General features: G+C 36.9%; 1 pseudogene; it reads left to right on the top strand.

Annotated features, from left to right (window-relative positions):
• The first annotated feature begins 44,770 nt into the window (after positions 1 to 44,770).
• On the top strand, positions 44,771 to 136,432 carry LOC132500625 (integrator complex subunit 10-like; annotated as a pseudogene).
• The last annotated feature ends 7,747 nt before the right edge of the window (positions 136,433 to 144,179 follow it).

The following is a 144,179-nucleotide window of genomic DNA, read 5'->3' as shown; positions in this document are numbered from 1 at the left end:
GGCATACAAACATTCTCCTGCCTGAAGGAGGCCTCATCATCATTGACTGTGAATAGACAGGCTCCCTCCCATTCCCGCTTTTAAAAGCATGTAAACTCTGTCCTTATTTAAATATGTTCTCATTTGAATGGCATGCCAAATCTAAAAGGATGGAAAAAATTCCAAATTATTACAGTGGTTCTTTGTACTGTTACCTCCTTTGTGTTCAGAGGCTGCAAACCACCTTTCTTATACAAACAGGTTTTTCTTTTTGTCTACATAATAGCCTTTAGTTTACTCCTTATTTTTGCTTCCAAATTAGCCATTAGTGGAACATTTCCAGAATCTCCAAAATTTTAGGAACTCTATACATTGGCCTTTTTCCTTTGAGTCTAGAGATGGGCTTATTAAAGGAGGCTTTAATAAGCTGATGGGGGTCACTTGGGGGTCCCGTTCTGCATCTTTTTATGGGAGTGGAAGTGAATGAGAAAGGAGATTTGTACTCACAAGATGAGAAGTTTTACCTTTTATTTTTTTAAAATCTGTTCTTTAGGTGCTTGTTCACAGAAAGTGAATCCTTATGATAAAGTATCTGTCTTGCTCGAAGCACATCTTAGAAGGTGAGCCACTATGAGTGCCTCAAGGACCTTGTTATAATACAACTGCATTTATAACACACCCCTGTGCTCAAATGTCTCTGCTTCATTGACTGTCGGGGCTCCATACTGGGACCCGCCAACAACATCCCTGCGGATATGAGCCAGTTATAGTTTCATATATTAAAACTGCAGAGAAATAGGACATTTTCTTTGCTTGCACTGTGTAGAAAATATCAGCTTGTTTTCTTTAACTGTTGTTCTATTTATTTCACAGTCAGTCTCAGAAAGTGGGCTGGCTTCTTGCTACTCCCAAACAATATAAAAGCTTGTTTCCAAAGAGCAAAGATAATTGACTAAGATCCATGGTTAGATGACAGATGGATTCTGTCGCATTGCCAGAGACATGAAATTACAGGTGACACCTGATATATGATAATAAAGAGTACCCATCCAGTAATCAGCCCTTGGCCTTTATTTTTGTGATGCCATCAGCATGCAGGTGGCTTACCTGAGATTCTGAATAAAATACTGAGCATTGTCAGGGGCTACATGGACAACTTTTATCTCCCCATCTGTGTGATCTCCTGTGTGATGAGTTTGGACTACAGCCATTTCCAGCTCTGTCTTGGTTTACAAAAAGTTATTAGAAGGTTGTCTGTGGTCCTGTTTATCCTGCTCTGTCTTTTGTCTTAAAAAAAACTCTGAAGCCAATCAGACAGTTCAATTATGCCATTAATTGTAATATCAATACCTTTAGAACTAAATGTATGTGCTTTGTAAAAATATGATCAATAAGAAATATGAGATGTAAAGAATATCCACATAATATTAACCTGGATTTGGATTATTCATTGTGCTCAGATGACAAACTCCTGGTTTATTTATCCTATAGGGTGGTTTCCTACCATTTGATGGCACATCAAAAATATGCCTGAGGAAGTGGTGTTTTCCTGTGGCATCTGGGAGGTAAGACCGTTAACCTGTTACTTATTTCCATTCAGTTCAGCTAACTCTTTTTTAAAAAACACAAGAAGTTCATTTAACTTGCGATCTCATAATAAAACAACAAATACACACACACAAAGATTAGTTAAGAAATAAACTCTACCTCCTGCAATAGAGTCATGTTATGAACTATGAACAGTTTGCTGAACAACTATTCTCAAGGTAAAATAAGTAGCACTCTTGGGAGCACCCAAAACACCAAGTACAGGTGCTGTGTATCTTATGACCATTAGCTGGTTTAAAGCTCATGAGTGCTAGCCAGCAGGTTTATTTTATCATTGCCAATTCATCAATAAGGTAAGGGAGGTGCAGAGGTCATATTAGGTACTCAAGTTTGCACAACTGTAAATAGCAAGATCAAAATTAAATTCAAGCCTCACTGATTTCAAAGCAGTGTTCCTAACCAGTACATCATACTGCTCATAAACACTGTGTAATAGAACGAGAGTTGTTTGAAGATGTTATATTATAATCCCTCCTTACTAAGATATGAGTGAATCTCTAGTCAGAGGCATTAAAGGAAATATGTTGTCATGGTCCCTTTCTTCCATTATCATCTTACAGTTTTATTATCCACTGTTTGTCTTCTCTGCCCCAAGCCAGTCCATACCCTACAATGATCTGGTCAGTTCCTTTCATCTGTGCTTATGTACAGTTAGCCAAGAACTTAGCTCTCCTCTGATAATTGCTCAAAACTTTTATGTATTTAGAAAATTATCTTTAAATCGTTATATAGTGGTAGTTGCATTGTTTGTTGTTTGAGTTGTTTGTTTTATTTTGTTTTCAGGGGATGGTACTGAAAATATTGGTATGGATTTTGGGACTTAGGCATTTCATTATTCCTAAGTATGACATCTGTAAAACTGCTTACTTGGTATAAGTATGTTTGTGTGTATGTGTGTGGGTGTATGTTTCTGTGCGTAGAGGGGTTTTTTAAATGTGAAGGATGTAGTGTAACCTACTTTGGCTTTTAGCAAAAAAGAATAATTTCTGGACTGAGTACTGCATCAGAAAATGTTCACTAATTTAAAAATAATTCTTCTTGTTTCATATGATTAAACATCTTACTCGGTTAAAGTAACTTATTTTAAAAATTAATAATTTCATACACACACAGATATGCCTCATATAAACACACGCATAAAATGAAAATTTGTTGAATAAATTTTCTTTATTAAATTTAATATCTTTCTGGGTTTCCGTACTTTATATGCTAATAGTTAACACATAAAATAATTTGAACAATTTTTATTTTAAGGTCACAAAATGGTACTGTACTTGAAATAATATTGAATTGAATACTTGAAATGTCTTTTTGTCAGTTTGTTGTACCAGCACCTGGTACAATCATGACATGAGGCCCAGCACTCTGACATATTTGTTTGTTTGGTTATGAGTTTGTATAAATAACAATGAATTTGGAAAATTCAGTAATGAGAAAAATTCAAAAGACTTTTTTTCAGATTTTTCCAGAAGAGAGTAAATAGAAACGTTTAGTAAAATGATAAAGACAATGAGAATAATTCACCAATAATATAAAGTAGTGTTTTAATTATAGCATTTTTTACTTCACTAGGAGCAATATGTTACTGCATTTTATTTGTAGTCTCCATGAGACCATTTATGCTTAGTAAATCTGGCATAAATTAGAGATATTGAATGTAACGTGAGAATTGTAGTTTTCCATAATTGCCCCATGGTGGATTTGAGAATGTATACCAACAGTAAATTCCCAAATGAGTGTTTAGCATATATAAATACCAGCATTAAACTTAGAAATCTTCAAATATGTAGGGGAGGAGTTATTTCGTTTAGAGAAAGAATTATGGTGAGGTATGGTTGAGCAAAGAGATTAAAAGTTTTCAAGTAGATGAAAGAAGTTAAAAATTGAGAATCTTCTAAATTTCTATACACAATAGGTCATCCTTCCCACAGTGACATGATAAACATCTTTACAACTATAACCAGACGATTCTCATCAGAGTCCCAGAAATTCTTCCATAAAGCCTACTGAAATGAAGCATGCTGTTGTGTTGGCTAAGAATGAGGTCTGATTTCCTTTCTATGTAACTTTCACAAGTGAACTCTTAGGATATATACTCTTATCTCATTTCCTAATGATTTTTCTTATCAGTTTGTTAGGTCATGCAATAGTCCCTGAAATAAAAATTAATACATTTCATACAGACGACCTTGATTCTGATTCAGCACAATCCTAAATAAGAAAGAACTAAGCACATGGATGAGACTGTGTTTGGTTTTACCACAAACACATCCTTTAGACTTATATATAACTGTTGGTAAATTTTAGCATTATTCCCCTGTGTGAGATTTGCAAAACTGCAAATTTATAAGAATCTCCACTGAGGGGCTATTGATTCTTGTCTAAATTATTTCAAACCTTTAAATTATTAAATTTCAAATCATTGAAATGAATGAAAGGAATAGAAATAGATAAGAGTACAACTTAATTTAGACACTTATAAATAGAGCCCCAACTTTAAAAAAGTTAATACGTGAGTTTAAAAAGTAAAACACAGATGGAATAAACTACTTTAGAAAACTCCTTAAAAAAAACAAATATGCATACTTTTTATTAGAAAATTGAAGTCTGATTTAAAACACTTTATTTTTAAATTTATAGTTGGTAATAACACCTGCTGGAGCACTGAAACTAGAAAATGAACAGTGAGATATTCCTAGAAAAAGATAAAAAGTATATTATGTGATCTTATTTTACCTTGTTCATTTTACATTTGTATGGAATATGAAAATTATGCAAAAAAATCTTAGGTTGCACATTAAAACTATGTGAATCTTTCTCCCTTTTACTAATACCACCATATATCTCTGTTCTGCAGATGACTACTAAAAATCCACATCCCTCATAAATCCATCTTAGATTATCAGAAAGTGAATAATGATTTCTCTTGAACCCTTGAAGAGTCTATGTCCTACTCCCCTTGTTCTTCAACCTTCAACAAAAAAAAATTGTGCTTGATTTCTTTCCAACTTGCAAATAACCAGAACATAGTGTGAATAATTTTACTGTCTCTGTATGTATCTGTGCAACATTCATAAACATTTTTTCTTTGTTTTTCTGTATCACTGGAACTTGATTCAGATTCTAAATCTTTAGAAAATAGGAATCTTCAGAAAGTACAGCTTTAACATAATGTAACAAAACCGCATTCATCTATTCACAAAACATTCAGTACCTACTATATGTCAGAAATTGATCAAGAAGTTGGAAACACAAAAATTAAGGAGACATAGTGCCTCCCCTTAAGATATTTACTTTAATGGAACCAGGGGAAACTATGTAAACAACCATGTATTAGTTTTCATTAAATAATGCCACATTTGCAAAAATCTCAAAAACTCAGAATCTTACTGTATTTCTCACATTAAATATTGATTGTTGTGGCTATAGGTTAGCTATGGGTTTGCCCCACCTCTTTTTCATTCCAGTATTAAGACTGAAGAAGAAGCCCCTATTTGGCACATGCCATTATTTTAACATGAAAAGAAATAAATGAATTCTTTGTGGCATATGGAACCTCCACCCAAATTCCATTGATTAAAGCAAGTCACATGGCCAAGTTTTACATCAACAAAACAAGAGAATATATATTCCTCCCAAGTTACAAGGCAATGGGTAGGGATGAGGAATCCTCTTTTAGAGTGGAGAAAAAAAATTGGAAACAAATATATAATTTATATTGAATTAATTACAAAGCAATGTGATGAATATGAAATATGTTTGGATCACATAAATCAGATCATTTAAATATAGCATTTAGCAGTAATAGGACAGGAGAAGTGATACTTGAGCTTAGTCTTTTAGGTTGAGCAGGAGTTTGTCAAAGTGATAAGATAGGGAAGGTATCCCAGACAGAGGGTAAAGATGTCCATTTGCAAAGACATAAAGGAAAGAGAGAGTCTGTCTTGTTCAGGAAATGGTGAGCTGTTTAGCACAATTGTGGGATTAGATTCTTTGTGGTAATAGTGATCCCAGATTAAATGTGATCTAAGGAACTCTGACCTTATATCTTAAGAAATAGAGTGCCAGGATGTTGATTTTTTTTTTTTTTTTTTTTTTTTTTTTGCGGTACGCGGGCCTCTCACTGTTGTGGCCTCTCCCGTTGCGGAGCACAGGCTCCGGACGTGCAGGCCCAGCGGCCATGGCTCACAGGCCCAGCCGCTCCACGGCATGTGGGATCTTCCCGGACCGGGGCACGAACCCGTGTCCCCTGCATCGGCAGGTGGACTCTCAACCACTGCCCCACCAGGGAAGCCCTGGAGGTTGATTTTTTAACAGAGGAATATCCCTATAAAAACAATTTGGGGGCCTCCCTGGTGGCGCAGTGGTTGAGAGTCCGCCTGCCGATGCAGGGGATACGGGTTCGTGCCCCGATCTGGGAGGATCCCATATGCCGCGGAGCGGCTGGGCCCGTGAGCCATGGCCGCTAGGCCTGCGCATCCGGAGCCTGTGCTCCGCAACGGGAGAGGCCACAACAGTGAGAGGCCCGCATACCGCAAAAAGAAAAAATAAATAAATAAATAAATAAAAACAATTTGGGGCAAGTCAATTAATGTATACCCTAGGCTCTCAGAATCTCAATGTGCAAAATGGGATTTGGGGACTAAATTATATACCATATTCTTTACAGGCCTTACGTTTTATAATTCTGAAGTCTTTAAATTATGACTCAATTAAGATGATTTTCAAACTTAATGAAAACATTTCAAGATTTCACTTTCAAGTTTTGCATTTTACAAATCTCAAACATGAAGTAAAAATTTTCTCTTTTCTCACATAAGTGATCCATAATAATTATTAGAAAATGACCTACATATCCTGACGATGGTTAGAAATCCATAAAACATAAAACAGATTTCAGAATAGTTATATTTTTGAATTGTACTAAGTCATTTTTTTTTTTTTTTTTTTTTTTGCAGTATGCGGGCCTCTCACTGTTGTGGCCTCCCCCGCCGCGGAGCACAGGCTCCGGACGCGCAGGCTCCGGACGCGCAGGCCCAGCGGCCATGGCTCACGGGCCCAGCCGCTCCGCGGCACATGGGATCCTCCCAGACCGGGGCACGAACCCGTATCCCCTGCATCGGCAGGCGGACTCTCAACCACTTGCGCCACCAGGGAGGCCCTAAGTCATTTTTTTTTAACATCTTCATTGGAGTATTGCTTTACATTGTTGTGTTAGTTTCTGCTGTATAATGTACTAAGTCATTTTTAAACAAAATAAGAGAAAAATCCATTTAGCATAAATGTTCTCATATTATAGGCCCACGTTTTTCAGTTTTTATTTTATACACAGTGAAATTGTTTATTTTTTTCTTCTAAATAGTGTCTATACCATGAGATATGTGAAATATAAGTGAAAAAATGATTTAGGTAAATTAATTCAAGATTGACTAGATTATATTGAGGTAACAAACAATCCTCAAATATAAGTAGCTTACAATATCAAAAATTTATTTTTAGTTAATGTAAAGACCACTTCAAGTCCAAGTAGGTTTCAAGAGTAGCCACACTCATGAGTTCGTTCAACATTCCAGGTAGCTTTAAACTTCTGAAACCTCTTAACACATTTTCTTTCACTATCACCTTAGCAGGGTGAAGCATGACAAGGAGAGTAGAATATCAGCAACTAAATGCTTCTTCCCAGAAATGACATATCATTTCTGCCAACGATCATATCTACCCAAATTTCATTGTGCAGAGGAAGTCATATGGTCTCTACTAACTTCAAGGAGAAGGGGACATGATATGTTCCTAGTGTGGCCAAAGATAGAGATGAATCAGCTTGATGCTGGAGAGTTACAGTAATACCTACCATCTAATATAAGGCAAACAAGAAATTAACATTTGTTTACAATCTACCATGGGCCAGAAGTGTACTAGTACCTTTCTCATTTGTTAACTTAGTGGATGCTCACAAAAAACTTATTGGTATATTATCTCTATTTTGCAAAAGCCAACAGTTAAACAAGCAAATAATAATAGCCAAACCTGTACCCAAAATCTGCCCCAAAAGATAGAAAGAATTTAATTCATGAATTCTTATTCCAAGTCCTGTGTTCTTTGTACACAATCATGTTGCCTTTGAATGTTCCCACATTAATAATAGAATAATAAATATTAGATAATAGATTAATAAATATTTTTCTTATGTTTCTTAAAAAGCCAAGTAGAAATTGTGTCTTGAGTTTATAATTTTCTTCTCTTTTCTTGAAAACAAGAATTATAAAAACATTATATTAATGTAGTCATCTATCACAACTATCTGATTCACATGGAATTGAGGAAATCTCCACATTTTGTTCTAACTTTTTGAGTGTTCTGAATCTTCTTTTTCAGAAGTTATAAACTTCTGACTCACTGGCTAAAAATTCATCTTCTTTGTGTTTCATTCCTCAGTGGCCATAGGAATTAAAAATGGAGCCCAGTTTAGCATAAAATGTGAATCTAGTTACATGAGCCTTTTTTTAAGCTCAATGATAGTAAAGAGCATTCACACCCATTGAATATCTTATCTCAGTGTTTCAATGCAGTTAGGATGATGGTCTTGCAAGAGAGATTATTCAACATGGTCTATAGATTTTATTTTTAAGTTGAAAAAGCAACCTGCAATATGGCAAGGATAATGGTTTCTATATACTCTCTAAGGCAGTAGTAGCTCTATAAAAAGGCCATGGAATTCATTGCCCCTTTCTTCCCAAAATGACTATTATAGTTTTTTAAAAACCTGAGTTGACAGTGGATTTAGTTTGCATATATTAATATTCACCCAAATTGTCTATTTTGGATATTAAATAAATAAGTATAAGATTTGTGCATATGAACAAGCTCTTTCTGAGTTGCTGAAATTCTTGAATAAGTTCTACCAATTGTACCTCCCTTTTTCTGCATGAGAATATGTCTAAGAGAGGTGAAGAAGGAAAGACCATGCAAAAATCTGCTCATACAGTAAAAATATTATGTCTTTACTTTAAAACTTTGGAATATAACTCATCTCAAATAAAAAGTTAATAAATTAAGTATTTCTGTTTCATAAGCATTGGTCTTCTAGATATGCTCTCACTAAATATGCTAAGAAACAAAGAACATTCCTGTTAAGCATAATTATTAATATTCAAAATCATGAGAGAGATCAAAACAGATACAGAATTTTTAGGGTGGTGAATATTTGTAAGGAATTTTAGCAAATTTCCAAATGGATCAGGTTTAGAGACTGTCAGCAATTCACAACTGATACATGGAATTCGAGCCTAATATTTGATTCAATGTACAGAATGTAGCCTATATCCTCAATGAAATTGGAGGATTAAGCTTCTTCACAGACTGCTAAAGACTGATTTAATCAATTAAAATAACACAAAGGAAAAACACTGAGTCATGACATTTTAATGAAAAACCATTATTTAAAGGACATTTATATATACTAAGAAATTCACTAATCATTTTCTTTGAATTGTTAGACTGTATGTATTGCTATCACTTACCGTGTTTTTAGTAGTAACCAGGTATGACTTCTAATCTTCCCAACAACTTTAGAAGTTAACTGTTACTATCCTCACTTATAGATATTATTTAACTGAGGCTCAGAAATGTAAGTTGGCATGCATGTGGTTGGTGGTGGAGCAGAGATTCAAACCTACTTCTGAGTGATTCTAATGTCCAGGTGTTTTCTGAAACCTCAGTCTGTTAAAGATAATGGCACCCTCATTATCTAAGTTATGTAGGCCGGTGACTTTGGGTATATTTTAGAGCCTCCTCTTCTTTGTTCTGTTTTTCTCTCTACAAGTCTCTCGCACCTCTCTCCTTTTATACACTGACATTGATTCTGACCTAATTTAGACCCTCATTATCTTTTGCTTTAACTTCTTTAATGTATTCAGACATCAACATACATTAAATGTTTAACAATATATTATGTACCAAGGGTGAAAAGATAATGAAGTGTTTTTCATAACTGGTCCAAAATTCTTTGACGCTCTTCTCATTAAGCAGTGGGGTCTATGTCCCCTCCTCTTAAATTTAGGCTCTAAATTTCACGTTTCATGAATAGAGTATAAAAGTGACTCTGTACCTGTCCTAGCCTGGAGCTTAAGAAACTGGGAGCTTCTACTTCCTGTCTGATGTGAGAAAACCCCAGTCACGTGGAGAGGCCATGCAGTCCTAGCTAAAGTCTCACGTCAATAGCATCAACCCCCAGACATGCAATTGACAAAGCCTTTGAAATGACTCCCATCCCAGGCTCCAATCAGGAACCACCCTGCTGAACACAGTCAACCTCCAGAACTGTGAGAGATGATAATAAAATAATTGTTGCTCTTTTAAGTCACTAAAATTTAGGGTGACCTGTTATGCAGCCATAAACAACTGGAACTGATGACTAAAAACCAAGGTCTTACCAACAGTCTAATAGAAAATGAAGACATGAAATAAAAGAAGTGAAATGGGAAATTTTTCATTCATCAAAATAACCTCAGGGGCTTCCCTGGTGGCGCAGTGGTTGAGAATCTACCTGCTAATGCAGGGGACACGGGTTCGAGCCCTGGTCTGGGAGGATCCCACATGCTGCAGAGCAACTGGGCCCATGAGCCACAGCTACTGAGCCTGCGCGTCTGGAGCCTGTGCTCCGCAACAAGAGAGGCTGCGATAGTGAGAGGCCCGCTCACCGCGATGAAGAGTGGCCCCCGCTTGCCACAACTAGAGAAAGCCCTCGCACAGAAACGAAGACCCGACACAGCAAAAATAAATTAATTAATTAATAAACTCCTACCCCCAACATCTTCAAAAAAATAAAAATAAAAATAACCTCAGGAGAAAGCCCATTATTTGTCCATGATGACTACATGGCTTAGTTGATAGGTGGACATTTGTGGTAGGCATGTTTTGACCACATTGTTGGGAAGAGGGTGCTGTTTTACTGGTCCTTGTGCATTTTACTTGGGAGGAGTCCTTCTTAGGTCCCATCCACTGCTACCAATACTGTTTTTAATATCAGTTACATTTTCCTAATATATTTTTGCCTTATCCTTTTGGTTTTCAAAGAAATTCCTACTTAGAAGAGACCTTAAAGTATCTGTTGTCTCTAGGTATTTTAATTCTCTTAGGCTAACAATGTGACGGACAGAAGGAGGAGTTGGGAAGTTCTAGGAATGAAACCAGGTGCCACGGCAGAGAGGCTAGTGCCAGTGGAATTTCTTCAGACTGAGTTTTACCTGACAGTAGGGGATATGTCGCATTCTTTCGGGCATTTTGAAAATATCCTAATATTGATATCAAATAAATTTGAGGAAGTATTTGTCCTCCTAAATAAAACTGTCTTCTATGATATTACTGTTTCCAGAAAAAGGAGATCTGTGCCAATGAAAAACATAGAAAACAGTAATATATGTTCATTTGTAACTTCATAAAACTCTGAATCAGAAATTTACAACTTTATTTTGTTCTAATTTCTCTGTCCCATCCAGATTGCTTTGCTGATTCAAAAAAAAAAAATCACAGCATATATCAAATTAGCAACCAATTTTCCTGGCATGTCAAACAGCAGAAGATTTGCTTTTCTAGTGAACGCTGGGTTTTGTTTGTTTTGTTTTTTAACGATTGATTATTATTGTTGCAAAAAACCCAAAAAACTGCACAAAATATATTAAATAATAAATGCTTAATTACATTTTAAATTAAATGTAAATCTTGAAAATATCAACAAACTGGTAATTGTAGGTTGTTTCACATTTTAACTGAAAGCATCTAGATACATGCCGTATTCACATATTCATAAAAAAGTCACATAATCTGAAGAGACGAAACTATCTAAAAATTCAAAGTAACAGTTTGTGTAATTATACTGAATCAGAGAGGTCCTGTTACTTTGTTCATGGCTGGGAAAGAGACCTTATGTAATACTGAAATGAAACATTATTACCGTCTCACTCAGTCTTTCTTGGAATTGGTTTAGTGATTACTTCAACATAGACATCAGTGAAAAACATTTGACATCTGGCCTAGAAAATCAGACAGTAGACCACAGAGACTTTGATTAAAAAACTTCATGTAATTTTCTCCAATCAGTAACTTGGCCTGTTCTTTTATCAGAGTGAAGGTTGCTCTCATCGCCTGCAAATTTATACTAAAGCTTTAAACAAACAAGCATGAAACTTTTACATGAAAATCCCCTCCTGAAGGAATATTTACAGAGGAACTCGATGATTAGCTGTACTGATGATTTGATTTCTTCAATGTGAAACAAGCCTGGAATCTTTTGTATATATATTTTTTACTCCAGTCGTGTGTACACACGTATATGTGTGTGATTAGCCTTCATCTCGTAAAGCATTTTGGGGAAAACTCTACACAAGGTGCTATTGCTTGCTGGGGAAAAAAAATGACAGCTTCTTTCCCATCATCTGTGTGCCAGGAACTATTCTGAAGTCAGAAATCATACAAACCACCAGGGTACTGTATGTTTAACCTCCTATAGAGCAGAGCCATTCCCATTACTGAAAAGAATGAACTCTTAGCAACACACAATAGAGATCCTGAAATGAACTGCACTGCGGTATCACCATGAATTAAAGTCTCCATCAGAAGCTGTGGCTCTTGGCATCACAGAAAAAGGGCTTCTATGAAGTCGAGCAAGGAACTCTGCAGTAATGAGCCATCCTGCTGCCTCTTCTCTTTGAAGACAATTTATATGATGAAACTTGATAATTAACTTATGCCCAACAAACTAAATCCAATATATCTGTTTTCAGGTCAGAGGCAGTAGCTGTAGTCTCTGGGAATATGCTACCCCATCTACCAGTTCCTTGACAAGGAGACAGTCCCTGCTAATACAGGGTCACGGTAAATTTGCTTATCTCTTAAGAATAAGGAGGTGTCCTGTAAAATATGTATGTACTATCAAAACATTCATGATAAAATCTTAATAAAATTAGAAAGTTGGAATAAAAGGAAATCATGGTCTTTAATTGTATGTCTTGAAATTAACTTCAGTAATGGCTGATACGTTATATATGTGGTGACTATAATGCTTCAGCCCATGAGCACACGATTGGTTTCCCAGGTTCAGTTTCCAGTGAAAGAAGACAGTATGATGAAGTAAAAACCAACTTTTCCCAATTCTACAACTTTATCTTTCATGGTTTACAAATTGTCATTACACTGCTATACCCTGGAGAATATGAAATCTACTCGGTGATTAGAGACACAGCCCAAAAAAAGGCATTTCCTTCTTGATACTACCTGAAATAGCAAAGTAAAAAAACATAGAAGGTGAAAAAAGGAAACACTTGGATCATTTTTCAAAATGTCAATGTTTTATTTAAACCTGCCTGGGGCTGATCTTTGCACTCAATCCATGTACATGGCATGGTATTGGAATTACAACTCTCGGATGGAAAGAAATAAGAAGTACAAGGCAGATTTTGCATCACAAGTTGTGACTATTTCTTGATACATGCTTACAACAGTCATTTATTGGTCCACTGGCCTACATCCTCATGAAATCAGATTGCATTTTTGGAAATCAGGCAGAGAAATAAAATCTGCTCTCAGAGATGGATATCTACTGGGAAACACTTTCATTATGTGACTGCTATAAGAGGTATTCTGCTGGAAAAAAGTGATTTGTTCCATGGAAAAATGCATCTAGAGGAAATTGATATTTAGTTACTCATATCAGACATGCTTATAAAAAAGAGAGATTCTAGGTTTTTCTCTTTTAAAAACATTATATTATTAATCTCTCTAGATGTATTTATTTGTAAAATGATAGACAATAGGAAGCTTAAAACCATTTCTCACAATTTTTGCCTTTTAAATATAAAATTCATTGTGGATAAATTATTTAACCCTTTTTTACAATTTCACATTAACCTATTAATGCCTTAGCAGTGGACGTATTTCTAAGACAGCATAATGTTATGTAATTTTCTTAAAATTATTGCTTTTCTAATTAAAGTTATGTTTTTTTTATCAGAATAATAAAGTGAATAAGGGTTGGTCTTGTATGGCATGTTGGAGGAGGACCTAAACCATTTTCTCAAATGTGAATTAATATTAGGGCACACTGGAAGTTATGCAGTGTCTTAATTCTAAACCCCATTCATGAGATTTTTGGAAGTTATCAACTGAAATATACTAGTTTCAGATGATAGGGTCCAAAGTGAGAGATGATCTTACTGTATTTGCCAGTCTCTTGTCTACCTTTAAATGATATACCTTATAAAATCATATATTTAATAGTTTATGAGTCCTTAGGCCTACACAAAGCTTTACATTTTACATCATGCTTTGACATTACCTATGTGACCAAATGCATAGTCTACGAAATTCCCTGGTGTACAAAGATAATGAATCCTATTTCTTGCTATTTTAAATTGTTCAAATAAAATATATATGCTTTTGTTAAAAGAAGCTGAATTTATAAAACAATTTCTGTCTAGGAGACTTCATTGACTTCATTCTTCTTGCGCATCACATTCTCCAGAGGAGTGAGGTGAGAACTGCTCATAAAGAGAAAATCTGTGGCTGAAAGATGCTACCTCACTGAGGATAACTATTACTTATGGGTAGAGGTCTTTATTTGTAGCCCATTACTGCCAACCTGCAGCAGCTTCATGATGGCTAGGAAAGTGACTCCAGATGAGCTGCCGTCATCTCCTCCCCCTTTAAGCCACACACAGGAGAGTGTAACTAGAAAAAAGGCAGGTTGACATCCTCCTATGGCACACGGGATGCTTGCAGGTTGTGGCTGACTGACAAAATCACGTTAACAATAAGCATCTTGATGCCACCAGTATAGCTCAGCTGAGGAAGATCTCTCTTTTGCCTCTCTTGCACTTCATCAAGAAAATCACCTGCTAAATTCTGATTTTAGGGTCTTTATTATTGGAGATGATGTGTGAAACAGGAAGACACGAAGTGAATTATACACACTGGGCTGGGCTTTCAGTTGGGAAAATTCAAACCAGAATTGATGTGTCTTCTACTGGAATGTATGTGAGGCAGAAGTCAAGGCTTGAAAAGACACAGGAAATGTCCTAATGACAGTGACACCTTTAGTCTTTCAGGTGTCGCTTTTGTATGTTCTGAAGGAAGAGGCAGCTTTGCCCCAGTGGGTAGAACTTAAGGGTACTGTTCCCAAGGCTAGGCACATTGTACAACAATCCCTTGCTACCTTAAGTGCTTTCTTTCTTTTTAAAGACAAGGTCATCCCAAAGAGGAAATGAAACGGAAATTTCTCCAGCTTTCAAACTAAGGTGAAAACCACATTAACATCTGTTCTGTAAAACAAAAGAAGAGCCATTTTGTCTCATATATTTTTTATCTCCTTCTCCTCAAATCAGGCAGAAACAGTAAAAAGCAGATAAATTATACATTAGAAAGAAATAATCACTTACCTTTGACTTTAGTTAAGAAGTATTTACACTTGGTAGAGAGTTAACATCTCTAGTAGAAGTCAGCTTATGTTCTGGTTAAGAATAAAACAGAATTGTATAAATTAGTGACAGGAAAATTATAAATTGATTTCAAATATTATTTTAGTAATTACTATTGTCTTAGGGAGCCCGTCTCTATAGCTCAATGCTTGTCGTTTACATCATTTCTTTCGTTTTCTCTTTTTTTTTCAGGCTCCTACTCGTCTTTGTCCTATTTCTCTATAGGTTTTTATGAAGACCTCTTCTGCTTCTTTCCATTCCCCTTTTGGTTTTGTTTTGTTTTGTTTGCTTTTATCATTTATCTATTCATTTATTGAGCATCTATTATATACCATCATTGAAGGTGCTCTTGCTTTCTTTCCTTCTCCCACTCTCTTTCTCTACCTCTAAAATTACATTTTCTATGCCTTTTCTCTTCCCCACTCATCTCACACATCCTCCCTTCCAAAACACATATGCGCATTCACACTCAGACAATCATATACATCCCTCCTTTTGTTAGTATAGTAACTCAGCTGTCATTGGAACAAGATATGGTGTGGATGGCTGACCTATGGTATAGATTGCCAGACCTACTAGGACTGGCCAATATAAAGCAGTAAAGGTCCATCAGGACAGCTCGTACACAAGACTATTTAGGGAACCCAAAGAACAGGCAGTAGTAATCAGAGAATTCTGTGTATTAGAATTTCGGAGGACCATGGATTTAGGAGAGTCAGGGGGGCTCTAGAAAGTGGCAGCCAATGACAACTCAACACTTGGAAATACGTGAGGGACCCAACCACAGTAAATACATGATTTTCCCTATTATCAGTAGGGAGAGTGTCAGTAAAGGACCTCCAATTTTTGAAAAATCAGGGTCTTATGCAGAAACCAACTCAAGCACAGAAATATCAATAGATGGGCCTCCCTGGTGGCGCAGTGGTTGAGAGTCCGCCTGCCGATGCAGGGGATACGGGTTCGTGCCCCGGTCTGGGAGGATCCCATATGCCGCGGAGCGGCTGGGCCCGTGAGCCATGGCCGCTGGGCCTGCGCATCCGGAGCCTGTGCTCCGCAACGGGAGAGGCCACAACAGTGAGAGGCCCACATAACGCAAAAAGGAAAAAAAAAAAAAAAAAAAAAAAAAAAAAGAAATATCAATAGATGAGAGAGAACTAGGTACACAAATTAGTGTATTGGGGCCAGCTGGGTGGATCTCACCGGCCCAGGTATGCTTAGTTGCCAAGTTTTTGGCTTTCTCCTACCTCTGAGCCTGAGCAGGATAGGAATATGAGTCATGGGTAGAAGTTAAGTGGTCATAGCACAGGGATCAAAAGGGTGCCTTATTAGAGGAGGTGGCCACAAGCACACCTCTCATCTCCACTTGCATCCTTGATGCTTTCTATTCCCAGGGCATGTCAGCCTGTTGCTTCTGTATTGGCCACCTAGAAGTTGGAACTTGAAATTAATATCTAACAAGGAAAAGGAGCTGCTTACCAAAGATTTTTAACAAGGGTAAGGAATATGTCCTGAAACCTTGAACTGCCAAATTTGTAAAACCACTGTGACCCAAATTTTGTGTAGGAACTATTTTCACAAAGCATCAGGTTCTATCTTTATGAGATTTACAGGTTGAGAGTGATGAATAAACTACTGATTTGTGTGGACATAGGGACTTCGGGTGGTTTGTGAAACTCACCTGTAAGCTAAATTAATTTATGCAATACACCTTGGAGTGGAAAACACACCAAACCTTTAAATGTTGGAAATATCTCTTTCCTACTTGCCCTCCTTGAATTACCTTGACCAACTATATACAAGTATGCAAAGAATGCGAAGAAACTGAGTTGAGGGTTTCAGTCTCTTCTATTTCCAGAATTTCCCCAGCCATTGCCTATTGTACATACCACTCACAGTACCCCTGGCCTTCATTTCCCCCGGGTTCTTTGACTTCTCTTTGGCATTAAAACTTCGTTCCCAATTTTCAATTCAAGCCTCTAGTTCTGATGACCATTTTATGCACAAGACTTGTCCAACCCTGGCCAGAACTCCTTGCTTTCTTATGTTCACATGTTGTGACTTTGGGAAAGACACATTCCCAGTCTTCTTGGCCTTGGCTCTTTGATAGGAGGCTCCTTGGTCCACCCTCTGCCTGTCATCCTTGACATGCACAAATAGTTCAATTAATAGTTTATCTTTAACTAATCATGGTAACACGATATTGCCTTACTAAAAATATTCACCCTGGGTGTAAGGGCACAGAAATAATTAGAAAAAAAAAATCTCTAAATGTAGATAGTGGAAAAGGACAACTGAAATATATTCATATATTCATGGTATGATAATACAATGGATAGTATCCACATACACATACATTTAGTGTGATTAAATACTATATAAATACATGTGATTATATAGCTAGAAGTACAATTCGATAATGTCAAATTTTGTTCTTTATGCTCACTTCTCCATTGCTGGTGGGAAAATGAATGGTACAGCGCTTTAGAAAACTTTCTTATAAAGTTATACATACACTTACCATATGAGCCAATAATTCCACTTGTAGGTGTTTACCCCAGATAAATGGAAACATTTGTCCACACAAAGACGTCTGTGTAAATATTCATAAAAGCTTTTTCACAATATCCCAAACTGGAAATAACCCAGAATTCCATCAACTGAAGAATGGATAAAAGTATTGTGCTACATCCATACAATAGAATACTACTCAGCAATAAAAAGCAACAAATTACTAACACATGCAACAACATGGATGAATATCAAAATTATTTTGCTACATAAAAGTAGTCAGACATGAAAGGTTTTATACCATATATATGACCATTTATATGACATTCTCAAAATGTTAGCTATATCTGTAGATTTTAGTGCCATAGAGCTTCTGGTATCAATTCCTTTGAAAAGAATTATGGACAGTAAAACTTAATATAAATTGGAACACTTATTAAGGTCAAAATATGTGGTAAACTAACACAATACACATTTATATTCTGAATACTTTTGAATCCTAGAAACATAGTATTAGAAGTGGAAGGGATCTTAAAAATCAGCTTGTCCAGGCCTCACATTTTAAAATTCTGGAAATAACATCTACAGATTTACTTACAGTCCAATATTTGCAAATATTCTTACTTAAGGGTGTAGACTTTGATAGAATAAATGCTCAGTTTTTATTCAGGAAGGATCACAAGACAGCTTTTAAAGTAGGTTTTCTAAAGTAGGCTTTTCAGGAGGTTTTATCTTTTGAAGATAATCCTAATTTCAGTTGTGGCCACAAATTTTGACTTGGAAGTACAGATTGTGTGTGAAGCAAATAAATAATGAAAAACTGAAAAGATTTGCCGGAAGAAATAAGTAATTCTTGATGTCATACTGGTGGGATGGTAGTTCCATATCTGGTACCTGTATTTGTACATAGTAAGTACTCAGTAAACGGTTGCTAAGTAACTGAATGAAACCAAAGGCTATTGCTTGACAATTTTACAGAATAGATATTTCACACAAGAAATAATTATGCTAATGGTAAATTTGCTTGGATTCAATACATTTTGGTTTTACTTCTGTTTTTGGCTCTAATTATTTGCATCACATGAGACAGCATGTACATTTATACCTCAGTGGCTTCACCTGTAAAATGGTGATGAAGATGCCTGTACTCACTAAAATAGATTAGGTCAAGGAGAGATATGATTTAGTTAGAAGAATTTTCATAACATTTTGTATTTTTATAAGACATGTGACCTATTCAAGGTTTATATTAGAAAATCAATCACTACGTTTCCTTCTAACTCTATGAATTTAGTTTAGAAGTAGATATAAAGTCCTGATTATTCATACTCATGAAGAGTTTTGATGTTATTGAGAAAACAAAAATATTGATACAAATATAAATATCAAAACTACTACAATAGTGTGTATACATGAGTACATATACATTATTTTTATATTTTTAATTTGCAACTAACACTTTACTAGTTGAATCTAAAGACGTTTATTTCAGGGCTAGAGATTCACAGAATTAAGCAAAGGGGGAAATCAACCTAACACCTAACATTGAGTTATTTTTGGATGGGATTAATTCTTGGATGGGATTCCAGTGGCTAAGATAAAGAGTAGCTAGTTTCTGAGCTACACACTATCAAAGAAATAATTTACTTTGTGTTTAAACTAAATTATATTTAACTCTTGGGAAGTCTCTATTTTTATAAATTCTCACATTACTTGTCTGTTTCCTGTCCTTCCTTCAGATCTTAGTACAGTGAAATATAGAAATACGAAAATGGCCCACATTGCATTCTTTCCCCTAAACGGATCCGGAGCATGGGAGTGACATTACTGAATAGCTGTTTTTTTCCCAGGCACTGGCCTAAGCATTCTGCGTGTATCTCTTATTTAATCTCACTACAACTTCATGAACTGGGTATTACCGTCATTTTACAGCTGAGCAAACTGAGGTTTCAAGAGGTTAATAACTTTTTCAAGGTCACGCGGCTACTAAGGGGCAGAGCCAGGTCTAACATACAGGCAAATCCAACTCCATCCTTGGAGCTCTACATAATACACCAGTGGTTCTTAAAGTGTGGTTTTAAGACCAGCAGCAGCAGCATCTTCTGGAAACTTGTTACAAATACAAATTATTGGGTTCCATGATGGAAATACTGAATCAGAAATCTGGTGGTGGAGAGGGTAGGTAGGACCCAATGTTCTGTGTTTTCACAAACATTTTGGATTATTTTGATGCTAAAGTTTGAGAAACATATGTCTTCCATAAAAGCAACATGGTTGACATTCATAAACAATTCATATTCAAAAGGCTCTATAACCATTTAACTGGTGGACTTCTTACCTAGAGAAGCTCAGTAAATAGCATCAATAGCACACATTCTTGTAAGAATGGCAGGCGAGAAGCTGCTTGGGATCCAACTGAAGGTTAGTGTCTTTTGCACATCATTTTATTCAGTGATTCTATGGGACTCAAACCACTTTTCCAAGAGGAAACAGATTAGTTATCCATAACTTATGGGAAACCTAAGTGAACATCGTTACCTGATTGATTTGGCCTCAGCCAGTTAGCGTGTCACTAATGAAAACCGTAATAGCCAGTAAGGGTGGTGCAGTAAGTAGATTCACAGTTGACTGGGTTGCTCAGATACTCATAATTTTGATAATTTCACATGGTAAGGGATGGAGAGGGTGGGAGCAGGGACGATTCAACTATTAGAGAAGGAGGCAAGATACAGTAGGAAATATTTCCTTCCACACAATTAAAATTCCGGCTTCCTTGTTAGGTATGTATGCTTCTGCACTGCCCATCCCCCAGCTCCTGGACACCAGAGTCTGGTCAATACGCTATAAATAACCTATATTAATCTTGGGAATTTCATACTACTGAAGTGGGTTTGGTGCAACCAGTGTAGTGGTACGTATTTCAGAAAATAAGAGGGAGAGAAATAGAACACAGTTTTGGTGAAAACATGCTTCTTAATTCATATTAACTGTCTATTAGGATTGTGCTCACTGATGTGAAAGCTTTGGAAAAACTATGTGAGATATCACATTAAAACAGGAAACAGATGGTGCTTAACTGGGTATGCAGGTGAGGAAGCAGGAGCTTCCTCATTTGGCTGTGGGATGCACGACAAGAACAGCAGCGACCTGTTTGTTCTTTAGTCCGAGTCCGAGGAAAATATCAGTATGTTTGTGAATTACAGTTCATCATGTTTAAGATGTACTAATTTACTTACATAGAATCTAACACGATAACAAGAATATAATCTGACCATGAGTTCAGTGAATTGTGGTTTATTCTCGCTATTACAATTATTTCTGAATATCAAAACGGTTCCTTCTGATGTTAATATAGAGCATACTGGGTTTTAGAGCATGAAAGACTCAGTGCAAATTTAACCATTTGCAAGTCAGGTTAATGCTGGAATAAACTAAAATAATTTATAGAATGTACTAAAACTGAATTGCAAGGAAATTTATGATAGGTAGTCACACAATAATAAAAAACAAAGCTTAATTAACATAAAAATTCTAGCTGTCATATTTCTCTAAGTAGAAATAATTGTAATGTAATTTTATTTCACTGATTGAACCTCCAACTAGGTCCTGGGTAAAGTCAATATGAAAATGAAAGACTATGAAGGGCACCTTTAGGCCGGAAGGAAAACAGGACATGATCTCACCAGCTTCAGAGTTAAAACCATTGAATTACTTGCTATACACACACACACACACACACACACACAGATATCCTTAATGATATTCATTATTGCTCCCAAAGGATGGGAAATTTGAAAGAAAAATGAATGAGACTTTAAAAAGATCTGTCTAAACTATTTTTGGAAATTGTGAAATAACTGATGTATAGAGTTTCATTTAAAATAACTCAAAAATTTTGTTCATTTCACGAATTCTTAAAATATCGAAGGATTAGGAGCAAAAAGAATTCTTTTATAGAAACTGTAACCAAGAAACTAAATTATTGAATTAAATTATTGTCACAATCATGTGTGGCATTTTTCTACTCACAAATATTGAGAAATCACACTATACGCAAAAGTTTGAATAATTAAAAAGGTAATCTTAGCTTTTCAAGCATAGGACTTTTACTTTCCAAACAAATGTCTAGATTACTGAAGGGACTGTATTTGCTTTCTACTCCATCTTTGTATCTCTGGAACCCAGTGCCTGCTGCACCTTAGCTCCTCAGTAAATGTTGGTTGGATCAGATGAAGTAGTTTTCTCATAGCACATTGGTCCGGCCCACTATATTTAGGACTGTAATGTTTCTGAATGAAGAAAACTCACCTTTCGAGTCATATAGGCATTCATCTGAGGCTCATAAACATACTGCAGGGACCTGGTTGTTTTCCTCTCCGATCCTCTAATGATGGTGAATTATACTGCTTTTCTAGATGTGTGCATTTGCACCTTCTGTATTTAGGATGACTTGGGATGGATTTTTGTGATTTAAGCTTATTGTAGAAGTAGCCACCAGAGGGAACCCACAAAAATGATCCAGAACTTTATAAATGTAAAGATAAGGCAATTCTGTGCTTCTTTTGTATTAGATAATAGCATAGTAATCACTATTTTAACTATCATGTGCTTTTTGGTTAACTCTCACATTTTTGGTATAAATTCCTAAGAGTTGGTCTATAAAATGTTCAACTTTGAAGAAATTTAGTCAAACAGCACTATTCAAAGTGACATTTGCCCTTATGTAGTAACTGAAACTAATACTCTTCTCTCCCACCCTCTACCTCCTACCCCCCAAAAGCCTCAAAAATCAAGAGACTTGGATTCCGGTCCTGTATCTTGAGATCTTGGGCAAGGCCATTTACATCCCTGGACTTTTGTTTTTTTTCATCTGTGAAACAGTCCCAACAAAACCTATATCATAGGGTAATGATGAGGTTTAAATAGAATGAGAAACGATATGTAAGAATGCTTAGATATTTAAAATTTTACATAAATGCAAGGTAACATTTTGATGATAAGGTATTAAACCTTGAACATCCAGAACATCAGTGAATGAAAGGTCTGGGTTCCATTAATTTTCTAGTTAACTGAAGATGAAGGGAAAACTATTTTTCAATCGTTATTTTTTAAAACATATTTCTGAAACAAATCAATTTGCTTTCCTGCAGCACTATAAAAAATTAAGTCTTAAGATTAAATGGGATTTAACAATCTGTTAAACAGTAACTCTAACTGTAATATTGTTATAGTTCATTCTGTAGGAGTTGGATCTGAAACTATCCTGATCAAGGATCCTTAGGAATTTTATTTTTGTTTTGTACTTAATGCCTAAAATCAGCTGATTTTTTAGAACTAATTTCTTTTTTAATAAAAGTATAGTGTAATGAAAAAACTGTTCATGGTGACTTTACCTTTAGCGAACACAGGTTTTTGTAGTGAAATCCTATTCTGTAAATATATCTGATTTATTGTCAAAGCATTGGAAAATATCAAGACATCTGGGGCATTTTGAATTTAGTTTTAAGTTCAAAAAAATTGAAAGAATGAATCTCTACCTATCACCCCTGTGCAAGAATTTACCAAATTCATGGGCTAATTGGATTCAGTAATTTAAGTAGCATTTTCCAAAGACAGAGAATGGTTTCCACTAAGAAACTAAAATGAATGGACTTGTGTCTGGGTTGGAGGAGCCCACAGTCTTTGTAACACTCAGCTTTTACCAGAAGCAGTTTGTCCACTTGGGGTGACGTAATTTAATTGTGGGATATATGTTACCAGAATGTAAGTTAGATATGTTAAAATTGTGCCCTACTGTATTTAAAAGGAGCTGAGTGGTATTTTATTTTTATTGTTAAAACATCCACATAGTGTTGACAAGAGCATCTGTTTTTAATTATGCCTATAGATAGAACAAGACAGTATCTTTTATCATTAACTTTCTAAAGTGTTTATTTTAAATGGAGCTTTTCTTTTTTAAAAACTTTTTCTTGTGGAGAGATAGATGATAGATAGATTTGTATACAAACACAAATATTTAAAGCACATTGTTTGGTAACTGTATATCTGCTTCCTCTCTAAGAATATGAGCAATTTAAGGTCAGAGACCATGTTCTACTTGCTTGTGTGTCCAGGGAGATATTCAAAATTGTTAACAGGACTTCCCTGGTAGTCCACTGTTTAAGACTCCATGCTCCCACTAGGTTGCATGGGTTCAATCCCTGGTCAGGGAACTAAGATCCCACATGCTACTTGGCGTGGCCAAAGCCAAAAAAAAAACCAAAAACAAAATTGGTAATGGACAGTATGTCATGGGCACTAACCCATCAGAGCTAAGAGCTGGCCTAGGTGCTAGAGCTGGGGCCTGGAGAACTCCTGCTGTGTGCCTGGTATTAATCTTTTGTTGCTGGACCATAGAAAAGTCTGAATTCCAGCGGGGGTGTACAAGATGGCTAAAACAATGGCTGGGGTAGGTGGAGTGCCCAGGGCAAGATTTTAACAACTAGCATGGACATAATGCTGAAAATTTTCACACTGGCTGAAAATCAGCTTTGTTTCTTCAGTGCTTAGCACAGTGCCTCATACATAGTAATACTTACTAACTTTGTATAGAATAAAAAATAATAAATTTTTTCCACACTTACCACTTAAAGCTGAGAGAAGCCAGTCTGAGAGTATTCTGGGTAAGAACAGAAATACAGTCATGTTTGAAAATACTGCTGTAGATAACCCACAAGGAAACAGGACACAGTACATATACGCACAGAGACACACAAACATGGTATTGAAAATGAGTTGTACATAAAGAGAAAAAAGAATGATTATGTACCAATGATACCAACATCCTTTATTTTTATAGTGAGGGGTTTTCAACCAGAAGATCATCCAAAACGTTGGGTGAGCTGTAGACAAAATGGCTGAAAGTTGTCTGGATTCAATTGCCGCTATTCTCATGTATCCCGATTTACCATTTGCTAAGACTCAGGAGGAAGACACAAAGTTCTAATTAACACTCAGCCAAAATGAATAGCAAAAGGTGAAAGTTCCTAATGTCTTAAGTTGGGGGCAGAGACCAAACAACTGACAAATGTTAGAAATAGTAAAGAATTATCATAGCCATATAAGCATCAGAAAATTAGTGATTTTAAGCAAAAGTAACAGAAGGAGTATAACTTGTGCTAAAATTCACTACACTGCTTTGGCCAAAAGAAAAAAGACAAAAACTTATTAAAGAAGAAAGGCTTTCTAAGAACCAACTACTGAAGCCATTTGGGCAATACCTAAGAATTAAAGAATATCTTGTAAAGGAATGATCAGTGTCAGTAATAATTATTCTGCTTCACGAACATAAGCTCTAGGTAGATTTCCTGAATTCTGCCCATTTCCAACATAGGCTCAATGTCATTTACATTTTCTAGGTGTCTTCTGAGGAGACAGCTTCATAGACAACAACCTACTCATTGTAAGCTTTAGAGATGAGCACAATTTTACAAATGGCACCTGCATATCCAAGCAGGAAGTGTGAAATGCATATGTCCAATCCACTACATCTATGCCTTTAGGTGAACCAACTTCCAACGCCTCCTTGAACAAGATCTGCACTCTTCACATTTCTACTTAGAATCTTCTTTATCTCTAGAACCTCTTTCCCCATTGTTCATCTCTATCCTTTTATCCTCAGCCTATTCACACCTTTGCTAGGAAAGCCTTCCTGACTTCCCCAGAAAAAAATGTGTCCCTCTTGCGCTTTTCTGGATATGGTGCACAGCATGCTCGGCCTTATGTTGTTCCCGTGTGATGGCCCTAAGTTATAAGGGCCATGAGATCAGAGCCTCCTTCTTCATCTTTGCATCCTTCATTCCATCTTGTAGAGTGTTTATACATAGAAGATTCTTGACCATTTTTACTGTTCAGAGCAGAAAAAAGAGCATGAAACTCAGCATTTCTAAAGGTTTCTAAGACGTGTGCAAACTCAGGACTTCAAAATCCCACATATTTCTGCTCCAGTGGGCAGAGATTTCTTAAAGAATCTCATTGTAATGAATAGAGCACAGGAAGTGGGATGCCACCATGGCTCACAGTCATGCAGTGGACTCATTCTGCAGCCCTGTTGCCAGTCTCAGATTACGACATTCAACAAATCACCTGCTGTCCATAGCATTGTGTATTTTGTAGAATAATACCTCAGCTACCCCCCACTTGAATGATTTATAACTTATCATTAACAATCACCGTTCATGTTTTTAAAAATCACTTCTATAAGAAGCTTTGATCCAGAAATGAATAAATTCAAGGCTGCTTTCCACAGCTGACCCACTTTCCAGTGACCCATCTTGCTCTTTCACAGACTATACAAATGACTATTTCATACATTAGAAAATAACGCAGAAAACAGATATTAAAAAATATAGTAGTTATATAGGTATATATACATATATATGATAATTATGCTTCCCAATGTAGTAATTCCTAATCAGATTTGTTATCCTGTTTGTCTTCTTTGAAATCTTGTTCATGCTTTTTTCCAAATTAAGTCATAGCAAAAACTTAGTGATGGACTAAAAATATTCAAATAGACGATATCTCAAATGTATAATTTCTTTATACTTGCATGACATTTAACTTGACTAATTAACAGCGGTTTTGATGTTTGAAAAGCACTAGTCAATGAATGCTAATCTTTTAAATCATAGATTTGTAAATAAATACATGGAAATGGAGTTAAGATATCCAAATAAGCCTATCTGCTTGTGGCACTAAAAAAAATCCTTATAAAGAAGAAAAATAAAGCACAAGCAAGAGTAAATTGCAGGTAAATAACCACATTTTAAAATAATAACATAGATTCTACATTTGTGTGTGAATGTGCCATCAAGGCTAATATAAACACCTAGCAATTCTCTCCATACAAAATCACACTGTATTTTAAAATCTAGATATTCAACAATGATGAATGTCATCAAAAGCAGCCATGAGAATGACCCTCGTGTCTATACTTCAGAACCTTGCCAAGAAATGTATTCCCCATATTGTCATAAACAATCTATTTGACTTCATTATCTCTGATAAACATTTCCCATCAATTCTTTTGAAGTACATAACTATTGACATGCTTCCAGATAACAACAGATAGACTAGAATAACATTTTCTTAACCCTCTTTGTCAAGGTCTTCCTTCATAATAAAATATACTTTTAAAATTCATGAAGAATCATATCATTGAAATATTATTTTAGCCACAAGCTTCTAATAAATAAAGCTGTGTGTTAAGCAAATCAGTCTTTTCAAATGCTTTCAAACTAAGCATCACATTTTTTCTTCTGCAATGAAAAGCCCCTGAACAAATTAGCAAGTCTGTCTGAAAGCCTGTTCAGAAGTAGTATTTTATCAAGTAACATTTTAAAAAATTGACTTAACTGTTAAAGATCACATCAGTGTTCCCACCCCAACCTTACCACTAGTTATCAACAAACTGTTCATCTGTAAACTCATAGAGCCCTGAATCTACAGACTCTATTTGTCAATCAATTTACCTACTTTGTATTAACCACAGGCTTTGTGGCTAATGTTTACTATGCTGGGGAATATTTGCTGAATTAAGCAATGTTGTCAAAGTGATAATAACCTTGTGTCATCAGTATTAATATTGACTCATCATATTTCCAAAACATATTTTAATAAATTACTTTTTCCTTGAGGAAAACAGAACATACTATAAGTTTAATTTAACATAAAATCAAGCAAATCCTGTTATGTTTATTATGGGAAAGCATTGGTGGAGCTAGCCTCTAGGAAAAAGGGAGGATGACACATACGCTTTATCCTCTTCTACAGAGGCCTACTGTCAACTGACTGGAAGTTTACTGTCCATCACTGAATGGCTAAGAGAGACACCTAACTTCTAGGCAGGCTACCATCCTGTGTTGTGCGCTTTGACTGTATTTACACAAACACAGATGACACGAACTAAAGTCCTTAGTGAGAAATCCCATGACTGGCTTGCATAAGACTATAGGAAGTTGGCCCAAGGTGAATGAAAACTCTTAAGGAAAGTCATAGCATGGAGGCCAAGTTCCTTCTAGGCAGGACCTGCATTAATGCACTTACCTGAGGAATTGCTGGAACTCTTTACCTTGATGGGTCAGGCATGGTGCCACTAAAGCCCGGGGTTCTTGCTCTGCACACCTTCTGGCAAGTCAAAAGCAGAGACAGTCTAGTTTCACCTGTTTCTCAAGATAGTAACAGCCTGGTGATGGTTAAGAGTATGCATTTGGGTATCACACAGATCTGGGTATAAGTACTAACTCTACCACCTACTAGCTGGGTGGCCTTGAGCAGTTTACCTAATTTCTGAGATTTAGTTTACCACATTTGTAAAATGAGGATAAAAACAGAACTTACTTCATAGGATCACTGTGAGATTAAATGAGATACTGTGTGCAAATCAGTTGTTAGAACCTAGGAAATACTCAAGTTAACTATGATGATAACAATGCCCCAATTTAAAAATGCCATCTAATTCACATTCATTTGTGGTGAACGTTCATAATATGTCTATTTTGATCTCACTGTGTCGTAAGACTCAAGATAGGTTACTGAAGATCATAGCACAGGGAATTATCAAGAATACTGGGCAAGGGTTATAATTACAGTGGTGAGCAAGACATTCAAACTCATTTAGAGCTTCTAGTCCCATTGGGAGGAACAGAAGTAAAAGTCAATTTCAAGCCAATGTAACGATGACAAGCACTGTACTCTATGGACAGTTGTAACCGAGACTTGGGTGTTAGTGTGTGGAATGTTCTGGAAGGCTTACTGAGGAAGTGACATGAAGACAAAAGAGACCTGAGAATGAGTAGGGAGTTAGATACACATGCAGCGTTGGGGAGAGGGGGAGTGGGGGATGAAGGATAAAGGTGATGAGAGAGGTTACATATGGCAGGAAGCCACCATTAGAGACAACACGAATAATATATGCAAAGGCCCGGAGAGAAAAGACTGTTGCAAATGTGTGTGGTGGCTGGGAGCTAGGGGGTAAAGCACAGTGGCAGAGTTATGATCTTATGTTTGTTGGTGGCTGACTAGATGGCAATGTGGCCAGGCCCAGACCCTGGAGTCACATTACTTTGTGGGTAGGGGAGGGTCAGGGCTTGGATTCCACCCTCAGAGATTCTTATGCAATTGGTTGTGGATGTGGTCGAAGTGCTTATATTGTTTAAAGACATTCTAGGCAACCAGTATTTAAATTTCAAATAATCCGGATCAACCTATCAAAAGGGAGCTGGAGCATCTGGTAATGGACCTTCATTCTGAGTCAAGGAAAATGGGGTTGTGATGACAGGTAACGCTTTCATGACAACTGCTTACAGGTACCTTCCAAACCTCCTAGGAAAAAATGCCAGTGATGAATCCTCAGGGCCACACAGAAAATACTCACAAACACATCTAGGATTACATCCTTGTTTTCAAAACCAGCCATGGTTGTGTCCCAGGTACCCATTTTCATTTATATCCCAAGATGCATCTTTTGGCTATAAAATAGAAACATTGGAAATTAACTTTGCTAGATAATGATAATCCCATCATTAACCTATTGCAAACAGTTGTTACTGCACAGGTACACTCAAGAAAAACTAACAGAAAAGAGATGCAGGGCATGAAATTTGCTCTATTATTTTTTGCAATGTGGCCTGTTTACTCTTTCCTTGTTTGTCCATGACCCAGGATCCATGGACATGAGCTAAGTCATAGGCATAATTTATTCTTAGCACTCATGAATTGGCCATAGGTGGTAGCATGTTGCATTTATATGAAGGGAGCTCTGCTTTTAGTTAGGTGGGAAAAGTACCTCCAAATTTGTTTCTCCAGGGTGCCCACTGCACTGGGGTTCTCAGTCATGAATAATTGCTTATGTGAATAGTAACATTCTTTTCTTATACAAATTATCACCACACTCCCACCTATCTACCCTATTTGAGTTAGAAACAGTTTGGTGTGAGATTCAGCTTCCATCCAGACAAAATTATTTCAGCTATATTTTATACTCACTTTCCTTTTTCTTGGAAGTAGAGAAAGGGGCCCTTGAGCTGTCTTCTACGATATTCCCACCATTCATTCTCAGCCTTCAATCTCCCACGCACCTCAGTGCTCTAAACCTTATATCCAGATGCTGCCGGCTCCTGACTGTCCTTCAGAGAGTTGAATATAGAGACCTTGTCATTCTGTGTAAAGTCATTTGTTCACAGTGGGGACCTGGGTCTTGATGTGACTGAGGACAAATTCAAAAAGCAATATACAATCAAATTATTAATGAAATCAGATCATCTTTTTCTGAAATTTTATAAATAAAATATGACTAAGTATTTTAGCTAATATGCTAGGTAATTATTTAAGCAAGAGAAAACAGGTACATTTTGTAATATTTCTGCAAAGGAAGGAAGAAAAGCTGCATAAGACACTTATTTCTGACGTTTAAGTAAATTCACTCAAAAGGAGTTATTTCACTAAGGCCATAGCTTTAGTCATCAATCAACAATAACACAAGTCCCTAGAACAGAATAAAAGCTCCAGAACCCACTGCTCAAAACCTGCCAGGAAACACATTCCCCAAGGAAGAAAGGTAAAAATATCAGAGGGAAACTGGCAATATCTCCCAGGGATCTACAAGATGCCTAGAAGTGAATGTCATTTTCTCACCAATAATCTGTACTTTAATCTTACATGAAACAATTTTTCACAAAAAAAATCTCTGTTCCCTTGTGTTTGATAAAGAAAAAGAATTAGAAATAGGCCCAATTTCTTTTAGAAATGTAGGTTTCTTCAGCTTTTGATTGGCCTTTCTCATGACCCCCTATACAAGAAGACAGATAATAAATATAATGATTTATACTGAAAAGAGAGCAGTGAGGATAATGGCCCAAACAGTGCTGTCTTTTATTATGTTACCATAGTAAATAACAGCAGTACACTCACACCGTTATACTTAAGGTTGTAGCCACAATTCCATTATAATTCTTGTTTTTCAGAAGTTTACAACTTGGTCTTGACAATATACTCTAGCCTGAAACTAGCCATGTTTTTGTTTTTGTTTTGTTTTGTTTTCTTCAGTCAAAGGCTGGTTTTCCTTGATTGTCACACTGTTATTGAATAATCAAATTGGAAACTTAAATAATACTTTCACTGTTTTCTGGCTATACTTTGCATATATCGAAATCCTCTTCTGTAGCACACACACACACACACACACACAGACACACACACACACACCCTCCATTGGTTTGCCTATACATTCAACACTTGGGTTTAGAAAAATGAAGAACATTCAACGCATTCAATGTTCTTTAATTGGTATGACCACTATAATAACTTACTACAAAATACCTAAAATGACATATATTAAAATGTTTTTATATGCAATTCTGCAAATAATACGACACTTTGATTAAGGTACATAGTCCCAGATGAAAACAGAAACACAATTCTACTAAAGGTGGTCAATCAAATTCAATAGAAGATATTAATAAAGAGGAAATCAAATATTTCGATAAGCCCGAGTGACAATGGGCAGTTTTTTCATTGTATTCATTTTATACCCTTAACAGGAGGAGAGAATATTTAGACTCTAAGTATAGTTCGCCGTAATTTGTACTGTCCGAAAAATTTACTCAATGGGAGACAAATTCTTCTAGTAAAATAATAAATGTTACCTGTTCAGTAGTAGCAGAAGGAGAATTAGGAACCATGTAGAAACTTATAAACAGTGTGTAACCTGTGTCCCCAAAAGCCTGAAACTTATAACAATTTGGCACTGATGTTAATTCTGCTGACTTAGACCAAAAGAGTCTTTTGGTGAGAGAAAAAATGTCCTGTGAAAGAATAATTAGGAGGAAAAATTCTGACACTGTAGCTCTTGTTTGGACCTAAGAAAGCAAATGCCTAAATCCACATAGTTCATTGCTGAAAAGAGAGATTCTCTTTAGACTAAGAGCTACCTCAAATATTCTGTCTTATTCATTCTTTTTTCTCACGCCTAAGAAATACAATTTTGCCTTATGGAAGAATGGAAAATGGAAACTTGACTTTTATAGTAGGTTGCCCAAGATTTAATTTGCAAGCCTTAACAACTCTACCGTAGTTTTCTAAGTCAAACAGGAAAAAAAAGAAAATTTCTCAATTTGAGCAATTCTTTGAAATATTTTAAGTTGAAAAAGAATTGGCTAATTTTTTATTTCAATTCCAAACTCAAGAGATCCTTAAAAATGGAGGAAAAATAATTAGCTTGAAAAGAGTGAAAAAATCTATTAAAATGGCAACATTCTTCTAGCTATTGCTTATCAGACCCCAGCTTATAAGAACTATAAATACAGGTAATACTTGTAATTTGGATAGAAACTTACCAAAAGATCTAAATGAAGGAAATCAGCATCTACTAGAGATTCTATTCAGAGAGTGATCCAGAAAAATCAAAGACACTGGAGAGAAAATAGGCAGCATCTACAATGGCTGCATTGGAACCATGAAAGGGAAATACCTGAAATCAGAAATTTTAAAATATCCTATTTTGTAAAAGTCTTTTGTATAAAACAATAGGGTACTAAAATATGAAGGTAAATTAGGACTAGTGTTCAGTAATAAACCATACATATGTAAAATAATCTGTTTTTTAAATCACAAAGTCTCATTTACTTGTCCTTTTCCAACTACCCAAATCCATTGTGATAAGCAATAGAGGAAGACCATCAGGAGTGCTTTGCCTGCCTTCATGATGCCAACACGAGAACATGCAAAAGCACACCTGAAATCTCATGAATAACTTAATGGGTATGATAAGGAGACTCAGATATGTCCCAAGTGTGGTTTTAAATTTGGGAGTAAAAATGAGATTAAAAAACAATAGCAACAGACAAACAATTAAAGCACTAAAAAGCCAAAGCAGAGAATGGAGGAAAAGACATGGTTAATCAAAGAGAACTCTCACCTGTGGGGGGCAGGATGGTTTAGTGATTATCAGTACAACCTCTGCAGTCGTGCTGCCTCCTGAGACTTTCTACTACTCCACACTACCTCTTTCATTTTTCTACCATCAGACACTTGAGAGTGAACAAAAATGACCCTTGAAATTTTGTCATCTTCAAAAGTTTGGGAATAAAAGAAGAAAAATGACATAAAATGGAGCTTCCCAAGACCTAAGTCTTCTAGAGGACCTGACAACAGTTCTTTCACTGTCTGTCCTGAGGGACTGGCCTCTGGACACCATTTGGGGCTCAGTGGGATGAAACCTCCAACTATATAAGGAGTCAAAAGCCACTCTTGGAAGGGAAAATGTTAACTCACCAATCTCCCCCAGAAAGAAGCTATTATTCTCAACTTCTAGCTGTGAAATGTTCACTATTAATAGTCACATAATACTAGTAACACTCTTCACCAAAAATTATTATTTGCTTTAGAAATATATTTCTGGGGCTTCCCTGGTGGTACAGTGGTTGAGAATCCTCCTGCCAATGCAGGGGACATGGGTTCGCGCCCTGGTCCGGGAAGATCCAACATGCTGAAAAGCAACTAAGCCTGTGCGCCACAACTACTGAGCCTGCTCTCTAGAGCCCGCAAACCACACTACTGAGCCCACATGCCACAACTACTGAAGCCCAAGCACCTAGAGCCCGTGCTCTGCAACAAGAGAAGCCACAGCAATGAGAAGCCCGTGCACCACAATGAAGAATAGCCCCCGCTCGCCACAACTAGAGAAAGCCCACGCACAGCAACGAAGACCCAATGCAGCCAAAAATAAATAAATAAATAAAATTTTTTTAAAATATATTTCTGCAGAAGAGCTAATATTGGTTATGAATATGTTTCTGTTATTACTTTGATTCTATCACACAATATTATGATTCTTTGGACAGTACTGGAAAGATGCACTGTATTTTAAAAATGATCATTAAGACAGCATAATTACCATCAATTGTTTAAAGAAATGAACAGCTATTTATTATACAACACCCTGGCACATGCGTGTGTTTTCATGTTCAATTTGTGTTGATTTAAGTGCTTATTATAGGTGAAGGATATTGATAGAATACTTTGCAAATGGCCTCAAAACATGGAGAGAATTCCTTTTTGTTTTTTACTACCACAAATTTCAACATGAAATATTTTGCCAGTATGCTATGAGCACCAATAGTATAACATAAACCATGGAAGAATTCCAGGCTGTGTTGACGTATTTTATGAATGTTATGGGATGGCAGATTGGAGGTGTACATCTGCGGGGGTTGGCCAGTCATCCCACTGCCGTCTGTGTATCTGTATGCTTAAATGAATTAGCTAATATAAAAACAGTGCATAAACAAGTTCAATGCCATAGAATTTCCTTTATAGGGTACAGAATATTCAAATCTGAGTAAAGGAAGAGAAAATTATGTTCAATTGCTATTACTTGGGAATATGGTATGTATAAAATGGAAAAGCTACAGCACCCAAACGGAAAGACCTTATGAATACTACTTGGCTGTTCTCCTTTTTCTCCCTTTCATTGTATCGCCCTGTTTTACTGGCAGCATTGTTTTTGCAACCTAGGATGTGGGCAATGATCTTTTATCAAAGGACTGGGGAGACCATTCCACACCTCAAGGTCATTCAATGACTACCAAATCCCTTCTTGGGGAAAAAACAAACCATAATATGCAACCCTCAAACCTAGATTCCCATCTCTGAATTACGCTTTATACAACATACATTGTAGTCACTTGTCAACAGAGGCCCCCCTGGTAGCTGATCTAAGAAAAGAATCACTTAGCAATGCAACATTCTTGTCCTATCCTTTACATACATATAAAAATCCCTCAACGATAAGCTCCAGCTACAGGGCTTGATGTCAACAGCTTCACACTGAATTCTCTTTTCGCCCCTTGAATTTAATTCCTTCATGATGCCTCTTACTGGTTAACTAGTGTAAATGATTTTTCTGGTATATTAGCTGTCTCCAACTTTCATTATGTTTTCTCTTAATTCTTAAACATTATTTTGCTTGTCATTATTTCTCCATGGGTTCATTATTCGCTAAACAATTGTGTGTGTGTGTGTGTGTGTGTGTGTAATAACTACAAAAATGAATAAAAAGAAGCAATAAATGATCCCTTAGGGAAAACTATACATACAAATATACAGTACGTATAATTGGTGTTAATTTTGATGGTGGGATTTTTAAGTTAGACAAGAAACAATAAAACTTTTATTTTTAGCTAACAGTTTGTGGGCTAATTTAGTCCTTGAAATCCTTCCAAGCATGATAGCTTAAAATTTGCCCCAGATGGACTTTCTCTTCTGTTCAAATTGCTCGACAGCAACATAACAGCCATTTATAACAAAGTCTGCAGAAATGGGCTGGCGCTTCTAGTCTTCCAAATACAAATACATCGGTCTGTTTGTAAGGAGAGTGCCCCCATAAATCACCATGAATTAAAGAGGAATGCACCCGTCCCAATCAAAACATCAGGAAGAAACCATTGCGCAATAGATAAGAACACAAACAAGTGCAAAGCATCACTTGAGTTTTTATAGAAGGCTCATATTTTTGGAAGGCAACCAGTGCTGTTTCACATGCTGTACTTTTTCTAATCTGACTGACTCACAGTCTTGTGATAGTGAGATAAGCTAGGTAGGCAAATTTTTATAGAGTTGCAATTACTGAAATTGTCATTACGCTGCTCACTGTAAAATAAATATAGATAGAAGTGAAATTATGCACAGGCTAGAAGTAGAAAGTGTTTTGCTTCTGTTTGCTAAATTAATCTCTTCCTAAATGGCTGCAGGCCAGGTAGGTTAGCATTTGTGGTTTCAAAGGTTTTCAGCGCTTGCAATGAGCCATGAAATTACTGCATGCTGCTGAAAATGGCAGCTGATGAAAGGAAAAGAGTGAATCCCAAAGGCAGAAAGACAGGAGGAAGCAAAATTACAGGCAGAAAGTCTGATTTTTGATGTTGCTCATTGTGAAATGTACACCCAAACTTTTAATAAAACATAAAACATTAATAAACCTGCTAACAATTCCTTACAATTTCTTTTGAAGTCTGAGTATAATTTCTGAATACTTATTAAAACAGGCAACGATTCAGAGGGGGCTGAGCAGTTTTCTGTCTATGGTATGTGCTGTATTGGTAGAGACTCTCCTTGTGACTTTTGAAATAAGATTTTTATTGATGTTTTTAATTGAATCACACAAAAGGATTGATTTTCAGTTAATAAAAGTACCCAGATCCTTTTAGTTTTCTGTTAGGATTAGCTAGTCTTAGTTATGATACTGTCACCAGCATATACTATCATCAGGGCTGCTATCCTGTTTTAAATCGTCTGAATTTCCTCAGAATAAGAGGATACCTGAGTCTTCATACATAGGTTTGAAAACTCTCCAGGCCAGAACACTGTGTCCCAACAGTCTTCACCCAATTCTCAGAAAGAATGTGAATCAGTTGGATTTTATAAAACCACACATGCTACTACATCTTGCCATAGACAGGCAGATTATTCAGGCCCAAAGTAAACATTTTCCCAATCCCCAGGCTTTGCCTCTTGAACACCAATTTCAAATTGAAGGTTGTAACAGTTCTTAAATATATTTATAAAGGTATTTCCCATCTTGTAATGAAAACCAGTCTTTAAGACTTTAAGGCATTCCATAGCCAGGAGAGGTTCCTGAAAAGTGAAATGATCAGCATTTGGAAATCCAAATTTCTGTATATTTGACAGCCTCAGTCTCTGTACAACTGGAGTTCATCCATACTAAAACAATCATGCCACAGCTAAGGAATGCAAAATCGTTACACATTCTCAGAGATTCAAGGCACTTATACTTGCCTGATTTCATAGATTAATTACTAGGAAGACAGAGGATTGTAAAAATCTTTGGATGAAATTCTGTTATGGAAGGCATAAATAATCTAATGATTACTATGCATGTCTGGTCAAACAGTTCCTGTCACCAAGTTATTGGAGTGCTTTTTTCACTTCTAGCGAGGAAATGATCTGAACTGCAAATTGAGCTCAGCTGTAAGGAAGAGATGCTTCAATCTTAGCCCTCAATTCTTCCACAAAGAGGGGAGTGGCCAAGTTAGCAACAAAAACACAAGAAACATTCACTTATTCATACAATATTTAAAAATAAAGCCCCCATATGGGAAATACCTAACTACCTCCTGCAGTAGTCTTTGTATTCATTTTTAAATGGCCATAAAAAACTTTCCTTCCAATATTCATAGTGTAACCCCATTTAAAAATAATAGTCACAGTTATGTGATTTCAGGCAGAAGTGGTTAATCGGAAAGTGTATTCGGTGTGGAGTGGAAAGAACACAGATTTGTCACTTAATAGCCATGTGATCATATGGCAAAGGGCACTACCTTCCTGGGTCTGATTTTTTATTTTTATTTTTGGCATCCAAATAACAATAGAAATATTTAACCTAATAGAATTAAATGAGTGCACTTTCCACTTTGTAAACTAGAAACTTCTATACAATTGTGAGAAATGATTTGAAAATGAATTGTTTGAGACATCATTGGTTTTCAGATAAGATTGATGAGGAAAGTAACCAAGGAGTCTGGAAAATTAATGAAGCTGAGGATATAGACTAAGTGGCCATGTGTAACGGAGCTTCTTAGGAGGAAAGTGACACTGTCACATACCTGAACTGCTATTCCCACCTTACTGAATTTTGAATTGAGCTACAATTTTCAAGCAGTTCAAATTCAAACTGAGTTGCCATAATTCCTGATTTACCCCATCTTGTGTCAGCCCCAAAGCTTCAGTGACAACAAAAAAGAAAGCTATCGTGCTTGTCCCTTGCTCAAGCCAGCTTGAAAGCACATTTCCCCACATCATATTCACACAGGAATCAGAAAAGATGTTGACCTTAGAAAGATGGGCTGTAAGTTTTACCATCCAGTTCAATTTATTCTCTGTCATACCTACCGTCAAGTTTGATCTAAAGTCAAATTGTAAATTCAGAAGGAGTGGAACTAAAGGATACTAATCATACTGATGACAACGGAGGTATTTGAAAATATAGCCATTTCCCATTAATGCTTCTGCTGTAATTGGTATGTTCACAATGATTCAACAGAATTCTATTTTCAAGTAAAAAAAAAAAAAAGTCTGTTACAGCAAACCCCCAACATCCAAATAACATCAAAAGCAAAGATTTCCCTCAACCTCAGAACTAATGATTAGGAAGTTAAATGCTCAGTGATAGACAATCCATGAATTAAAATTAAAATTCTGTTGTCAATGTGAAGGATATGTGAACCTGCCTTGGAAAATTTCTGTCTAAAGGGATTATTTGTACATTCATTCAACAAATGTTTATTGAGAGTCTAGTATGTCCCAAGTGTTGTTGTAAACACTGGGAAGCATATCAGACAAACTCATCTCTATTGGACCTTAAATTCTAATGAGCCTGGGTATATGACAGGGACATAAATCAATTTCATTTTGATTGTCTATGCACATTGATTAAAGATGAGCCTAGGGAACTATGTTACAAAGAACTATGATAATATATGCAAGTTCAAGAGGAAAGACTGCCAGAATTGATTAGTGATGTCTGTCGTGGGAGCAGGATAGAGAAGTATTGGCACGCATGCCATGCTTTTGCTACTCCTACATTCTAGGAAATGACCATGGGGCTAAAAGCCTCAAATTCAGAACTTTTACCCATGGAAAATATTGGTGCTAACCACATATGCCAGATCGACCTTCTTTTGTGCTGTCTTTTTCAAGGGAAATAAGAGAAAATTACCTACTTACATTTCTATGTACCCCAAGGAAGTCTCCTGAGTTTTCACAAAATAAACCTTTTCTTTCTTTTGGTTGTTCATCAAAACATAAGTCTATGCCCTTATAGAAAATATTTGCCCTTCACAGTCTTACCAAATTATGCCAATTTCAAACTCTCTGCTATCTTATAGTAACCAAATCCTTGATCACACTTTCAGGTTAATCTTACATTTGGTGGGTAGCCACAAACCAAATTTCAGCCAACTTGATAATAAAATACCTATGAAAACATAAAGGCAAAGGATATTCAACTGACGATTCAAAAAAATATAGAGGTAATGAAACAAATTTTTTAAATCTTTGACCACACTAGTAACCAGGAAAATGCACACTGAACAATAATGAGTCACCATTTTTCCATATCAAATCGGCAAACATTTTAAAACAATGGATCATATAGCATTGGCAAGAGTGTGAGGTAAAGAGCACACTCACACTTAAGCAATACCAGCAATACTGCTGCTTTGGAAAACAATTTGTCAGCACTTAAAAACATCTAAAATATGTATACTCTTAGCATTTCCATTTTTAGGAAGCACACAGGTACGTTTGCACAAGCATATTTATTATCATGTAGTTTACAAGAATAACAACTTGTTCATCAATATCAGATTGGTAAGACATAGCATAGTAAATCCATACTATGGAATAAAATGTACTCACTGAAAAAATAAGTTCAGTAGACTTGTAGTGAGATAATATTCACTATATATCACTGAGAAAAAGTGGATAGAAATACCATCTTTAGTGACATTAAAGTCTCATTCAACCTTTCACATTTCAAATTGACCAAAAGTAGTGACATAGTAAGTAAATGAAAAGACTTAACTTTATCATTTTTTCTATATGAACTTTACCTCAAAGTAACCAAAAAGATGATGAGGGAAATTTTCTTTACATGAGAAGTAAATTAATAAGTAAAGATAAAAATATAGTAAATAGGGCTTCCCTGGTAGTGCAGTGGTTGAGAGTCCGCCTGTCAATGCAGGGGAGATGGGTTCGTGCCCCCGGTCCAGGAAGATCCCACATGCCACGGAGCGGCTAGGCCTGTGAGCCATGGCCACTGAGCCTGCGCATCCAGAGCCTGTGCTCCACAACGGGAGAGGCCACAACAGTTAGAGGCCTGCGTACCGCAAAAAAAAAAAAAAAAGAAAGAAAAAAAATATATATATATACACATATATATATAGTAAATAAATTTTTAAAAATAAAAAATAAATATGTAGAATAAAGTAAAAATATTACTATTTTGCAACTCCTAATGAATAGAGCTGGGTAATGATTAAAGACCGCTAACATCACAAAAAGCAGCAACCAGGCACTATGTGCCTTCTGCTGGAAGAACTTACCACCACCAGTGAAATAGTCCTGCTTGAAAAGAGAAATTGAACCTGAATCTGATAAAGCATTTCTATCTAATTACCAAATTACAGGAGATAGAGGACAGAGAAACATTTTAAACCAGACCACAGGGATGCAATCAGCAAAGTACAGACTGTGGGAAACTATAAACAAACAATTTGATTTCTTCAACAAACAAATTGAGAGGAGAAAAATACCAAGATATGAAGGAGGAATGTATAGCTTAAAAGAAGTGTGGGAAGCACAAAATCCAGTCACAATGCTTAAATCCAGCAAACTGTTAAAAAAAAAAGAAAAAATTATGAGGCAGTTGAAAATTTGAACACTGACTGGGGGATATTTGATATTGAATAATTATTGCTAGTTTTATTTAGTTGAAATACTAATATTATGTTTTCAGAGTCCTACATTTTAGACATATACACTGAAATCATTATAAATAACATTTTGTAATGTCTAGGATTTACTTAAAAAGAATCCAGAAATGGGGTACATATTGAGGTAAGGATGAAACAAAACCAGCTGTGAGTTGGTAGTTATTGAAGCTGGGTGTTAGGAAAACAAACAAACAAAAAAAAAAGGATGTTTATGGTACTATTCTATATGCTTCTCGAAATGTTCAGATTTTTAAAATAATACCACAGCTTAAAATAGGAATATAGAAAATTCAAAAAAATAAAAATGACATGGTTGTACCAGTGCAAATATTTCCCTTTCAAATACCTTTGGCGCATTTACAAAATTAATCATTTTGAGGGTACAAAGATGATCTTAATTCAAAAAAAGAAACTATTTCACAAGCACTATTCACTGGCAATAATACAATATTACAAGAAATTAATATCATTGGGGAAAATGTCATTTTTTCCCAAATTAATTAACAGATTTGACCATTTCAATGAGATTTTTATTGAGAGAAGCCTTTAGAAAATTCCTCTATATTTCATCCCGAATTAAAGTTTAAAAATAGTAACAAATGCAATTATAAAAAATGAGAGAAAAAGAGGGGGTTGCTTCCAACAATTATGTAATAAAATTAAAATATTATGTAACTGGCATAAGATTGACAGATCAGTGATATAGAATAGATAACCTCAAAATAGACCTTAGTGTAAAGAAGGTTTTAATTTTTTTCTTTTTTTTTTTTTGCGGTACGTGGGCCTCTAACTGTTGTGGCCTCTCCCGTTGCGGAGCACAGGCTCTGGATGCGCAGGCTCAGTGGCCATGACTCACGGGCCCAGCTGCTCCGCGTCATGTGGAATCTTCCTGGACCGGGGCACAACATCGGCAGGCGGACTCTCAACCACTGTGCCACCAGGGAAACCCTCTTCCTGATTTTTTTCCAGATTTTCCAAAGCTATCATCTCCCAGATTTTCCATAGTAATGGTCAAAATAGTTGGCTGCTCACTGTACAAAGAGGAGTCAAGGCTTGAGAGAGTATAGGTTCTGATATGTGAGTTCATACCGATTTCCTCCATGCCTCCTGAATGAATGCTGGGAGTAAGTGCCAGCTCACAGCTGATCAATTTCTTTCCTCCTGTGATTGAAAATGTTTAAAATTTACATTTCTATCAAGAATCCTAAACTCATCTTCTCAAATAAACAGAAGGAAAGTGCTCTTCCTTCTTCACTGATTCCTAATCTAAATGCAGTTTATAGCTTGCTATATACCAGACCTGCTATATACTATCCATGAAATATAGAGGAGTATAACATATATTAAACTCACTGCTTTGAATATGTTGTATAAGTCAAGGTGCTCTGTTCATATAGAGCCCAGCATCATGCAGATACACAGCACAGTCAATGCTTCCTTAAGCAGTCAGTGCTTTCAAATCCACACAGGCTTTGGGAGATCATGTAGCGAAGTCTTTGTGAATATTTACGGGAAACCAGGTATCTTTTCTTAGCTTTGAGAATGGGGGGAATATTTAGTGGCATAAAGTCAATATTGATTTCTTCAGGACCTCTGCAGCATTTCTTTAGCCTTGTTGTAAACCAAGCACCCAGAAGTGGGTTCCATGATGCATTGTAGCAGTCACATTCCTTCCAAAAGTAATCCACACAGACAGTTGCTTTCACTGAACAAAATCATTCTGGGAACATGCTAAATTAGTTCATTCTCCTGTATTATCTTCACCTTCTATGATTTAAGAGGGATGGAGGGAGGGAGGATAGAGAAATGGGGGGGAGAAAGGAAGGAAAGAAGAAGGGAAGGAAGGAAGGAAAGAAGGAAGGGAGGGAGGGAGAAAGGGAGGGAGAAAGAGAAGGAGGAGAGGGGAAGGAGAGAAGGGAAGGGGGAGGGGGAGAGAAGGTAAAAAAACAAATTGCCCTCCAATAGGTTAATAAGAACTGCTTGATTTCAAATCTGAAGACAAGACTACTTCTCTAATGTTTGAATACCTCACTGTACAATGGGAATAGTAATAGATTGAAGGCATGCAAAGTTCTAGTGTAGTGCTTGGCATATAATAAGCAGAAACAAATGTGGTATCTCTTTGCACCTCCTCAGATTCTTCTGAGGCTCAGCCACTTGCTCTGATACAGTCACAACCATCCAACTCAGCTTATGCTCTGGTGATCCCTTGTTTAGAGTCAACCAATCTGACCAGACGCAAACCTGGAATCTGTGGTTTTTCTCACCACTTCCAGACTTGAATGTAACGGCACACTGAGGAGTATAAAATCTAGGTTCTGAGCAGCTGTCTAATGGGTAAGTGTGTTGGCTGGGGTGGGGTGTTTTAGTGGAAGAAATTTGACCAATAAGAAAGAAGAGAGAGGAGATGCAGACATCAGTCAGAAAAATTCTGTCTCCCTCTTTTCTTCCCACCTACTCTTCTAAGGCACTTTCACCAAGTCGTCTGATCAGAGATACCAAGTGACCAAGTGGATGCACCTCCCAAGCCACTGTCTTTGTCTCTTTTAGGTTTATCCTAAAGCAGAAGCCCGCGAGGTAACACTTCACCTACTATTGCTTCCCACCCTTAGCAACTTCACTTCCCCCTTTCTCACTTTCACTACCCTGAAAATTGTACCCCCCAAATGAAGCATCACCTCTCAATCCTTGACTCAGGCTCTGTTTTCTATGGACAGTTGAATATGACTATTTTTATTAATAAAATATTTCTACCATTTACACTCCCATGCCCAGCCCTCAACAATTGGTCAGGCCATCTTTATTTTTAACTATACTTAAACCAGTTAAAGTCCTATAAAATATCTGCCATGTCATGAATCTAGTGCTCCTTGGGGCATTATGCTAGAATCCCACCCACATATTAATATCAAAGAAAAAAAAAAGCTTTCTTCTGTTTCAAAATACTTCATTTAGGAGACGCAAAATTCACACTTTCCCTGTCTTTTCCAGATGTGATTAACTACCCCTACTAATCCCTTTTGCTCTTTTAAACACGTTTTTCAAAGCCCTTTACTAACTCCCACCTTCAAGTCCTAGCCGCTGCCAAAAATAACACCCCTGCCCACCTCTGCCAGCTATCTCCTTCCCATCATTCAGTCAGGCTCTGAGATAAGACCTATTCCAGAAGGCCTCTCCTGCCTAAAATGATAGGGATTATGTAATCACTACCCATGCTGCCCCTAGCACTAATTTATACTTTTCCTTTATATACATATCACATATGTCCCTGCTCCAGTGTTTCATGTATTGATTCCAGTAAAATACAAAACATTTTTGTAGTTTCTATGAGTTATACTTAGATACTCACCTTCCATGATCGCCAGCACTGGAGCTACCAAGACCTTGATAATAGAGGGAAAAAGCAGCCTTCTGGAAAGACTCTCCAGATATTATGATTAAAATTCAGTGCATAAAAGCTAAACAATTATAATTCTTTCATTGATGACCATCTTGAAATATCTCTTTTCTATTAGACAGAATTCTGACAGACTGAGTAGAGATCAAATACAGTGCAGGCTCTACCACTTATCAACTCCTTCCTGACAGAAGGCAAATCACTCAACATTTCTCAGCCTCAGTTTCCTCCTTTGCAAATAGAGATGATTGTACGTACTTATGCACCTGCTGTGAGGAAAAAATGTACCTTAAATTTAAAGCACTTGGGGACTTCCTTGGAAGTCCAGTGGTTGGGACTTTGCCTTCCAATGCAGGGGTTGTGAGTTCAATCCCTGGTCGGGGAACTAGGATCCCGCATGCCTCGTGGCCAAAAAAACAGAACAAAACATAGAACAGAAGCAGTATTGTAACAGATTCAATCAAGACTTTAAAAATGGTCCACATCAAAAAAAATCTTTAAAAAAAATGTAAAGCACTTGGCAGTCATTATTAGTGGTATGACTGGTAATAGTAGCATTTTCAGAAATCACCCAATTTCTTAACTATCACTAAAAATTTTAATGACTTCATCTCAATGAAATATTCTAATAAACGTCCTATTCATCATTTGAATTTAGACTGTGCTGTTTTTAAGTTTACGGACTTGTATCTTGTTTATTTTGCTATTTTTTTTGAATTGAATTGATTCCGTATTTAATGAATTAGATAGTACTTGAAAGTTTCCCTTATTTTAGGCTGGCTCTGAATCTAAGACCACACTGCAATGGACTAGTTCCTTATCTGTTGGATAATTATTCTTACCAACTAATGGACTTTGACAGCTCTGTAAGACAGCTAAGTATAAAATGCTAGACTTTAAGAATCCATGAAGAGGACTTCCCTGGTGGTGCAGTGGTTAAGAATCCACCTGCCAATGCAGGGGACACAGTTCGAGCCCTGGTCTGGGAAGATCCCACATGCCACAGAGCAAGTAAGCCTGTGCACCACAACTACTGAGCCTGCGCCCTAGAGCCCATGAGTCACAACTACTGAAGCCTGCACGCCAGGAGCCCATGCTCCGCAAGAGAGAGAAGCCACTGCAATGAGAAGCCCATGCACCGCAATGAAGAGTAGCTCTCACTCACCACAACTAGAGGAAGCCCGCACGCAGCAACGAAGACCCAACGCAGCCAAAAATTAATTAATTAATTAATTAATTTTTTAAAAAAGGCCTCCCACGTCATGTCGGCCCAGGGCGACTGCGTGTTCCTGGTGCAGCGAGCCCGCGAGCTGGTGCAGCAGGACCTATGGGCTGCCAAGGCTTGGCTAATCATGGCCTGCAGCCTCTACTCCGCCGACTTCAACATCCAGGTTTATTTGAAACTCTTCCTGGTCGGGTCCAGTGTGAAATGTTACTACAGGTTATAGAACAATGCTTCAACACTTTGGAGCGATCAGAAATGTTGGTTCTACTTTTGAGACGATTCCCTGAAACAGTGGTACAGCATGGGGTTGGCCTTGGGGAGGCACTATTGGAGGCTGAAACTATTGAAGAGCAAGAATCTCCTGTTAACTGTTTTAGAAAATTATTTGTGTGTGATGTCCTTCCTCTAATAATTAACAACCATGACGTTCGGTTGCCTGCCAATTTGGTGTATAAGTACTTGAACAAAGCAGCTGAATTTAATATCAATTATGTCACTAGATCTACTCAAATAGAGAGTCGGCATCAAGGTGCCCAAGGAACGTCTGATTTAATGTCACTGAACAAACGTAGCTCTCAGAAGTACATAACAGAGGGGCTGACTGAAAAATCATCCCAGATCGTGGACCCTTGGGAGAGGTTGTTGAAGATTTTGAATGTTGTTGGAATGAGATGTGACTGGCAGATGGATAAAGGAAGACGAAGCTATGGTGATATTTTGCATAGAATGAAGGATCTCTGCAGATACGTGAACAACTTTGATAACGAAGCTCATGCAAAATATAAAAACCAAGTGGTTTATTCTGCTATGTTGGTCTTCTTTAAGAATGCATTTCAGTATGTCAACAGCATACAGCAATCTCTGTTCCAAGGTCCTAATGCCCCTAGCCAAGTTCCACTGGTTCTTCTGGAAGACATATCCAATGTATACGGTGATGTAGAAATTGATCGCAATAAACACATACATAAAAAGAGGAAACTAGCTGAGGGAAGAGAAAAAACCATGAGTTCGGACGATGAAGACTGTTCAGCAAAAGGAAGGAACTGTCACATTGTTGTCAATAAGGAAGAACTTGCTAACTCAATCGAGGTGTTGGAAAGCTTTAAGCTGGCCAGAGAGAGCTGGGAGCTGCTCTGTTCCCTGGAATTCCTTGACAAGGAATTTATAAGAATTTGTTTGGCGTGGAAGACGGATACTCGGCTTTGGTTGAGAATCTTCCTCAATGATATGATCATCAATCAGGGTCAATATAAAAAGGCCATAGCGAGCCTGCACCACTTGGTGGCTCTCCAGGGACCACTTCCTCAGCCACAGATCTCGGGACAGGGGACCTTGGAGCATCAGAGGGCACTCATCCAGCTGGTGACCTTCCACTTTGCCTTGGGGGAGTACAGAATGACCTATGAGAAAGTCCTTGATTTTTTTATTTTATTTTATTTATTTATTTATTTATTTATTTTTAGCTGTGTTGGGTCTTCGTTTCTGTGCGAGGGCTTTCTCTAGTTGCAGCAAGTGGGGGCCACTCTTCATCGCGGTGCGTGGGCCTCTCACTGTTGCGGGCTCTCTTGTTGCGGAGCACAAGCTCCAGACACGCAGGCTCAGTAGTTGTGGCTCACGGGCTTAGTTGCTCTGTGGCATGTGGGATCTTCCCAGACTAGGTCTCGAACCCGTGCCCCCTGCATTGGCAGGCAGACTCTCAACCACTGCACCACCAGGGAAGGCCCAAGTCCTTGATTTGATGTGCTACATGGTCCTTCCCATCCAGGACGAAGGCAAGTCACAGGAAGAACCCTCAAAAATAAAGCCCAAGTGTATAAAAGGTTCATATCTGAAGCTTCGGCCTTGTACCAGCAAGGCTATCGTGCCCTATTGCCTGCACTTAATGTTAGCTTGTTTTAATCTTAGAGCCTTCTCAGCAGAGACGACATGGTGCTGGGGCACATGATCGTGCTGCTTCAGCAGGAGTGACCGTAGGGAGAGACCCCCTTTTCTTGAAAGCCGTCAATAAGATTTGCCAGCAAGGAAACTTCCAATATGAGAATTTTTTCAATTATGTTACAAATATCAACATGCTGGAGGAATTCGCCTATCTGAGAACTCAGGAAGGTGGGAAGATCCATCTGGAACTATAGCCCAATCAAGGAATGCTGATCAAGCACCACACGGTCACCCAGGGCATCACCAAGGGCTTGAAGGAGGACTTCCGCCTGGCCATGGAGCGCCAGGTGTCCCGCTGTGGGGAGAAGTTGATGCTGGTGCTGCACAGGTTCTGCGTCAACGAGAAGATCTTGCTGCTCCAGACTCTGGCCTCACCGGCCCTCCCGCCAGAGGCAGCCCACAGTCGCGGGGCTCTGGGGAGACATAAAGCGCCGCTGAGCGTTGCAGTCATCGCTCTTCAAAAGAAGAAGACCATCGGTGTTTTAACTCATTGGCTGCTTAGAAGTAGTTCCCAACAGTCCAAGAAGCTATTTCTATTTTTGTCATATTTTGTAATTTTTGTAAAACAAAAGAACCTGTTTTGTAAATAAAATCATCCTAAATTTGAAAAAAAAATAAAAGAATCCATGAAGAAATAAATTGTACTTGTTTGTCCCCAAATCAACCAAAAAATTTTGTACAGAGCCTGTCTGGCACATACATGAATGACTGAATAAATAAAAGAATAAATGAGCAATTGAAAAAAATATATCCTAAGTGTAGGGGGAACCAGTTTGTGCTTACATCCATTATTAATTATTTGTGATTTAGAGTATCTTCCAAATCCATTTTTGAAACAAACTAAGGACACCAAAGTGTCAATCAAAAAGATTGTCCCACAGACTCCTGGTTGATTGATACTTATCTTTGCAATTTTTACTCACTGATCATAGCTTTAGATTCAGTGGAAAGGAAAAAGCTGTGAAGCACTCTGAATTGACCCCAAATTAAAACTTTATTTGGCTTCTATTCAGGAATGCAGAGAATGAAAAACCCTGGCTCTTCTCTGAAGCTTTCCCTGACACATACACTCCCACCCACTCCCCCATTCATCACACCTCTGGCTTACTCTTATCTTTGCATGTATTATAAAGCAGAACAAATACTTGTTCCATGTTCTGTGAGCAGCTGGAGGCCAGGAACCAACAATGAATCCATTTCTTTCTCCCTAGTGGCTGGGATATATATTGAGTTTTGGAGGTGGGGGGAGATTGACTGGGTCCTCAATAAACATAGAACTGTTGAAACGATCAAGCTTGTGATCTATCTTCTACTACTAATTCCACCTGCTTCTTGATGAAAGCTCAGTAAGCTTACTGCAGGGTGGATGTGAACAGTAATTAAGCATGATGGCAACTGTTGAGCCCTTAAGGTATACCCATCTCCAAATTAACATGTAGATCACTTATTAACACTTATGGAACAGTCTAAGAGATGAAGCCTGCCTGGAACTCAATCTTCAAAATGTTCCCAAGGTCCACCTCCTTCATGAAGCCCTCGTAGACCAACCCAACCACTTTACTCCTATCTAAACGCTTAGCATGGAATCTTTACATATTTATGAAACAAGAAGGTTATTAAACAAACAAATATAAGCAAACACATTTATTGTTTATATCATCTTTTAAATGTTTAATTGTATGCTATCTTATGATGACTTTTTTCATTATTATAACTTCTTGAAATGTCTGGGTTTTTTTTTAAATCTTATGATTAACTTTTGATGTATTAGGATGGCTGTTGCTAACTACCGGATAACTCTGAGGATAAGGACCGTATCTCCTCTTACTATGTTTCCCTGCCTAGAGTCAGCGCAAAGCCTTGCATATATTGAGAGCTGGTGTTAAATGCATGTTTGTTGAAATAAAAACATGCATGAGAAATCTCTCTTTTTTAGTAATTCACATCGAATGGAAGAAACAGCTGTCTGTAATGAAGAATTTTACATTCTTTCCCAAATTCTATTTCCATAGATAATGCAAAGTAAAGAGATATTTGACTCTTGCTCTTAGGTTAGCAAATCAAATCGAAATTATTGTCAAATCCTTTGAAAATTCACTTAAGTAATATTGCTAACGTTTTCTCAGTGAAGGGAAAAATGTTCAAGGTAATAATAATGCATTAATAGTTGTTGTGTCCTTGCTATGGATCGGTACTTTATTAGTGTTTCATAGTTCTCATAACAACTCTATGAGATAGCTACTATTATTGATGTCATTTTCACAGATGAAGAAACTGAGACCCAGGAAGGTTAAGGAATTTGTCTGAGATAGTAAAGCTCAGACCTGATAGGACTGGCATTCATTCAAACCCAGCAGTCACACTCTACCACTCTTGTTCTTAACACCACACTAAATCTGTCTCTGAGAAGTTTCATTCTTCTCAGATTATGCCGATTATAGTCACAATATTATTTAAAATTCCCAAATCAAATTTGCAAAATCACTAATGTACAAGGCTGAATGCTATGTTCACTGCTGTCTGGGTGGGGATGTTACATAAGGTTTACAGTTGTCCAACTAGCAATGTGATATACATTCTTTTTGTTTGTTTGTTTTTGTTTTGACTGCACATCCCAGCTTGTAGGATTTTAGTTCCCTGACCAGGGAATGAACCTGGGCCCTCGTCAGTGAGAGCGCCAAGTCCTAACCACTGGACTGCCAGGGAATTCCCAAGCATATGATATACATTCTGCTTTGAGAATCAACAGTGAAGGTAAGCTTGTACAATTAAGTTTACATACCCCTTAATTACACTTGTCTTTAAATTGTGGTAAAGAAACATCTATAAGCACTTTTAAGTTTAGAAAGTCAGAGCAGTGATATAAATTCAAAATCTGAGAGTTTATACAGACCAAAATTGAAAAGCATAGAGTCTGTCTACATGAACAGTCTCCATGGTGATAATTTTGCAAAATACTGGAAAAAACATTCAAGGTATTTAGAAAGACTATAAAGATGTTTTAGGAAGATGGCACAAAAAATACTTTCTCATGAGCAGATAGGGAGTCTAACTTGGAATTTCAAATTACCTTTTTGTATGATGCATTATTTAATAAATGTTAGCATTAATTTTTAAAGAGTTTAATTTGCATACCATTACTGGGCCAAATGGTTGACGAGGATCACAATTAAAGAAAGATGCACCATTCATTTTACTAAGAAGAAAAAATCCAACGAAGTCAAATCTTCATCATTAAACTGTATAAAGGCAGCCTATAACTGCCAAAAATGTAGAACTCCCTGGCAGATGCAATTTAACTCCCGTGATTATTTAAATCAAACACTTTTATGTATGACCCTAAGCAAAAGCTCAATATCTTCTCAAGGAATATGTATTTTTTAAAATACTATGGACTTCAGAGGGGAAGAAAAGGCATTAGAAAAGAAAAGCAAATTAGGGAATAGGGTCTGGGAATATAAATATAATTTGAAAGAATATGCCATCACAATGTTACACCATGGACAGAAAGCACTCATGCAAAATGGAAGACACTTCACTAGCACATTAAATAACATTTAGTTCCAACATGATTCAATCTGTGTTTAGTCCAGAGAAGTTATACAGAAAACAGACCTAAAAACCACTGTCATGTAGTTTATCATCTAAACAAAATGTATTGTTATTACATGCACCCCTCCCATAATCTTCTAAAGGAAAACTTACTATTTACAGAGTTACTGTGTGCTAGGCAAAGGACTGATATTTATATGCTGAATGACAAACACATGGTATATATGTGGTATAAGTTACTGTATAAATAACTAACTAACTAACACATGGTATAAGTTAGTGTACGACCTGCTTGTAATAAGCTGCCAACCAAGCATACCTGGAGGGCTGGGGCAGGGTCTGGAAGTACCTGTCCTGCAAGATGTCAATCCTTCACAAGGATGATCGTTCACACCCTGGTTCTGAACATTTGTTGGGCACTAAGTACAATTTGCCTGCTGTAATGGATGCTTGTTTTCATCATGAGCTTTGCGTAGTTGCTAGACTTAAAAAAAACTCAGGATGCATTGTCTCAACTTTAGCTGTGTCTATCAGAACACAGAATAGGTGGAGATTCCAATGGTATGGAAGCAAACATCTGAAGCTCACACCACATTGGAACCACAATGGCAATGACCCCATATTTAGGCAAAAAGCCCAATACCTTTTGTGGGGGAGGGGTTGGAGAGGTCCTTTTTTGTTTCAAATAACTTTAAATTGTGATCAAAGTAATTCATTTTCACTCTAGGAAAATTGAAAAATAAATGTTTGAAGAAAAAAACAAATGATAGCTATCAAGAGACAACTACTAAAACATTTTGGTGTTAAGACTCCCAAGATTTTTTCTATACACACATGTGCAGTAGAATCACTTCTATCTGATAGCCAGCAGTCTTTGGTTAATCAGAAAAAGGTTTTATAAGGTACAGAACCTTTAAAAATTATACATACATGATATGTAAGTTTAATTTAATTAATAAATAAGTGTTTCTTCACTAATTTTAATCTGTAATTAGGCTTTGTAATTATAGGACCAAGGAAAATGATATTAAGATATAAAAACACATCTGACTCCAAATCTATATATAAATCAACAGGTGTAATAAAAATGTGACTATCCTAGGGAGCTGCCAGCTCTCCATAAGTATTGACATCAGTAAAGATAAGTTACAAAAGAAAGAGGGAACATTTGATGCTTCTGTTAAGTAGAGGTCAGGTAAAAGAGCTTCTCTACATTTAATTTTGTAAATTGGGATCATATGCTCTATCATATATCAACATCAACATATTCTTTTTAATCATCCACATATTTTGTGAGAGTTTTCCCACATCACTGATTATATAAATGTGATTTTTTACACAGCAGTGTAGAATCTGTTACTATACTATACTATATAAAATATTATACACTATAAAATATTCAACTAATCCCCTATTGTTGGGTATTTAAGTTACTGCTGCTTTTTCTATCACATAATACTACAGTCTGATGTGTACTTCTATTTTCTTAAACTATATTCCTAGAATATTGAATTAATCAATGAAGTAAATATTTTAAAAGCATTTGATACCCATTTCCAAATTGATTATCAGATATTTTTATTATCTATCATCACTACTCTGTGAGATTGCATGTTTACAAACCTTAATATCTAGTATTAATCTATTTCTTGCCTTTTCCAATTTGGTATTGAAAAGACTGCGACACTAAATTTGCATTTTAATTAAAATGAGTTTTTTCATTTTCTTGTTAGATATATGTTATAAATATTTATTTTCAGGTGGTTCTTTGCTTTTAGTTTTACCTATGGTGAATTTTATTTTTATGTCAATAATATTTTAGATTTAGATTTTACTTTTATGTTATGAATTTTTAGATTTCTTAGATAGTCAAATGCCCATCAATCTTTTTCTTTCCGTTTTCTTTTTAAGCTTTGAAAAGCATACTCAAAATCAGATAAACACATCCCACATTTTCTAATAATTGTATAGTGTTATCATTTTAACTCTATAACACATTTTGAATGCATTCTGTCATAAGCTATAGGGTAGAGATAATTTGACTTTTTCCAAATTAATAAATTAATTTGGGGCAACTTGACATGCTTACTGTATTATATTCCCATTCAAGAACAAGAAATTTCTGTCTTAGCCAAGAATATGTGGAATAATTATCTATAAATATTAGGCCCCAAAATAAATTTTAGTTAAGTAAAATTTAATAAATTTAATAAAATTTAAAATTGTTAAAGTATTTTAAACTCATGTAAATTTTCTTATTTTTCTATGTCTGAACTAAGTTCTATTTCAAACCACTATTCTCAGTCTCTTTAAGGGGGTCTCAACACAAACACTCTTTTCGGCTTACAACCAAGGACTTGCAGGTCTGGAATCTTTTCTATTTCCAATCTCCTCTCAGAGGATGAGGAATGAGAGGGCTTTTAAATTCACCCTCACCAGGAGGGGCTCAAGGACTCTGCAGTGCCTCAGGCCCATCTGCCTAGAAATCCCTTTCTTTCTGCTCCTCTGATAAGCTAAGTATTGGGAACTCTATAAGTCCGGCTACTTCTCAGAGTTCCACCCAGAAAGATATGCACAAGTCACATTGTCTTTTTAATTGTAAATCTACCAGGGTTCTATTGGTTCACCCGAACTCTGGGATTTGGCCTGGGAGGAGCTGAGCACATAGTCCCTTCTCAAGGATTCATCACCTCAGAGCCCTTTCACTCTTCTCTTCCATTTTCTTGCACCACCCATGAAATCTTTATCTAGACTGGATGTGAGACCATCTGGCTCTTCATCTATTTACTCCAAATACTGTTTTTTTGCATAAACTTTGATTGCTTTGAGTCCTTTAACGTTAAGAACTTGAAATTTGAAAAAACCTAGTTTCTTGTGATTTAAATTCCTTTTCTCTCAACACTGTTAGCTCTGTCATGAGTTCCAAAACCAAAACTTGACAACTTTGATTTCTGTTCTGTTTTGGTGTTGATGATCTGAAATAATGAGCATGGAATAGCTCACTCTTTTATGGACTGGAGTGGGAGGAGTGAGAAGGGTAATCAGCTAATAGGAATTACCAGGAATATAGAACACATTATTAAGATAAACTATTGCAGACATATCAATTATCTCTTAAAACTGAACTATAGATTCAATGCTTTACCAGTCAAAATCCTACCAGATATTTGAAAGAAATTGACCAGTTGATTCTAAACTTGACATGGAAATGCAAAAGGCCAAGTTTAACCAAGAAAACTCTAAAGAAGTTCATGTGGGTGAATTAAAGACATTTTATTAAAAGGCCTTCTCTAATGTCAACATAATTTACCTTAGAAAGGAAAGGTCTTTCTCGCTGCTTGCCCCTATTTGAGCTGAACCCAGCCATGGAGGTAAAGAAGAGACAGAAGTAGTGGCAGGTGTAATATCAGTAGCAGAAAGAAGGGTAGAGGCAGAAACTGACACACCTATGATAAAGATACGTGATTAATTAAGGGTCTCAGGGCACCATTACTCTCCAGGGTCAATAACTTTTCCTCTCTAAACTTCATTCAGTAACCTCACACTTCTACTTTACCTTCAAGCTGTAGTCTCAGAGAAGGTCCCAATACATTTACATTATGTTGTGAAAGAACGAAATTGATCGTAATCTTTCCATTCCTCTCTATCCCTACCCTGCATTCCTTTGTTTATCTCTTCTACAAACATTGAGGAAATAATGTTCATTCTATGTCCTTCATTGCTTCCATTATAACCCACTTTATTATTTCTGAATAAAAGATGTGGAATTCGAATTTAGAGCAATAACATACTCAGAAAATACAATCCTTTGAATTCCATTCTTATAATTAAAAGATATAAACCAAAATGTTCAACTTTAAAATCTGAGGTAATGTCTTAACTACTGATGGTTTCAAGTTGCCAACAACAGATGAGTGGATAACCAAAATAAGCAAGTAAACATTGGGAAATTCTGAATCCCATCACTTACGTCCCTCATAAAGAATGTAACTCTTCAAAAGTAAATTCATTTTCCATAGGGAAAATATGACTCACACTGACCACATTAATATAAGGACGATATTAGAGGTATCTATGGAGTACTATGCTTTTTCCTGAAGCTTGTCAGACCAAGAATCATTCTCATTACTTCTATGGAAAAACAACCTAAGTTACAAATAACCAACTTGAAGTAAAATTTTTAAATTATTTTTTCTGATTTGCCAATGGATAGTTGTCTAACCAGCTGGAGCTTAAAATTTTCTCTGTTGAATTAAAGTTAGAAGCCAGCTTGTTTTTAAGGCAGCCACTGTACAGATCAACAATCGCTTTTGTGTGTATGTGACTTTATTCCATAGTTAAGGGTGTACAGGCAGAGAACCAGTGCTTTAAAGTATGAAGGCAGAACAAGTATCCAGTTTTACTTACTTCCATAAACAATTCATTTCTCTATTTTATTGTCTAAGTTTCTTGAGTTACTATTATGATAGTAAGATAATAATTTTAGTCAATTACAAAGTTGCAGCACAATTTACATGCAGGCATGGAAATGTTTTTAATTTGAACTAGTTACTGGATGAAGCTTTTAAGTGTCTGTAATATCACAGAGACAAGATATATGACAAATGAAAAATGAATTAAATTTTGTATTATTGAAGAAGTTGACACAATTACCAGAGTTGCAGTCTGGTCATCTTTCCTTAAAAATAACTGAACTTGCATAACAGAGGGCAAAAGTTCACCAGTTTCTGAACTGGAGGAAATTCATTTCAATGAAATCAGGAGAGATATGTATTCAACTACCAGTGGTGCCAAGGAAATTTTTCAATATTTGGCTTACAATTTTAGAAATTACTGTAAAATATTTTAAATATGCACAGTAATTTTAAAAATAAATTAATTAACCTTAAGGAGAAAGAACAGAGACCAGGAATCAAATTCTTATTTTGGCAGCAAGAATCTGTGTGACTTTGGAAAATTTCTCAAGAGGTCTGGTCTTAAATGTCTTTATTTGTATAACTAAATAATCTTTTAGGTCCACTGAAGCTTTAACATGTCAGGATTAGAACAAATTATACATTCTAAAGGAAGGGAAAAATAACATATATAAATGGTGGTTTCTGTAACATAGGAAAGACAGTCAATCTTTATGGGAATACCTAATATTCTGAAATATGTTTGTCTCTAAAAAATTACTTATGATATTAGCAGCCACAACAATAATAATTATAATAATAATGGCAGCAGCATTATTGCATGTCATTTATGTGCCAGGCACTTCAATAACCATTTCACATAGGATACCTTTTTAAATCTTCGTAATAGCAATATGAGGTAAGTAAATTAATATCTCTATTTTATAGATGTATAAACTGAGGCTTGGAGAGGTTAAGTAAGCTTCCTAAAGTCAGCCAGACAGAAAGTAGCAGAAACAGTTCTTAATCCATATCTCTCTGACCCAAAATTCTTTTATCACTGATGTCAGTAAGCGTCTCTGCAGAGAAAATTTTAGTATTTAGTATTTAGTATATACCTTATTTATTCATTGGCTTTCATCAAAAAAAGTAGGCATCTCTACTCTGAAAGTTAAATTTTCTCTACAACTTAGTATTATGTTTTGTTACTAAGCCTCTAAAAGAATATTTAAAGAGAGAATAATAATTTTTAAATATATAAGGATGTTCAAAAAAGTAAAATATACTCATTTTAAGGTAGTATAATGTTTAGTTGAAAAAATGTCAAGTCAAAATGGTATCAGTTATCTGAATACAACATAGCAGAACTTAAATATCCATTTTTATCAAACTGTTATGTGTGATCAGAGTTTGAATTCCAAGTCAACCACTTAGCATCTGTGTGATTTTGAACAAGTAATTGATCTTCTCACACCTAAATTTGCTCCTATATGAAGTGAAGATGAAAAAATGTATTTCAAAAAATTCTTTTGAAGATTTAGTGGCATAATATATATAAAAGCTCTTTACAAAAGTTAAAGCACTAACCACACTGTTAATTGAGAGAACACCATGCAAGACTTTTTGTCTTTCTGACACTATTTCTCTGTAGAGGTTTCTGACTTAGAATGAATAGATTAATCATTAAAAATATTGACAAAGCTAGAGTGAATCTGAGGACATTAGTGTTCTCCTAAACTGTTGCTGGGGTCTCAATTGATATAAACTTTTGACAATGTCTTTTGAAATTTTGAAATATGCCTAGCCTTTGATCCATCATTTCCACTATGTGAATTTATCCTAAAGGAGCATTTGCCAAGTTTTCAAAGTACTGAAAGGTTTTTTATAATAACAAGAAAAAAAGGAAATGACATAAATGTTCATTAAAAATTACAATGCGGCCATATAATGGAACATGATACAATATCTAAGAAAGAGGAGGATCTTATAAACACTATAAATATGAAGTCCAAAATGTATTTTTAAGTAAAAAAAGAAAGTTATAGGTTTGTATGTATATCATAATGTAATTTTTGAAAAACATTTTTTTTCTTGGGTTTGCTTATTTATTGGCAATGGTCTAGAAGGCTATACAGCGAGTCATTAACAGTGTCTGCCTGTGTGAACTGAGATGGGTGATATAGGGGGGAGAGTACGGAGAACACTTGCTATCTTATATGTCCTGGTTTTGCTTAATTTTCTTTATTATGGACGTGTATTTTTTTAAGAATAAACTATTTTAAATAGGTTGCTGCTTTTAAATAAAATGTACAAATGGTAAAGATAAATGAATACGTTGACCAAGAATGAGGCAAGAGGAGGAGAATGGTGGAATGGGGTTCAGTGAAGAAAATGCAGTATATGGATGAGAATATAGAAGAGTCCAGATGAAGAAGAGGTTTGCCTTTGGATGATGGACCAGAAGTTCCGGGATTTAAGGCATCATGCCATTATTGGATTCCAAACAGAACTTCCCTCATCACTGATGCTTTCCTCTCCTAATACAAACACGCCCATGTTAAGTCATTCATAGAACAATTCCACCTAAGTGCAATTTCTTTCCTTCCAAATAGAGCTTATCTTCTTTATGTATAATCTAGAATCACCACCCTCACAAATTACCTATCAGCCATGTCTGATGTCTTAAAATAGCAACTGTGGCTATGGTCTCATAGTGCCAGGAAAATTTCAAGGCTCTACTTCTCAATCTCTTCCAAAGCCCCCACTCAGCTCTTGTTGACCTGAGCATTGGTTATCAGGTTAACCAATGCTACACTCTCAGATGTAGCTGACCCTGCTTGTCTGGTTAAGTTTAGGATCAGACTTTCACTGCTTCCTCATCTTTCCTTCCTTCAACTGATCACCCCTCTGCAATGTGACTTTTGCACATATCAGTCATCACCTCTTCTGAAAACTTTTGCAATAACCTCTTAAACCTCATCCTAAGTGTCACTTTATTGCAATACATTATCCATAATGCTGTCAGGTACTTCTCTATAGATCTAAACATATCACTTCCTTGGTCAAAATCTTTACTATCTCCCCACTGTTTAAATAATGAGGAAAAAAATCAATTTTTGAGGAAATAAAACTCTTAATAATTATATTGTTTAAGAGACAGTCTTTCAGAAAAAGAACTATATATTAAAATACATAGAATGTGGTCAAAGCTATTTTTTGTCATAATTAAATGTCTTACTATAAAATAAAAAGAATGAATACAAATACTAGGAATTAAAAATAGGAGCTAGAAAAATAGAAATAAAAACCTAAAATATAAGAAGAAATTACAGAAAATGGTAAATAAATGTAATAGCTGCCTCTTTGAAAAAAAACAATAAAGAGGATGTACTCTGGTAAGCTTAATTTAATAAAAAAGAGAAAACACTAACAATATAACAAAACATGCAGAGCATATTTGAAATTATAGCAGAATAACAGGTTTAAATCAATTTAGCTTTGTTCTTACAAAGCAGGAAATCTTGGCAAAAACAAACCATCCCTAATAAACAATCTCATAAGAAAATACAAATTAACAAAACTAACTCAATAATCCTAGGAGAACTAGGGAAATTTGTCAAATACCCCCAAGAAGGTGAATGACCCAGGTAGTTTCAAAAGCCAATTATCTTAAAATATCCAATGAATTTATGCAATTTTATTAAAATGTTTCAAAGCATATGATAAGAAGGAAAACTTCCCAATTTATTTCATAAATTAATTAAAACTCTAATAACAGAATTTAATAAAGATAGAGCAAAGAAGAAAACAAGTGCTTAATCTCACTCTTAAAAATAGAGGCTGAAGTCTCACATTTAAAAAACAATACATAAAAAGCAAGCATATTTTTTACCAGTATTGCATCACAGATGATTTAACATAGAAAATCTATTAATATAATTTATCCTATTCAAAAACCAAATTTAAAAATCCATATGATCATATAGTTATGTGCCAGCAGATATTGCTTGTGAAAACACTTGGCAAAACAAGAATATAATATACTTAGTAAACATGGTAAGGACGTTCTATTCCAAACCAACAGTCCATCATCATAACTAATAGTGAAACAGTGGATACACAAGTCATGAAATCAGGAAAAAGCCTAGGGTCATTCTGTTACCACTATTATTTACTATAATTCTAAAAGTACTAGTCAATATTATCAGGCCAGAAAAGAAAAGAAAAAAAGTTTTTAAAAAGGTATAAATTTATATTTACTAGTGACATTGACATTATTTACATGAAATAAAATTTGCCACTTTTAAGTGTACAATTCAGCAAGACTTGACAGACTTACATAATTTTGTAAGTCTTTTGTACATAATTTTGTAAGTTTTCCTGAAGAATATTAAGTTAGGGAATATTATGTTTCCAGGTGGCAATACCAATAGTATAAAATAAATTTTCTCTCCAAATAGCTCTACAAATTTTATTTAGCACTTAAAATAGCAAAGCCAAGCAATTGCCTTGAGTGAGACTAAAATGCCACATGATAATACTTATATATTTTTTCTGAAAAAAACTCAGAAAATAGGAATAAAATAATATTGCTTTACGTGATAAACATATACCTCAAAACAACCACTGTATGGTAATAATGACAAAACAATAAACGTATGGCCATTTTTCAGGAAAAAAACCTGGAATTCTCACTATTGCCATTATTTATCATTGTTGCCTTAGCTCTAACCAATGCTATCAGACTAAGAGCTGGAAAAGACGACCCTATAGGTTTAAATAAGAATTATAGACACTGGAAAGGAAAAGATAAATAACATAATTTACTGATGATATAAGACAAATTACTTCTTTAAAAAAAGATCATCAACTAAAATATTGAACAGAGTATCAGCTACAGTATAAAAGTAACAAATCAATTACACCAGAAAATATAATGATTATTTTAGTTCAACAAGAAGGAAAACTACACTGTGTTATTTACAGATGTATAGTTCTAACATAAGGCCAAGGCAATAATCATCACAAGTCAAGTTACTGACCATCTTGGAGGAGGAACAGGGTCATGGTAGGGGAGGGGCACATAGTGGGTTTCTAGAACACTTAGAAGTTATGTCTTGACCTCAGTGGTGGTTCAATGAGTGAACACTTTATAAATAGTAGTTACATTTTCTGTAACTTTTTATTTTATTTTTATTTATTTATTTTTTGCAGTACACAGGCCTCTCACTGTTGTGGCCTCTCCCGTTGCGGAGCACAGGCTCCGGACACGCAGGCTCAGTGGCCACGGCTCACGGGCCTAGCTGCTCCGCGGCATGTGGTATCTTCCCAGACCGGGGCACAAACCCGTGTCCCCTGCATCGGCAGGCAGACTCTCAACCACTGCGCCACCAGGGAAGCCCTGTAACTTTTTAAAATGAATGTTTCATTTTTCAATGCAAAATTAAATACACATATATGTATGTATATCTGTGTATGTATATACAGAAAAAACCTCATTCATAATAACCCCATACACAAAAAAAATGAGAATAAACAACAGCATTGATTTGCATTTCTCTAATAATTAGTGATGTTGAGCCTCTTTTCATGTGTTTGTTGGCCATCTGCATGTCTTCTCTGGAGAAATGTCTATTTATTGTAGGTCTTCCACCCTTTTACACTGTTGGTGGGAATGTAAATTGATACGGCCACCATGGTGAACAGTATGGAGGTTCCTTAAAAAACTAAAAACAGAAATACCATATGACCCAGCAATCTCACTCCTGGGTGTATATCTGGAGAAAACCATGGTTCGAAAGGATATGTGCACCCCAGTGTTCATTACAGCACTATTTACAATAGCCGGGACATAGAAGCAACTTAAATGTCCATCAACAAAAGAATGGATAAAGAAGATGTGGTACATATATACAATGGAATATTACTTAGCCATAAAAAGGAACGAAATTGTGCCATTTGCAGAGACATGGATGGACCTAAAGACTGTCATACAGAGTGAAGTAAGTCAGAAAGAGAAAAACAAATATCGTATAATATCGCCTATATGTGGAATCTAGAAAAAATGATACAGGTAAACTTATTTGCAAAGCAGAAATAGAGACACAGTTGTAGAGAACAAACGTATGGATACCAAGCGGGGATGTAGGGGATGGGATGAATTGGGAGATTGGGATTGACAAATATACACTACCATGTATAAAATAGATAACTAATGAGAACCTACTGTATAGCACAGGGAACTCTACTCAATGCTCTGTGGTGACCTAAATGGGAAAGAAATCCAAAAAAGAGAGGATATATGTATACGTATAGCTGATTCACTTTGCTGTACAGCAGAAACTAACACAACATTGAAAAGCAACTATAATCCAATAAAAATTAATAAAAAAAGAAAAAGTAAATGGGTAAAATAACTGTAAATTATGTAAACTTTTCATGAGCATCATGAAAGAATCCTTGACTAAATGAAGAATTCTTTTTTAGATTAGCAAGGTCAATATTATGGAGCTAAAGATTCTCACTAAATTTATAAATTTCATGTAGAGTCTCTGAAAATCTTAATGGATTTAAAATTGGAATGAGGCAAAAGTATTCCAAAATGTATATGATAGACTAAATACTGTAGGGACATGTTCTATCTGTTATTAATATTTATTTTTAAACACTACTGAGAGAACATATATATATACAAGAAAATATTTCAAATTGATAGAGGAAGTAGAAGGGTTAAAATGGATTTGGGAAAATGCAGAAAAAAAAGAGAAAAACTCTAAATGAATTAATGACCGACTTCTAGTTTAAAAGGAAACACTCTAAGAAATTTTTAAAAATAGTTCAATAATTTTAGGGTGAAGAAAAATCCTATAACAGAAAGGATATCAAAAGAGATTTGTAGATTTTTCTACTTATTTTTTAAATTTAGCTTAGTAAAATCACCATAATCAAAATTAAAAGTCAAGTAAAAATCATGTATCAGACAAATCCTATAATATATAAAGAATTCTTCATTAAAGGAAAGATAGGAAAGATGAACAGTCTAATAAAAAAAATGGGCAAAGTACGTTAGAGGGCAACTTACAAGTGAAGAAATAATAGTCAATAAATATTAAAGAATAATCAATCTCACTGAATCTAAGGTGTATACTTTAAAATATATTTCACCTATCTTATTGGTAAAAGTTTAAAATATTGTTATATCTAGTGTTGTTAGAGTGTAGGGAAATGGATATTTGTATATAGTACTGATAAAGGCAGGAATTGGTATTTATAAGAGACAATGTGACTATATGCATAATTTTTGGCCAAACAATTCCATTTTCAGAGAAGAATATTAAGGAAGTAATTGGACAAGTGAGCAACACTCTATATAAGGATGTTCATCACAGTGTTATTATATAATAGCAAAAAGATAAGAAACAACATAAATATTCAACAATAGGGAAATCGTGAAATACACACAATAGAACATCATTTTCTCATTAAAAAATTTTAGAGGAATATATTGTTGGTGAAAAGTAGCATGAACTGTATAGTCCAATTTATTTTTAAAACTCATATGCATATATGCATTGAAAATTTTCAGAAGGCTAAGCAGCAAGATTTTTTTTTAGCACCAGGATTTTAACATAGTTATGTCTATATGGCAGCATTTTGAGTGATACTTTCTTCTTTATAATTTTCCATTTAATGTAAAGAGTATTAGAAAATACAAATATCAAAAAAATGTCTTCCATCTACTAAGCTGACAAAAGGTTTTTAAAACGTAAATTCAGTGTTGGTGGGAGAATGGGTAGGTATGCTCTCTCATATGCTACTTGTGGAATTATAAATTGATAATTTTCAGAAAAGCAATTTTTCACATGTATCAAAAACAGTATTGAAATTAATAGTGAAAAATTAGCAATTGTATTGTTAGGAGATTGGTTAAATAATGTAATAGCCACACAGTGGAATTCTATGCAGCCATTAAAAATCATGATGCATATTTATTCTTAGCAACATGGTAGAATATTCACAGCACATGTGAGAAAAGTCATACATAAAAGAGTACATTTATGAAATCTAACGATTAAATATATATCACTATCAAGTATGTGTTAATAATTATCTCTAGATTGTGGACACTGGTGGCTTTAGTTTTAATTTTTCATGATCATACTGTGAAAATGAAATATTTATGATAAAAAATAATTACATGTGAAGCTCTTGTTATCTCTGATTCCAGCTCTGTTCTACTAACAGCAGTGGTCTTGAGTTCAGATCAACATCCAATTCACAAGATAGAACTGATTTCACCTGGCACTGTTTGGTAAGTGTTAGAAAACAGAAAAGGAAAAAGTGCTGCATGCAAAGCAGAGCATAAAAAGGGGTCTGGTGACTTCCAGGCAGAGTTTCTAATGTCTTGGTCATTCAACAGTCTAGTTGTTTGTATTCACAATAGACAAGGCTCATTGTGTGTGGATAATTAGGAAACACATGGGCTCTGGGGTGTCTCTGTATTTTACACCTAGCTGGCCATGTAGCTCCCTCAAAGGTGCAGAACTAGCACTTACTCTCTAGTGTAGCTCCATCTTATCAATACTGGCCACTCGGTACTAAATAAACATCTGGACAAAACGTACAGGTGTTTCTTCTGATACCTAACCCTCAAATAGATTCTCATTCATCTTGGATCCAATAAAGGTAAGCACCTGACAATTACTTGAGTTAATGTTTTAAGAGAGATTCAGACCTCCTGTGTCCTTGAAGCTAGGGTAAAAGCCACAGCATCAACTGCCTACCCTTTCCTTCTGATATGTCACTGAAGTCATTTGAAAAATCAAATTTCACTCTTTCCCACATACTGCCCGTTTCATGCATTTAATATGTGATTAGATTCTGGAGCTAGTCTCATATGGCCAGGATATTTTCATATTGCTCACTCTCCCAAGAAGACTATTCCATCCTAGTCTGATTAGCATGAACATCTGGCTTAAATCTAACCTCCTCTAAACCCACCTCACCAAAATGATCACTTCTTACTCCATGTTCCCATCCGTCTCTGTTCCTACTTTATATTAGAGGCTAATTCATATTTTCATGCTAGCATCATCACACAACCTGGCAAACAGCTCCACCAATGTTTATTTTATAAATTATGAAAGACAGTAGAAAAAATAATTCCATAATACAAGCAGTAATCACAATAAATACTGGTTTCAGAAAGATGTTGATGGTTTGTTACATTATTTCATAAACATATACAATATGTGTTTTTATACTCCTCTTCCCTCTGTCCTAATTATGAGTTCTCAAAAAAATGCAGTAACTGTGAAAGATACATTAGCTTTTAGGTCTTCAGCTTCACTTAAGCTAAGGGACATAATAAAAAATATAAAACAAAACAAACACACAATTGGCTTGTATTCTTAGGCTGTGGTTTTGCACATTTCATTACTTGGCCAATGTTTCTACTTTGACAGGAGTGAGGATTGCAAGATTAGGTCCAGAGAGAAAATATGTTTAGCTGAGGTCTGGAGAATCACTTAATGAAGCAGACAGTGGAGGAATCAGAAAGATTTTGTATTGTTATTTGGTTGGCTTTTTTTTTTTTTTTTTTGCCTTTGGCAAACATTCTTGTAGTAATAATAGTAATGCCATGTCTCCAAAAGAAATTCATGATTATAGCTCAAATTAGTTTGTATTAGCATCTGTAGAGGACAGGTCCCTCCCTGCCAGTGCTCACACACTCATAAGCACAGAAGCAGCTGAGAGAAGCCTTCTCACTATTTGTTACTTAGTGATACTGCCTCTGGCAGGGTAGAAACAAGTCTCTCTCAGGGGAAATTGCTGATGTTACTATTTTAATTTGCAAACCACATTTCTCTGGATGATGATGAGATTGCAAATAACCTAGACAAAACAGACCCTAGCTTAACTAGCTGAAAAAATACAAGCAAAAAAAGCGAATTAAAATATTTTTAGCCTTTCTCTCTAATGGTATAATTGAAAATCAACTCTTCCAAAAGCGTCTTGCAAGGGTAATATCATAGATACAGGCACTGATTTAAAATAGCATCTATGGTGAGTCCCAATCCATCCACTCTATTGTTTAACCTAGTGCCCCCCAAAACTGAAAGGTAAGTACAAAGGTGGATGATATTTAAGCATGATGAAGAAATATACATTTTAAGGAATACTCCAATTATAACAGATGTTTCATATGATACAGCTCATTTATGGTATCTACTGACTGGAAGAGTATTGAAATATTTTACTTTTAGAATAATAAACAGTTTATGCCTGAATTTTATATGCATATTTATATGCATATTTTATATGCATATTATGTATTTGTATTATATTCACAAAATGCATATTCTACCAAAACCAATTAAACCATAATATGAAATAGTCACATTTATGGGAATGAAAAGCATATCAAAAGATCATTAAGTACATCTATCCAAACTTACACTGAATAATCTTTGAAATAATATAATTAGAAAATGTGCCTAACAAAATAAGATACAATGCAATATGAAAGATTAGTTATAGAAACAAAATGCTCTTGATTTAAGCTTTCAGTTACATAAATTTGTCACAACACAACTACAGTAAGTCCCCTACCTATGAACCTTCAAGTTGCGAACTGTCCAATCACATAAGTTAGTTGTGTCTAGCGTACATTGTCACACGTGTGCCTCCTCTACAAGTGGTTATGCTTTTTGTGTACTGTACTGTACTCTATAGAGTACAGTAGTACAGTATCTTTATTTCAAGCCCAGGATGTCCAGAAGCAAGTTTAAAAACAGTGGTGATATAGCTGGTACTGCTAAGAAGCGGCAAGCCATAACGATGGAAACAAAAGTGAAAATAATTGAGAGTGGAGTGAGGTGAAAAGATGGTAGACATAGTTCGTTCTTATAACATGAATCATTCAACCATCAGCATGATTCTAAAGAACAAGGACAACATCATGGCACATGTGAAGTCTGCTGTGCCGATGATATTGACAATAATATCGAAGAAGCGTGGAAAAGTGATGGAGGACGTGGAGAAACTTCTCAGTGTGTAGATGCAGGATCAGCATCAGTGTCGAGTCCAACTCAGCTTAATACTGATCCAAGAGAAAGCTGAAAGCCTTTATGAAGACTTGAAGAAGAAACACGGTGAAGAATCAGCACATCTTTTAATGCCAGCCATGGCTGGTTTCATTGGTTCAAGGCTAGAGCCAACCTTCACAATGTAAAAGTAAGTGGCGAGACAGCAAGTACAGGTATGGTAGCTGCCCGGGAATTTCCTGAAATGCTTTGAGAAATTATTGATGAAGGTACTTATTTACCAGAGCAGGTCCTGTCTCATCCACATTAAAAACCTACTCAGGTAAATAAGCACCTTCAAGAAACATTTAACAAGGACCTAGAAGAACTAAATAGCAAAAAAACAATGATGAACAACACAATAAATGAAATTAAAAATTCTCTAAAAGGAATCAATAGCAGAATAACTGAGGCAGAAGAATGGATAAGTGACCTGGAAGATAAAATAGTGGAAATAACTACCACAGAGCAGAATAAAAAAAGAATGAAAAGAATTGAGGACAGTCTCAGAGACCTCTGGGACAACATTAAATGCACCAACATTTGAATTAAAGGGTTCGCAGAAGAAGAAGAGAAAAAGAAAAGGACTGAGAAAATATTTGAAGAGATTATAGTTCACAACTTCCCTAATATGGGTAAGGAAATAGTCAATCAAATCCAGGAAGCACAGAGAGTCCCATTCAGGATAAATCCAAGGAGAAACATGCAAAGACACATATTAATCAAACTATCAAAAGTTAAATACAAAGAAAAAATATTAAAAGCATCAAGGAACAAGCAACATATACAAGGGAATCCCCATAAGGTTAACAGCTGATCTTTCACCAGAAGCTCTGCAAGCGAGAAGGAAGTGGCAGGACATATTTAAAGTGATAAAAGGGAAAAACCTACAACCAACATTACTCTATCCACCAAGGATCTCATTCACATTTGATGGAGAAATTAAAACCTTTACAGACAAGCAAAAGGTAAGACGAATCAGCCCCACCAAATCAGCTTTACAACAAATGCTAAAGGAATGTCTCTAGGCAGGAAACACAAAGAGGAAAAGACCTACTATAACAAGCCCAAAACAATTAAGAAACTGATAATAGGAAGATACATATTGATAATTACCTTAAATGTAAATGAATTAAATGCTCCAACCAAAAGATATAGAATGGTTGAATGGACACAAAAACAAGATCCGTATATATGCTGTCTATAAGAGACCCAACTTCAGACCTTGGGACACATATAGACTGAAAGGGGATGGAAAAAGATATTCCATGCAAATGGAAATCAAAAGAAAGCTGGAGTAGCAATTCTCATATCAAACAAAATCAACTTTAAAATAAGGAGTATTACAAGAGACAAAGAAGGACACTACCTAATGATCAAGGGATCAATCCAAGAAGAAGATATAACAATTGTAAATATATATGCACCCAACATAGGAGCACCTCAATACATAAGGCAAATGCTAACAGCCATAATAGGGGAAATTGACAGTAACACAATAACAAGAGGGAACTTTTAACACCTCACTTTCACCAATGGACAAATCATCCAAAATGAAAATAAATAAGGAAACACAAGCTTTAAGTGACACATTAAACAGGATCGATTTAATTGATATTTATCAGACATTCCATCCAAAAAAAACAGAATACACTTTCTTCTCAACTGCTCATGGAACATTCTCCAGGGTCATATCTTGGGTTACAAATCAAACCTTGGTAAATTTAGGAAAATTGAAATCATATCAAGTATCTTTTCCGACCACAACGCTGTGAAACAAGATATCAATTACAGGAAAAAAATCTGTAAAAAACACAAACACATGGATCCTAAACAATACACTACTGAATAACCAAGCGATCACTGAAGAAGTCAAAGAGGAAATGAAAAAATACCTAGAAACAAATGACGATGAAAACACCATGACTGAAAACCTATGGGATGCAGCAAAAGCAGTTCTAAGAGGGAAGTTTATAGGAATACAACCCTACCTCAAGAAACAAGAGAAATGTCAAACAACGTAGACTTACACCTCAAGCAATTAGAGAAAAAAGAACAAAAAAAAAAACCCCCAAACTTAGCAGAAGGAAAGAAATCATAAAGATCAGATCAGAAATAAATGAAAAAGAAATGAAGGAAATGATAGCAAAGATCAATAGAACTAAAAGCTTGTTCTTTGAGAAGAAAATTGATAAACCATTAGACTCATTAAGAAAAAGGGAAGAGACTCAAATCACAGAATTAGAAGTGAAAAAGGAGAAATAACTACTGACACTGCAGAAATAAAAAGGATCATGAGAGATTACTTTAAACAACTATATGCCAATAAAATGGACACCCTGGAAGAAATGGATAAATTCTTAGAAGAGCACAACCTTCCAAGACTGAACCAGGAAGAAATAGAAAATATAAAGACCAATCACAAGCACTGAAATTGAAACTGTGATTATAAATCTTCCAACAAACAAAAGCTCAATACTAGATGGCTTCACAGGCAAATTCTACCAACCATTTAGAGAAGAGCTAACACCTATCCATCTCAAACTCTTCCAAAATATAGCAGAGGGAGGAACACTCCCAAACTCATTCTATGAGGCCACCATCACCCTGATACCAAAACCAGACAAAGATGTCACAAAGAAAGAAAACTACAGGCCAATATCACTGATGAACATAGATGCAAAAATCCTCAACAAAATACTAGCAAACAGAATCCAACAGCACATTAAAATGATCATGCACCATGATCAAGTGGGGTTTATCCCAGGAATGCAAGCATTCTTTAATATATCCAAATCAATCAATGTGATACACCATATTAACAAATTGAAGGAGAAAAACCATATGATAATCTCAATACATGCAGAAAAAGCTTTTGACAAAATTCAACACCCATTTATGATTAAAACTCTCCAGAAAGTAGGCATAGAGGGAACTTACCTCACCATAATGAAGGCCATATATGACAAACCCACAACCAACATTGTTCTCAATGGTGAAAAACTGAAACCATTTTCACTAAGATAAGGAACAAGACAAGGTTGTCAACTCTCACCACTATTACTCAACATAGTTTTGGAAGTTTTAGCCACAGCAATCAGAGAAGATAATGAAATAAAAGGAATCCAAATCAGAACAGAGGAAGTAAAATTTTCACTGTTTGCTGATGACATGATACTATACATAGAGAATCCTAAAAAGGCTACCAGAAAACTACTAGAGCTAATCAATGAATTTGGTAAAGTAGCCAGATACAAAATTAATGCACAGAAATCTCTTGTATTCCTATACACTAATGATGAAAAATCTGAAAGAGTAATTAAGGAAACACTCCCATTAACCACTGCAACAAAAAGAAAAAAATACCTAGGATTAAGCCTACTTAAGGAGGCAAAAGACCTGTATGCAGAAAACTATAAGACATTGCTGAGAGAAATGAAAGATGATACAAACAGTTGCAGAGACGTATAACACATTCTTGGATTGGAAGAATCAACATTGTGAAAATGACTATACTACCCAAAGCAATCTACACATTCAATGCAATCCTTAACAAACTACCAATCACCTTTTTCACAGAACTAGAACAAAAAATTTCACAATTTGTATGGAAACACAAAAGACCCCGAATAGCCAAAGCAACCTTGAGAAAGAAAAACAGAGCTGGAGGAATCAGGAGCCCTGACTTCAGACTACAGTACAGAGCTACAGTTATCAAGACAGTATGGTACTGGCACAAAAACAAATATAGATGAATGGAACAGAATAGAAAGCTCAGAGATAAACCCACGCATATATGGTCACCTTATCTTTGATAAAGGAGGCAAGAATATACAATGGAGAAAAGACAGCCTCTTCAATAAGTGGTGCTGGGAAAATTGGATAGCTACATATAAAAGAACGAAGTTAGAACACTCCCTCACACCATACACAAAAATAAACTCAAAATGGATTAAAGACCTAAATGTAAGATCAGGCAGTATAAAACTCTTAGAGGAAAACATAGGCAGAACACTCTATGACATAAATCACAGCAAGATCCTTTTTGACCCACCTCCTAGAGAAATGGAAATAAAAACACAAATAAAAAAATGGGACCGAATGAAACTTAAAAGCTTTTGCACAGCAAAGGAAACCATAAACAAGATGAAAAGACAACCCTCAGAACGGGAGAAAATATTTGCAAATGAAGCAACTGACAGAGGATTAATCTCCAAAACATACAAGCAGCTCATGCAGCTCAATATCAAAAAAACAAACAACCTAATCCAAAAATGGGCAGAAGACCTAAATAGACATTTATCCAGTGAAGAGATACAGATTGTCAACCAACACATGAAAGGATGCTCAACATCACTAATCCTTAGAGAAATGCAAATCAAAACTACAATGAGGTATCACCTCACACTGGTCCGAATGGCCATCATCAAAAAATCTACAAACAATAAAGGCTGGAGAGGGTGTGGAGAAAAGGGAATCCTCTTGCACTGTTGGTGGGAATGTACATTGATACAGTCACTATGGAGAACCGTATGGAGGTTCCTTAAAAAACTAAAAATAGAACTACCATATGACCCAGCAATCCCACTACTGGGCATATACCCTGAGAAAACCATAATTCAAAAAGAATCATGTACCACAGTGTTCATTGCAGCACTATTTACAATAGCCAGGTCATGGAAGCAACCTAAGTGTCCATTGACAGATGAATGGATAAAGAAGATGTGGCACATAGATACAATGGAATATTAGTCATAAAAAAGAAATGAAATTGGCTTATTTGTAGTGAGGTGGGTGAACCTAGAGTCTGTCATACAGAGTGATGTAAGTCAGAAAGAGAAAAACACATACCATATGCTAACACATATATATGGAATCTAAAAAAAGAAATGGTTCTGAAGAAGCTAGGGGCAGGACAGGAATAAAGATGCAGACATAGAGAATGGACTTGACATGGGGAGGGGGAAGGGTAAGCTGGGAAGAAGTGAGAGAGTGGCATGGACATATATACACTACCAAATGTAAAATAGATAGCTAGTGGGAAGCAGCTGCATAGCACAGCGAGATCAGCTCGGTGCTTTGTGACCACCTAGAGGGGTGGGATAGGGACGGTGGGAGGGAGATGCAAGAGGGAGGAGATATGGGGATATATGTATATGTATAGCTGACACACTTTGTTACACAGCAGAAACTAACACAACAATGTAAAGCAATTATACTCCAGTAAAGATGTTTAAAAAAAAAAAAGTGGATGAGGAGTCCAAAGAGCAACTTAGTGACCCTCAGCGAAAAGCTGGAGCTAGATCTGAAGGAGGACGACTTCATTGAACTCCTTGCTGTGCAACGCGAGGAGCTTACTAATGAAGCCCTGATGGAACGGAGGCCCAGAAAAAGGACATAGAGAGACAAGAGGAAGAAGTAACTGAAGAACTGAAGAGTTTCACTATGCAGGCAATGGCAAGAGAATTATCTTTATTTGAGGAGGCACTGTTAGTTTTTGAGGCACAGGACCCGAACGTAGAACGATAACACGCAGGTTGCAGCAGCCGTTCAGAAGGCAATCCAGTGCTACCATGTCATCTATGAAGAGAAAGAAAGAGCTACTACCCAGACATCACTGGATCGTTTTTTCAAGAGGGTCGATAGAATTGAATCCAGCAAGGAACCAGAACCTGTGCCATCAGCGTCAGGTGTGAGTGAAATTGCAGCTTGCCCTCCGTCTCCTACTGCTGACGATCCTTCAGCTCTACCATCTCCCACCGCCTCTCCCTCCTCCAGTCAGTAACTCTTCTTGCCTCTTCACTCGAGGCCAGTCCCTGTATGCCAGCTGTTGTACTGTACTACTGTACTTTTCAAGGTACTGTACTGTAAGATTAAAAATGTTTTCTTTATTTTTTGTTTTTTTGCTTTTTATGTATTATTTGAGTGAAAAGTATTATAAAACCTATTACAATACAGTACTATATAGCCGATTGTGCTAGTTAGGTACCTAGGCTAACTTTGTTGGACTCAGGAATAAATTGGACTTATGAATGTGCTCTTGGAATGGAACTCTTTCGTATGTAGGGGACTTGTATAATGTATTTATTACTATAAATTCATAAATACAAACATACATACAAACACATGGAATTGAATCTGCAATTTGATTGAGAAGTCACTCATCATCATTAATTTTCAGTGAATTTAAGGAGTAAGGTTCAGGCATGAAATAACTGCTTAATACCACTTGGCATTTACTCATGATCATCATAGGAGCAAAACAATTAGATACACCATTTTCTCTGTATTAACACCTCAACAGCCTGTGGTGAAGTCTGAGAGCCTGCTGTCTATCTGGAAATATGCATTTGATCAGTTTTGTCTTGGTAAAGCAGATTGTTTCCCTCCCGAGAGGAAACATTTTCTACAGATACCTGTGCAATATTTACATGACTTATCATAATCAGAAATGCCCTTTACAATATGGTTGGTTCTTCCTGGCTCTATTCTGGGAAGTAACATTCCTCAGGTAGGAACTTCTTCTGCCTTTTCCCAGACTCCCTTCCTGGTCTGGGCATATGTTCAGGTGAGAAGAACAATGGTTTGGTTTCTGTTAGTCTCCTACAGTTATTCAGCTCTTCAAATGCAGAACTCTTCTGTCATTTTCCCAGCCACCTATACCTACTAATCAATACTTTACAACTTGTGAGATGGGTCTTCTTGGTATATCCCAAAGTTTTCATTTATCTGATCAAATGACATGGATTTTCTCATTTTCCTTAGTTGAGTTTTTACTGTGAATATTGTAAAAAGATGATACCTATGGAAGAGAGGAGGAAAACTGGCTGGCGTATATACACATGTATGTGCATGCTGGTGGCTATGAAAATGACTCAGTGCAAAATCACGAATGCTGTCAATCTGGCTTGCCTGAAATGTCTTACCCCTTTCTGGCATTTTCTGGGAACTAGATCCCTTGTTCCCCTTGGCTATTTGGTCTTACCTCATGGTCCCTGGCTCTGGGATAGCCCTCTTCGAATGATAGAGCTACACACTTTTATAGATATTCTTTTGTGTTTGTTTGTTTAGGAATTTTACTAACTGAAGCAGAATAGTAAGGAGATATTTGTACTAGGGAATTTCTTTCCTCAAATATGAAAATCTATTTGCATATGGTTGACTCTAAATGTGGATGTATGTTGTCTGAGAACAAAGATGTGGTCCAGGGTTTGAACGAGCAGAAAGCCAAATCTTCCATCCTCTTTGTTTTCTCCTGTATCCCAACAAATTCATCGATTAAATTCAATCTAACCAAAACTTTTACTGAGCATATAGTTCTGTCTCCAAGGAACTCAGTGTCAAAAGACTGGAAAAGACTAGGAAGCACTAGTACAAGCTACCCAGCAGTCCTACAGAGACCTGCCCCAAGCACAAAGAGTAGAAAGAAACTCCAGGCCATTTCCAGATTAGGTATTCAGGAGGAAAGGCAGGCAATTCTCTTCTTAACCTCCAAAGAATTGTGAGTACATCAAGCACACAGGTTAGACAGAAACATTCAGTTGAAAATTGCTCCTGGATGACACCACAGTTAATATAACAGAAGAAAGAGCACAGGTATGCATATCTGCCACCCAAGGAATTTGTAAACCTTTATGGAAGTTTCATGGAGAGTGAGACTGTTTGGAATTTGTATGTAAAAGCTCAGAATTTAAATACTCTACATAAAGAAAAGTACAGTGTTAAAAATGATTGTTCTCTGTGAAAAAAATACTTCATAAGTAAAAGGCTGCAGTATAGCAAAGACAGAAAGAGAAGCCTGAATAATATTGAAGGGCAGTATCTATTCTTGAAATAATTCTGCAAAGTAGAGGCATCAAAAGAAGGTAGAAATTGTGCTAGGGGCAGTAGAAACAAAACAACAGTAATACAGGAAAGCAAACTTACTACCACTCTACATTTTAAAAAAGAAAGATAAAGAATTCAATCCATGAACATTGGAGTCGACTGAGAAATGTCCGCAGCAAAAGGGAGCTCCAATGAACTGTGTGTGGCAGAAGCTAACTGATAGATGCTCCCATAGAAGTGCCAGAATTTGTTGCCCTGTCTCTTCTCCCCCAGAGTTAACCTAAAGCCTGCCTTCCCATCCGTATCAGTCAAGGACCAATCAAGAGACGGAATCACTCAAGTCATTTTAATCAGGGCCAGCTCCATGGACAAGTGACCAATGCACCTGCGCAGAGCCGCCTGCTCAGAAGAGTCCCACACTTGGATTTCAGTGCTCTGTTGTCACTATACTGAACTACTTAATAATTTTACATTTGAATTTGTTTTATAAATGAAGTCCAGTGGGACAATAGAGCAAGTTCCAAGGGCTTAGAGTATCAGCTCCCACCCCGTCCCACCTCCTGTTACCTCCCCAGACTGACTCCCACCCCTCCTCACTCTGAGGCTCCCGACTGGCCTCCCTCTCCCCACCGCTGCCCAGTGACTACTCTCACCCTCCACCCCCAGCCTGGGCCTGGGCACAGGAGCTGAAAGGTCAGGGTTGGACTCATGTATCCCACAGACTCAGGGAACAGGTATGGCGGCAGCCATCCCCTCCCTAGGCTGGCCAGCCCTGTCTGGATGGAGAAAGCCTCTAACCCACCCCCATCTAGGTACCAAGTGTGTTCCCAGTACTGAGGTTTAAAGTTCCTTGGAGGCCACTCATCTGCCAGGGTGTGCCACGTCAGTTCAAGGGCCATAGAGAGGGGATGTCCAATTGCCATCAGGCCCAGCACTCTGTATAGTGGGGCTGGTCCTGGGCTCCTGTCTGCCTTCACCCTGAGTATCCCCATGCCTGAAAGCCCTCCCTTAGCTGGCTCTCTGCCTGGTCATTTTTCCTTCTACAGTCTTCCTGAGTATCACTCGCATCAGTTCCTTCTGGCCAGCTCAAGGCACCCTCCAGGAATGAGCCACAAAATACAAATTGTGCAGTGTTGGAGATTCCACATTTTAATAAAAGATCTGATATTTATAGTTAAAATTGACATTGTACAATATAAAGATACATGGTAAAATTCATACTAATTTTTAAAATTTGAATTGCATTTTTACTTAGAATGACATCAAATAGAATAAAAACAACATGACAAATAGACCAAAGAAGAAAGAAAAAAAAATTATATGTACTTTTAATGATACTTTTACCCTACTTTTTGAACGAGGGGACCTGGATTTTCTTTTTGCACTAGTCCCCCGATTATGTTACTGGGCTTGATTTGATATGAAGAATTGTTACCACGGTACCAGAGAACTGAAGAGGCAAAAAAGGAAATAAGGAATGGAGGCAGCACAGGGAAGAGGTTGAGATTATCAAAATATAGAAGCTTGGAGAAGCCGCACAGAACAAAAGCTCAGACCTCAGAAAGGTCAGCACTGCTCAACTAGTGCGAGACCTCACGGCTGTTCAACACAACTTTCTGCAGTGGTGGAATGTTCTGTGCTCTGCACATGAGAGAACTGGACCTTGAAATGTGCCTGAGAAACTGAATTTTAATTGTGTCTAATTTTGAGTTTAAATTCCACAAGCAGTTAGTGGCTACCATATTGGTTAACACAGTGCTAGAGCCTCTGAGTTTAGAGAAGAAATCCTGTGCCTGAGATGCAGATCTTGGAGGAAGATGCATTGGCCAACTAGTGCTGGTGGCCCTAGAGGGTGTGATTTTGTGAGTGTTGAGAAAACTGGATAGTAAATCAACAGCTGCTACTGGAGTGAACAGCAGCTGCTGGGGTGAAGCTGCATTGCTCTGGTGATGCTGACAAGAACAGGGAGTAACAGAAATGAACAAATCTCACCTTCCTCTTGGAGTTTTCCAGTCTCCCTTTAGCGCCCCCTATTGGGAAGTGTCTGAGAGGGCAACTGGAAAAGCAGAAAGGAAGTGTGCAGAAATGAAGTGTGAATAAGATCACAAAGCTGAAAGTGGAAGGGTGGGATGCTAACACACTAGCTCAGCATCTTCCATGGATTATGACTTCTGGAACTTCTTTGATAAAACTGTCTTCCTTCTTCATGAACTCCTTCATGAACTCCTGTACCAACCTCCTCCCCAAGTCTGCATCTCCTCTCAGACTGCACTTATTTTCAATTGTACCTTAATGGGCACTGACCTTGCTCAACTTTTAGATGCGTCTCTGCTCAGTCCCCAGGATGTGACAAGGTATGACAAATAAGGCAAAACAGAAACAAAACAAAAGAAAAACGACTAAAACATGAATGAAGATCTTAGATGTGAAGGGGGAAAAGCAATGATGGTATGAGGGAGTTTAGCCTACAACTACATAAACCTACTTTTCCATTTCTAACAGTTTTTTCCTGAATAACCCAATCTTGATTCCATACCCATAAATACAGTTTCTTGTAATTTGTAATATTGTAATTGCAGTTTACAACTTGAATATGGTCATTGCTAAAATCTGCAAAGCAAACCAGAAGTTTCTTAGAAAATTCTTAAGTAATTAAAGAGTTAGCCCCAGAAACTAGGCCCATATGGTATTGATAAACTCTATTTCCTACACTTGTGAAACTTGCAATATAGAAAGAAATTTAGGAATAAAAATGAAAACGGATTTTAATTAGTAGAGACTGGACACTCTAAAAGAGGCCAGAACAATCTTTTAATTTGTCTACCATCTTGCAGATTCAAAACTAGTCACTTGAAACAAAAAATGCATGAGGAGGTTATGAACTGAGAAATGCCACAGTTCATCTCAATTTGTCCCTAAAGAACAATTAATTTCAATTTCCTGCAACTGATATCTTAACTTCTAAAATGTATTACTTCAACAACACCTGGTTATTAAAACCCTGTGAGATGATACTCAGGTTTATTCTACTCCATGGTGTCAGTTCTTCTCTGAAATATATATTACTTCCTATCTTTAAAAGTCGCCTGTGTGCTCAGTCACATTACCCTCCTTTTCCAAAATGTATCACAGCCCATGCTGCATCTCAACTGGTTAAATTAAACTCTGTTTCCTGTGTCAGACAGGAGAAGATAAGACAGTGCTCACTGGGGAAAAAACTACCGCTCTGAACCACACATGCAACTTCTATTGCTGTTTGTGGAGGCTGCACAAACACGGGAGATGAATCTGAGCCATTTCATGAGAAATTAGCTTTATTCTAATCCAGACATTCTACCAAGGGTCAGATATAACAATCAGTTTTTCAGTGTATTTTTTCATAAAAGAATTTCCCCAAATAATATTTGATTACACCTTATTATTATTTCCAAAGATCTAATATAAATTAAAATCTAGGGTTATAAGTGAGATATCAATTAACATAAGAATCAATTTAATGGTAATTTAAATAGCTGTTATAATCTTTGCATAATGAAATGGCCTCTGGGCTTGAAGTCCTAATCATTTCTAATTAATTTAAAGGATGTTACTTTTTATTATCATTGAAATTTCTGACAGGTGATAAAACATTTAGGGTTGCCATCACAAACTCTTTACATCAGCTGTACTGTAAGTTGGCAAGCTATATAGATCATCCCTCTGAAAATGACTATTTAGGTGGAAAAAAAACCTCAACTACATTTGTAAAGTTATAACATGGAACTGCTATTTTACCCATGTAAATGAAAACAATCCTATTCACTAAATAATAAAATAGTTGACATTTTGTTTTCATGATCTCAATAGTTATAATCAACCTTCATGGGGAGTAATCAATTTCAGTTTTAGAAAATAATCTTTATAACCTTCCTATAGGTTTATATAGTACCTATATTGCCAAAACATTAATATACTTTCCATTGTCAATATTAAAAAAAAATAATCACTTGATTTTTTGAGGCTCAGGGAGCAAAGAAATTGAACTGCAAGCATATTAGCTAAAGGGAGTGTCATTTCTTTACAATAGAACATTAAAATATCCACCATTAAAGTATACTCAGTAATGTAAATTAATGTGAAGAAAATTATTTTTCAGAGACTATAGCTTCTATGGTCATAGAAAAACCAAACCCAAGGCACAGAAAGCAAATAGATAAGTATAAAGCAGATACAGAGTAACATAATTCCAGTAAAGATGGAAAGTGGAAGACTCCAGCCAGCATAACCCCAAGATCTGTACTACTGGGCTATTCTTTTAAAGGGGAAAGAAAAGAATTATTTTAGAAATCCCCAAGAAAGATTTTACGTAAGATAAGTACAGTAAAAAAACAGAATGAGGGACTTCTCTGGGGGTCCAGTGGTTCAGGCCCCGTGCTTCCACTGCAGGGGGCATGGGTTCCATCCCTGGTCAGGGAGCTAAGATCCCACATGCCATGGGACTCAGCCAAAAAAACAAACAAACAGAAAAACACATTAAGCACTAGAAAACTAAAACTAAAGAATAAAATAAAGTGATTTTTTAAAAAAACCAGAGTGAACAGTGAGTAGCTATAATCTGAAGGTCTGCCTGCTGGGCAGACCTTGTCAAGATGAGGGCAAAGGCTTGAGGAGGAGACATGAAGAAAGCTGTGCATAAAGGCAGCATGGCAAAGTTGTTGGGAACATGGACTTGGGCTCTGACTATGGGACCTTGGCAGGTTATTCAAACTCTTTGTGTTCCTGCTTCTCTCTCTGTAAGAGGTGACTAATGATAGCACCTACTTGGGTGGTTGGTAGAAGAATTAAATAAGTTAAATGTTTATAGTACTTTGGAAGAGTGTCAAGTACATAGTAAGTGCTTCATACATGTATGCTATAATAATATATCTTAGGTTAATCCTTTTACTGTAGTCCAAGAACTTCTGGAGCTCTCAGCTTGAAACCTGTAGTAAGAATATGCTCTAAAACTATAGAGACAACACTTTTTTAACATTGGGGTCAAATGTGATCTGTCTAGATTCAGGCTAAGTCTACTTTGATAACAGAAAGATAATAGAAATCTCTTATGATGGTAACACAGCAAAAATCCTGGACTGCAAGTCACAAGGCCGCCGATCTCCCACTTATTATTATTGTAAGCTTTAAGAGATACTAAAAAAACCGGGGCTTTGGAGTGAGTCAAAGTAGTTTGAATCCCATTTTCACCACTTCTGGCTATTTGACCTTAGACAAGGTAGTTACCTTTCTGATGTTAAGTTTTCTCATCCATAAAATAGGAATGATAATTCCTAATTCATATAGCTTTTGTGAATAATTCTCAACACAACATCCCAGGTAGTCACTACAATTCAAATGTATTTGTCAAGCTAAGCAACTCCCCTACCAGGCCATGACTAGAACAGAGGGGACCAAAGTGAGGGCTCAAAGTCAACAGTGGGGGTAAGACTAAAACCACATCGCTGGGAACCATCCTACCTCTCCTTCCCTCTGGCTTTATCCCCATCCCTGTGACCTCCTGATCATCTCCAGGGTTGTGGGATTGGGCAGTGCACCATGTGACTGCTCAGCAGAAGGTGAAAGTAGGTACTAGAATCAGGGCCAGGCTCATGACACAAGGTTACCAGGGCTCTTGTGGAGGAAGAACTCCCTCTTTCTAACTCACCAGAAATGCTAATCGACTATCAGTGGTGCTGCCAGCCCAGCATTAATTCAGGGCTACAGTGTTTTCCAAGTAGATACTGCAATAGTCTCCTAAACCAGTGGATTTCAAAAGTTACTGCCTATAAATATTATCTTGGGAATTAAAAAAAATTCCAATGCTCAGGCCACACTCTACACTGAGTAACTCCAAAGCTTGGGATGGGACCCAAGCATGAGTATTTTTTTTAAAGCTTTCCAGATGATTCTTATGTGCAGACAAGTTTGAGAACCAGTGTTCTAAATATTTCCTTGCCTCTAATTTAGTATCCCTGTAGCCCATTCTCATCATTATCCAAGAATAATGAAACTCACCTGCAAAATATTCTTTCAAAATCTTCCCATTGCCTTCTGCAGTGTTCTCAAAGTGTGGACTGGAGACCAAAAGAATAACTTAAGGTGCTTATTAAGATACAGATTGCAGGCCCCTCATTTCAGAGTGCAGGGTAAGGGCAATAATATACATTTTCAATAGTCATAACAAATATCTTTCATGAATCTTAAATTTGAGAACCACTGACCTCCAGGACAAAGACCAAGTCCTTTAGCATGGCAGAAAGGCATTCCATATTATGGTCCTTGCCTAGCTTTTCAGATCCTACTTTGCTGAATCTTCACTTTGCTCTCTTCCCAACACCCCATGCTCCAAAAATTCCAAATTTACCTCTCTATATGTTGGCCCCTCCACCGAGAATAGCCTTAGGTAAATCACTTAACCTCTCTGAGCCTGTTTCCTCATCTGTAAAATGGGGATTATACTATGCATCCTTGGGTCTATTTGAAGATTAAGTGAAATAATATATTTGAAAATGTCTAGCTCTGGGCCTGGTCCAAAGTTAATGCTTAACATTCATTCATTCACTAATTCTAGGACTTGTAAATTCAGAGTGTCTGGGCAGAATTGTGCTTAAATAATGCTGACTAAGTACTGTCTGCAGAACCACTGCCTGAACACAGAAATGACAATCCTACTACACTAGAGTAAGCATATTTGCAATATGAAAAAATAGGGGGAGAAATTGCCTTACTCTTAGGATTTCACAGGCCACACATCAAATGTACTAAAAAAATAAAATAATCCCTCAAAAAATGGGATTCTTGATCTCCTTAGCTCCAAGGCAGCTTATTCAAGAGTGAAGTTTTAAGAACTGAATAAATAAATGCCCATATTAAACACTAGGTTAAATTCAGTCCGTGGCCTAAAGGTTGAAAGTTCCTTGCAATCTAAAGGAAGCAGCATACAAAGATGGACACATGCACAAGGAGGAATTTATGAAGTTATTTTTAAAGCTGTGTTATTTCTCTCATTCAATCCAATATTTTTGCCTGGTAAATGGAAGGAGAAAAAAATGGCAAAAGGAAATTTCCTCCTGGTCCCTACTGATGCCAAATATTTATTTAGTTTTCATCTGACACTTATTAACATAAATTTGTAATTACATCTATTGTTTTATATGCACCTAATAAATACCTAGTTTCTTACTACTAACTAATGATGCTGATGCTGATATGATGGCTGCCAGTTTTGAACACTTACTAGTGCTGGGCATTTAGCAAATGCTTTAAATATGCCATATAATCTATAGAACATCAGTCAGGGATAAATAGATCAATTTTTCCATTTTCTTTTCAGATGAGCAAAGGGAAATGAATATAAGCTATTGTACTTGTCATAGGTTCTTATGTTATCCCAGAAGATCAAAGATCTGAAGTAATGTCTCTTTAGCCTCAAGCCCCAAGATTTTAACCCCAACAAAAGCAATGTCACCTCTAGAAATACTGGTTTAATTATCTCCTCAACAGCAAAACCAGTTTAAAAAGAGGCAACCACTAATCAACATGAGTAAACTTCTTTCTTAACAAGTGGTGACCCAACATAGATCTGCCCACTAACTTGTTGGGTATAGTAACTATGGCTCTGACGTTGGAAGAATCCTAAAAGTCTTCCAAAACCTCATCACATAGTCTGGAAGAAATGAAGTTCCCATTACTCCTTTGGGTGTATTCTTATGTTTTGTTGAGATGTTGGTTTACAGCTGCTCAAGAAGAAGAGTATTTTGCAGCTGGTGGCAACTTAGTTTTGCCCCGTAAAAGCTGATGAATAATTATATGTAAAATTTTAAAATTCTGCAGTCCCCTTTATAGCAAGAATATGGAATCTTGTTTGTTTTGCCTTGTGTTTTATACCACTTTTCTCTAAGAAGCCCATTGCCGTAAAAATGGTCATAGAGCTGGGAGATTTTTTTCAAATAAATTAATTTTGAAGTATTTTGTTTACACTTACTGTTTAAGATACCATACTGGGAAGTACAAGGTGACTATGATATGGCATCTTAAGTAGGTTAAAATTTTGGTTAATAGTAGAGACATAGGGCTTTCCTGGTGGTGCAGTGATTGGGAGTCCACCTGCCGATGCAGGGGACACGGGTTCGTGCCCCGGTCCGGGAAGATCCCACATGCCGTGGAGCGGCTGGGCCCGTGAGCCATGGCCGCTGAGCCTGCGCGTCCGGAGCCTGTGCTCCGCAACGGGAGAGGCCACAACAGTGAGAGGCCCGCATACCGCAAAAAAAAAAAAAATGTAGAGACATAAATGTTTATACAACTAACCATGCCTAATGTGATAATTTTTATACTGATGTTTAAGACAATTTCCCATGTTACCAAAGAGAGAGCAATTATTTTTTCTGAGAGAAGGAATGTCAAAAATTATTTATAATAACCAAGGAACACTAGTGGAACACACATAGAATAAATAAAATTTAATTTTATTTTTCAAATATTGGTATGATTGTGTCTTGTAAAGGCAGCAAAAAGCATTCTAGGCAGAAAGAACACAACACATTAGGCTTGTTTCAACAATATAAAGGATAAGACTAGAAAAAATGGTAGGTATATGAGAACAGGAGGTGAATTGACAATACCATTACTAGCATTCAGAGGTTGATGGTTTCCATTTGGTAGGAATGTTGCTGCAAAAACTCAAATATTAGATGTGTAATTGGACCAGATAATTCATTTTATTTGAAACCTGACATTTATTAGTGTATGCTACACAGTCAAAGGAACATGCAAAATCACAAACTTAAAGGGAACACCCAATTTCATGACTCAGACTCATAATGAAACATAATAAATTAAACTTGCAGATTTCCCAAATAATCATGCTAAAAAATAACACATAAATTGTACCCTCAGGGATGTGACTTCCCTGGTCTCCTTATTATCCGTTTCTTCAAGCAAGAGAACAGAAATACCAGCAACAGAAAAAATTGAGAATTCCTCAATTAAGACCAGCTTACGTCAAAATAAATAAAACACAAAGGAAAAAGGAAAAGAATGATATAATCCCATACTCAGTTCCTCCTATCTAATTCTTCTAATTTCCTACCTGATTACTTTAAAGTTCACATTACATAAATTTAGACATTTTGTGTGTGGTCCTATAATACACACCATACACATGGGAAAAGTCTTTGCTTTCTTTTTTGTTATGCTACTTAGTAAAATGTCTACTTCCTCATCATTTGGAAGCTTATAATTACTTAAAGAAGCTACAGTCTTGATTTATTATAAGGCTAATTACTGAGTATAATAAAGTTTATATTATTTTAGTAAAGTAAAAATCTTGAGTCAATGAGCTTTTAATCTGGACTGATGCTGGAGGAGCACACAGGAAAGGATCTAGATGCCACCACACTCCATCCATGTCAGAATGTCAACCTCTGTATATAGTTTTCACTATGATTTATAATCTGAATTCTATTTTTTTGTAGAAGTCTTTTTAAACTACACATTTATAGTCCATCATTTTTAGTCAGCCTTTTTCCCCACTTGTTCTAGAATTATGTGGCTTACTCAAAGTTCCATGTGTTCTTTATTTTATTTTTATTTTTATTTTTATTTTTCACCATACCACGAGGCATGTGGGATCTTAGTTCCCTGACCAGGGATCGAATCCGTGCCCCCTGCAGTGGAAGCACAGAGTCCTAACCACTGTACTGCCAGGGAATTCCTATTTTTTGATCACAAAAATATGAGCAATTACATATGTTCATAGTTTAGAAACAACCTATCCACATATAAACCCTTTTCTAATTGTTAAAATCAATAAAAATAAAACATATCCCATTATATTTATTCCTATTTGAATTACAATTTTCTAATTTTTTACACTTTATATTCTCTCTTATATGAGAATCATTAAGGATCTGTGACCTTTCACAGACTCAATTTGTTCCAATTAACCATAATAATAACATTAATTATTACATTTAGTATTGATATTATTTTATGTACAAATTTTTCACAATTTGACTAGTAGGAATCCATTTAAGTTAGCAACTTTGTCTTTTCAGTACTGCCCTGATATTTGAAAACTATCCTTGCATTTAATTCCTTTATGAAACCCCACTTAAATGATGCTAAAGATATCAAAAGGGCAAAAAGTCCACAAGAGAAAAGAAGGAGAAATGATGATGTTGACAAAATGTTTGAACTGGGAAGCAGAGGGGTAGAGTAATGCAGAGCCAAAAATAAGCCAGTTCATGCCTCCGAGCCCTGAAAAACAGGACTTAGAGACACATTATATTTTCAAGATGTCAGTGGGACTAACAGGCAGATTGATTGAAATTTTGCATTTGAAGACATTAGAGTCCTACATACCCTCATCAACGCACAGAGCAGCATTGCCATCCACCTAGTCTTAGACAACTGGCTGAAGATGTTTACTCTCTTAAACAAGAGGGAGCATGAACACAAACATTAGAGCTAAGGGAACTGTCTTGGAAATAAAAGGCTCAGTGAATGTTTATATCTTAATATGTGAGAATACTAGCCTCCTCTCCCTTTGCCCCTGGGAGAGAAACTTTCAATCCTCAGGCAGAGAATTAGGAGACTCCTCTCTGATGAAACTAGTCTGCCTAACAGAAAAACTTACAATAACGGTCCCATAACTTTATAATAAACTCACTGCCCAACATCTTCATATCTGGTTAGTGCCTTTTTGTGTTTCATACTTTAACATGGGCAAATATTGACAGATCACCAGACTTTGGAGAAAGAGAAACAAATAAATAAGGCAAAAAAAGAAAAGTGGAGGATTCAGAGACGAAGCAGAAGAAAACATAAAAAAATAATAATTTAATAATATCAAAGATAAGGGAAGATACTGCATTCCTGAAACAAGAATAGGAAGTCTTATAAAAGAAACACTCAGAAGTCCTGAGAGAGGTCTTTGAAATTTAAAAAAAGTGATATCAGAAATAAAACGTTAATAGAAGAGTTGAAAGATAAAGTTGGAAAAATCTCCTAGAAAATAGAACAAAAACCCAAAGAGGCTTTAAAAAATAAGGAAGAAAAGATTTTTAAAAGATTATCTGAACTAATGAAAGTTCAGAAAAAGCAGAAAAACAGGAGGGAGAAAATTATCAAAGGATAAAGAAAAGGAGTTCCTAGAACTGCAGACTTTGAGCCACATTATCATGAGATTTCAAGGCACTAAGGATAAAGAGAACTTATAAGCTTCTAGTAAGAAAAAACTTAACAGTTTCTAATGTAAAAAAATCATAGAAAAAGTATTAATTAAAATAACATCAGACATTTAATAGCAGCACTGGCAACTAGAAGGCAATGCAAAAATTCTTCCACAGTTCTGAGGGAGTGTTTTTATATTCTAGAATTCTCTTTCCATCCAGATTTACAATCAAGTACGAGGGTAGAAATAAAAAAATTTACAGATGGTAGAGATCTAAAATATGTACTACCTGCCACAGGCATCCTTTTTTGGGAAACTATTGGAGGATGTGCTCCACAAAAGCAAGGGGGAAATGGAACAGAGTTATACAAGAGAATAAAGGCACACATAGCATACTACATAGCTTGGCTGTCATATATACATTATTTTATGTTATTACATATACATTATTGAGATATGTATTCTATATATAGTAACACTGAATATTGTGTTAACTGAAAATTTTATATATCATAAGAAAGGGGTAGGGAAAGTGTGAATGGAGTAGAGAAAAGAGAGTTAAATCCTCAGCTCCTCTAGCAGGAAGTCTAAACTAACACTAAAAAAATCAAGAAATAGTCATGTTAGCATATTATTCAGAAATATGAAGGAAATTCTAAAAGGAAGGATGGAGAAAACCAAAATTGGTGATATCTTGGCATAAGAATCAGAGTTAGGAGTGGTATTGCTATTTTTCATTAAAAGTTCAGCAGAAAAATTTACAACTTATTACCAATTTTAAAAATTATTTTAACAGTGAAAGGATAGAAAAAAGAACATCCTTAATCTCATGAAGGGTTTTTACTAAAGATATGTTAAACATTTTGCTATATTCTCATTAAAGTTAAACTATGTTAGCTCTCTCTTTCCCTTTCCTTTACATTATACTGGAGTTTACATTCAATCATTAAATAAGAAAAAGAAATAATTGACATAGAGTTTGATAAGGAAGTGATAACCTCCCATCATTTATAAATCATGCTGTACTTATGTGCAGAAATGCAATAGAAACTCTAGGTAAATAATTGAAATAAATAATGGAGTGCATCTGTATTTCAGAATAAAATATCAGTATACTGAGGATTTTTCTGTCTCAGGGCCTTAATATTTTCTATTCCCTTAGCCAGGATGTCTTCCTCCAAGATATTTGAACAGCTTTCTTCCTCACCATATTCATGTTCTTTCCCCTTGTACCATTATTTTTATTCATAGCATTTATGAATAACCACTAATATAAGACATCTTTCCCCATTGGACTATAAGCTCATATATATGAGAAACTCTCAAATATTTGTATAAAACGTACAAGGATATTATTGTGGCATTATTTTAAATAGTATAAACTTGGAAATAGCTTAGTTGTCCATTCATGGGTTAACTAATAATTAAATCTTATAATACTAATGTATTAGATTATTATTCAATGATTAGGTAACTGACATTACTCAACAGAGATCTCAAACCCATAATACTGAGTAGCAAATAGCATAGCATTATGTATGGTATGATACAAATGATGTAAATTTAAAATTATGTACACAGCCCAACAGAATGTATTTGTGGTAAAGGCTAACATCATGGACTGTATACATACTGTCCTCTGGTGAGGGGGAGGGAGGGGGCCTTAAGAAGAGAGTATGAAGGACTTCAACATTGTCTCTGATGTTTTAGTTCCTAAAGATGTTCTGAATCAAATATGAGTAAATGCCAATGTTTATTCACTTTGGATGGTATGTGCACAGGTGTTATATAGTATCCTTTATACCTTTTTGTTTGGCTTGGTTTTGGTTTGATTTACAGGGATTTTTGGTTTGTTTGTTTTTTGCCTTCAAAATTTAGAGGAAAAAGCAGAATAACAAAGACAGAACCCTATTCTCAAGAACAAGAGTAGAAAAAAATGGTACACAGGGCGAAGAAGATGGACATTATAAAGGAGAACTGGTTAAAACCAACAGAGACCTGGAGTAAGATACAAAAGTTCAAGAACCATTTCAAGACAATTTCTGCTACAATTACAACTCCCTTATAATAAGCAGAATCTTATCACTTTATCTCAATCCATCAAAACATGGCAGAATGGAATGCTCTGGACCCTTAGTTTTTAGGAATTGACCTTGAGATTCTGAACAGAGGGCACACTATAAAAAGTAAAATGCAATTATGAACTGTTTCATGGTTAAAAGCATGGGCTTTGTAGGCCCAAAGCCCACAGAATGAATCTAAGCTAGGCCCCTTCATGACTGAGCAATTTTGAGATGGCTTTTGCCCTCTCTAAACCTCTGTTTCATCATGTAATAATAATGTTAGTATTGGAGCTCATCATCATCCTTTTCTTTCATTATATGGGGATAATACTATTTTCCACTCTATAACATTGTGAAAATTAAATTTGATCATGCTTCTAAAGCATTTAGCACAGTGCCTTGCTCTGTGGAAATAGCTCAATAATAGCAACTACTGTTATTACTTCACTGCATTTAGTGAAACCATGGTCTGTCCTTCTTTCACTATAGCATGTTTGGTTTTCATGTAATCTGAGGACATGACATTAAGCAGGCAATGTTATTGGAAATACATTTTGGTCATTTAAATATACCATTAATTTGTATATGCTCATTTGCACACGTGTGTAAGTAGTGGATAGGAGTGCCTACCCAGAATTCCTGTTCCTAGGAATATCTCTTCATAATCACAACTGTGCAATCAATCCACAAGATTACAGAAGGAGCTGCCATGTTGGAACAAGGTGGCCCACCCAGCAAGCTCCACCCCCTGGCCACAGCTGACTGGGTGATCAAAGCAGAATAAGGCAGAATGTGGAGAGGAGAGATGAATGAAGCAGAAACTGAGAACAGAGGACCCAAATCAGATTAGCTTTAAGTTCCTGGTCAATTCATATGTTAGGTTCATTTGCAGTCTGATGTTTGAGTTCTATGTGAAACCCCAAATTCCTTACATTAATTCACGTTTTTACTTATTCAACTTGAGTTGAATTTCTGTTACTTACCACCCAAAAAGTTCTGGTTGATATAATGTGAATACAACACAAACAAATATAGTTACTTTCCCACTTACCTATGGCTGGCAAGCAGTAAAGAGATTTTATTCATCAGTCAGATTTGTAAAACTATATAATTTATTTGCAAAGCTCTATCATGCACACATATCATCAATTTAAAAATAATCACCACAAATCTGAAGATTGGGAGCTTTAGAAGATTCAGAAAATTAACCAACTGAGTAAGGCATATGTCTGCTGATCTTCACCTCACCCAACTCTGTTTATTTAGACATCATAAAAGCACTTATATAAAATAAGACAGATTTCTTCTAGATTGAAAAAAGGTAACAGAGAAATGACATGACTTGGCCTAAATACAGTTAAATAGAGACAGAATGCAAATGAATATATTTTGTGTGTGGAATAGATATGCTGCTAATTGCGTTCACTTGTTATCATAGAAATGACATGTTTTCAGCTTTAGTTATATGCCGCCACAGTTAATAATTGAAACACAAACACATGAAACAGTAATTTAGTGGCAGACTTTGTAATTACAAAAGTATATTAAGGGTTTGTTTTGTAAACATATGTGAAACTCCTTTGTACGTGGTGCAATTAATATGAACATAAAAATATAAGAAAACCTTACAGAAGAAATTCAGCCGTAGTCTAACTAAAGCAGTGGTCAAAATAAAGCCGTGTAAAGCTTCATGGAGCCAAAGGTTTTCAAAAGCTCTTTCTCAGTACATAAACTGGTTAAAGCTCTTAAAAATAGAATGTATGCTTTGAAATATACAAGTAATATTTATTTTACAAATAAAGGCTATGATTCTATATTGTGAGCAGTCCTACAATTGTTTTTTAGTTTCTCTAATGGGTTGGCAATGGAATATAGTGGCTAAGTCAGACCCTGTTTTTAAATTCTTGCTCTGCCATTAACTATTTGATCATGAGCAAGACCTTCATTGTCTATGAGCCTCTGTGGTTTCTTCATCTATAAAGTTGAGATTGGTGACTAGAAGGGTTCATTTAGATAATATATCTTTTAAAACCCAGTTACATTGGTTCCCACAAATATATTAGGTCCTTAATAAATAATAATTATGGGCCATAGATGTTTCTTCTGGATACCTATATTTGTAGGCTAGAGGAAATAGATTGTTTTGCATAACTAATTTATAATTGTAATATATTCTGGTACTACATCCAGATGATTTTCTTTGTCCTTGTGAATTCAAATAGTCAAGGGGCACAGGCTGTAAAATGTAACTCTACTAGGCTCCATGCTAAGCATTTTATAGACCATCTCATTGAATTTTCAAAACAACTGTACCAAATAAGCATTATCTTTCCCCATTTCATGACTAAAAACTAAGATTCAGAAACACTAGATATCTTAACCATGATTAAACATAGTAACTCATGAGGCTGGAACTTGAAACCAGGTAAGCCAAAACCCAAACAATTATAAAAAGTGATTCTTTCCTTTATATGCTAGCTTTAATCACTTCAATAGCTTGTTCATGTGCTAGATCTTTCAAAAACATAGATTTATTCTCATATAAAATAATATGGTCTGGAACAATGACATTTGCCCCAAAAATAATAATAAAAAAAGAAAAAAGAGATTCAGGGGAGTTATAGGAATTTGAACACAAAAAAAAGGTAGAATTTAGTATTTGGGGTTGCCTCCTCTGTGGCCCAAAGAATATGACATCCAATTTCTAAACAACAAGCCTAAGTAAGCTCTACAGCTTCCCAGGTTTATAGTTAAGAACATAGAGGATGGGATATAATTCCGGTAGGCCAGTAACTCACTGGTCTGCCCTCACAAATATTTAGACTCTTCACTGTTCCTGGTCCAGCCCTTTGATCCCCCAAAAAACAGCCTCAAAAACAAAATGTAAATCAAGATAACCCCAGCCTGGGAACCATAAGTGGATTATCTCATCATGAGAACACAGAGAAAAGGCAAACCATCAAGAGAGGAAGATGATTTTTCAGCTAATCCAAGTAAAGCACATTATTATTTTTTGACAGAGATGAATATTTAGTAAAGGAATATTTGGGGAACCTGTGAAAAACCCTTCATTTTCTTTGGTGAGCACATGCACATGTCTTAAGGCAAAAAGAAATCCCTATCTACAAGCTCTCCATTTCCGAACATGCTCAACAAAGAGTGCACTCAGATGGAACATCAGTTAGCTTTTTCTTTCATTGGGAATGTGCTTATTAACTGTTGTTCAAATAGTTTGTAGACATAACAGCCCTGGGAGTGAATGTGGCTTTGTATTTACAAGGTAGTCATTTGTTGTTATTTATAGTTCTTTTAATTTTCACCTTTTTACATTCAAATTTTCTTCCAAAGGTTATGATTAAAATAGGCACTACTTAAGAGAGGAAAAACTCCCTTTAATGTGATTTTTTTCCACAAAGATTTTCAAGCTTCAGAAAGAATCTAGGGGTGCCCAATTTGTTCCTTTGTCAATTTTATGGACATTTATAATTTGTTTTCCAAGAAAAACAATCATGGTGTCATTATGCAAAACTACGACAGAGCCTCTTTTAGCAGAGGTCATCATTCTAAACAGATGTTCTTCCTTTCAACTGTTAGTTAAATGGCTCCAAAAAAGAGAAGTAATGGGAATTAACATTTATTTAAAGTGCTAACAGTACAAGACTGCTGGCTAATAGATGTTCGTTTTCATATGTAATTCTCAAACTACTAATATCAGCATTATTATGGGTTGCTACATAGCAGAATGGTTAAGGGGATAACTTTACTGTTACACACATTTGGGCTTACACACATTTGGGCTTGCATCTGAACTTCATGATTTATCAGCTGTATAACCTTGAACAGATTACTTAAACTCTTTTTATCTCAAATTCATTTCCTTATTTTTAAACATATAGAAAATACTAGTACACATGGCAAAAGCTTACTATAAAAATTAAATGATGGAATGTAGGCGGAGCTTAACACAGTGCCTAATATACTTACTATTACTACTTTTCACTTATCAGAGGGACAAAGTGAGGCATAAGACTCCACCCAGCAAGTAAGGAACAGTGTTATTTGAAACTCGGTCTTTTTTACCTCAAAAATTAATGCTTTTTGCACTACACTGCAATAGGATAAGTGGCGACCAAATGCGATTTTGTGAAATATGATAGAAAAGAAAAATATTTTTCAGACTAGGGAGATGAAACTGGGTCTTTCTTCTAGAAATTACCATGCCAAGTGCACAATAGTCTCATCAAGATATTGTTACAAATACTAGGAATTTATTCATATAGTCGTATCTAAAAACAATTGAGTACCCCCCAAAAGACCCATACCACTGATGGAAATGCTCTCTGAAAGAAAGAGTCAAGGACAGAAAAAGCATTCCCCACGAGGGCCCCTGCAAAACACTCATCCCATTCTAATGGAGGAGAAAATAACTCATCCCTTATCAACTCAGTATCATTCATAGAAATGACTGATTGTAGTCAATACTCCTGCAGTATGTCAACATGCCAAAAAGGATCTTAAAAACATCAATCTTAAAGGAGAAGCCAAATCTAGTAAAGAAGGTATTGTCCCTCATGATCTGTGCACAATCCATGTCAAAGTAACTATCATGTGTCTCCTCCTTCACCTCTTCTCAGCCATTATTAGGGCCAAAAAGCATGCAACAAGGAAAACTACAAATAGACCATTGGGAATTAACAGAAGCATTTATGGAAAGCCTAATGTTGCCTATTTATTGGCCAAAGAAAAAGAAATCTTAATTTTTAGAATTGAAATACAGATATTTAGAAACCAATCAGGTTAGAAATCATCTGACTATTTTTCAAGATGAGAACTGGACCAGTCCCATCTTAGCTCGACCTTCAGTGTTCAGTGTAGGTCCACACACACCAACAGCACCCTCTACTGTCCAGTAACACTGTGAAAAGAGCATTGGTCACATTTTCTGAAGAAACAAATCATTTAAAATTTTCAAATGAAAACCTTTCTGTCAAGCAATGAAAATTGATGATATATGTAGACAAATAGCAATGAAGCAGAACTGTTACCAGTTGGCAACTAACAATCCATTCCAAAGGGAGAGGTTTCAAAAAGAGGAGGAGGGCCTCCCTGGTGGCGCAGTGGTTGAGAGTCCGCCTGCCGATGCAGGGGATACGGGTTTGTGCCCCGGTCTGGGAGGATCCCATATGCCGCGGAGCGGCTGGACCCGTGAGCCATGGCCGCTGGGCCTGCGCATCCGGAGCCTGTGCTCCGCAACGGGAGAGGCCACGACAGTGAGAGGCCCGCATACCGCAAAAAGAAAAAAAAAAAAAAAAGAGGAGGAAAGTTAGGGAGGGGAGATGTGGTAGCCAACCTCCAAGATTACCCACAACGATCCCTGTCTCCTGGTATTCACATCCTTGTGTCGTCTCCTCACACACTGTACCAGGTGGGTCTGTATGATCCATATATTGGATTATAAATGACACTGGCTCCATTTTCTTTGTGACGTCCTTCTATCATTTTCTCTCTCTCTCACACACACACATGCACAAATACACAGATACACACACTCATCCTCCCCACCCCCTCATCACTTGCTCTGAGGAAAGCCATGTGTGGGCAGCCATATGGAGGATCCCACATGGTGAAGAGCTGAAGCCTCCTGCCAACAGCCACATGAATGAGCTGGGAAGGAAGCCCTCCAACCCCAGTCAAGCCTTCAGATGACTTCGGCCCCCATGGACCACTTAACTACAACCTCATAAGACACCCTGAGCCAGAAGTAAGAGGCTAAGACTCTCAGAAACTGTGTGAATTAATAAGCTGTTAAAGAGATCCTCCAAGCTGTTAAGATTGGGAATAATTTGTTACATAGCAACAATCAACTAATACAATAGAGGAAAGGTGGAAGAACAATATGAGGAGATATGGTATTAGGATAATCAAGTTAAGACTGGAGAACATGAGAATTATTTAAGTTTCCCCTCTCATTTTTGTGCTTTTTTTACTTGGGTTTTGTCAACCTCCATGCCCCCACATTATATATTCTAACCTAAATGACAATATTTGTACTGAATGCTTTCTGACATAGCATTTTATTACACTGGGACAAACAAATGTAAAGAATAATGATAAGAATGTTGCTTATCAGGGCTTCCCTGGTGGCGCAGTGGTTGAGAGTCCGCCTGCCGATTCAGGGGACACAGGTTCGTGCCCCGGTCCGGGAGGATCTTACATGCCGCGGAGCGGCTGGGCCCGTGAGCCATGGCTGCTGAGCCTGTGCATCCAGAGCCTGTGCTCTGCAACGGGAGAGGCCACAACAGTGAGAGGCCCGCGTACCGCAAAAAAAAAAAAAGTGTTGCTTATCACAGAGAAGAGATTTGAGAAGTGTGTGTGCATGTTTGCATATATACACATTTATATTCATACATATGCATATATGCAGGCATATGTGTGTTCTTCTCAAGTTTAGAAATGTAAAATAAAATTAATTTCACAACACAAAGCCTTACTGTGAATTGCTCCATAGAACCCTAACAAAATTTAATTGAGCCCAATCGAAATCCCTGCTTAAACATATATTTCATCTCTGTGAAATGTAACTTTCTTAAATGATTTGAATGGGGGAAAATAAGAGATAATAATAAGGCAGTGTATATAGATGGTCAGCTAGAGAGTCATCTTTCATTAAGGGTGAAAAGCCATGAGAACCCTGAGCTTGAAGTCCTCTGAGTCTTGGGCATCAAACCTCACTTAATTATTATCACTACAGTATTGGGGCTAACATTGTCCTCATGGTTCAAATGTGGACATTAAATAAAATAATTGTAAAGAGGCCATCTAAGTCAAGGGTCTATGAATTTTTATGAAGGAGAGGACAGTGAGGCTAAATTGTGGAAAACTAACAAGGAAAATGTAGATACTCCTTATACATCTGGAAGAAAATTTATTATCTATTGAGGAAAGAAAAAACCCCGCCCCTTTAATGGACTTTCTCTGGTACAAGAAACTTAAGGCTACTACTCTTTTCATCTCCTCATTATGTGTTTGGTTTAGGGTTTCTGTGTTTGCTCAAACACCCAATGTCCTATGGTGAATATATAAGAAGTATAAGGCAAGTTTCTTTTACTCAAGGAAACCTTGATCTCATTTGGAAACCACACCTCCAGGAAGTAATCAGAGGACATACCAAATGGTGTATAATTTATTGCCTTAATTCAATAGAAAAGGAGGTCATTGTTAGATCAGAATCCTAGAAAAAGATAACTCAGGTAGCCTCTGAAAAATGAGTTGAACTTGGGAAAAGGAGAGAGAGGTTATTTCAGGTTAACATAGCTTCACACTACCTTACATTCCTGTCTTTGAGAGGCAAAGTTTCTGTGGAATCAAGATGGTCAAGTTGCTCCATCACTTTATAGAGAGGTATTAGAGCATCTTCTGAATTGTCAAGCATTGCAGCTGATGGCTCTTTACCCCATGGTTTTCCATCGTTCCTGCTTCATCTTTATTCCACTCTTTCACTGTTATTAATATTATTACTACTAATAATAGCACCCATCCCCATGTATTAATCACCTACAAAATGATCTATATGTTCATTTCATTTAATTCTCCCAAATATCCTATGATGTAAGTTTTGTTATCCTCATTTCACAGATGAGAAAGCTGAGATACAAAATCATTAAATAACTTGCCCCAAGTTACACAGTCAGTAAGTTCACATTACTGTCTCATTCCATCATTCATGCCCCTCCCACTATGTTAAAACACCTCCTAGTCTTAAGATTTGTTTAACTATGTTCGCTCTCTTCCCATCTTCTGTTTCTGCGGAAGTGCTGCAGAACACAAACAAGCAAAAATACAGACTAGATACTAGAGAGGGTTTGAGCAGAGTGACAAACTCTTGCTCAAAACAGTCACAGTTGCTGGAATTAAAATGGCAGCCAGAATAGAAGCTGGTTAGAATGGAATAAAGGAGGGAACATATTTCCAGGTTTTAAGGTGGAGTTAGAAACAGACGTCAGCCTCAGATTTCCTCACAATTGGTAATTACAAGAGGGCAGTGCTGTCAGAGCTGCCAGGGGCCAGAAGACCTTCACCTTCACCCATGGGGTCCTGGCTCTTCATAGGAGTGAACGTTGAAACAAGTCATTCTGTGTCAGACACCCTGCATCGTCAGGGATGTGAATGGGGCAGCCTTCCGTAATTGGGATTTCCTTAAAAATATTGAACATTTTTCACTATTAAACACTATCTTCAAAATCCTAGGGCAATGTTCCAAGAGCTTTGATTCACCCTGAAATGATTTGGTTCTCAGAATGTTTCAATTTCTGGATTTAGCAACTCTGAGCTGTGGTGCAGAAAAATATATTTTGAAAAATCCTTGAAGCTAAGGGCTCAGAAGAGCCAAGTAGCCAGCTAGAAATTGCAGAATATTTCATTTCATTTTCTGTTTCAGCATCAGGATTTCTGCATGATGGGTATCCAAACAAATATCGGACCAAAAAAAAAAAACAAACCATTTTACAAATTAGATATCAGGATTCAACCTTTTTTTCGTATTTATCATTTTTAACAGAAAATGAAACTGCTGATGATGAGTGCTAATACCAATTCCTGTATGATCTATATGATCTGCATTCTCATTGTGCATATAAGCCACTCTGGAGCAGTCCCTGGCACATACCAAATGCTCCATAAATGTTAGTTGTCATTTTTATTATTAAAATAAGGAAATACTTTTATAATCTTTTCTTGCATCAAAGAAACATATATTTGGCTCTAAGAAATGAAGAAATCTGGTTTTGAAGAAATCTGATTTGTGGGACCAGTTTTTAGTTCTGCAGTTAACAAATTGGGTTGACCTTATTCACTGATAGAAATTCCTCTTTTCCACTTTGCAAGCAATTTATTATGATTGTGGTATTATCTCTAACAGTTACTAAAACAGCTCTCTTAAAAATTATCAAAAACTTAACTAATTGCAAAATCCAATATGCTATAGAATATAGTACTCAGTCATAGAATACAGGTATTAGAAAATGCCCCATTTGAGCTTCCCTCTCATTTCACTCACAAATACCACACCACTACCATCTGATTGGTCCAAAATCTCTATTGGTTTTGCCTCAATTCACTTTTTCCAATCTATCTCCTTTCAATAATCACTTCCTCAGCCCTAGTTAGATATCTCATTATCTCTCACCCAAACAATTAAGGTTGTTGCCTAACCTATATCCAGGCTCTTTCCCTTTCAATACATCTTGAGTATTGCCACCAACATTATTTTCTGAAACAGGTCAAACCAATGTCACTCCGTTGCTGGAAAAGCTTCCTTTAGGTCTCTTCCACATGCTCCATAATGTCCAACTTGCTCAACCTATTATTTAAATTCCTTCACAACACAGCCTTTACTCACGTTTCTGGATTGAACTCTCCATCTACAGCAATTTTTCTTACTGTTCATGGAAACTGACCTTACTTGCTTATCTTTTTTTTGTTTGAATTTAATTTTATTTACTTTTTTATACAGCAGGTGCTTATTAGTCATCCATTTTATACACATCAGTGTATACATGTCAATCCCAATATCCCAATTCATCTCACACCCACTCCCACCCCCCACCGCTTTCCCCCCTTGATGTCCATACGTTTGTTCTCTACATCTGTGTCTCAATTTCTGTCCTGCAAACCGGTTCATCTGTACCATTTTTCTAGGCTCCACATATATGCGTTAATATATGATATTTGTTTTTCTCTTTCTGACTTTCTTCACTCTGTATGACAGTCTCTAGATCCACCCATGTCTCTACAAATGACCCAATTTCGTTCCTTATTATGGCTGAATAATATTCCATTGTATAAATGTACCACATCTTCTTTATCCATTCATCTGTCGATGGGCATTTAGGTTGCTTCCATGACCTGGCTATTGTAAATAGTGCTGCAATGAACATTGGGATGCATGTGTCTTTTTGAATTATGGTTTTCTCTGGGTATATGCCTGGTAGTGGGATTGCTGGGTCATATGGTAATTCTATTTTTAGTTTTTTAAGGAACTTCCATACTGTTCTCCATAGTGGCTGTATCAATTTACATTCCCACCAGCAGAGCAAGAGGGTTCCCTTTTCTCCACACCCTCTCCAGCATTTGTTGCTTGTAGATTTTCTGATGATGCCCATTCTAACAGGTGTGAGGTGATACCTCATTGTAGTTTAGATTTGCATTTCTCTAATAATTAGTGATGTTGAGCAGCTTTTCATGTGCTTCTTGGCCATCTGTATGTCTTCTTTGGAGAAATGTCTATTTAGGTCTTCTGCCCATTTTTGGATTGGGTTTTTTGTTTCTTTAATATTGAGCTGCATGAGCTGTTTATATATTTTGGAGATTAATCCTTTGTCTGTTGATGCATTTGCAAATATTTTCTCCCATTTTGAGGGCTGTCTTTTCATCTTGTTTATGGTTTCCTTTGCTGTGCAAAAGCTTTTAAGTTTCATTCGGTCCCATTTGTTTATTTGTGTTTTTATTTCCATTACTCTAGGAGGTGGATCAAAAAAGATCTTGCTGTGATTTATGTCAAAGAGTGTTCTTCATATGTTTTCCTCTAAGAGTTTTATAGTGTCCGGTCTTACATTTAGGTCTCCAATCCATTTTGAGTTTATTTTTGTGTATGGTGTTATGGAGTGTTCTAATTTCATTCTTTTACATGAAGCTGTCCAGTTTTCCCAGCACCACTTATTGAAGAGACTGTCTGTTCTCCACTGTATATATTTGCCTCCTTTGTCATAGATTAGTTGACGATAGGTGTGTGGGTTTATCTCTGGGCTTTCTATCTTGTTCCATTGATCTATGTTTCTGTTTTTGTGCCAGTACCATATTGTCTTGATTACTGTAGCTTTGTAGTATAGTCTGAAGTCAGGGAGTCTGATTCCTCCAGCTCCGTTTTCTTCCCTCAAGGCTGCTTTGGCTATTCAGAGTCTTTTGTGTCTCCATATAAATTTTAAGAGTTTGTGTTCTAGTTCTGTAAAAAATACCATTGGTAATTTGATAGGGATTGCATTGAATCTGTTGATTGCTTTGGGTAGTATAGTCATTTTCACAATATTGATTCTTCCAACCCAAGAACATGTATACCTCTCCATCTATTGGTATCATCTTTAATTTCTTTCATCAGTGTCTTATAGTTTTCTGCATACAGGTCTTTTGTCTCCCTAGGTAGGTTTATTCCTAGGTATTTTATTCTTTTTGTTGCAGTGGTAAATGGGAGTGTTTCCTTAATTTCTTTTTCAGATTTTTCATCATTAGTGTATAGGAATGCAAGAGATTTCTGTGCATTAATTTTGTATCCTGCAACTTTACCAAATTCATTGGTTAGTTCTAGTAGTTTTCTGGTGGCATCTTTAGGATTCTCTGTGTATAGTATCATGTCACCTGCAAACAGTGACAGTTTACTTCTTCTTTTCCAATTTATATTCCTTTTATTTCTTTTTCCTCTCTGATTTCCATGGCTAGGACTTCCAAAACTATGTTGAGTAATAGTAGTGAGAGTGGACATCCTTGTCTTGTTCCTGATCTTAGAGGAAGTTCTTTCAGTTTTTCACCATTGAGAATGATGTTTGCTATGGGTTTTCGTATATGGCCTTTATTATGTTGAGGTAGGTTCCCTTTGTGCCCCCTTTCTGGAGAGTTTTTATCATAAATGGGTGTTGAATTTTGTCAAAAGCTTTTTCTGCATCTATTGAGATGATTATATGGTTTTTCTTCTTCAATTTGTTAATATGGTGTATCACATTGATTGATTTGCATATAATGAAGAATCCTTGCATCCCTGGGATAAATCCCATTTGATCATGGTGTATGATCCTTTTAATGTGCTGTGGATTCTGTTTGCTAGTATTTTGTTGAGGATTTTTGCATCTATATTCATCAGCGATATTGGTCTGTAATTTTCTTTTTTTGTAGTATTTTTGTCTGGTTTTGGTATCAGGCTTACTTGCTTATCTTAACATCTAGGTTGTTGGTTGGTTGGTTGGTTGGTTATTTGGTTGTTTGGTTGGTTGGTTGGTTTTAATCTGTTAGGAAAGACTTGCCCTCTCTTCCCAATTCCCCTCCACCTTTTCAGTGTGTGTTAGTTTCAATTCCAACCCTTTCTCTTTCAAGACATCTTCCCAAATTTTCTCTCTCTCTCTCTTTCTCCCTCCCTCCCTCCGCCCTCCCTCCCTCATTTTCTCTCTTGCTCTCTCCCTTACCTCCCATAGCACTTCATTTATTCCTACAATATCTTACTTCTAAGAATAATGTTAAATATGCTTGTATCTGGGATCACATTAGGATTCCTAGAAGGGAAGAACCACAGTGCATTCCTTTCATAGCACTCAGTGTTGTATCTAGAACTGCCTATGAGTTCACAGAGTAGATACTTCATAATGCTTAATGAATGGAAATAACCTTATACTACTGTAGTTGAAAGTCAAAAATTACTCTGTAATGCAGATCTCCAGTACCACAGTTAAGTTTCATTGCATCTGGTAAGCTGTTTGTCCTCTCTTCATTGCTTGAATTCCCAGCAGTGAGCACAAAACTTGCCAAATAATAGACTTTTAAATGACTGTTGAATAAATGACTAGTGGAATGAATAAACAAATGAATAACTAAAGTGGAAAACTAAGATGAATCATCGAATAATTTTAAGTAAACATGAATTGTCTCACTTGCACAGTTGAATGTACCTCCTGAATCAGGATCCAATAATTTTCCCAAAAAGTCTAATTAAGAAAATGATGCTAAAAGGAGTACTCAGAGTGGTTGTCTGTGCTGGTAATCACACTGGAAAATCCTGAACGTCAATTGGCAACTCAACAAATGAAGCAGTGAGGTGTATTGAGGTCTTTCCTAGGTGGCTGATGCGTGGGTCTCTCAGGAAACAAAGGACTGTGTCAGGGGGCCAGTTTCAGAAACCAATATTTGGCATCACTTTGTTGAAGTAAGAAGAAGCTCATCCAGCTGTTGTCATGAGAAAGAAGACCTATGAGAATAAGTCAAGAGCAAGAATAGAGTATGCAGCCGTATCAATGCACCATATATACACCTTCTGGCATCCTTCCCCAAAGCACCTAGTGTACTGTTCAGCACAGAGAGAGATAAAAAATGCTGTTGATTATTTGCCTAGCCCAGTTCTATGTGGCCAAGAAAGGTGGGTAGCCTTTGGAAGGAATTCAAAAATGTCATTCACTGCCTGAAATTGTAGGGCTGATTCCCTTGAGAAACACAGATGATCAGTCCACAGTTGCCCATATTTTACCATGGGGAAGGTATGAATCACTTCCCACATTTCTTTCATTTCTTCCCATTTACTAAAGCCATTTCAGTCCACACAAATGCTTAAGATTTGGAAGATTAGCAGATATTTCAGAAAGTTACTCCCTTGCTAATATTCACTTTGGATGTAACTTTGGCATGACAGTTTTGAGATGGAAAAAAATTAAGAAAATCATCAAAAAGACATATCAGCACGGCATGAATGAAAAAAAGAAGGTGAACTATTATTAGGGAAACAAACATTTTTGCATCATTCTTTTGCACACACAGTCTCTAGTATAATAAATCATGTAGCTCCCTAAATTAATATTTTATTCTCCCTCATTTTTCAACTACTTGAAAGTAGTATATGCATGGGTTGGTGCCATGCCTAAGAGTGAGTAGTTAAATGAACTTTCTCTAATTCCTCACCATTCTATATTCCAAGCAACATTTTACTTAATTTTGTCCTGACAGTAAAGAGTTTGTTTCCTACTCTTTCCTCCTTTTTCTTGCCATTTTAAAACAGAGCTGCAGCTAAAGTGAGAGGATGATAATAGTCCTGCCAAATAGCAATACTGCACATGGTCAAGGTCACAGTCATGAATAAATCTTCGACTTAACATGCTCACTATTAATATTTATTGATGATGAATAAAGTCAATGAGGTGAGCTATAAATGCCCCATCATATCCAGCAGCTCTATAGACAGATTCCAAAAAAAACCTATCATTTCTTCCTAGGATGTTTCCTTCTTTCTTTATCCTTTCCCATGGCTGTTTCCTGGAAAGATTTTTTCCTTTCCTCAAATCAAAATTTCATCTTTTAGAAATCAAGCAACAGAAGAACTGAGAAGTATTTTAATTTTGATCTGCCCAATTTTATATCCAGATGAGATATGCTCAACTACAGAATCTTGAGACCCTTTGCCTCTCTAAATGAGATGCTAACTTAGATTACATCTCCAGGGATTTTTCTTTTCTGCTGTCATATTACCAAGACAGATGGTCACTCTAGCAACAAGGGCATAATCACCCGAGAAGAAAGATCAATGTGATCCAGAGACATTTGGGGAAACTTCATGCTGCATGAAAGAAATAGGATTTGAGCTAGCTCTGAAGGATAAAATTGGGAGTAACAGGATTTGATGGTTCAGGTAAGCATCCAGACATGGTGAGGCTGGGTTTTCCAGTGTAGTTTAAGATGGACAGATATGGGAAAATGCCAGACAGGACAGAAAGAGCACAAAGATAAAACAACAGGGATAGCAAAATACATTTCACATTTTCTGTCAACTCAAATCAGTTGAAATAGCTGCCAAGAGCCAATATCTGGTCTCAATTATGAGCTGTGTGCTATAATCATTTAGCAACGTCAGCCATGAGTATGGGAAGGGAGCACAGCAATCCAACTACCACTTACAATATTTGTCATCCATATTGGATGGCTTTATTGAGGTAACCAGTCTTTAATACCTTGGTAAGAATAATCTTTAAAAAAATTAAACTTGATTTCATGTAAGACATTTGTTGATTTTATTTGATTATTTAAGGCAAGAATTAGTCAAAGGTATACTTTTCATGGATAAGAAAGAACACCTTAACAATAGCCTATACAAAATGACCCACATCATACTAGAAAAGTCAAACTCTCTTGCAGAACATTCCTAAAAAAAGATGAAAAAGTTGTTGGGAGAGAGGGCACAGACTAGCATACTATGTTAAAATATTAATGTTGATAAACATTCATTTATTTAGATTTAATATAAAGCATAGAAAATAGATTGTAGAAATAGGAAGGAAGCTGTGCCCCTAAGGTAAAATGCAGTTTTATAGTTATGAAACTTTAATTTGACTGCTTTCCCAATAATTGCTCATATTTGTAGCAGCAGTATGCCGGCAAGATAACGGTCAATCAAATGGACATCACCCTGTAAATGCTCTTTAAAAGCCTGTGCTGTGTTTCCTGGTGGGAGAATGGCAATGCTTCCAATTGTTAAAAGATGCCCGGCTGAAAAGCAGAATAAGAAATTGGACAGTAGGAAATCTTTATATATTGCCATTTCCCTCCCTCTCTCAAATTAAATTCCTGTTGGGAGCTGGAACTATTTTTTTTCTTCCTGAAAATAGAAAATCTGTCACATCAGAAACCAAACCTTGAGCATAGAATGTGTGAGGTTCTCTTTTTAAAATTCTGTTTGTGATCAAGAAAAATTAGGATATGTTACGAATATGGGCTGGGCAAATATTTCTTTCATAGGTGAGTAAAGGACGGCAGTAGGTCCCTCAATGTATGAAAAATTTCCCTGGATCCTGTTTGAAGAACAGCAGGAGAAAGCTTCCTCTCTGTCTCTGTCGCCCTCTGAGCCTCCTGTAATTCCTCTCTTCCTTTTGTTCTCTTCCTCGTTCCCTATTTCCCACACTCTTCATGACCGTTGAGAAAACGCCATTAATAACTGGTACAAAGAATCGTGCTCGGTGCATGGAGATAAACTGGGGATGACAAAATATCAACTTCCTGCTGCTCAATTGAAAGCCCTATCTGTACAACTGGTAATTACTTTTAATTTAATTAGGACTCCTGGTATTGTTTCTATCTCATAGATTACATTATAACATGTAATGTGTTAAAGCAACAAGACAAATTGAGGTGAGAAAACACAGAAAATATTACCTTTTTGTCTATAGATAATACCACAGTTTAACTCTTCAAAAAGCCCTCAAGTAGCTTTACTATGGGCTAATTATTATTTTCCATATTCTTTTGGCTTAAGTAAGCAAAAATCTTACATAATCTAATGAAAAACTACATCTTGTGGCTCTTTGAAAAGAATTTTTTGAACTCTACACTTTCTCCTTTCCTTTCTCAGGCAGAACAAATAAATGATTTATGCTGTTGCTTGCTAAAACAAGACTCATATGACTGGAAAGAACAATACTTGGTGCTAGAGGGAGAACATGACATTGACTCTTAAATGTCGGGGTGTGAGAGTGGCTTTGGAAAGGCACCGTTTTTAGGCAGAAACACACTGCTGTGAAAAAGACAAGGAAGCCCAGCTGAGATCTTTGCTGACTCAAAGGAATATGAGGGATCCATTTCTTTGTGAAAGACATACATTCTGAGTTTCTATATGGAATTCGCAAATCGTGAACTACTAAATGACTTCACATGACCATCTAAATAGTTAAATTGTATAATAAGGAGTGTTGATTAGGACTCTGAATATCTCTCTTTTCAAATTGCTAAACTACAGAACAGGTAGTGAAATGAGGTGAGAGAGAGACAGACAGACAGAAACACAGAGATACAGAGCAACAGAGAGAAAATATAGAGGCACAAATACAAGGAGACAGATGCCTCCGTTGAAAGAAGATTCCCCACACTGAACTTGCAATTGCTGTCCACTTAAATGAAAAAATCTGAGTGAATGGCAAGGTAAAATATGATTGTAAACTTCTCTAATAATATTTCATCTTTTCATCTTGTAAATTAGAGGTGGAGACTTACTAGTGTAGGTAGATTTACTGGCTTAACAAAAACTTACCTGCAAATTTCATAGCACACAGAAAAAAAAAAGACCTCCCCATCAAAAGACTGCCCTTTTCTAAAATTAGAGGTACATGTTCACAGATAATTTTAGAACCCAAAGACCTTAAATATCATCTGTACAATAACCCCACTTTATATATGGCAAAACAAAATTCTCTAAAAGGAAATTAGAATATATATCCCAGCAAGGCAGAGCAATCCTGAGGACCAAATTCTCATTTTCAATCCAGACGTTTTTTTCCCTACACAACATTGTCAACTACAGTTCAAACTAGTGAACTTCAGAGGCTTAACAAAAGTTACACAAAATTAAATAATACCTATTTTTGGTCTAAAATTTCCTGTCATTCCAAGAGATAAAAGCACTTAAGTTCACCTGCATGGCTGAGCTGATTATCATAGTGTGTCGGTGTCTAGAACAGTTCCTCTCTGGCAACCTTATATCCGCAGTCTGGTATAAAGGTAGAGCTGTTGCCCTATTTGCAGCCCAAGAAAATAGCACTGGTAGCCAGTTCCTGAAAGACAGAAGACTTTTGGAGAAATGGCAGTGTTCTCTTGCGAAAATAGCAAACCATCATCTGGGTAAATTCAGGAAAGCTTATGACTTCTGCCAAAGTGAAATTGTGCAGTGCTGATGGCAAGTCAGTACTGTGTTGGGATAGAGATCTAGATAAAGGTCAATTTAGATTTAAAGAAGATATAGAGAGTGGTAGGTGTTCAGAATAGGAAACAATTCCTTAGGCAAGCTATGACTTTTCTTTCTTCAAACATTCACATAATTCTTGTTAAATAGACAACTGTAAAATAGTATCTTTGAAAGTATAATAATATTTTCAAATAAAGCCACATAGCTATACACATACTTCTGGGTAAAGTTACGTACCATTTTACAAAGAGGTAGGATGGGAAGTGGGAGGACAGGTAATGGATAGGAGTGGGGTTGAGGCTGAGTCATATTATGGATAAATATCGCTTTCGATGTGTAGCATAGTATATTGATGCCCTACAGATCTGGGGATAAAATCAATACAGTGCCTGTCCCCATGGAGCAAACAGGCAGCAAAGTTGAGTAAGTAATGCTGGGCAGGGGTGAGGGGAGCAAGGGGACAATTATTAATTTAAAAAATTGTTACCATAGCTGAGAAAGGAGAGTCTCATAGAACATGGTTCTAATAAAATCCCACAAAGCTTTATGGAACTAGAACATAATATTGAAATACATCCTAATTTCTTCCTGTGAGATTGTGTACAAGTCATGCTAAGAATGAAAATGAAACTCTTGTAAGTTTCTTGCTAGTAGTTGGGAATTCACTGAGGTTTTCACCTCTCATGCACTAGCAAAAGAGAGAAATAAGATTTCCCGCCAAGAAATCAAGAATGATATCAACTGTGGAGCAAAGCAGAGATGTGTAAAGTCACACCAAGTAGAAAAAGTGATTCTCAAGTCAGCAAGACTGGACTGTATCCTGCTTCAGTAAACAAAACTATCTGAAAAATAAAATAGCAACTAATAAAGGTTCAGTCAGCAAAGAACACATACGAAAGGAGAATCATAGAGCAAACACTGGCTGTGCCTATTTAAGCACTGTCCAAAAGAAAGGGGGTTTGGGATATCAGTGTGGCCTTGCCAAATGGGATGGAAGGCCATCTCGAGCATGAGGATGAATGCATGGAGTTAAAAATCAAAAGATTCAGCAGATTTCAGGTCCCATTAGCAGTAAACTTCTTACCCTGAAATGGATGCATCAGAATGTCTTGTCTTGATTTTTTTAAAGTTCAGTTTATCTAACACTACATCTTCTTCATCTTATTTTTCTATCCTAAGTTACCTTCTGATATACATTAGATCTGTCTGGAGGGATAAAATATCCTGATATACCAAATCGAGTTTTCCCATTTGTGTGACAATTTTATTTTTTCCATTCTCTATTTGGTCCTTATTGATCTGCTTTCTGTATGTGTCTAGGAACTGTAGGAAAGCAGGACCTATGATGGGAAAATGTGGAAGGGGAATGACAGTTTGATCTGCTAAAAATTGTATTTGGTGGCAGTAGCCCAATCTTGCCCATATATCTTCACAGTAATTTATATTGCTCAAGAACCTACCGTGGCTCCCTATCACCTATCATAGATGATTAGAATCTTAGTGCTGAAAAACATTTGTAATCCTCTAGCAGGAACACACCACTCTATGGAGAAAGAAAATGAGGCATAGAGAAGTTAAATCCTTTGCCTATAACAAAACTCTGCTCAGTCTAGAAATACAGATCAGTGTTCTTTCAGCACCAGGTACTGCTGCCTCCAAAGCCTGTTTTCTTGAGAAGAACCTGAGCCACAGGTGTGGCAGATGGGAGGGTCCTCGAGAGGAGTCTTTGTGTGAGATTGTAGAGGTTCACTTTGACCCTGGCTTCCAAGTCAGAAGAAAGCATTGACCTTTTCTTCAGCAAACCAAAGATGCCTCTTTCTTGGGATATGTCCAGTCCAAGAAGAGTCCCCTCTGAATTCAGCCCCTCACTACAATCTGGATCAGTCAACCCCAGAGACTGAGTTGGAACTTGACTAAGGAACCCTTAGTCTGAACCAGGCAGGTGAAGCCTGACATCTGAATATGACCAGTGGATTGCAGAGACAGGGACTGATGGAGACATATTTTGAGAGAAGCTCAGCATCTGTATGGAAAAAATTAGGATTTGGAGCAAAAAATTAATCTCCTGTGGCTTCAAGTGGATATTATAATAAACATGCTACCTGGAACCACTGCCAACTCCCACTTAATGGAGAAGGAATAGGATGAACTCAAAAGTATCACTTATAAGAAAAAAATAAAGGATGCTAAGGAGATTTACTAGAAGGGTGAGATGAAATCCACCAACCAAAGGAGGAGGATGTGGCTGAGGCTTTTAGACTAACTTAATAGATTGGTCTTGGGAGGGAGTATCATATAATAGAGCCATAGTGCATGGCTATTCATGGATTGGCTTTAGGAAGATGACACACTCTAATGAAAACCAAATTTTCAAGCCAGAGGAATATTCAGGAATATATGTAGATTTACCACAAAAGGACAGTAATCTGTATGCAGGACTTCCGGGAGTGTCTGTAGGTGATGTTAAACCTTTCAGTTTTGTCTGCACATATACACTGAAATGCATATGTCCCAGATTCACTCTTCACTGGATGGATACTATGGACAAAAAAACGGCTGGCATTCCCTGTTACAAAGAATGACTTATTGCGTTATGTTGATGCTTCATTGTGGCACATCTAAAGAGGGTTTTAGTGAGGAATGTGGAATCCCTAGCATTGCTGGGCCTCTGCGCCTCAGGCCACTCTCTTCTGCCTTCAAAGAATACTCACTCCCCAAATCCACAGCTTCTTCCTCAGACCTCAACTTCTTAGCAGCAAACAACAACTTTCCTGGTAATCTTTATTCTTTATCTGCTATTCACTGGTCTATATTATTTCTTCTCTTTTTTTTATTAAATGTAGTTAAATGAAGAAATAAGTCACCTTTACCATTGAATCAGTATCACCATGTTAAATCCAAATTATCTTACTAAGACATCAGTCTCAAATTCAAGAGTGTCTATAGTTATCTCACTACTTGAATCATGTTTATTTTCTATTCCTCTAACCTATCTCATTACCTTCTGAAAAAGCTGTGATCATAAGAAATGGCCTTTTTTCTCTTTCCACCACAATACCAAAACCACTTCTACTGAGAGTGGCCTTCTTATGTGTAGGTGGTGCTCCAGTTCACCAGAGTATCCAGATCTCTAATGAATTACACCCTATTTGCTTCTCTCATTTGTGTTACTAGCCAGGCCTTGGGGACATTTGAGTTTGTGGTCCTTGGTCTCTTAGAGCAATGATTTTTCAAGCTGGGCTCCTTGGAAAGTTTAGTTGATAGACAAAAATTCGTCACCTTTACTATAAAAAAAATGACTCAAAATGATTGTCTTGCTCAAAACTGTCTCATATGAAGGGAAAGAAGGTTGTTTCTGTTTTAACAGCTCTATATCCTTCAATATCCTTCAGGAAATCATCCTATTCTATTTAGGTTAGCAAGGGCAAATAATAACGATAATGAAGCTAATGATAATAAAACAACAGTAATTAACAGCTGCTCATCACGTATTTTATGCAAGATCCTGTTCTATGTGTCTTTCTTAACTTAATCCTCATGAGACTCACATGTAGACTCACAAGTAGAAACTATAATTGTCCACATATTAAAGATGAAGAAACTATACATAAGGTACTGCAATTAAATGGGCACTAGCCCATCCTCAAATCAATCAATGTGATACACCACATTAACAAAACAAAGGATAAAAATCATATAATCATTTCAATAAATGCAGAAAAAGCATCTGACAAAATTCAACATCCATTTATAATAAAACTCACAACAAAGTGGGTATAGAGAGAACATAACATAACAAAGGCCATATATGACACGTTCACAGCTAACATCATATTCAGTGGTGAAAAGCTGAAAGCTTTTCCTCTAAGATCAGGAACAAGACAAGGATGCCCTCTTGCCACTTTTATTCAACATAGTGTTGGAAGTCCTAGACAGAGCTATTAAGGAAGAAAAAGAAATAAAAACATCCAAATTGGAAAGGAAGAAGTAAACCTGTCACTATTTATGGATGACATGATTTTATTTACAGAAAATCCTTAAAACTCCACCAAGAAGCTGTTAGAACTAATAAATAAATTTATTAAATTTCAGGGTCCAAAATCAATATACAAAAATTGGTTGCATTTATTTTTTACCATTTTTTAAATTGAGGTATAGGTAATTTACAACACTGAATTAGTTTCAGGTGTATAGCAAAGTGATTCAGTTATATATGTATATATGTGTATATATAGAGAGATATATATAAAACTTTTTCAGATTCTTTTCCATTATAGGTTATTATAAGATATTGAATATAGTTCCCTATGCTATAGAGTAGGTCCTTGTTTATCTATCTTATATATAGTAGTGTGAAGTTGGTTGCATTCCTATACACTAAAAAAAAACTATCAAAAAGAAAAATTAAGAAAACAATCCCATTTATAATTTCATCAGAAAAAGTAAATACCTAGGATTAAGTTTAACCAAGAAGGTGAAAGATCTGTACAGTGAAAACTATAAGACATTGATGAACAAAACTGAAAAAGACATAAAATAAATGGGAAAATATTCCATTCTCATAGATCTAAAGAATTAATATTGTTAAAATGTCCATACTATCCAAAGCAATCTAAAAATTCAATGCAATCTCTTCAAAATTTCAATAGCACTTTTCACAGAAATAGAAAAAACAATCCTAAAAATTTTGTGGAACCACAAAAGATGCCAAATATTCAAAGCAATCTTGAGAAAGAATCTTGAGAAAAAAAGAATACAAAGCTAGAGTAATCAAAACAGCATGGTACTGGCATAAAAACAGACACATAGATCAATGAAACAGAAGAGAGAGGCCAGAAATAACTCCATATATGGCCAATTAATTTACTACAAAGTAGGCAAGAATATACAATGGAGAAAGAACAATCTTTTCAATAAATGGTGTTGGGAAAACTGGACAGCCACATGCAAAGGAATGAAACTAGACCACTATCTTACACCATACACAAAAATTAACTTAATATGGCTTAGGGACTTGAATGTAAGACCTGAAATTATAAAATTCCTAGAAAAAAACCTAGGTGTTAAGCTACTTGACATTGGTCTTGGTGATGATTTTTTTAATCTGACTCCAAAAACAAAGGCAAAAGAAAGCAACTATAAACAAGTGGGACTACATCAAAATAAAAAACTTTGAGACAGCAAAGGAAACCATCAACACAATGAAAATGAAACCTACTAAATGGGACAAAATATTTGCCAATCATATATCTGATGAGGGGCTAATATCCAAAATATATAAAGAACTCAGACAACTGAACAGCAAAAAAAATAATCTCATTAAAAATGGGCAGAGGATCTGAGTAGACAATTTTCCAAAGACATGCAGATGGCCAACAGGCACATGAAAAATGCTCAACATCACTAGTCATCAGGGAAATGCAAATCAAAATCACAGTGAGATATCACTTCACACCTGTTAGAATTGGCTATTATCAAAAAGACAACAGGGCTTCCCTGGTGGCGCAGTGGTTGAGAGTCCGCCTGCCGATGCAGGGGACACGGGTTCGTGCCCCTATCCCGGAAGATCCCACATGCCACGGAGCGGCTGGGCCCGCGAGCCATGGCCGCGGAGCCTGTGTGTCCGGAGCCTGTGCTCCGCAACGGGAGAGGCCACAGCAGTGAGAGGCCCGCGTACAGCAAAAAAAAAAAAAAAAAAAAGACAACAAATAACAAGTGTTGGCAAGGGTGTGGAGAAAAGAGAACCCTCATGCACTGTTGGTGAGAATGTAAATTTGTATTGTCACTATGGCATGGAGGTTTCTCAAAAAATTAAAAATAGAACTACCATATGATCCAGCATTTCCACTTCTGGATATTTTTGAAAGAAAATGAAAACACTAATTTGTAAATATATGTGCACCCTAATGTCCATTGCAGCAACATTTACAATAACCAAGATGTGGAACCAACCTAAGTGTCCATCCATGGGTGAATGGTTAAAGAAGATGTGGTATATATAAATACAATGGAATACTACTTAACCATAAAAATGAAATCTTAACCATTTGTGACAACTTGGATGGATCTTGAGGGTATCATGCTAAGTGAAATAAATCAGAGAAAGACAAATACCTAATGATTTAACTTATGTGTGGAATCTAAAAAAACAAAATGAATGAACTAAACAAAATCTTGCTTGTTGCCTTTATCTTTGTTTTGTAGACACTGTACTCTACAGCTAGATCTGTCTTTCAGTACTACAAAGGAGAGACCAATTCTTGAAGCCGGTCCCTATATTTGTCACTTCATAAATTTAAAGGATCACTCTCCGTCCTATCCTTATGATTAACAAGGAGTATTTATTTCTGCCCAGGAGAGATAGTCCTGGGAAAGGAACAAGCCCTTGGGGCCAGAGAGAGCAAAAGCAGCAGAAGAGGGTGACAAACAGCCTATTTCACAATTTTCCAGAACTCCTTGAGAATCTTGCCTTATTCATCTCTATATGTGCTTAAAATAATGCCTCATGAATGTTTTGTACCCAATAATTTTTTAATTTATTTTTTAAAATTTATTTTACTTATTTATTTTTGGCTGTGTTGGGTCTGTTGCTGCATGAAGGCTTTCTCTAGTTGCGGTGAGTGGGGGCTAGTCTTCATTGTGGTGTGCAGGCTTCTCATTGTGGTGGCTTCTCTTGTTGTGGGTCACAGGCTCCTGATGCACGGGCTTCAGTAATTGTGGCTCACGGGCTCTAGAGTGTAGGCTCAGTAGTTGTGGCGCGTGGGTTTAATTGCTCCGCGGCACGTGAGATCTTCCCGGACCAGGGCTCAAACCTGTTTCCCCTGCATTGACAGGCAGATTCTTAACCACTGTGCCACCAGGGAAGCCCTATACTCGATAATTTAAAAAATAAAATAAAATTGGCCACTAGCATCCTCTTCTTATATGAAGGAGAACGTATTTTCTTCCAAAGAGAATTTTATACTATTTATCCTCTTTTTTAAAAAATACATTTCAATTTGGTAACTTGGAAAAATGCAAAGTATCTTAGAGTCTTTTGATTATTTGCTTTCAGTGAAAATGAAACGTAAACAAAACAAAACCAAAGGGGGAAGTGACCTTTAAATCATATGGAAAATAACATATTTTTCTTTTATTCTTTCAATACTAAGATGAATAGAGCATTATTCCTGTCCTGCAGAAACATACAGTCTAATAATGAAGGGGGAAAAAAGATTAAAAGCAGCTATCAAATTAAATATTTTGTACCTTAATTGAGTTGCCCATCATTTCTCACCTGCCAAATAGGAATAATGAGAACTGTTTTACTGAGTGGTTGCCAGGGTTAAGGAAAATTACAGATTTGAAAATGCATGTGTCTGGCACATAGTAGGTACTCAGAAAATGAGTTTTAAATACACTTGTAAAGATCAAGTGTTTACTACAATGTGATTTACCAGGGGCAATGCTAGAAGTTAAAAAAGAAATAGGTGTATTTCCAAGTATATTTTAGAAATTTAACTGGGAAGCTTCCCTTGAATATTCGTTTTGTCACTGTTTATTATAGCTTTCACTAGTCATGAAGTAGTCATGAGATTAGAAATGCACTGCCTTGTCTTAGTTCTCTGGAACAAGTTTCATAAATGTAGAGACATACTACTTGGATAATTCTGCTACATCACATTTCTATAAGTACATTTATAAAACTTAATTAGGAATAATATACACAGTTTGGCAGGTAGTTACTGAAACAGCTCTATAGTTTTGTGAAATAGATTTGGTACATAAATAATGTAATCATTTAATGGGTCAATTTCAATTACACTTTTCTACTAGGCACCCTGGAAATATATTTCTTTAACATAGGGACGTTAGTCTTTTCCATATGCCTACATATATTTCAGTTCCATGGATGGAACTGAAACTAAATTTAATAAATCTTTTCTTCATTTTCAGCCAAATGTCCTCCGTTTGATGGATATTAATGACAAAGCAGCTTATAACTCTCACAAATGTTAAAAACTTAGGCCAAAATACTTTGTTGCATGTTCACAATATCTTGAAAGGACTTTGAGATCCTTTAGAATACAGTTTGGAAGATGAATCAACCGCCAACCTATTAAATATTGTGATAACATTTCTCAAAGGAAGACCACATAAGCCCTTCAGTGTTACTCATACCGATTTATGAAATGAGAGCCGCATATGCAATGGCAGGCAGTTTTCATTCTTTTCCAGTGTTCACCCATTTGGTGCTGTGGATGTGGCAGAGTATTCATAATGGATAAGTGTACAATGGCACATGGGGGTCTTAAGTAAAGGAACAATGACAGGAACAATGACAGCTCTAAAAAAGAGGTTTTATTTTTTCCATTCAGTTTCAACTTTCTCAAAACCAAGACATTCTTTCTTTCCTGCCGTTTGGGGTGGGCCTTTGGGTACAAGTGTAATAGCTTAAAAACCAGCTACTTCCTAGGCTAAATACGTGCAGCTTATATAAATTCCACCAAGGGGCCATGTTCCCAGTCGCCTTTTTTCCGAAAACACAGGGAAAGATGCATTACTCAAGGTTTCACGTTTAACAAAAGAAAAGAAAAAATTTGTTTACTTTGGCTTTTCTTTTTCTTTTTCATCTTTATGAATGTGTGTGTAAGAGAAAGAAAGACTGTTTTTCCTCTTAGTCATACTCTGCCATTGGAGGTAAATGTTCATGAAAAGAGGCTTGGTCCAACCCCAGGAAATCACTTGGGGGTAATTACCACTTGGCACCAGAGCGACATTTAACAAGCTTGCCTTTTTCTACTGAGAGATGAAATAGTCAAGCATGGCTTTCATTGAATGCCAAACTGGACTTTCCTTATTCAGGCAGGTTTTTACATTGCTCTTGGTTCAGATTAGTTGGAGTGGCAATTCAGAAGTTAAGAAAGTAGACTTGGTAATTTAACAGAGTAGAGAATATTAATTCAACAATCCCAAACTGTTATTTTGCATACTGGCTGTATTTGCCGTTATATGGGAATGCCTGCCTTCTCTGAAGAGGACTAAATACAACATTGAAAGTAAGATAATTAACACATATCAGTTAACTACATGTATTGGTGTTTATATATGTCACACACACATACACACACATACACATACATATACACATACATACATCTCCTTTCTTATATGCACACTGTTCACTACTTGGAATCCTTGGGTGTTTAGACAATTGGGTTCCCCCCTACCAAATTCGCCTTTTGGGACACTTCTTTTGTTATTTTGGGGTGTGGCTCTTAGGATAGATAGTAATAAAATAAAAGTTGAGCTGAGCAAGTGATAAAAGAGCAAGGAATGCTTAAACATAGCAGGAAAAAGAAGATACAGTCAGAAGCCAAGAAAAGAGAAATGGAGAGTAGATGGAAACCTGCAAAGAAAGGAGAGCTGATGGGAGGTGGCTGGGAGAGAGCCAGTCAAAATTATATAGTTTTCAGATGGACACAAAACTCCAAAGAAATCCTGGGACTGTGTTTTTCAGTAATTTCAATCATGACGACAGCAGGGGTTGAACCTCTATTATGTCAAGTATTCAAAATCAGATGCAGTTTAACAAGGACAATACAGCCCTTTGCTTGATATTTATTTACCAGGGAAAGGCTTCATAAACAACCAGGAACAATGTGTAACAAAGAAAGATCTGTGCTTATGTAAGCGCACATGCTTGTGTCTATGAGGAAATTGTTGTATCCTAGAGATTTCCTTCTCTGCATCCGCAGCACCCCTCCCTTCCTATATCCACTGCACCCCCAGCCAGATATGTGCCTTTTCCTTTTTCCTGCTCTTTGAAAAATGATGTTTGGGCAACATAGCTAGTCAGTAACCATTAATGGGTTAAGAGGGTTGGAAACTCATTTGATTTCATAGTTGACTGTTTGCATGACTACAGGTTAAGCTGTGATTAGATTTCCATTTACAGCTCCCTCATTTTCAGGCATTTAAAAATAACTCAGCCCTAAAAGATCCCTCTAAATTGATTGAACCGGAGCTTGCCAATGAGTCATAGATAACCCTCGACCTCAAAAACACAAACAAAAAGCAATACCAAAGTTGGGGGAGGGGAGCGTATCAACTCAAAGCTAATTTTTTTAAAGCTTTCTTATTCTGAAAAAAAAGAATCATTTTAGGAAGGCAAGCTAATAAATTTTTGTCACTTCTGTATAACTGTTTTTAAGTTATTTTGCAAGGACCCCCAAAATGGTAAAACATTCAACTGCTGCACTTGCTAAAGACAACATACACACACACACACACACACACAACACACACACGTGTCTGTCTGAATATAAATAGATAAGAATTCAGTGGCCTCTTGGAGGTTGTGTAAGACATATTCAGTGTCAAAATGGGTGTTTTGTGATGGTCTGGTCTCTGAGGAAAATCCAAGTGAGTTTCCAAGACCTGATAAAATATCCTTTTTTTCCTCCTTTTTCGACCTTAAATTCAAGGCTATTCAGGACGCTTGCCAATTTGCCAATTTACAGCTGTAGAATTACCTAAGAGTGCAAGTTTTTTCAAAGCATTCAGAAAGTGACATGCAAGTCCAGCAGGAGACCCCTGCTGGTGGCATCTCCTTAGACCTCCAGCACAATGCAGCCATTTTTCCTTCTACCCAGGCTCCTTAGAGAGGAACTGGTCTCTTGACCCATCCTATGACTTCTAGATTCCAATTTCCTAAAGCACTACAGCCTCTTATTATCACATTTGATAGATTTAAAGTATTACTTTTCCTCATGCCAAGGAACACAATGAAGCTTTCAATAAATTTAAGACCAGTGTGAGTCACTACTGTTTACAGGCATATTTTTTACATATACTGGTATTTCTGTCATTTGGGAAGGTCACTTGTTAAGTAATTTTCCTTTGTGATGGAGGGGTTCATCCTTACCAAAAATAAGACGAATAAACCTGGGAATGGTAGAAAAAATAAGATACAGATTTAGTCTGGTAAAACGTTATTAACTAGGCTTACACTAATGCATAATTTGTGATAGTGTGTCCTGGGCTAGACTATAGATTAAGAAAAATCTTCTATGCAAATTTTAAAAAGAAACCAAGACTGGGCTGGTGGTGAGGGGTTAGTGGAGTAGGATTCATATTAAGCCTACTTATGAAAACATAAAGCCTCTACAAGCAGCATGCTTCAAAACACGTGTTACACTTCCCACACTGGCACATACTTTGGAATCTATTGAAACAAGGTAAGGTGCTGCCTTCAAGGAGGTAGGATCCAGTTGACTCTGGAGTGGCATGGATACGAATGGTTCAGATATTCAGATACAGGCAAAACCAACCTAGCTGTTGGTTTAAAAGTAGCTATGATAGAAGGTAGTTTGGGTATTGAGTGGGAAACAATAATACGGGATTTAGGGCTTCCCTGGTGGCACAGTGGTTGAGAGTCTGCCTGCCGATTCAGGGGACACGGGTTCGTGCCCTGGTCCGGGAAGATCCCACATGCCGCGGAGCGGCTGGGCCCGTGAGCCATGGCCGCTGAGCCTGCGCGTCCGGAGCCTGTGCTCTGCCACGGGAGAGGCCACAACAGTGAGAGGCCCGCGTAACGCAAAAAAAAAATAATAATGATAATACGGGATTTAAACGTATATAATATATAACATTAAAAATATGTATATATATGCCTGTGTACACACTCACACACACAGACATAAAGTGAATGTCCCCAAAGCTATCCAGTAGTTGTAGAAGTTATTAGGTACTTCCCTGCAGCGCTGGTTTCCCTCAGAGTACAAATAAATTACGGTCACTTGCAGGATGTGCTCCTTTTGATCAGCTCTCAGTCCAATAAAAACAAAAAACTCATTACTGAAAGTAACTCACTTTATAAAAATGTCTGCCTGGCGACTGGTTTAGTCTAACCCTCTATATTGACCAAGGAGTGGCATGTCATAGTCAGTAAAATGTGATAGTGAAAGTTCATAGACTCCTTCCAACCTCTCCCAGGTCGTTGGTGATCGTTTACATGTAAATTTGAAGACAAGCGTGTTTTACTAAGGATCCACCTGCTTCTTTTTACAGTTGGACATATCAAGTTCCTTTTCACTTTTAGGTCTAACATGTTAGGCTGTCCAGTTTAACGTGTGAAAATATTACTGTGATTACATACTTTATTTCAATGCCTTTTTGATATTTTTCGTTAGGTACTATTTATATCATTGCATTATTTAGTCCTCTAACCTTAAAAATTAAGCAAACTTCTAACACCTTCCCATTTTAAAAAATGTCATTCAGTCTGTACATCTAACTGCGTTAGAAACTTATAGTAAGAAGAGTAACAGGTACAACTTCTTAAACATTTACATTGTGCCAATGCCATTATTGGAACTTGACATAAATTGATCCCAGCTTTATAAACCCATTTCATAGATGAGGATGCCAAAGCTCAGAAAATTTAAAATAATGTTCACATGCAGATAACTAGTCATTGGCAAGTCCAATGTGTAAGCTCTGATCTGCGACACTGCAGAAGCCATCTTCTTCCCATTGTGACCATTCAGTCACTATCTTCAGGTCACTTCCACTGCTCTTCCTAAAGTGGGGAAAGGATTGACTTCATAGCTCAATGTCTGCCATCACCTTTCAATTATCCAGGATCTATTTTCCAATTTCTAAATTATCCATGCCTTTTATTGATCCTTCTGTTTCATATTATTTGCTCTTTATATATTCAATGTCTTATTGGGCCATGAAATATAGAAGGACTGAAGTTGGAAATCAGTGAATATTCTTATTCAAAATTCTAAAGCAATTCTAATGTAGAAGAATGATGACATAAGGACTAAAGTGAGCTCTGAATGTTACCTGTGCATTCCTGCCCTTGGTTCCTCCTAAGATAAAGAAGCAAGCACTACTGCCAAATGTAGCTGTTCATTTTATTTAGCCCAAACACACACACACACCATTTACTATGTGTTAGGCATTATTCTAAGGGCTTTACAAATATTAACTTATTTAACCTCTCATAACAACCCCATATGGTAGGTAACTATTACTCTCATTTTACACATGAGGAAATGAAACTCAGAAAAGAATAGGTGGGTTTCCCCATGTTACACAGACATTAGCTGGCAGTTGTGGAATTCACATGCAGGTATTCTCACACTAGCATCAGACTAGCTTTTAACTCAGGCAGAAAACTGTTCATTGCTGATTCATTGACATCACCTCTTCTCAGGGTATGTAATTCATGGACCCTCTCAGCTTGGGACTGGGGGTCCATGGGGACGGTGCTTTCACCATCAAGTGATGTGTTTGAGTATATGTTTACCTCGTGTCCACCGTTGTTAGAAAGTGGGAGAATACACCAAAAATAATGTCACTTGCTCAGGTGTGTTCATGCCTTTTTTATAATATGCTGCCTAAGAGGAGGGAAACGCCTGGCATCACAGCTTTACTACATTTTTTTCTGGCTTTGATGTTTCTCCACTGTGCCCATGAAAATTCAGGTTTATAGCTTCATCACTGGGTGGAGATTTGTCTTATTCATCTTTTATTTCTATAACTAGCACAGTTCTTGGCTCATAGAAGTAATAAATATTGATTTAAAATAATGAACAAAACTATGTGAAAACCCAGTAAAGGTTATCATTCTTAAACCTACTTTTCTGGTTTTTCATATGAAATGAATTCATATCTCTCAGTTTTTCACCAGAAATTAAATTCTATAATGTTTAATGAATCAGAAAGTATATCACATCTTGCCGAACTCCTGTACCATTTTTCCCTGTTCCTGAAATTTTCTTCATTATTGCTGACATTTTACCTATGATAATATTCTCAACAAAGAAAATAGAATAGCCAAGCTGCTGTTAATAGCCTTTGAAGTGAATCAAGTTATTGTCATAGCAACCAAAATTTACAAAACAGATCAATTTAAAAAAAAAGATTTAAATTCAAACTAGGAAGTGAATGTTCCTAGAAAAAAAGAGATAAACTATTCCATTTTCCAAAAAGTTACAACGATAAGCCTTTCTCTGCCTCTGACAGATTTTCCACAGTAAAGAATACAACCTATCCAGAGTTGAAATTGCATACAGGAATTGAGGAAAGGTAAAGAAACAATAATGATACCCAAGTGCCAGCAAATTTGTAGATGTAAGTCCCTGCCCTGCCCCTATGGGCACTTACTCCCATTCATGCTTTAGCTCTCAAATCATCCTACAAGTTCCAGAAAAGCCTCCCTGGCCTCTACTCCTCCCTGGATTAGGGGAGAACCCCTTGTGAAAGACTGAGTATGTCTTTTCTTTATAACAAATAATTTGTCATCAAACGTTTATTTTTTGTGATTACTTGATTACGACTGTCCTCTAGAATGTGTTTCATAAGCTCAGCAACTGGATCTGTCCTCATTCTCATTGTGCACCCAAAGATTATCATGGGATCAAAAACATAGAAAGTACTCAAAAAATACTCAGCAATATTTGAACAGTATATGCCGTAAGAACTTGGTGGATTTTTTTTTCTCATGTTTCCTTAAAATTAGAAACATAGAGAGCAAAATCTTAAAGTGCATGTTACGTAGCCTCAAGTGTAGGCTGGGAAACTTTATCCCAGGATGGAATTTAGATTCCTGAAGGTAATATTACCTGTCAGCTGGCCTTTTAATAAGAACCGATGGCCTCACTATGCTCTTGAAAGCAGTCAGTCCATACAGGAGGGATTCCCATGCATGACACATTCCTATCGGCCTGTACCAGAGTATGAATAATTCCACTAACTACCGGTCACTCCAGACTTTTCTCTCCACTTAAGAAAGCCTTTTGAAACTGAGTGTGAGTGACCTTATTATGAGAGAGAGCCTTGTATCTGATTTAATTTATAAGAAAACTTAAACCATTCATAAACACCACTACTTTACAGAAACAAATCATTCATGGCACCCAACACAACGGATAGTGATAGACAAATGTGTCAAAATGATTTGGTGGAGAATGGCAGTCTTGAGGTGGCCTCTCAGGGAACCTATAGGAAAAGCCGAAATGTTCTTCAGAAAGCAGCTTGAAGTCCGTTTTGGTATACAAACAACTACCCAAGTACATTTCTGACAATGGTATGCCAGAGTTTTGCACCAAATTTCCTTTCTCCCAGCAGAAAATAACTTCCTTGGAAGGCTACATGATAAACAGGAAGTCAGGAAGACGAGGCTCAGAAAAGTAAGGACTTCAACAAACCTCTTGAGGGACCAAAAATGAAAAAAGTGATTTAACTAGACTTTTATTTGTTTTTGCATCTCACCTTGCTTAAAGCTCAAAGTCTAGACAGAGTCCAGTGGCTTGTCGTGGGTCATGTGCTCACACTGGTCAGAGGTGGGAAGGTGGCCTGGCTTGTAGTCCCACCAAGACTATGCAGTGTGTGAGATGAAATTCCCAAATAGAAATCAGATTAATGCTGCCGAAAGAGAGATACGTGAATGCTGCTGTTCATCACTCAAAAGTCCAAGCTTAGGCTCAGCCAAATAAAAGAACTACTGTTCTAGAAGGAACAATCCAAATGTAGTGCTTCCATATGTTTACTCTCATCATATAGTCTCTGGTCAATCCCTGACCCTTTCCTCTTGCCTCTACTGAGTTGATCAATGAAGGAGGTACATAAGTTTCGCTCTGTTATTTCAGCTATAACCCCAGTTGTAGCACTCCAGTCCCATCCATGGGCGCCTATATGCTGGCTAATTTTCACTGTGTTTCCTTTTGCTATACTTCCCTCAACAATTCTTTCTACAAGACAGATTTCTAAGAATCATGAACTGATTCTCTCTCTGGTATTCTAAATATCCACACAATGGCCAGATTTCTCCAACAGCTATTCTCTACTCTGAGCAGGATGCCCTGGAACTGACTGGAATGAAAATTGAGACTACGGGGCTTCCCTGGTGGCGCAGTGGTTGAGAGTCCGCCTGCCGATGCAGGGGACACGGGTTCGTGCCCCGATCCCGGAAGATCCCACATGCCGCGGAGCGGCTGGGCCCGCGAGCCATGGCCGCGGAGCCTGTGTGTCCGGAGCCTGTGCTCCGCAACGGGAGAGGCCACAGCAGTGAGAGGCCCGCGTACAGCAAAAAAAAAAGAAAAAAAAAAAAAAAAAAGAAAATTGAGACTACGATATTTCACATGCACCTGAACCTCCCCCAGAGATGGTATCTAATGGCTAATGATTTTTAACCTCAACATTTTATAAGGTAGACATTGTCAATTTCATACCATCAACAATACAATCCCTTAATGGTGCTTCCACACCATTAAGTCAAGTGCCTGCTACAAGACTTCCTGTTGAACCAACCTGAATAAAATAGTTTCAAGTTCAATTCCCCATAACTGCATGACTTATATCCAATTAAATCCAATCTTGTTAGATTCCAGTCAAATAGACTGCAGCCTATTATTCTATTTGGTTATGTTCCCTTTGATCCTGATTCTATCATCCTTTGTACTAAACCTTTCTTCTAGTCTCTTGTCACCTGAAAATTTGATCAGAACTGTTTGATAATAAAGTCAGCTAGGACAAGACAAAGAGGAAAGCCCAATTGCACCATTGTAGACCTCTCTTCAGGCTGATACTCATCCTCTGGTTCCTCTGCTCTGAATATAGCCCTTCCATCCGTGTCAGCTCCTTCTAGCCATATTAGCATGTTTCCTCATTTTGTCCACCAGAATATCATGAGAGATATACTAGAGTTACCCTGAACATTTCCTGTGTTTCAGAATCATATTTAAAAATCACAACAAGAAGAGGGAGGATGTGAGGTTGTTTTCGTGTGATTTCTAAATGATCACTGATTTTGTTTCTAAGTTATCATAAATAATATATTAAATAATTGATTCCAGTATTTTCCTAGGCATAGAATCAAATGTACTGATCTTTAATATGTAGCATCCAAATTCTTCCCTTTTGGAAACTTGGAACAAGTCCTCTATCATTTCTTCCATTTTTCATTATGCTCTAATGTTCAACAAGAACTCCTCTTTAAACCCTTAGGATGAATTCATTAAAGCCAGAAGAGTTGAACTTTTAAAAACATCTTGGCATACTTTTCACATTGCATTGTTTGTTTAACCCCCTCTTCACTAGGATTGCTCTATTATTCTTGGTGCAAAGAGTGCTCACTGTTCTTGACAGAGAGATAGAACAGAAATAGAGTTGGGTAGTGCTTCTCTGTCCACTTCACCAGTTTTCCTAACACAAACTGTCCTGTAGAGAAGACTTGCTCCTTCTCATTGCTTTTACTCTGAATATAGTGTAGAAACCCCTTAATTAATGTGACTCAGCTGTAGTAGTTGATGGATTAAGTGTGTGTTTTACACTTAAACTCTCTAAGGGTACCTGGTTTCACCATTTCTTCGATACAAGGTGAGGCTTATTCTTCGAGTGTGAATCCCTTGTTTGGAGTTCTGGATTACTTTTTTGCATATACCATACATCTAAAACGTAGGCTACAATCTTCCACTTTTGTTTCCTTAAAGTGCAATAAAAATTTAGAGCACTAGCAAAATCATCTGAATGCAGTAATCTTCCAAATTTTCACATTTTTCCCAATCTCTTTTAATTACAATGTAATTTTTAATTATTATTTTTTAGCCACTCATTTTTATAGCCTTTCTAAAGCATTTAATTTAGTAGTAATTTCTTTAAAAAAAACCCTTTCCCAGTCATTTCATGAATTTTCATAATATTTAACTATCACAACATATAAAACTGGCATAAATTGAGGAGAAAAACAATTGAGCCTTGGGATATACATAGCTCCAATGGCAGGTTTTGCCTGGTACTCATAGGCATTCTAGAAAGAGCCCAGGAACCATGAGCCTGCAGTCTTTATCAAGGATGTTTTAAAAACAGGATGAAGTGTGTCCGTTAATCTGGCATGCCATTAGGCAGAGGTCATTTAGGAGAGTTTATTCCATAACTTTTGGAAACTCCTTTTTATGGATCTTAGCAGTTTTCACAAACCCCAGAATCTTAAAGTTTTGTTCTATAGTATAATGGAATTCTTACAGACTGTTCTCTGTTGTTTTCCTTCTGGGCTATGGTTGCCCCTTTCTCTTTTCTATGAATGCTTAAAGACTGAGAGTTTCCTCTAGCAATCACCTCATCTTCCTTAAAAGTGTCTTAAATCCTGCCATTTGTGACAACATGGATGAAGCTTGAAGGCAGTATGCCTAGTGAGATAAATCACACAGAGAAAGACAAATACCGTATGACCTTAATTATACATGGAATCTTCAAAAAAATAAAACAAACTCATAGAAAAAGAGATCAGACATGTGGGTACCAGAGGAGGGATTGTGGAGAAGGGGAATTGGAGGAAGGTGGTCAAAATGTGCAAACTTCCAGCTATAAGATAAATAAATATTAGGGAATTAATGTACAACATGATGACTATAGTTAATACTGCTGTATGAGATCTAGGAAAGTTGTTAAGAGAGTATGTTCTTAGAGTTCTCATCACAAGGAGAAAAATAATTTTTTCTTTTCTTTTTTTTATATTGTATCTATATGAGATGATGGATATTAGCTGACCCTATTGTGATAATCATTTCACAATATATGTAAATTAAATCATCATGCAGTACACATAAAGCTTCTACAGCCATGTATGTCAATTCTCAATAAAACTGGGTGAAAAAAATATCCTTTTTACTATAGCAGCAGATTTCCAATATTGGTAAATTTAACTCTGTATTCAACGAAAACAATGTTTATTGCATGCCTTTGCATGCCTGCTATGTGAAAGGCACTGGGCCTCCTTTTTTGTTTGTTTGTTTGCTTGCTTGTTTTGCGGTACACGGGCCTCTCACTGTTGTGGCCTCTCCTGTTGCGGAGCACAGGCTCTGGACGCGCAGGCTCAGTGGCCATGGCTCACGGGCCCAGCCGCTCCGCGGCAGGTGGGATCTTCCTGGACCGGGGCACGAACCCGTGTCCCCTTCATCGGCAGGCGGATTCTCAACCACTGCGCCACCAGGGAAGCCCTGTTTGTTTGTTTTTGAGCAACTTCCCTTTCTGGTCTTTAGGCTATTGGGCACATGCTTACATTTCCTGTTACTGATTTATTTATTTTCCTAATTTACCATCCCTAAATCTGATATACATCTGGCATTCTCTTATTTTCTTTTTCTCTTGATATAGAATTCATCTGGTTTCAAGTGTCAGAACACTTTAGCTGGCTTAAATAAAGAAAAGGAGAGTGAGTGTGTGTGTGTGTGTGTGAGTGTGTGTGTGTGTGTGTGTGTGTGTGTGTTTAGGAAAACCTCTTCCCTCCTGTAGCTGGAAATCCAGGGGATTTAATCAAAACTTTCATGGTGTCATCAGGCCTCTGGCTCCACCTCTCTTCAGTTCCCTTGGCTGTGACCTCATCTATGAGTCAGGTTTGTCCTGAGACTGGCTCCCTTCATGAAACTAAAAATCAGTTGGGTATTTAGTCATCTAATATGTCCCTCTCCCCCTAGGTAACCTCCACAAGCAGAGGGGCTGCATCTTGTTATTACACCTCACTCTACCTGACATCTAGCATGGGGTCTGGCACAGGGTAGCTACCAATAAACATGTACTGAAGGAATAATGATTGCCTGTCATTAACCATGCACTGAACTAGATGCTTTGTACTTCTCACCTCCAAGACATGTATGAATTTAAGCTTGAAACATCAGAGTTTAAGGGTGTCACTTTTTTTCTTTTTTATTTCTCTGAATCAAATTGTGTCTGCTTCAAGCCCACAACCACTGGGCTGAGGAGAATTTCAATCTTAGTCATCAGGGCACCCGTCGCCACTCTATTTTGTACCATGCAAATCTATTGGACATACGCAGCGCCAGGAAACTGGATAAGAAGCAGCTTCTTTTACCCATGGTTACTGCAGGCCTGATATTTCTTGGTCCGTGTCACATGTCACACAGGTGAACATTTGCCGATGCTCTCTGACTTAATCACCGCCATTCTACATGGACTCTCAGAGATCTGCCTTCCTGACAATTGGCTCCATTTCTCACACCATTCCCTGAGGTTCTTTGTGCCACTGGCCTTTGTCATAGCATCTCCCATCCCCAGACTGGAGAAATGGATCCCCCAACCGCCCGCAGGTGTCACTACTTCTACTTCTACCACTCAAAGCACTTTGACATTTCTGGGACAAACCATATAATTCCCCTCAATGAGCCATTCTTGGGTGGAAGTGGGCAAAGGTGATGTTAACACAAGCTATTCCTTTATTTTTTGATAACTCATTCTTATATTTAACGATTCTGTGTTTTACATAAGACGGTTCTCAAAATAAAGGGTAACAAGCAGGGAAGTTGGCAACTCTGACCCCTATCCAGCAGGTTCATGGCAGAATCTATGTATGCATCCATCAGTCTTGAACACGTTCTCCCCATTCTAGGTCAGAACAAAATGTGAAGTGGTCACCTGAACCCATTAGTTGGCTTTTATACTTTTTTTCCTGCCCTTACTAGAGGAAGCAACACTAAGCACACCCACCTAATTAGCTAAGGACAAAAAAGCTTCTCAAGCGGACTCTTCACTCAAAATGCATGCCAACACTAACACACTTCTAATCCCAGTGGGCAGAATTTGACTGGTATCCTGACTGCCCGGGGTTGTATTTTTCTCCTAGTTCAGTATTTATTGGAAATTTTATCATCGGTTTTGTTTTGTCCATCCCATAATGTACTAATATCAACTACCAGTCTGATTTTACCACAGACAATGAAAGAATCCTGCCTGTTCAATCACAGTGCCAGCCACAAAGAGACTGGACCTTTCTTTTCCAGGAAAGACATTAGCATGACCATTTCTCCCATAGCAGTGGTCCCTAAATCCAATATAAATCCATCTCTTATACCTTTAAGTCAAAATATGTAGTATACAAAACCACTGACTAATGATATTGAATATATTTTAAACATGAATTAGGGAAATAAAGTCTTTGTTTTTTGTTTTTAATGTCTTGACAGATTTACAAAGCTAAAGAGATGTGAGGTAGAGTGCACTAATCTGGTCAACCCAGGTCAGTCTAGAAAGTTGTATGAATCATCTAAGCACTCACACTCAAACCACCTAAATGAGCTGGATAATCTATGCAAGCTCAGGTCCAGTTAGGTACTGCCTTGACTGACTTGCTTCCTGTAAACAAAAAAGAAAGGAAAAATAACGATGCTCAAGTTCACACAATTGGTTTGGACTACTCACAACCATTCTCTGAGAGGTGACTGTTGGCAATGCTTCTTTCCCGTTATGCTGGAAAGGCTCTAAGAGAAGCTTTCTCGTGTTATCCTGGTCCTTATGGCCTAGAAAAATTGTGCAGAGGAAGACAAAATGGGTAAATAATATTTTTAAGTTCATCCAAATTTTAAAATTCCCAATCAGCCTACTTTAGTGCTGAAGGAATACCTAGTCACTCGTATGATTTATTATTGTTTCCTCAGCTCTGGTTCCATGAACATAAATATGTTTATATTTTTAATCATGGAGAAATCCTTTGGGGTGAATACTAGCAACTTTGGTAATACTTTGTATCTGAGGTTTCTATTAAAGGTTGGCTAGCACCATTGCAAAAGAAAGAGCCTTCCCTGTGTGCTACTGTTAAGACCTGCAGTCCTCTTAGATAAGAGGCCTGCCTTCATTAGCTCCCTTCTTCTGCCTTCTAGGTTTAGAAAGTATGAATAGTCTTCATCCTCACTTTAAAATCCATTCAAAACTGCCTTGAATAAAGTAAGGCAACTAAATTTGAAGTTTAAAATAAGACAATCCTTGCAGAGAAAATCAGTCAGTTATCAGTAGAGTTCCATGCAGCTCATTGGAAATTCAGAATTTGGAACACAAATTTAGAATATTGAACATGGCATTATTCATTGCCTGGCACAGAGTCATGCAAGGCAGTTAGCCAAACAAGCTATCTCTCTACTTACAGGTGAAACAACGGTTTGGAGAATCTTAAAAATTTGAAAACATTCATAAATCAAAATAGGAGGTTTTCTAAGAGGGAAGTTAACATGTTGCCAAGTTAAGCAAACTAAAGAAGAAAACAAGCTGGCCGTTAAAATGGTTTTCATGACAGATACTTACACTTCCTCAAACAATATCAATTAGTGTGTTTAGAACAGACTTCCCAAAGATGATATTTCAATCAGTATATTTTCTGGATGTACAGAGCTTTCTTTCATTGTTTCAGACGGCAGAAAATAGGATGATGGTTAGCACTGCTGACAATGGTAGAGCTGGGGCTTCCTGTGTATACAAACACCTGAGCTGATATAAAAATTACAGTACTTCTAGAACCTCAAAGGAAAACTTTTCCCTACCTATCAACAATAAAACTTGTTCATGTGTGAGTGTTCTCAGCTTACAGGTATACTTCCCTCTTTTCCAAAAATAATTTTGTCTTTTGAGGATCAGCTAAATTTGCCCTTGTTTTCTAAGGCCTGGTCTAGTCTTACCACGTTGTTATGAGGCTACATCAAGAACATGGGTAGGGCTTCCCTGGTGGCGCAGTGGTTTAGAGTCCACCTGCCGATGCGGAGGACGCGGGTTCGTGCCCCGGTCTGGGAGGATCCCACGCGCCGAGGAGCGGCTGGGCCCGTGAGCCATGGCCGCTGAGCCTGTGCGTCCAGAGCCTGTGCTCTGCAAAGGGAGAGGCCACAGCAGTGAGAGGCCCGCGTACCACACACACACACACAAAGAACATGGGTAAAAAGTTATGGGATTCTAAAAGAAGAAAAAAATGGAAGAAAACTTTCCTACTGAGTCAGTTATTGAGTTCTCCTCTGTTATTGAAAACCTAGACAGTGAATTAAGCCAAGGGACTTAAACTGATCTACAGTATAAAGACTTGAGGAGGAAAAGCAACCAGAGGTGTAACACAGAGAACCTTCCTGGACTGGGTTTTGGGGAGAATTTTTAAAGTTTGGTGTTTGAGCAGCTCCAGAGCTGCAGAGTTAGGGAAAAGAGAGAACACAATTAAGATGTGTAGGATGCATCAGGAATTGAATCCCTTCAATATGCGAAAGATGCAAGTAAAAAGGCAAAGTATTGTGTTTACTGTATCTATTTCTTTGATATCCCTCTATAAAAAGTCTGTGCAATGCAGTGCACTGGTTATACGCGCACCACAAGCTAACTCACTCATGTCCAAAAAAGAGTATGCTCATTCTGGATCCTCAACAAATTGTCCACAAAAAAAGGCACAAAAATCCTCCTTCAATGGCCATAACACCAATTATGACCAAGTTGTAAGGCTTGCAGTTGCATTTGAGTTCATTTTGTGAACACACCACTTGACATGGGTTTTGACTGAGAGTGGCTTTCACAGAATTTTGTCAGTAAGCTTCCAGGTCAGTTGTTGAAAAGCCTAAAGTCATTTCTATCCCTGCTGCTTTCCTTATATGTGACCACGTGACCTATTCATTTGTGTATTTCTCTCTGGAATCTGTTAGGATTTGCTTTTTATCTCTGCTGTTCTGAATGTCATAAATGGTCCTGGACATTTTGCATTTTTATGGGTCCGTGCCATGGTGGGCATTTCACTTGGTAAGACTTTTAGGTCTAGAAATTATTATCCTTTGGTTCTGGAAAAGTTCCTTGTACATTTATTTGATAATTTCTTTCCCTCTATTTCCTTTGTTACCTTTTGCAGTAACTTCTGTTTTTTGGACATTGGAACTACTAGAATGATATAACTTTCTTGTCTTTTCTTCCTATATATTTATATATTTGACTTTTTGTTACTTCTTCTAGAAGGTTTGCTCAAGTATATTAATCAACCCTTAAGTTGAATTTTAATATCTATTTCATATTTGTTTTAATTTCCAAAAACTCTCTTTTATACTCTAACACTGAATCACTTTTTACTTTTTTTTACTTTATACTGATTTCATTTTCATGAATGTAGTATCTTCTCTTATCTCTCTTGGGATAGTAAACATAGTTTCTTTGAGATTTTGTTAGCTCCCTGTATGGTCTCTTTATCCCCGGCTTCCTGTTTCCTGTTTGTTTCAGTCTCTGTCTTTACGTTAGAGTCTTATCTCAAAACTCAGGTAATCTTTTGGGTCCACTTCAACTTCAGCAAATAGTACAATGCTGGTTGGACTATATCTGTGTTCATGGGTGGGATTTGTCAAATAGTGGGCTTCGGTAAAGGAAGTTGGGTGGAGGGCATTCAACAGACTGCCAGTGTTCCAGGGAAATCTTAAATGTCCATTCTTGTAAACCTTGAGTGGGTCCATTTCCTCAGAATGAAATCCTTCCCTCTCCTGTGTCAGTGGGAAAAGAGGGACTTCCTGTGCTCTGGGGGCTAAAAATGGAAAAGAGGCATGGGGACTTCTTCGTTTAGTATAAAATTTTCACTTAATCCCCCTGTTTCCATGTAGCACCTACCCCTACCTCTGCTTTGCCTCTTGGTGCAGACACCAGACTCTATTGTGCATCTCCTGAAACGAAAGCTCCAGTCTTCAGCCTGGGTGGAGGAGGGAGTATAAAAAGTCTCATCACCTCATTTAAAAGCAGGCAACCACACCATTACTGGACACATACCTCTCCTCTTCCCTTGAGGGGTACATACTACCTACAGCTCCTGACTCTCAGGAGAGAGTGGGCACTGTATTGTCCCTTCTGGATGTTCCGTGCTACCCCTCCACACACTTAGCTGTCAACTTTTTCTGTTCAACACGGTCTCTTACCATTTACTTAACTGCTTTCCAACTTCCAGCTTTTTTGACATGAACCATCTACGCTCATTTCCTCTCACAATCTCTTTCCCTTGTGTTTCCATAGCTTTCCTGCCATTTAATGAGGTTCGTAGAGGAAGGGTGAATACACACGTGGTCAGTCTGCCATGTTAAACTGGAAATCTATGGTAGCTTTTAAACAAGTTTACCCTCTAACAATGCAAGTAAGGCTGCAAAGAGACATGAGAGTTCAGAGTCAAGTGAGGCAACCTTATGTGTGAGAGAAGCCCAGGTGTGGTCAAGTTATTTGCTGCAGTTCTAATTGATATTGGTGTTAATAACAATGACCTTTAGAGATGCTGATGAAGATGTGGATGAGGAAATGTTTGTAGAGATGTGACATAAACTGTAAAGTTTGTTCATCATCACCCCTCATAGGTAGAGACTAAATTTGTATCAACTCACCGATAATTCTATGCTAAAAACTTTTTCTGGCTTTTGTCATCAAGGCAGCAAATTATCCAGTAGCAAAGACAAAAGCATTTATATAGCCAAGAAAAAAAAAATGCCGGACTACTAAAAGGGTCAAAATATATCAGACCAAATATCTGAATCTGATCTTATCCTTTCCTTCACCTCTGGACCTTCACACAGGCCATTTCCTCCCTAAGGATATGCTTTGTCACCTCTTTTCACTTTGCTTGACTAATTATCAACTTCCCTTTTTTGTTTTATCAATAATAATTATAATAAGAATGTTACTAACTACTTACAGTGACTGGATGTATTATATTATTGACTTCACATATATTATCTCATTTATTGTTTGGAGCAAACCTAGGAGGTAGAAATTCCCTTTGTCTCCATTTTATACATAAGAAAACTGAGGCATAATTTATATGCACTTTCTCAAAGAATTCCCCAGTCTCTTAGTTGTGTCTTACAACGCAGTGGTTAGGATATATACTCTGGAGCGAGTTCCTTAGGAAATCTGATTAACCTCTCTGTTCTTTGGAATCCCTGTCGGAAAATAAAAATGTAGATAATAGCAGTTTTTATCTTACATGGTTGTCCTGAAGATTAAATAAATTAATCCAAGAGAAGCCCCTTGAACAGAACCTGGTGTGTGGTAAAACAGTGACTACATACAAGCTATTACTGTGTGCTGCCTGAGCCCCCAGAAAATTCCCTATTTTAACACTTATTACACTGTATTGGAATCTGAGGGTTTTTTTTTTTTAACTACATCAGTTTAGTTCAGTAAATACGCACACAAACACATACTATTCCCATTACACAAACAATTTAGAAGCAACTTATTTAGCAGTTGAAATGATAGTTCCACAAGCCATTACTTAGCATCTGAAATGACAGTTTCAGGGTCCTAGGCACAACTTGGCGGCCAAAAACGTTTAGGTATGGTCTATGGATCGCTTATTCGTCTGTGATGGGTTTAAGTGGAACTGCAGAGGCTGCCTCTGCAGTGCATGGGCACAATCCGAGTTTTGCATTTTCTGTATCCCACTCCTCACTTTCCAGGGGACTGTGAGCCCTGGGAGGGCCATGATTGTGTCTGTGCTCTTTAGCGTGGTATCCTACCACTCAGTACAGTGCCTAGAATGTAAAGTGTACTTAATAAATAGTTGTTGAAAATGAGAATCAATGAATGAAGGCTTGTAGGAATTCAACTCCTTTGGGTGAGTTTTACACGTGCAGAAAATAAGCAAGGGTAGAATACTCAATTAGCTTCCGGCAGAAACATAGTCATTATAAGGAGCAAAGGCAGATCTTCTAACAGCTCTAACTTGGAATCAGAAGCGCAGGCTGTAAGGACCGTGTTCTTGATTTCCTGACCATGGGATCCTAATCTCATTATCAAATGAGATAAGGTACATGCAAGCACTCTGTAAACTGGCTATCCCTGTAAAGGGTTACTCTAAAAGATTTCTCCCCAGACCATATCAATCTGGAATTACAGTTGGGATATTAGTTTAATAGGCCTGTCATTCTCCAGGGTGTTTCTGAACTGTTGCCATCTTCACCATCCTAAGTGCCTGTTAGATTCCTTGTTGATGACGAATATATGTAGATTGTGTGAGGGGGGAAAATGGGGGGTGGGGACAGGAAGCAGAGACTATTTGTGCTTCACTTTGTCCCCAAGTTCCTAGAGGACAAAGAGAATTGAAATGCTCAGAAAAGTTTTAGAACAGGCAAAAGTACATAAAGTCACCTACAGAACCTATAAACATAAGTAATGATTCTATTTGTTTTGGCAACGGTGCTAGGAGAAGAAAAATCTCAGATTGCTTAATAAGATAGGAAAGAAAAAGAAATATGAATAGTTTCATCTTATTTAGAGACCAGCCACCACCTCCTGCCACCAACCAGTTTGGTTGGTTGATTTATTGTTTAATTAAATAATTTGTTTATTTGTTCAACCAATATCATAGATATACACCATCTAATATGCGCAGAGCCTTATGGCTACATTGGCAAGCAAAAGGGAGCAAAACGTTACATCTTGAAACTTACAGCCTGGGGGACACAGAGGCTATCCCTATGCCTCTGCTTCTGGTTTGGACCAACTCTCATATCTGAACTGGAGAGAGTCTTTCTTCATTTAAGAAGCCATGACTGTCAACAGTGGGAGATGGTGTCCTTTCTATAGAGAAATATTAGACAGACATTTATTAGAGCATACCAGTTTGCAATACCATTTCTGAAAAAGAAAGTGAGTGCTGGAAAGAAGGATAAAAGTATTTAAATTTAAAAAGATACATCCTGTAAAGAAAAATTAAATGATTTAAAAAATCTAAACAGCAGAAACCAAAGTCTGATTTAATATCTGCATTCAACAAAAGGTTTTCATGTAGGAAATAACCTTGAATAATGTAGGGGAACTGTAGTCCTTACCTAAGAAAGACCTGCCTGGCATTGGATGATAAAGAACTGGACTGGGAAACCGAGGAAACCTAGAGACTCATACTTCCAGGAGACCCATGGATTAAACATCAAGTTGCTTCATCACAGAAGCATCAGTAAAACCATCTCTCCCAGTGCTTTTCAGCTTTATAGATAAGTGAGAGGCCAATTACAATAGATGGCTATTAATTCCATGTAGAGAAAATAGAACAGAGAAAATGAATTTGTTTTGATTCTATTTATACTTTTATTGCAAAAGCCAGACAAGCTCTTATAGATCACTTCAACATTATTGGACCCTTTTCATGTGTCAGGCCCTGTATTCGGTGATGGAAATCTACAAAGATTCTTCTATTTTCAGTAAATATATAATTTACTGGGGAGACAGAGCTCATAACTACTCACCGTCAAATAATCCCTTCCTATATGCCAGGCATTTTGTTAAGTATTTTATATGCCTGATTTTATTTAATTTTTACAGCAGCCCTAGGAGGTATGTATTATCATCTGCAGATACAACAATTCAAAACTTTTGAGATGTTAACTAAATCACCAAGTGTTCAGAGCCAAATCATGGAGCTAGGATTCAAACCCAGTCTTACCTGATCCAAAGCCTGTGTACTCTTTTTTTTTTTTTTTACATCTTTATTGGAGTATAATTGCTTTACAATGGTGTGTTAGTTTCTGCTTTATAACAAAGTGAATCAGTTATACATATACATATGTTCTCATATCTCTTCCCTCTTGCGTCTCCCTCCCTCCCACCCTCCCTATCCCACCCCTCTAGGTGGTCACAAAGCACCGAGCTGATCTCCCTGTGCTATGCGGCTGCTTCCCACTAGCTATCTATTTTAAGTTTGGTAGTGTATATATGTCCATGCCACTCTCTCGCTTTGTCACAGCTTACCCTTCCCCGCCTGTGTACTCTTGATTACTACTTCCCACTTTGTGATATACTCCAAAACAAAGGATAGTGATAACGATAGTAATAACAGTAGCATAGCAGTAACAAATAAAAGTAACAATGATAGTAAAAATGATAATAATAGCATAATGCTTATTATAAGAAACATATAAACAATAGTGTTTGGCGATTAGAGAAAATGGAGACATTGCTTTCAACTGGAGATCATTGGAAATCTTTGACAGGTCATTTTAGAAAGACAATTGTCCACCAGTATAGGTGACCCCACTTCTGTAGCAGAGCAGTCATTTTTGAGGAGCTACCCAACCAACCAATATTTCTCAGCCCCTCCGCCATGACTAGTTCTCATCAGTGGAATCTGAGTGAAAGTGATGTGGGTCCCTCCACTGCCAAGGCAGTGTAGACACAGGTTTGTTTTTCCCACATTCTCTTTCTTCTTGCTGACCAGAATACCTATATAAATACTGCTTTATAAATACTGCTTTGTATTTATACAAAACATAAACTTTTATTCTACTAAGCCACTGACATTTTAGGGACTTACTCATTGAAGCCACCGGCATTACACTAACTAATACAGAAATTATTCTGAGCAAAGGATAGAAAATAAGCAATATCATAGAGGCATGATGTGTGCAGGGAGAGTGAACAATTCAGGTCTTTGGAGGATAGATATTAGAAGGATAATGACTGAAAAAGTCATTTAGGACCATGAATACCAGGCACGGAGTTTCAACTCTCAGTGATGGAGATCCCCTGAGACAAGGGAGGTCATAAGTGAAACCTATCCCATTTAAACCTAAAAAAAAATGTTTGTAGTTTCCATTAGAAATATGAGCAGAAAGAATTTTGGATCATGGATGGCTAACTGCCCTCCCCTGTTAAATAAATATGTTTGGTTTTAAGTGGAATATACACACTCGCAAGCTCACACATATGCACACTTGCACACACAAACATGCACACATACACACTTGCATGCCTGCAAAGCACAGACATGCACACACATACACTATTCACACACATGTGCACACACTTATTCACACCTGTGAATTCACACACCATTTTCTCCTCAAGCAGTGTTAGATGTTATCTAAATAATCTTCTAACTGTATGTTTATATAGCTATCTATTCATTTCTAGAACTGCATCTGTTTGGACACCTGGCTTATATATTTTTGTGAGGAAGAAAAACTAGAGTGCATGGCTGAATACTTGTATTCTCATTGCCTTTGTGCTCTCTGTTTCCCCTTCTTTGCCTCGTGGAAGTAAGTCAGAAATGGAAGGGGCATAACTCAAGGAAAAAGAGAAAGCCCATCTTTTTCACTTCTCTGTCTTCTTTTCTTCTTATTCTTTAAACACTTTCTTCTGTGGGTCTCCACACACTCTCCTCAGGTGGGTTCAGAAGGTCCTGAGAGCTGCCAAACTTCCCCTCCAATAAGAAACTTGTGCAAAAGGCCAGCTGCTTCCCAGAGGGATGTGACAGATGGAGAGATCACTGTGCAGGGCTCAGATGGCTCACTCAGGTGGAGAGGCATCAGGGAGCTGGAAGCAGAGCTCTGGAAATTATTCCTGTCCTGCTTCAGCTTCTCATGTTAACAATTCCACACCCTTCTAAGCTGTGAATTTTGGAGGTTGCAGAGCCCAGAGGCATGCTTTTTTTTTCTCCTGAAAGAGCAAATCTGTTTGAGTTCTCTAAAGCCACCATGTCATTGGGGATATTGTCTTTATTGCACTGTACACTATTTTCTAGCATTCACTGATGCCTAACTCAGTCTAATTTTCTCACCTGGGTGTGATGCTGACTTACCAATGGTAACACCAGAGTAACCTCAACCAGCTTATAAAGGGGGCTCTTCAACAACCACAGTGCAGCCAGAGCCAAGATGGCACATGGAATGACATGCATGGGTGTGGCCCGATGTGATAGTTTAGACTTTGCAACTGGCCTGATGGAGGAGTGGCAAGTGTGGAGTGCTCAGAAATTGTAGCTTGGTTAGAGATAACGAATATTTCCCCTATAGGATACATTGTTTGTGGTTCTTCCTTCCTCCCAGGAGCCACGAGGCAATGCCATGCAGGCAGCTTTACTCTCAGATACCATCACTGGATGGGAAAGCGTGACAAGGCAGATGTTGAAGTTCCACATCTAACCTTTACCTTCAAAGAACAGAAAAATTAGCAACTACCAACCCCCTCATCACCGTAGGGTTGATTAGGCTAACATTAGCATCTGTACAAGTTACTAGATTGAAGATGTTTATTGCCAGAAAGCAGGAATTCTGTTTAACTGTTTCTTTCTTGTTAGTGAGATGCTGACTACCATAGTTTTGCTGTGTCCAGTAGTTGTACCCTGTCTCTTTGTCACCAAAGGAACATCAGCAGAAAAACAAGTGACTAATACCCCCCAGGGTAGCACCTAGAAACCTGTATCAAGATGATGAGCATCTGTGTTAAATTTCAGACCCTTGGTATCTGAAGAAGCTCCACAACAGAGCCTTGATGTGCTTTTTGCCCCAAAGTTGAGGTGACATTGAGCTTTTGAACAGTGTACATATACATATGAGAAGATTTTACTAATATATGTTCCAAGACACCTGGCGAAGTTAGAGCACAATTCATGGACTTGGAAAAGTTCTGTTTATATTAGATTTTTTTAATGCTTAGCTAAGTGGCCTCCAAGTGGATCAAACCCACAACTTTGGCAACAGCATAACTATATTCTACCTAAAAGACTTTCATATTCTTCTCTACATAGAAGCATCTGAGGAACTTGATAAACTGCAGATTCTAGGGCCTCACTTTAGAGTCTCTGATGCAGCCAGTCTGAAGTGGGACCCAAGAATCTGCATCCCAATAAGGCTCCCAGGAGATTCTGATGCAGTAGTCTTGAAACCAAACCCAGAAATAATGTTAATTGAGGCAAATGCCAATTTGAAAGTTTGAAGTCTTCTTTGAGGTTATAGAGAGGACTACACCTCATCATGGGTTAATCTTATTTGCCATGATGAAAGTGGGAAAGAGAAAGAAAGTAGGAAAATGACAAAGAGAGAAAGTGGGATGTTTTACATTGGGTTCCCCGGAGGTCGAGGCTGAGACAGGAATTCTTGTGCAGGCAAAAGGGGTGAGGGAGGCAAGCTAGCAGACGAGAAGGAGCTAATCAGAGAGGGGGTCTCCGCTGGAGTCTAGCCTCAGCCTGACCCCTCAGGGAGCTCTAGGGCATGAGTCACACACACATTTTGAGGCCAGGTCTCAGTTTCTTGTAACCCCGTATCACTTCATCCTTAGCTGTGGGCTACCCCTGGATGTGGGGCTCCAGCTCCCAGGCATCTCTGTTTGGGGTGGTTCCTTCCAGCAGGGAACAATATTCTGGAGGAAGAAACGGCTGTGAGCTTAGCCAGCCAACACTTCTGGCCGGTGGGGGAAGGATGCACCAGCCCAATAAAGGACATTTTGGTGGAGTACCAATGGCATCAGATACAGGGAGGAACGGAAGTAGGGGAATGAGAAAAAGAATGATAAATAAACACTTCTCAACTAAGGATGATCCAAACAAAAGTTCTGTTCCAGTCAACAACCTGAATGGCACTAAAAAGCCAACAAGTCACTTTCTGTGGTACATTCCACTGAGTGTTCACAAATTGCAGCATTCTTGAGCATCTGCAGACTTGAGGCTAGTGTCTAGATAGCTGCGTCCAGAGTAATCTGTGGTTATAAGGGCACGAAGGTACAGGAGGAGATGAGACCACACACCAAATCACAGAATCTTAGAGATGAACAACTGAGCAGTCCAACAATTCCTCTCCGAAGCACAGGCCATTATACTCAACTTCATGCCATCTGCAAATGTAGTAAACACACATTTTCACCATAGTTAAACTAAAATGTAGTATATCAATCAAGACCACTGATTAAATCAAAAGTTCAAAACCCTTTGTGTAGGATAAAGCACCACTAGGATAAACCAATCCAAGTCATACTTTCCATCTTACCCAAAATTCCATGAATTATTTTGTCCAATAAATGCCTTCTGAAATCAAAGATGCCATTACTATGCCATTTCTCTATCACTCCAATTGCTTCATTTTAGAAGGAAATTAATCGGATAGTATCAATGAGTCAATATTTGCTTCAAGTATCGATACTTTTTTAAAAATAGGTGTTAATAAACCACAGATATGATCATTTATTCCAAAAACATTGCCAGGTTTTGATAGTATTTTACTGAACAAAAAATTTTAGAAATTCCACCATTTGCCCCTTTTTAGAAGCATGTCATATACCCGTCTACAGTGCTTTGGTAAGTCTCTCTACCACCCTGATTTCTAAAAGGATGATTTCTAAAAGCACCAGGACTAACACTATGGTGTTCTCTGCATGATCTTCCAGTACCTTACAGTTTAATTCCTCTGAGACTTTACCCACATTAAGCTAATAGATTTTTCTTTACAATTTATTTGCTCATCTAACCTGGGCCTCTACATCCTCTTAATGATCTTTGTTCTGACTAGTCGAGCTTGAAGATGGTCTTGCTTGCTGGAAAACATATAATCAAAGTAGGGTCTAAATAATTTCTCTATTACCTTGGGCATATATCTATTGGAGCACTTACAGATGCACTTCACTTTTCCTTATTCTCCTTGCTCTACAGAGAGCAAGAAGGCCTTTGGGTTGTATGCAACTCTTATTGAAACTTACTTTTCACCCTGGACTTTAGCCTTCCTGATAGTCTTCTCCAGATGCACTTCCTACTCCCATGTGCATCTGGGCCAAGGCCTCCCTCCATTTTTGTAGATGCCCTTCTACTAGATGACTTTATCAGAGGGCTTCTTTTTGGCTGCATTGTTAACTTTAGCTATCACATAATTATGCTCGTTTGTGTTAAGCTGTTACAAATTCTACTTTTCAAAGATTCCTCTAGAGCCACATGAACTTTTGACTTTCCTGACCATGCAACAAGGCTTGCCCTTGTTATAAACTCTAGGCAATGTATTTCCTAAAGCCTAAGATATAGTATTGAGTGTCTCCTATGATTTTTTTATTTAGTATCTCAAATGATTTGACTACTTCCTACAAAAGTCCCTATCACGTCTCTATCACAAACAGTTCTTTCATAATTTGGTCCAGAATATTGTTTTCTTTCCTTGCTTCTTCATCTTTCTGAGTTGTCAGCAAGTCTAGAATTTATCAGATGCCCTGCCTTTGGTAGAATAAGACTTTAGCAGACATTCCGACGGGTGTATTTTCCCTTCTCTTCAAGGCCAGTTTTGTAATCTGCGTTCGGAAACCTTTATCCATATCCTCTGTCTGGTCTGTTGGTCTGCAGAATACTTCAAGAATAATATCACTTCTAATTCTCTTTTATCTTATCCTCCCTGAGAGGAAAATTTGCAATGTCCATTCTTTGTGCAGAAGGGAAAAGAACGTTTTGAGTCATAGCTGTCACCTGGGTTTCCATGTGCTGCTGAATATTTGAATGCTCAAAAGAGAGGGAACTCAAAGGTCAATAAAATATATTTTTTTGGACAAAGCAGCAAAAAGATCACTTGTCTTTTTCTCTTGAAAGTTCCCCATACCAATGACAACCTCTGTCCCAAGTTGTACTAAAACATACACTTATCTAATAAAAGTAGAATTAATTGAAGTATTATACATAGGAAAACAGAGAGTTATTAAGAATAGGAGTTTTGAAGCCCTGAGCTGACTTGACGTTGATTCCCAGCTGCAGTGCCTATGCTGTGTGTCACTGATAATTTCTCTAAGTCTTAGATGTTAATCTATAAAATGGATTTATTAGTAGTACCTATCTTATTGGATTGCTGTGAAAATTATTTTTAAAAGGCTGACCCCAGTACCTGGATTTCAATAAATGTATTTATTTAATAAAAACCAATTAACAATTGCTTAGTATGACCCAAGAAATATTCTCTATATTGTTATTATAACAGTGAACAAGTATAAAATTCCTGGCCTCACTAGGAGGGAGTCAGATGCAAACTATAAAATCATCCATCCATAAAATGTATATAAATTATGGCCAAGAGTAAATGCAATGAAGTAAATAAAAATACATAAAACAAGAACCAGAAATAAACTATGTATGTGAGGGAAGGGCCACTACTTTAGCTAGGATGGTCAGGAAAAGCTTAAGACTTCTCTAAACAGGGGCCATTTCAGTTGAGCCCGAATGATGAGAAAGCACCAGCAATACAAAAATCTGGGAGAAAAGTATTCTAGACAGAGGGATGGGCAAGTGTAGATAATAGTAAACTACTTCTCAGTACATGTGTTTCCCTTAAATAGATTTTGGCCAAGTGGTTGACATGATTTTATATTTTCTGTTTGGGCATTATCAATTTTCACTTAAAAATGAGCAGATTCCTCTTGATCATCCTCTGTAATGCCATTCAATCAATCATCGATATTTTAAGCTTTTGCAAAGTGCAAGTTGATGATTTACACACCCATGTTTTATCGCTGCGAGACTGTGGCTGAATGACATGTAGATGAATTTGACTCTGGAAAGCATGTCCCTTCAATTACCTGTTAAATGCCTCTTTTTACACCCAACCTGCTGACAAAAATGAGAAAGCAAACAAATGAGATGAGTTGCAGTGAGGACACAAGAAGCCAAGAGAGCAGAGTATCTAATTGGAAGAGCACAGGAGAATGTTTAAAATAAGTTTCAGAATAGCGATAAGGATGAAGATGATGTTATCTCTTGGATAGAAGAAGCTATTAAAATACACCAGAATGTTTTGAATCACTTAATCAGAAAGCCCTTTTCCTGAGAACTGTCTTTTGTCCGTGTGCCATGTACAAACATAAATATTTTGGATTTCCTGCATCCTTCACCCTGATAATGGGCTCTTAACTATAAGCTCTTCCCACCTCAAAGAAAAAGCTAAAAACAATGATAAAACATGAAAGATGGATGTAATGTCTTTTCCAGATGAATTATTGAATCCCACAAATAGTTTTTAGTGTTATTCCTTTTCTAGCTCTTGTTTTTTTAAATAGGAGGTTTTACATTTTTTATATATAATACATGATGCATCCTGGATTTAGAGCATAGCACATAAGGTAAACATGTACACAAGAGCTGAACTTAGGTAAAAGAAATAAGCTTTTTGAAAATTTCATGTGAATTTCTTTTAAGATGCCACATAATTGTACCCTTTTGTTTATATATAAATTTTCATCTCACATTTAATATTTGACAAATTCTTAAAGAAATAATTTCATAAGATACTTTTATAAAATGTTCATTTAAGGCTTAAACACTTTTAAATTCTTAAGAGCAATAGGAGTAATTGTGTCTACATGTATTTAACAAGATAATTTATGTTGAAATCAAAAAACAAAAAAGAACCCTTATGATAACAGGCCTATCTAGGAAAAAATTTAAACTATGAATTTTTTAAAATGATAATTAAAACAAATAATTTGACAGAAAGTTCTTTTGTTGTTATGGGAATAAAGTTTCACGAGATGTTTACGTACTTATGAGATTTTAAATAACATTTTCTGGATCCAAATAGAGATGTGTCAATCATTTGAATCATAATAAACCAGAAGTTCTCTTTTGTGTTAAACAAATAAACCAAAATGAAATTCTACTTGGGCAAAGGGTGAAATTAAGTTGAAGTGACCATATTCATGAATAAAATCACTATGAGGTACAATTAAATGCATTTTTGCTGCTATTATAAATGACAAATTTTTCCATTATACCTATATTTTAATTTATAATTGGAAATTGAAATCCTAGTACTCCAGTTGATCCCATCCAGAGTTTTACTTTGAAGTTTGACCTCAGAATTTGAGCAATAATATCAAGTAGCTGATAAAATTTCAGGGAAAATTGTGTAATAATGGCCCTCCTGTAGAACTCTTACACAGCCCTGAGTCTTGTATACCAACCCGGCTTTGCTTTCCATAAGGATATAATACCCCTATCTATTTGAACCTCATGTTACCAAGGCACTAAAATACAAATCTGGTTTAATTAAATGGCCAAGACCAACAGAAAGGGTCCAGTCAATATGAATAATATTCCTGCTTCTCTCTCCAAAACAAAATAGACTGCTTGAGTGTTTTATGTCCAGGCACAGCAAGCCAGTGAGTGCCGGATTCTGATAATTCAAGGGTTAAAAAGGACAAAATTATCATTCATGTATGAGAGAAGCTGCTATCAGCCTGCTTACTGACCTTATGTGTGCTCATGGGTAAGATGCACTTTACTTATAATAAGATGAGAAATGGATTTATCTGGCTAAACCCTTAGAGGAATCTGATGGTCTCATTAGTAAGGTGGCTTCCTAGCCATCAACACAGCCTCCCCTTACCAAGGAAACAGCTGCTAATCAAATGTGCTTCTGGAGAACTACAACAGGATTTGGCACTACATTTCGAAATAATGATGGTCAAGTAGGGCTTGATTTATCCTGTGCCGTGCTTTTATTCTCTTTATTGATTCCTACAAAATAAAGATGGCCGTGCCTATTACCGAATCTGAAATAATTGGAAACGGTGTTATTTACATATGATTTCATTTTTGCAGAAGTTGGGGAGTGGATGGGGAGGGGATGGCAGGCAAAGGGAGAAGTGTCCTTTGAACAGCTGCCTTTGGAAGAAATGTTCGGTAATAAACTGCCTCCAGTGTTTGTCTAAAATAAAGAAATAAATAAATGCCGCGTCGGGTGAATCACATCAAAATCTCAAGACAATTCCAAGATGAACCAACTCGGAGAGTAAATGACCTATTCATCTGGGTGATAAAGTTCCAGCCAAAATATTCTCTGGGCCCGAGACGTGATTCATTAGAAATATGTGCATGGTGGGGCGCTCCTCTCTCTATCTGGCAGAGTCCGGTCTGCACACTGATAAGAAGCAAATGCAAATGTCCTGATAAGAACTGAATGCAAATATTTATGATATGATATTCCCTGGGAATTATGTGCAGATAAAACAAAGTGTATTATTTTCCTGCTTCTCTTTCAGGTTTGCCAAAATGCCCTTTTTCACTTTTGGAATTTGCATTTCTTCAAAATTGATTCGGCTTGCGTATTATGTTAAGCTATTTGTTTGCTAAGGATGGTAATTAGTTACTGTAATTACAGCAATGACAGTTGCTAAATTGTTTTTAAAGCATTACAGTGGGCCTGTGCCAGAAGATTGCAGTATTTTTTTGGATTTAAGCAGAGGCTGGAAAAACTCCCACTCTAGGGCCAGCATGGGATTTTCAACTACAAAGCTGCTTTTCCTGATTGAAATTTTTTTAAGTCATTAATTTGCATTGATTGCAAGTGCTAACTTTACATTTAGGTTTATTCACATATCACAGAAATATTAGTGATAGTGGACTTTGGTGTAAAAGAGACATGGGGACACCCATCGTAAATAAAAGTGAAGGCTGATAGCAGAGGAAAAATGGTACAACTATTACTTGGAGGCTGTTAATTAAACTTTTTAGCCTGTTTTTAGATAAATTAAAACAATTAAAAATGTTTCTCTGAAAGCTATTCCCAAACTTTTCTGAGTGCTCCTGGTTAAAATGAGTAATGTGGAAAAAAATAGTTTGGCTATACTCCTCTATGTTTGACATTTGGAAATTTCCAAAAAAAAAAAAAAAAAAAGGCGGGGGGGAAAGGTTATTTACCCAAATACTTCTTACAGATTTAGTTTAAAAGAAAATCATTGAGGAGGAAAGACTTGAGCTGTAGTGCACATCCAAGATGGTTCAGATGATTGATGTTTTATATTAGCATCCGTTAAAGACAGAGGTTAAAGGCAGAGAATGTGGTTCTCTCCGCTGTCTGTTGTTCCAAGACTGATACTACTTTCTAAAGTCTAGAAAATTCACGTGAGCTCAGAGTTTGTCCACAGCCACTTGAAGTCAAAATAATCCAAAATATGGATGTATATGGGAAGGTTGCAGTGTTTTATACTCATATATCCCCACTCACAAATCCTTCATAAATAGTAAATACAACTACCTTTTAAATGTTGAGCTTGCTCTGCTGGAGGAAAATAGTTACTTTCATAACAACGACAGTCATAATAGCAACTAGCATTTCTTGAGATCTTTGCACATTCCAGGCACGGTGCCGAGCACTTTATACGCATTCTCTCAACAACTTACAGGGCATTATCATTATCGCCTCCATTTTACAGGAAGAGATTCTGGAGCTTAGAGATGTTAGAACTTCCCAAAGTCACACTTCTGGTAAAACTCGAACATGGAATCCAAACCCCAGGCAGGCTAAGTTCACAGCCTGTGCTCTCAATGTGAGAGGATGTGACTTTGTATTTGAATGTAAATAAATACATAATCTTTTAAAGCCTTGACCTCCTCCTTTAATCAAAAACTAAACTGAAAGCTAAAGCACATAGGAAGATGTCAGAAATCAAATTCTCATTTCAAAGCTTTTTCTCCTGCCATTTTATTCGATTTCCTTGTTATAGGTATAAATATGATTTCCTTGATAATGACTCCAGAAGTACTAGTACTTGATGAGAAGTTTGATGTTTTACACAAGGAATAGCCTCCTAGGAGTTGACTACTTTTGCTCCAAAAAAGACTCAACAATTTAGTTTGAATATTTGTCATCATTTGAGAACTATAAATCCCAGTTTGTGTAATATGGTTCTTATATTTATATGAATACAGATGAAATTGATAAATAGGCATTTTGTCTCATTTTGAAATTGTTCTGAAACTTATCTCATGCTGTGCATACTTATGTATGATCCTCATTCTATAACAGCTGCTTCACGCATGACCCCAGATACATATCCCCAGTGTGGGATGCAAGTATTTCACATGGGTACACACACATGAAAGCACAGATCAATAAAACTTACACAAGTGATGTCTCCAATTAATATATTCAAAAATCCCTCTTTATCATTCCTGATATACTTTTACCCCCTCCAAGCTGGACATTATCTCTTCAGCTTCCCAACCACATGGCACTATAATTTTAGCCCTTATAACACTAATCATGGTGACTTATATGAACCCGGCTCACTGTGTATCTATCTGTCTCTTCCAACAGCCTAGAGACTCTTTGAGGACTGGGTCTTTTGTATCTCCTGGATCTAGCACAGAGCTTATTACATAGTAAATAGCTGATAAAGACTTACTGAATGAGGGAACTCCCTGGCGGTCCAGTGGTTAGGACTTGCCGGGACCCAGGTTCAGTCCCTGATCAGGTAACTAAGATCCCACAAGCCCTGCAGCACAGGCAAAAAAGAAAAAAAGGCCATGCTCCCCATGCCTCAGACCAGCCTGCTTCTTCATTTATTATCCCCAATCTGCCAGCCCTAGCTTTGGGGAGGTGGGTGTGAGGCGTGTTCACCAGTCTCTTCGCGTGGCTGCCTTGCTAAACCTAGGCAACT

Source organism: Mesoplodon densirostris, chromosome 13 (genome assembly GCF_025265405.1).
Source record: "Mesoplodon densirostris isolate mMesDen1 chromosome 13, mMesDen1 primary haplotype, whole genome shotgun sequence".
NCBI lineage: Eukaryota > Metazoa > Chordata > Mammalia > Artiodactyla > Ziphiidae > Mesoplodon > Mesoplodon densirostris.
This window is presented reverse-complemented; position numbering and strand designations above follow the sequence as displayed.